Genomic DNA, 144179 nt, shown 5'->3' with positions numbered 1-144179 from the left:
CAGAAGAACTCATCAGCGTGACCGCACCTTGGCCTTTTGCGAAGTGGGGACTCGACCTTCTCGGCCCCTTTCCCCAGGGATCGGGACAAGTTAAATTCCTCATAGTAGGGGTAGATTATTTCACAAAGTGGATCGAGGCAGAACCCTTAGCCAACGCCACTGCCCAGAGAAGCCGAAAGTTCTTATATAGAAACATTGTCACAAGATTCAGGGTCCCACATTCAATAACCACAGACAATGGCACCCAATTCACAGATGCGGGCTTCAGGAAACTAGTAGCCGACTTGAATATAAAGCATCAGTTTACCTCTGTCGAACACCCTCAAGCCAACGGACAGGCCGAAGCCGCCAATAAAGTTATATTGGCAGGGTTAAAACGAAGACTACAAAATGCAAAAGGAGCTTGGGTAGAGGAGCTTCCACAAGTCCTATGGGCATATCGAACGACGCCACACTCCACCACAAAGGAATCCCCATTCCGGTTAACATACGGAACGGAGGCAATGATTCCAGTAGAAATTGAGGAAGGATCGCACAGGGCAGTCCATTATAATGAGGGAGCAAACTCCCAACTTTAGAGGGAAGAACTCGACCTACTACCTGAGATCCAGGAAAGAGCTCGGATTAGGGAAGAAGCACTAAAACATCGAATGGCTTCCAAATACAACCAAAGGGTAGTGCCAAGGAGTTTCACTGAGAACGATCTCATCTTGATCCGAAATGATATAGGAACAACTCAACCCGGAGAGGGAAAGCTGGCAGCCAATTGGAAAGGACCATACCGGGTCATAAAAGTACTCGGGAAGGGCTACTACAGAGTGTCCGAACTTAACGGACGGGAGCTGCCAAGGTCATGGCACGCCTGCAACCTAAGAAGGTACTACAGTTAGAAAGGGTAAAGGATCTCACCAGTGGATGCACTCTTTTTCCTGAAAAGGTTTTTTAAGGAGGCACCAGGTCTAGACCTAGACCATACCCAACTTAAGAGGATGAAAAAATTCCCACATGTACATATTTGCATTTTTCTCTGAATAAAATTTATCTAGGTATTCTACAAGATTTCAAGACGCATTATTCTGAAGTATTCATCGTCCGATTATAAAGCTACAGGTCGGCAAAAAGTGAAAAACAAATTCACTGCACGACCACGATAAAGACAAATCGTCCGATAAAGGTGAAAACGCGATTCACCCAAAGGATGAGCTCGATATGCCAACCACTTCCTACAAATCGGCAAAGATGAACACAGAATAATGTAAGAAGTTATCGAAAGCAATCTAGAAAAGAACCTGACGAGGTCTTACGGATAGCTAATATAATAACTTAATAAGGCTGGCCGACATCAAAAATCGGGCCAAGCCAAACCAAGTTATCAGCGAATCCCTGGAAAGAGGTCTGGCCAACCCTATTAAAGAGGAATTGCTATAACTTAGAAGAGATCGACCTAACGAAGTCGGTCTCCTACAAAGATAAGTTATAAAAGTAATCCCTGAAAGAGACCTGACAAAGGTCCAAGAAAGAGGATTACAAAAATAACTTAGAAGAGATCGACCTAACGAAGTCGGTCTCCTACAAAGATAAGTTATAAAAGTAATCCCTGAAAGAGACCTAACAAAGGTCCAAGAAAGAGGATTACAAAAATAACTTAGAAGAGATCGACCTAACGAAGTCGGTCTCCTACAAAGATAAGTTATAAAAGTAATCCCTGAAAGAGACCTGACAAAGGTCCAAGAAAGAGGATTACAAAAATAACTTAGAAGAGATCGACCTAACGAAGTCGGTCTCCTACAAAGATAAGTTATAAAAGTAATCCCTGAAAGAGACCTAACAAAGGTCCAAGAAAGAGGATTACAAAAATAACTCATAAAGGGATATTATGCCAAAGAAAGCATAAAGGTGAAGCTTCAAAAAGCCACCATAATCAACCTCTGAAAGTGGCTTTTTGTTTTTCAAAACGAAGTTACCAGGCAGGCAACTTAAAAATGTCAAACGAAAAAATAAAGAGTTCAAAAAGCCCACACATTGGGCCATCTACACAAAAAGTTATAAAAAGTTTCCACAAAACGCCCACAAGTCGGGCCAACTACAAATCAATAGAAGTTTTCTCGGTAGCATCGGGAGCTTTCTTGGTGGCATCAGAATCAGGAGAAGGAGGGCGAGCTTGAATAGGCACATCGTCAACAGTTCCATCATCCCGGTTCAGGATTTGGCAATCCGGATCAGCTGTAACAGGAGAAACCGAGGAGGTTGACACTTTGAGAGAAGGAACTGGAGGAGGGTCAGCATCATCATCATCTTGGTCGTCAGGGACAATCTTGCCATCCCTCACCACATTGTCCAAACTGACAAGAGACAGGTCGGCATCAGGGGCAACAATGCGAAACTGCTCCATCAGATTCTCAGAGGCAGCAGTTACGCTACCCACAAGATGGCCCTGAAGCTCACCATAATCAGCCCGAGCAGTCTCCAACTCACTCCGAAGGCGCATGATTTTCCTATAAGCTGAGACATAGCTGTCCTTATGCTTCAGGGCCATGTCTCCAGCCAGCCTCAAAGAAGCAGAAAGGGTGATAGAACTAGCTTTTTCACCCTCCAGCTCCTTCTCCACCTTTGCCAACTTCACCTCCAACTCCTCCTTCAGGCCCTTGATCCGATTAAACTCCGACTTGGCCTCCTCCATAAAAGACTTGGTGGCATGAATCGGAATCCTCTGAACTGTCTGGAAAATAGCCGCACTCATATGAGCCATCTTCACACTATTCTTGGCCATAAAAAATAGGTGCTGAAGGAGAGACACATCGTCCATGGAAAGTCCACCATAGGGAGCAATTTGCTGATCAATAAATTCAACGGCATCAAAGTCGGGGGCATCCAGATTGAAGGGTTCAATGGTTTTCTGCTTTTTACTAGGAGGGGGACCAGAAGCTGCAGTAGATGATTGGGGAGGATCAACTAGGCGGACCCGAGGAACAGGAATTGCTTTCCTCGGTCCAGGGGAACTCGGTACAGGAGGCTTCAAAGGAATCTGAGAAGATCCCTCTCCGGCCACCTTGGCCGAGATGTTCAGAGCAGCAGTGGCCTTCTTCGCCTTTTTAAAGGCCTTCAAAGAATCAGTATTTTTCGACATCTCTGCAAACATAGCAACAGCCAAGGGTTACAAATGTAATGTAGAGAAAGGAAAAACAAGTATAAAAGCAAAGCCAAACAAAATACCTAGAACAGTTCGAACCAAAGAATGATCATTCAAGAATCTCTTCGTATCAAGATGAGGTGGTTTCCCCCAAAGATCCTCGAGGACAACCACAAAAGCGCGTTCAACGTCATCTAGCATCTCCCAAGTGTAGCGAGATACTCGTACATGTTTTTGCCACTCTAGGGGGAAGGAGGGCTCGTCGTTTTCATTAAGAAAAAAGGGGCGGACCCCCTCAACAACTCGAACTTTCAAAAAGTAGTTCTTAAAGTCCTTAAAAGACTCATCATACATAGCAAACACTTTGTGCCCCTAGGCGGACCGAAAAGAAACCCAAGAAGCTTTCTTTTTTGAGGAACCACCAGGCTTGGCGGAAACAAACAAATAAAGGAACAAAGTCTGGGAAGGAGATACATCTAGTTCACGGCAGAGAAGTTGGAAAATCTTAATAAAACCCCAGGAATTGGGGTGAAGCTGGGAAGGAGCAATATTACACGACCACAGCAGGTCGGTCTCAAAGGTGGTAAAAGGAAAAGAAACGTTCAACTGACTGAAAAAGTACTCGTAAGCATAAAAGAAGGGACGCTCTCCCTCGACAGAAGTCGGAAAGCAAACTCTCTCGTCAGAGTCAGGGGCAACAAGCTCATAATCCTCCTCACGAGCGTTGTTACCACAAATCCTATGACGCTTCCTCAGTTCAGCACAGAACTCGGCATCCACAATAGAAACACACAACAAGACAAGGGAGTCCAGCCAGTCGGACATCCCCTCGGGAACTCTGGAAGACATCTCTACGATGTTATTGCGAGAAGACATAGGGCCAACTAATCCTACAAGGAAGAAAAGAAGACGGAGTTACTAAAAACATCTCGGAGAAGGTAGAAAGCAAACTTAAATATCATACAGACGAGGCATGCAGAAAAGGAAAACCCCAAGACTCAAACCAAAAGTCTTGGGGCATCCTTTGGAGGCAGCAACAACAAAGCAAGGTCCCTGGGAAAAACCTACACCCCAACGTTTCTCGAAAACAAGGAAACAAGGCCTAAAGCAACAAACATTTCGTCCAGCAAGATAAAAAAATGGGAAAGTCATTAAAACAACTATCTTTCTACAGTCTACCAGCAAAAGCACTGTCAAATGTCAACAATGCCAAACAGAACAACACCAAAGATACAACCTTTTCCAGAATTAGGCAAAAAACACCATCAAAAGTACAAACAGGAAAGGCAATGGCAAGCGAAAGCTCTAAAGGCATTAAGCAAAAGCGATCATGCAGAAAATGAAAGAAGCCCCATAACACACGGCGATAAACAGGCACGGCAAATGCAAAAAGATTCAAGTTTTTTCAAACAAGCATGCAAGCAAAACCAAAACTTTATCATAAACCGAAGGTCAAAAAGTAAAAAGAAGTAAAGAAACGGAAAGTAGAAACCAAACCTGGAAAGTCCTGAAGAAAATGGAAAGCTGGGGCAGGAAAACGTCTCTCAAAGGAAGCACCAACGGAGTACCGAAACGAAATGGCGCAGAGAAAGAGTAAGGCAAAACAGAGCAAACACAGAGGAAAAGTTAAAAACGGGAGAAGAAAGAAATGCGAAGAAGTTACGAAATGCGTGAAGAAGAAAAACCGTTTCTGGGTTTTCAAAATCAAAATAAAAGGGGCCTAGGAGAAATGGGGCAATTAATGTTAAATAAAGGCATTAAACCCTCGCACGTTTCCAAAGCGCCGATATAAAAGCGCGTGCTTTTAGAAGAAAACGTTCTACATTCAAAAATTTCTACAAGGGGAATCGACAAAAATGCTTGAGTTCGGCCTCAAGAAGGACCGAAGTCTAGGACTCGACCTCAGAAAAGAAGACCGAGCTCAAGCAGGGGCACTGTTCATACCCTGGGTCAAGCTATTCGACCTGGGATGATTGAAGATAAAGCGACCGACCTCTTCAGGTCAGACTATCCGACCTCTTCTCAGAGAGCTCGGCCAAATCGACAAGAGAGCCCAGTAAAGGGTCCAAATGGAGGAACACGACCCAAATCCTAAGACGGCCTAAGCCTATAGAGATAAGGGCGGTTCCGCTGAAGATACGCTGACCTCAACCCTAAAGATAAAGATAAAGATAAGATAACTAACTTATCTTATCCAACAAAGGTCACGTCTCAACACTATAAATACACTGGAGCACCCAGATATAACTCATATTCTGATTCTACTCAATACCTGCTTAATACCCTTGCTAACTTAAGCATCAGAGTCCCTTGCAGGTACCCCACACCCTCCGGGGACGAAGGATTAGCATTGTCACCCAGTCCAACAAGTCGGACACGGCGGCTCCAACCACCATCATCAAGTTGGACACAACAGTTCCGACCCACGCAAGAGATCTCAACAGAGATCGACCTCTAGTTTCAGGTAACCCACGGAACACCTGGGCTGTTTCTGGAGTTAAACGCCAGGTTGTAACCTGTTTTGGGCGTTTAACTCCAACTTGTAACCTGTTTCTGGCGTTTAATGCCAGAATGGAACATGGAACTGGCGTTAAATGCCAGTTTATGTTGTTTATCTTTGAGCAAAGTATAGACTATTATATATTGCTGGAAAGCCCTAGATGTATAGTTTCTAACGCAATTGAGAGCACGCCAATTGGACTTCTATAGCTCCAGAAGATCTATTTTGAGTGCAGGGAGGTCAGAATCCAACAACATCAGCAGTCCTTTTTCAACCTAAATAATTTTTGCTCATATCCCTCAATTTCAACTAGAAAATACCTGAAATCATAGAAAAACACACAAACTCATAGTAAAGTCCAGAAATATGAATTTTGCATGAAAACTAATAAAAACATACTAAAAATTAGCTAGAACCTACTAAAAACTATCTAAAAATAATGCCAAAAAGCGTATAAATTATCCGCTCATCATTCGCGTTAACCAATGTGCACACTGATTGGCTTCTCTTTTAATATGAATAAAAGCAATTTCCCAAGGTCTACGAAGGATTTTGTAAATCTCCTTAAGCACTTTGTTGTGGCATAACTTTTCTGTCTTATACTCCTTCAAAGCCTCATAAACCTCCTTTGCATCTACTTCCACCTCCACTCTTCTTATTCCCAGGTCTGCCGCCATGTGAAGTCCATGGAGGATGCCCCACAACTCAACTTGCACTGGTTGGCATCTTCCCAGATTCGCCCGAAAATCTCTAATCCACTTCCCATTATGGGTTCAAAGTAAACCTTCGCACCCAGCCTTCATTGTTCTTTCTTGTGATGTGCCATCAGTATTCAATTTAATCCACCCTCTTTTGGGTGAACTCCAATGTACGTTTTTTCTACTTTGAGCTGTTTCAATAGATAGAAGCGTGCCTTTTTTATGAACTCTCTTATACTCCTTTGCTTTCTCCCTTATGATTTAAATAGGATTCACTAGGCAGAGGAAGCTTGGATTGTGAACCTCTTCATTTTGCCACTTCCAAAGCCAGTAGCATGTTAGCACAAATTCGTCCATCCAATTGTGCTCATAGATTTTGCCCATGTCATTGCTAAAGTTCATCTGTATCCATAACCCCAGAGGCATTGTAAAAAAGAGAGCAATAGCATTAGGGTGTACTAATTTGGCCCAAATCCTAGATGCGCTAGGACAGTCTCGCAGCACGTGGAGGATCGATTCTTTCACTTGGAGACAATTATGACAGTAAGGAGAAGTTTCCATCATTTTGGCTTTTCTATTTGCTGTCATCAACCTTCCATGATTCATGAGCCACAAAAAGGTACGCACTCTTTCTGGGCCTTTCCATTTCCATATTGCTTTCCAAATTTGCTATTTTTACCTTGCTGGCTAGTTAGGCTCTTGTATGTAGTTGCAATAGAAAAAACTTTATTTGCTGTATATTTCCACCCGATAGTGTCTTTTTCTTTTTGGAGTTGTGGCGGCTCTGTCTTTCTTATTTCCTCTATTAGATTTTGTGGGAGAAAAGGTTCCAAAATATTGAACTGCCATTGATTATCTATGTTTATAAAGTCTCCAATCGTGTACTGATCCCACTCTCTAGGAATGTCTTGTAAAATGTTTCCTCTAAGAGTTTCTCTCCTGATAGCCAAATGTCATCCCAGAATCGAATTGCTTTATCATCACCTACGATCCACTTACAGTGCTGCTTCATTCTAGCCCAGGCTTTCTGCAGTTTCCTCTAAAAAGGAGAGCTTTTATTACTACTGTTTATATTCTCCAGTCCATCCAACATTCCCTGCTTATCCTGAGTTACCACTTGTGTCCATAGAGTTCCCTGTTCCGTGAACAGTCTCCATAGAATTTTCATAATAAAGGCTTCATTCATCTTATGTAGCTTTTTAAAACCTAGCCCTCCTTGTTGTTTTGGTTGGCACAGCGTCTCCCACCCGATGTGATGAACTTTTTTTTGAGATTGGTTATCCCCCTAAACAAAACTTCGAATAGCTTTCTCTATCTCCCTGCAAATTCCTTTTGGGAGTCTGGTGTGTTGCATGTCATAGTATGCTAAAGGGTTCAGCACCGCCTTTGCAAGTGTTACTCTCCCCGCTAAAGATAAACATTGCCTTTTCCATCCCTTTAACTTGTTATGCATTCGTTGTAGTGCATGTTTAAACTTCTTCTTCCCTCTTTGTTGATTAGTAATCATTGCTTCAAGATACTTGCCCAAGCTTTGATTTTGTTGGAACTGATAGATTCCCTTTATGATCTCTCTCTCCTCTTCCTTCACATTATTAGAGAATGTTATAGCTGTTTTGGAAACACTGACTTTCAACCCAAACACCTCACAAAATTCCTTCATCACATCTGTAATAGCAGCAATTTGCTCCATGGTTGCTTCCGCAAACACTAAGAGATCGTCCGCAAAGAGAAGGTGGAAGATTTTCAATCCCTTCTTCTAAATGTGATTGGCTTCCAATTATTAGATTTCACATACTCTTCTATCATCTGGGATAATTTATCCATCACAATTACAAAATGATAAGGTGACAGAGGGTCACATTGCCTCAAACCCCTTGTGGGGCTAAAAACCTCTATTTTTCCTCCGTTCCACAACAAATTATATGAGACGGATGGCACGCATGTCATGATAATCTCTCTCAGCTTGCTTGTCACCCCGAACTCCTTCAAACATTGGTTAAGAAAAGACCACCTCACTCTATCATAGGCTTTCTCAAAGTCGAATTTGATCTCCATGAAGCTTTTCTTACCTCTCATTCTTTTCATGATATGAGTTATCGCTTTGGCTATCAATATATTATCATGAATATTTCAACCTGGAACAAAGCTGGATTACTGCGGAGCAATTCTACTCACCAGCCTAGGTTTGATTCTGTCAACTATTATTTTAGTTAGCCCTTTGTAAGTGACTTTATAAAGGGAAATATGTTTAAATTGGGTTATGAACTCTGGTGTGGGGGTCTTTAGGATGAGTGTAATCAGCGTGTTATTCATCTCCCTAATGCAAGCGGGATCTTTCCAACAGATATCCACCATGGAGAGAACATTAGATTTAATACAGTTCCAATTATCCTTATAAAGACTAGCCGGGAAGCCGTCCTCCCCCAACACTTTAAGAGAACCAATTCTAAAAAAAGCTCCTTTAATTTCCTCTGGGGTTAGAAGTGCATCCAAATCTCTCCTGATCTCTTCATCTAGTGGGGGGGTACTTATTGATAACAAGCGGAACTGGCTTATTATTTTCCTCTTCCTTATACAACACCTTAAAGAAATTAATAGCATGTTGGGCAATGGTCTCCTCTTCTTCCATCCACTCCCCATTCTCGTTACGAAACTTTAAGATTTTATTTTTTTCTCTTCTTATAATGGTCTTGGTATGGTATTACTTTGTATTGCGATCGCCTTCAACCACCCATCTCTCTCTTGACTTCTGTAGCCACATTAGCTCCTCCTTCTCCAAAATATTTTCAAGCTCTGTTCTGAGCTCTTTTTCCAACCTCTCAAGAAAAGGGTTGTAGCCCCTGGCTTGCGCCCTTTGAATTCTCCCCATACGATTGAGTAGCTTCTGCTTTTGCTTCCCAATATGACCAAAAACATCTCTATTCCATTCCTTCAATCTTCTTGAGAGGTTTCTTAAGGCAATACCAAGCGACTCTTGTTTCTTTCAGGTGCTCTCCACATACCCTTTGAATTTCGAATGGAGGTTCCAATAACCTCAAAATGGAAAGGTCTCTCTTTTCGTTGTTGTGCTTGTTGTTTGAAAGTAATTAAGAGGGGGTGGTGATCAGAGTTTGTTCTCATAAGAACATCAACTCGAGCCTCCTCAAATTTAGTTCTATAAGCTATATTTCCCAAGGCCCTATCAAGCCGTTTGAAAACTTGCTCTAGCCCCTGCCATTAAGGTCATCTCCACGTATATTTGGTTCCCACATAGCCAAGGTCTATGAGGCCGCAAGCATTAATCCACTCCTTAAATCTAATGCACGCCCTAGAATCAGTACTCCCCCCTCCTTCTTTGAAGGGCACACTATGTCATTGAAATCTCCCACAACTAGCCACGTCTTCTGCACGCCTCTTGCAAGGCAGACTACATCCTCTTTGAACTCTTTCCTTAAACTCTCATGGGGGCTAGCATAAATGGCGGTAAGAAGCCAAGTCTCCCCATTGCTGCTGGTAATATCTAAGTGCACAAATTGGGTTTTTGAAACTCTAACATTAACATTTATATTCGGGTTATTCCAAAGGATCCAGATACCACCACTGAAGCCAACAGCTTCTTCTATATAAAAAAATTCAAACCCAATCCTCCTAACAACTTCCAAAGCTTTATCACCACTACATCTAGTTTCTTGAAGTATTATGAAATCAGGTTTATATAACCTACTAAATTCTTTAAGGGAGTGAGTGAAAGCCTTACTCACTGCTCCTCTTTAATTCCATGAAAAACGATTATAGAAAAAGATAGGTAGAGAAGCACACCCGAACAACTACTGTTCTAGCATCATCTTATCCCTCTCATGGCACATTGATAAACCACTATTTTATGGTTTATATTGTGTTTTATTGAGTGGTTTTATCAAGCTTTTCACACACTTATTCATATGATTTGCATGCATTTACAATTCCTTCCTAAAAATATCCTATGATTAATAACTTGCTTCCTAAGGACCTTTTTGTTGTATATTTTTATCTTCTTTCGTACCATTCGATGCCGTGATCTGTATGTTAAGTGTTTCAAGTTTCATAGGGCAGGAATGGCGTAAGGAATGAAGAGGAAGCATGTAAAAATGGAAGGAACACAAGGAATTGAGGAGATGACCAGCGAGAAGTCACGCGATCGCATGGCTCACGTGACTGCGCGAAATAGAAGGAATTACCATGACGCGCTCGCGTGCCTGACGCGACCGCGCGGATTGGAAGCTGCACGAACGACGCGAAAGCGTGGACGACGTGCACGCGTGGTACGAGAAATGCTGAGTGACGCGAACGCGTAGACGACGTGGACGCGTGACGAGCGCGATCTGCAGAATTACAGAAGTCGCTGGCACAGATTCCGAGCCGCATTTCAACCCAGTTTTCGGTCCAGAAACACAGATTAAAGTCCGAGAACATGCAGAGACTCAGGACATCAATTCATATCAGATCATAATTCAATTTTAGGTTTTTAGATGTAGTTTTTAGAGAGAGAGGTTCTCTCCTCTCTCTTAGGATTTAGGATTAGGATTCCTCTTAAAGGATTTAGGATTTCAACTCTTCATCAGGTTCAATATTCCTTTTACTTTATATTTCTCTTTTATTTTCAAATACTTTAACGCTTGTATTACATGTGTTACCCAATTGGCTTATAAACTTTTCATGTTAGGATTGAATTTCTTATTTAATACACATTATTGAGATGTTTTTAGATATATGATTTTAATTTAGCTTTCTACATTCTTGGCTTTGGTTGACTAATTGGTAACTCTTGAGTTGTCAAACTCATTGTTGACTGAAAATTGGAATTCTTCAAGAATTAATTCGAGTTCCAATAACTCTAGCCTTTCCCAAGGAAAGACTAGGACCTAAGGAATCAAAATTAATTCATCACTTAACTTACCTTCATAGTTAGAGGTTAACAAAGTGGGAGAAAAATCCAATTCTCATCACAATTGATAAGGGTAACTAGGATAGGACTTCTAATTTCTCATATCTTGCCAAGAGTTTATTTTATAGTTATTTATTTATTTTACTTGTCATTTAATATACTTCTTCCTTACTTTCAAAACCCCCAATTTACAAGACTCATAACTAATAATAAGAACATCTCCCTGCAATTCCTTGAGAAGACGACCCAAGGTTTAAATACTTCGGTTATCAATTTATTTAGGGGTTTGTTACTTGTGACAACCAAAACATTTGTACGAAGGGATTTTCTGTTGGTTTGGAATCTATACTTACAACGCGACTATATTTTTATAAAATTCTTTACTAGCAAAAATCCTAACGTCAAAATGGCGCCGTTGCCGGGAAATTGCAAACGTGTGCCTTATTATTGGTTATTGTAAATATTTTTCAAATTTTTTTTTTCAGATTTTAAAATTTTTTTATCTTATCTTATCCTTTTTCAAAAATTATATCTTTTTCAAAATACGTTCTTTTTGTTAGTTTTTATTTTTATTTTCTCTCACTACTATGAACTCTCACCCCTTTGGCTATGAGTCTGGTTATAACTATGTTGCAGAAAGAGGAAGCTATAACAGGAATATGCATCAAGGTCAAAGCAATCAAAGATGGACAGAGCCAAGAGGATCTGATCAACCCTTTAGGCGACAACACCTTCCAAGATATCATGGACGAAGACCATTCTATAATGCATACCAAGATGATAGATATGGTAGACCCCTTGTAGTTACCAACAAGCCCCATCATATGCCAATAAACCACCTCCGTGTTATGAACCTTTTCTCCCAACAAATGAACCCTCCTATCCACCCCAAACCTCCATGGAGAAAGCATTTGCCGATCTAAACTCTACTATACAAGCTCTCGCCGCCCAAATCGAACCACCAAATACCTTCAATATTCAACCCTCAAGCTCTAATGCACTTCCATCTCAACCATATAATGATCCATCCATCCCATCACCACCATCCATGGAAGAGCACCCACATCCATCAATCCAAGAGCAAGATGATCCCAATGATGCTATTGATATGGAACAAGAGAGAGAGGATCATCTTCGCGAATCCATACTTCATAAGGAGCTAGAGGAGGCACTAAAAGTGAAGGTAGGAGAGACCCTTGAAGATGAAGGAGTAATTGAAGGGAGTTGTCATGGAAAGGTAATCATCAAGGAGGAACAAGAGTCAAGGGATCATTTCCAGGAAACAGTGGATCAATTTCACGCAACCCTTCATCAATTGAATCAAGCGATAAATCAGTTAGCTTCCTGACGTTCGGACATTCAAGGAACCCCCATGGCTTCATGTGGACAATCTAATGAAGAACGTAGCATGAAGGAGACATAAGAAACTCCGATGGACAGTAAGGAGCATGAATTTGTGCTGGAACAAGTGGAGGAAGCCGGAATTATTGAAGAAGAAGAAGTGGTTGAAGACTTAGGAGATGCTGAACCTCCATTGGAAAGTCCATGCACAAAGCCTCCTTCCAAGATGCTTGAAATTAATGTTGAGGAGGGTGTACAACCTCCAAGGCATGTCATGGTTGAAGACTTGGAAGAGGTTGATCAAGAGATGGAGACTAAGAAAGAAGAAGCACAACCTCCCATGCCCTTGGTGAGCAATGAAGAAGAGATTGAATTGGAAGAAAGCCACCAAGAGAAAGAGGTTGAAATTGAAGTAGCTTACAAAGAGGTGGAAGTTGTCAGAGAAGAGCACAAGGGAGTTGAGCTTGCAAATTCATTAGAAATATCTCTCCCAAGACCATTACCGTCCAACACAACATTCAAGTGGGTAAAATTCATATCCTTATCCTTTACTTCCCCACTTGAATATGGGCTAATAGAGACGAATGGTCAACTTAGAGCTCTTTGTGGCATTAAGAGTAAGAGGAAGATGGTCAGTGGTAAGAATTGTCCTGCAAGGTTCATTATGGTTGGAAGCTTTAAGTTTAAATGCAAAGGTTGGTGTAGAGCTCAATTGAATGGGTCTTGGAAGTTGTTTGGAAGCTGTAGTGAGAATTTCAATCGCGTGCCACCCAGATGGAATCATGATGATCTACACAAAGACGGGTGCAAAAGCAAGGTTTGGGACCCCAGAATTCATTCCAACAATCAACACTCGTGGGGCCTTGTCACTTGCTTTAACTTGCTTAAAAGCTTTCTGCGCCTAGTCTGGGATTCCTGAAGGCTATTTAAAGTACAAACATTGGTGGGGATTCTTGGATCAGTACAAGCATAAGCCACCATGACAAGGAGCTCGCCAAATGTCCAACTTAAGAACTTTAACTAAAAGTGCTAGGTGGGAGACAACCCACCATGGTATGATCGCTCCCTTTTCAGTTTTAATTCTAGTCTGTTTTGTTTGTTTTTGAGTTTTGATTGAACCTGGAATCATACATACTTGCATAGCATTCATATTAAACATTGAATTCTACATACTACATTATATATAAAAAAAAAGAAGAAGAAAAAGGCACGCGACGCGACAGCGTCACCGACGCGTCCGCATCCCCTGTGCCTTAGGAAGAAAAGAGACTTTACAGAGAGTCACGCGAGAGCGTGGATGGATGCGAGCCTTTGGCTCAAATTAATCCACGCGACTGTGTGGATGACGCAATCGCGTCATTAACGAAATAGCCTCCCCACGCGTCCGCGTCACCCACGCGATTGCGTGGCCCCGTAAATCGACGTTAAAAAGGTGTATGGCCGAAATTTACGCTGGAGCTGGGCTGAACCTGTGCTAGCCGTACAAGCCCCGCCGCGCGAACGAGTGCCTTACGCGTCCGCACCGTTTTCATAATTTAGCCATCCACGCGATTGCGTCAACCACGCGACCGCGTCACCTTCAAAAGTGGCAATATGATTTTTGAACAGAGAGTTGTGCGAGCGCGAGGATGCCCTCGCGCCACTAGCACAAACCATGTCACGCGTCCGCGTGACGACGCTCCCTTGTCACCTCACTTACGTTCTACCCGCGCGAACACGTTACTCACGCGTCCGCGTCACAAGCGGCGCACAACTTATCTTAATCTGCCAAAATATCTTATCTTTTTCTTTCCCTTCCTCATTCTTCCCTCTTTCTTCTTTCTTCTTTCTTTCTTTTTTTATTTTCATACATTTTTATGTTGGTGTTGGAGCTTTATTTGGATTTTACTTTATTATAACTGAGCTTGTGGATATTATAAGGATTGGTTTGACAATTGATATTTTAAATTTGGCTCTCATATATTTGGATTTATTACTTTCATTCCTCTTTTAACTCACAATACTTGTAATCCACCTGTATTTGAGATTATCATTCACAATTGTCATCATACAAGTGCTCTTTAATCTAGCTTATTTTAACAATTGATGCTTGACATATGCTTCTCATGCCTTTGCCTGCATGCTTTTACACATCTTGCATCTAATTGATTTAATATGCCTTGCTATATTTCCATTGATGTCCTAATTGCATGTAGTCGCAACCATGTATTTAAGACATTATCCCTTACCTTGGCATTGATTATCACTTAAATCTTCCTCCTCCCGGTTCTAGCTATTTGAATTACAACCCCATCCACCTGCACATCTCAGCATGCACCAAGGACGGTGCAATCTTTAAGTGTGGGGAGGTCGATACCGATATCCATGGGTTAGTTATTTTCTGACTCAACACCAATGTTTAAACTTCTCTGTAGTTAGTTCTTGTATTTGCATGTTTGATTACATTATAGTTAGATTTTGTGCATATTTTACCACCACTTGGTTGAAGTAATAAATTTCTTTTCAAGACTTTATTTTATAATATTTCACTAATTTAAATTAAAAAATTAAAATTTTCTATGTGTTAAATTTGTCTGAAGTTGTATTTGGAACATGGTTTTTGAGCCAAAGAACACACAACCTATGAGATTTGAGCTTATTTACATGGTTACATTATTTAACCATAAATTTTTATTCTTGTGTGTTTTCTTCTCTATGATTGCAATCTTTGCTTTGTTCCATTCTATATGTCCATTATTTAGTGTATTTACATGCTTGTATATGATTGAGGCCATATTTGATTATTAACTCACTTATCCCAAATAAAGCCTACCCTTTTATGTCACACTTGTTAGCCACTTTGACCTTTTAATCCCCTTCTATTTTATAACCACATCACTAGCCTTAAGCAGAAAAATAAATTAAATATCCCAATTGAATCTTTGGTTAGCTTAAGATAGAGGTTGTGCATCAACTAAGTGTGGGGAAACTGTGGGAACATGGGTTAATAAAGGAATGTATCATGTTTCTAATTCTGAATATTGGGAAATTTGGGTATCTACTCATGTAAAACAAAAAATTAAAAATTCCATATGCATTGATATGTTATTTTAGTTTTTATGTCTCAAAAAAAAGAGAAAAAAAAGAAAATATATATATATATATAATATAAATAAATAAATAAGGGGACAAAATTACCCCAATGTTAAGTTAATAAAAGATCAATGCATATGTGACACAAATTAAAAGAAAAGTTGATACATGAGTATGTGATACAAAAGTGGGAATTATGGGTAGCTAGGCATGATTTTAGAAGTTATATATAATGTATGTATGTTAGGTGATAGCTCAAGTTATTCAAAGATTCAATTTATAGCTCACTTAGCCATACATATACCCTCACCCTTGCCTTGGCCTCATTACAACCTGACCTCATGATGTTTGCATTAGTACATTAAATATTTGTTGATTGGTTAGATGAAGAACAAAGTTTAGAAAGCATGATTAGAGAAGAGTAGAGTGAATAACCCTATACACCTGAGAGACTAGAGTGATATACACTACCGGTAAGGGTTCAATGCTTGATTCTATGTTCCCTGCTTTCATTAGCTATCTTCTTACAAGTTTACTTGATTTTTATTGTATAATTTGAATTAGTAGAATTTGATTCATATTTGTCTTGAAGAACTTATTCACTTTTAACCAAGTAGGTAGAAACATTTTGCATGTAGTTGCATTCACATTCATAGGTTGCATTGCATGAGTCTTGCCTTTTCCTACTCATTTATTTAGTCTCCTTAAGTTTAGCATGAGGACATGCTAATGTTTAAGTGTGGGGAGGTTGATAAACCACTATTTTATGGTTTATATTGTGTTTTATTGAGTGGTTTTATCAAGCTTTTCACCCACTTATTCATATGATTTGCATGTATTTACAATTCCTTCTTAAAAATATCCTATGATTAATAACTTGCTTCCCAAGGACCTTTTTGTTGTATATTTTTATCTTCCTTCGTACCATTCGATGTCGTGATCTGTATGTTAAGTATTTCAGGCTTCATAGGGCAGGAATGGCGTAAGGAATGAAGAGGAAGCATGCAAAAATGGAAGGAACACAAGGAATTGAGGAGATGACCAGCGAGAAGTCATGCGGTCGCATGGCTGCCGCGACCGCGCGAAATAGAAGGAATTACCGTGACGCGCTCGCGTGCCTGACGCGACCTCGCGGATTGGAAGCTGCACGAACGACGCGAAAGCGTGGACGACGTGCACGCGTGGTACGAGAAATGCTGAGTGACGCGAACGCGTGGACAATGCGGACGCGTGACGAGCGCGATCTGCAGAATTACAGAAGTTGCTGGCACAGATTCCGGGCCGCATTTCAACCTAGTTTTCAGCCCAGAAACACAGATTAAAGTCCGGGAACATGCAGAGACTTAGGACATCAATTCATATCAGATCATAATTCAATTTTAGGTTTTTAGATGTAGTTTTTAGAGAGAGAGGTTCTCTCCTCTCTCTTAGGATTTAGGATTAGGATTCCTCTTAAAGGATTTAGGATTTCAACTCTTCATCAGGTTCAATGTTCCTTTTACTTTATATTTCTCTTTTATTTTCAGATACTTTAATGCTTGTATTACATGTGTTACCCAATTGGCTTATAAACTTTTCATGTTAGGATTGAATTTCTTATTTAATACACATTATTGAGATGTTTTCAGATATATGATTTTAATTTAGCTTTTTACATTCTTGGCTTTGGTTGACTAATTGGTAACTCTTGAGTTGTCAAACTCATTGTTGACTGAAAATTGGAATTCTTCAAGAATTAATTCGAGTTCCAATAACTCTAGCCTTTCCCAAGGAAAGACTAGGACCTGAGGAATCAAAATTAATTCATCACTTAACTTACCTTCATAGTTAGAGGTTAACAAAGTGGGAGAAAAATCCAATTCTCATCACAATTGATAAGGGTAACTAGGATAGGACTTCTAATTTCTCATATCTTGCCAAGAGTTAATTTTATAGTTATTTATTTATTTTACTTGTCATTTAACATACTTCTTCCTTACTTTCAAAACCCCCAATTTACAAGACTCATAACTAATAATAAGAACACCTCCCTGCAATTCTTTGAGAAGACGACCCGAGGTTTAAATACTTCGGTTATCAATTTATTTAGGCGTTTGTTACTTGTGACAACCAAAACGTTTGTACGAAGGGATTTTCTGTTGGTTTGGAATCTATACTTACAACGCGACTATATTTTTATAAAATTCTTTACTAGCAAAAATCCTAACGTCACACATATCTTCACCATTATATGTGTTCATTGAGTTGTTTTCAACTGGTATGTCACTCTTATACATTTCCTGCATGGTCATAGCTATTTCCACTTCTGTCGATTTTTTTTCCCGTTCCTCTTCTTCAAACTTAAGAGTTGCTTCCACCATTATCTCTGATGCTATAAAGTGTGGGTCTGGTGGTTCTGGGTCCATGAAGTTGTGTTGATCCTCCTCCATAACAATTGTCTCAGGAATGACCATGTCATCCCCAATATCTTGTGTATTTTCAATTTGAGTATCTGGGCTTTGGGATAAAAGCTTTTGTGATGTATCCATATTGTTTGGATCGCCTAAGGTGATAGATTGTGTAGCAGAATTATGGGCTGGGTTTGGTTTGCTGGGTGTTTTTCTTATGAGTTCTTTTTGGGTTTCTGTGGTGTTCTTTGTTGGGTTGGCTTGTGTTGGGGTCTTTATGTTGGTAGGATTTTTTAGGCTTTTGAATTTTTCTGTTTGGTTTCTTTTTAGTTCGGCTAAAACAATTGCTTGGTCTGAAATGTTAATTGATGAGCTCATGTTGGGTGCCTTGTGTGTATTAGTGGTTGTAGAAACAATACTAGGCTCTTGAATCTTCTGGTTTGCCTTTTCTGGTGGAATATCCTTAATTGCCAAATGATTGGATGCCTCCTCATTTGTCTCCTCTGCAGACAACACTGCGAACCTCTTACCACTTACATTCCTGCTATTTTGCTTTTCTCCACCATCATTTATTCCTTTCGTCCCATTACCCCCTGCAGCGTCCCCTATCTTTGTCCTCCTGCCACGTGGATGGCGATTCACAACCATCCATGGTCTAAATTGCTCCTGTAAAATATCAGTTCCCAGAGTGCCCCCCCTCATTTTTGTAATTACTTCTTTACCTTTCTGGGCTCTCCTCTACTGTTCTACATCCTCAACCTCTCTTCCTTGACTATCTTCTTTTCCTGTTGCCGTCGACTTATTCTGCTCCTCTCCGGCCACTACATTCATTGGATATTTTGCTTTTTCATGGCCTACCATACCGCAAGTAAAGCATATATCATACAACCCCTCATATTCCACCAAATACCTCACACCATTGATGGAATATTGAGATATAAGTGGTGTTGTCAAGTCGAGCTCCACACACAGCCTAGCAAATTTACCTCTGCACTTTTCGGCTGTGTTGGAATCTACCTTGAGAGTTCTTCCCATAATACTACCTATCCTCTCTAGCATCTCTTTGTCATAGTACTCAATGGCTAGACCTGGTAACCTCACCCATGCTGCCATTGTATCAATTGTTGCCTTTATTGGATTGAAATTCGGCTTCCAAAATTTGATTGATAAATAATGGTCAAAGATCCTCCACAGTCCCTCTGTCAGTGCATAGTCAAGGTCCTCTTGTGAGAAGAACTTTACAATGAAGAACTCATTGCCAATGTCGATCACCTCAATACTTCCATGCTTCCCCCACATACTCTCTGACCTACAGGTGAGGATTGGTAATGATATTTTTCTGCCCATCAACTTCACAATAAGAGTATCCCACCATGGATGTCTGAGGTTCTTCATGGCCACTTCATTCAAAACAAAGTTAAAGATCCCATTAACCTTCTCCACTCTTATCTCTGGAATATTCCTGTTTTGTGGTTGTGATTCTTCTCTTTTATCTCTTCCATTCTCCTCCATCATATCCTCCTAATTTCTTGTCAGGTTTCCAACTCCACCGTTTGTTTTCGTTGTTACTGGAGTTCTACCTCCTTTTACCCTCTCACTAAAGGACCTTCTAGCTTCACCTCCAGCTTGTCCTCCTATCCCTTCTTCAACCATCCATTCTTCCTCCCTTGCTTTGAGAAGAGACTCTCCCGAAAAGCATTGGTCTTCACCTACATTCCTCACTTTTCTGGTTGCTCTCGCATTATCTTCTCCAAGAACTCTGGGAGGTTCATGTGAGCGAGAGTGTCCTCCTTGGACAAAACTGCCCCTCATAGCAGTGGTTCAAAATCAGCAAAAACGGTGGTTGCTTTTCAGAGCGAACAAATTTCAGTTTGATTTTACCCCCGAATAAAATTACACTACACCAATAACTAAGTCCAAGAAAATTTACAAAGAAAAAGCTATACATCGTAAAGTAAGTCATATCCAATTTACGTTTATCGTAAAAAGACTATTTTTTCGGGTGCACCAATGTTTTGGTACCTATCACACTAGCTCATTCTTGTTTTTGTGTAATATTTTTTCCAATTCAACGTTGTTTTTATTAATTGGCTAATATTCAGCTATTAGAATATAAGTTAGAACAAGATAAATATGTCTTTCTATCATTTTATCACCCCTTGTATGAATGAATTTCTGACATTAATAAAGCTTATTCAAGAACTTATTTACAATTATTTATTGCAATGTTGCCAAAGATAAAAAGGGAAAAATTTTTACACTATGAATACCTTTATATTTGTAGTTTGGCTTATATATATTGAGTAGAGTAAACAAAAAATGCAGGGTTGCTTAAAATTTTGCATCATATGGATGATGATTATGTTTAAAAGGGTTGCTTATATTTACTCTTGATCCCTCACCTTATAACTCGATCTTTATTGTGCATTATAAGTTATAACTCGGCCTTAATTATCATTCATTCTATAACTAACATCTTTATTACCGACTTAATGACTATTATTCTAACTTAATGATCAATGATCATACCATCAACTCTATTCATCAACTATATACCTATAAAAGGCACCAATTTTTATATACACTGGAGATTCTAGATATATTCTATATACATTCTATATTCATAGAATTATTATAACACACAACACATGATAACTTCTATTTCATGTCTTAGATTCTATATTCATAGAATTATTCTTATACCTCTTAAACACTTACTGATTTTAGTGTCATAGTGTCTTTTGCAGGTACTCACCCGCTTGTTCTCTCCGTGCCGACGTATAACTCATCCCGACGAGAAAGTTGAAGACATTCGTCGACGGACGAACTATACACCGGCCAAACTCAGCAAGAACAATTGGTGCCGTCTGTGGGGAGTGAGTAAAATAATTTCTACTCCCCTCAGGTTCATAAAACTTGAATTACATTCAAATTTTTGAACCAATCTTGTTTAAAATTTTATTTAATACCTCTTATCAAATTTTAATCTATGATAACTTTCTATAAAGTATGCACTTTATACATTCAAATTGCTTCATTTTTATGTATCACAATATTTCACATCTTATCATCGATCAATGAACTAATTCGAAAACAAACTCGGCTTTCAATCAATCCGAGAACAAATTCGGTTTTCAATCAATTCGAGTACAAACTCACTTATCAATTTTGCTTACTTTTTCAAAGTTCTCTGTTTACACAAGTAAAATTAAATATTTTATTCAACATACTTTTGCATTTATATTTTGTGTAACTAATATTTACTGATTTATTAGTTATATTCAAACCTCAATATATGTTTTATACAATAATGACATATAACAACCATGTTAATTGCATTTTTATTTCATTATGTATTATATTCTTATCGTTTAATGATTTTATTTATACAATTAAATGGCGGTAATGATGAGTTCAAATCTTAAAATTGGATTCCATAAAAAATTAATTGTATATCAATTGTATATAACTCTTATACTATTCACTTTATGCTATTAACTTTTATGTTACTATTTGTTTAATACAAAGAGTTAAACAAAAATACATGCAAACATTCAAAGTTTACTATTATTGCACGAGGAATATCCTTCGTCATACTGTAACTGCTAGAAGCGTTATACTAAATGTATAATTCAATAACTGTTATCTTATTGCTTTATTATCAAATTAAAGCATGTCCTACAAAACAAAATTCAGATATTCACATTTGACATATATGACATTCATATATGTCGTCTTCTTCTCTATAAGTATCAACTTTTAAGGTATATTTTTTTACTTTTAACTTTTTTACGTTTACAATATATATTATTTAATATATGTTGCGACTTTGTACATATTCATTTTTTCAATTTATCTTATTCATGTCAGACTTTCAATATAAATTGTAAATATTCAAAAACTAATTGCTTTGAACGAGAAATTCATCAATAAGCTGTTATGTGCTGAAAAAATTCCCAAGACAATCAACCATTATATTCTCAAATCATACAATCGATTCCGTCAAATAGATATCTATTTTTGAACTTTTCAGTTCAAATACAATCAAATGCTAAAATTGTTCTTAACTATCTTGATTGAATGACTCTTATCACTCAATTAATTTTTGAATAAGTGCCGACATAATAACCCGACTAAGCTTGGGGGCTCACCATCATTATTCACTTATCTTTTAACTGAGTTATAAATCATTTTATTTTCTAAGCTTAGCCTGGATCATATGATCGACAGACAAAGCTTGAGGCTATGATCCGTCACCTTATAACTCGGTCTTTATTGTGCATTATAAGTTATAACTCGGCCTTAATTATCATTCATTCTATAATCGACACCTTCATTACTGACTTAATGACCATTATTCTGACTTAATGATCAACGGTCATACCATCAACTATATTCATAAACTCTATGCCTATAAAAAGCACCAATTTCTATATACACTAGAGATTCTAGATATATTCTATATACATTCTATATTCATAGAATTATTCTTATACCTCTTAAATACTTACTAACTTGAGCGTCAGAGTGTCTTTTACAAGTACCCACCCCCTTGTTCTTTCCTTGCCGACATATAACTCATCCTGACGAGAAGCTTGAAGACATTCAACAACGAGCGAGCTATACACCAGCCAAACTCAGGAATAACAACTCTGATACTAGAAGTTGTACAGGAAAAAAAACCAAAAAAATTAGAAACACCAAAATATAGAGATCGTGCTAAAGAGCGTAGCGAAGATCAAAATCCTGATTATGAGCCTACAGAGCTGACATTTCATGTTGTTGCTCCTCCTAGTACGGTTTATTTAAGGTGAGTTTTCTATATTTTATGTTAGCCACATCTTTGGTTGCTACGCTGTTGATGACTTCAGGTGGCTAAGCCATTTAATAAAAAGTTGACAAGTGACTTTTTTTCAGCCAGTCTTAAGCATTTTTTAAATTCACTATTTTTTTTAATTTTAATGCTAATCATCCTGTTTGGTTAAGAACCATACAACTGAATTCTAATGGAAAAGGAAATCAGTATCAACAAAATCGGAGGACATCTTAGCTGAACAATAGCCTCAGCAACACCTGGACCAGGCCAGGTATCTTAGCAACCATCGAGGACCAGAACCGATTTGGAGAAGTGAAGCATGTCTAAAAGTGGAGCCAGAGATCTATTCCAGCGGCAGTGATGAAACCCAAACGCGGGTAAGTCCAACCAAGTTTCATCGCAACCATGACGAAGAGAGTAGACAACACGACAGTATTGATAAGTGGTGCGCGAAATTGTGAACAATACTTTTTCACAACTCTCATAATCCCCGGTCATGAACTCCAAGAACTTGGTAGTTCAATTCCATGGCATTACACAACTTCGCACAACTAACCAGCAAGTGCACTGGGTCGTCCAAGTAATACCTTACGTGAGTAAGGGTCGATCCCACGGAGATTGTTAGTATTGAAGCAAGCTATGGTCATCTTGCAAATCTTAGTCAGGCAGACTCAAATGTATAATGATGAACGAAAATAACATAAAAGATAAAGATAGAGATACTTATGTAATTCATTGGTAGGAACTTCAGATAAGCGCATGAAGATGCCTTCCCTTCCGTCTCTCTGCTTTCCTACAGTCTTCATCCAATCCTTCTTACTCCTTTCCATGGCAAGCTTATGCAAGGGTTTCACCGTTGTCAGTGGCTACCTCCCATCCTCTCAGTGGAAATGTTCAACGCACCCTGTCACGGCACGGCTATCCATTTGTCGGTTCTCAATCAGGCCGGAATAGAATCCAGTGATTCTTTTGCGTCTGTCACTAACGCCCCGCCTTCAGGAGTTTGAAGCACGTCACAGTCATTCAATCATTGAATCCTACTCAGAATACCACAGACAAGGTTAGACCTTCCGGATTCTCTTGAATGCCGCCATCAGTTCTCGCCTATACCACGAAGACTCTGATCTCACGGAATGGCTGGCTCGTTTGTCAGGCGAGCACTCGGTTGTCAGGCGATCAACCATGCATCGTGTTATCAGGAATCCAAGAGATATTCACTAGAGCTTTGATTGCTTGTAGAACAAGAGTGGTTGTCAGTCACCTTGTTCATGAGTGAGAATGATGATGAGTGTCACGGATCATCACATTCATCAAGTTGAAGAACAAGTGATATCTTGGACAAAGAACAAGCGGAATTGAATAGAAGAACAATAGTAATTGCATTAATACTCGAGGTACAGCAGAGCTCCACACCTTAATCTATGGTGTGTAGAAACTCCACCGTTGAAAATACATAAGAATAAGGTCTAGGCATGGCCGAATGGCCAGCCTCCCAATGATCTAAGATAGCATAAAACACGAAGATAGCTACCCAGATATATCAATACAATAATAAAAGGTCCTACTTATAGAAAACTAGTAGCCTAGGGTGTACAGAGATGAGTAAATGACATAAAAATCCACTTCCGGGCCCACTTGGTGTGTGCTTGGGCTGAGCAATGAAGCAATTTCGTGTAGAGACCCTTCTTGGAGTTAAACGCCAGCTTTTATGCCAGTTTGGGCGTTTAACTCCCATTTGGGTGCCAGTTCCAGCGTTTAACGCTGGGATTTCTTGAGGTGACTTTGAACGCCGGTTTGGGCCATCAAATCTTAGGCAAAGTATGGACTATCATATATTGCTGGAAAGCCCAGGATGTCTACTTTCCAACGCCGTTGAGAGCGCACCAATTGGGCTTCTGTAGCTCCAGAAAATCCACTTCGAGTGCAGGGAGGTCAGAATCCAACAGCATCTGCAGTCCTTTTTGAGTCTCTGGATCAGATTTTTGCTCAGATCCCTCAATTTCAGCCAGAAAATACCTGAAATCACAGAAAAACACACAAACTCATAGTAAAGTCCAGAAAAGTGAATTTTAACTAAAAACTAATAAAAATATACTAAAAAGTAACTAGATCATACTAAAAACATACTAAAAACAATGCCAAAAAGTGTATAAATTATCCGCTCATCACAACACCAAACTTAAATTGTTGCTTGTCCTCAAGCAACTAAAAATCAAATAAGATAAAAAGAAGAGAATATGCAATGAATTCCAAAAACATCTATGAAGATCAGTATTAATTAGATGAGCGGGGCTTTTAGCTTTTTGCCTCTGAACAGTTTTGGCATCTCACTCTATCCTTTGCAACTCAGAATGATTGGCTTCTTTAGGAACTCAGAATCCAGATAGTGTTATTGATTCTCCTAGTTAAGTATGATGATTCTTGAACACAGCTACTTTATGAGTCTTGGCCGTGGCCCAAAGCACTCTGTCTTCCAGTATTACCACCGGATACATACATGCCACAGACACATAACTGGGTGAACCTTTTCAGATTGTGACCCAGCTTTGCTAGAGTCCCCAATTAGAGGTGTCCAGGGTTCTTAAGCACACTCTTATTGCCTTGGATCACAACTTTATTTCTTTCTTTTTCTTTCTTTTTCTTTTTCTTTTTTTTTCGTTTTTTTTTTCGCCTCTTTTTTTTCTTTTTTTGTATTCACTGTTTTTTCTTGCTTCAAGAATCATTTTTAATGATTTTTCAGATCCTCAGTAACATGTCTCCTTTTTCATCATTCTTTCAAGAGCCAACATTCATGAACCACAAATTCAAAAGACATATGCACTGTTTAAGCATACATTCAGAGAACAAGAGTATTGCCACCACATCAAAAATAATTAAACTATTATAAAATTCAAAATTCATGCAATTCTTTTTCTTTTCAATTAAGCACGTTTTTCTTTTAAGAAAGGTGATGGATTCATAGGACATTCATAACTTTAAGGCATAGACACTAAGACACTAATGATCACAAGACACAAACATGGATAAACATAAGCATAAAATTCGAAAAACAGAAGAATAAAGAACAAGGAGATTAAAGAACGGGTCCACCTTAGTGATGGCGGCTCTTTCTTTCTCTTGAAGATCCTATGGAGTGCTTGAGCTCCTCAATGTCTCTTCCTTGCCTTTGTTGCTCCTCCCTCATGATTCTTTGATCTTCTCTAATTTCATGGAGGATGATGGAGTGTTCTTGATGCTCCACCCTTAGTTGTCCCATGTTGGAACTCAATTCTCCTAGGGAGGTGTTCAGTTGCTCCCAATAGTTTTGTGGAGGAAAGTGCATCCCTTGAGGCATCTCAGGGATCTCATGATGAGTGGGGTCTCTTGTGTGTTCCATCCTTTTCTTAGTGATGGGCTTGTCCTCATCAATGGGGGTATCTCCCTCTATGTCAACTCCAACTGAATAACAGAGGTGACAAATGAGATGAGGAAAGGCTAGCCTTGCCAAGGTGGAAGACTTGTCCGCCACTTTATAGAGTTCTTGGGCTATAACCTCATGAACTTCCACTTCTTCTCCAATCATGATGCTGTGAATCATGATGGCCCGGTCTAGAGTAACTTCGGACCGGTTGCTAGTGGGAATGATTGAGCGTTGAATGAATTCCAACCATCCTCTAGCCACGGGTTTGAGGTCATGCCTTCTCAATTGAACCGGCTTGCCTCTTGAATCTCTCTTCCATTGTGCGCCCTCTTCACATATGACTGTGAGGACTTGGTCCAACCTTTGATCAAAGTTGACCCTTCTAGTGTAAGGATGTTCATCTCCTTGCATCATGGGCAAATTGAATACCAACCTTACACTTTCCGGACTAAAATCCAAGTAATTCCCCCGAACCATAGTAAGATAATTCTTTGGATTCGGGTTAACACTTTGATCATGGTTCTTGGTGATCCATGCATTGGCATAGAACTCTTGAACCATCAAGATTCCGACTTGTTGAATGGGGTTGGTAAGCACTTCCCAACCTCTTCTTCAGATCTCATGGCGGATCTCCGGATATTCACCCTTTTTGAGTGAAAAAGGCACCTCGGGGATCACCTTCTTCAAGGCCACAACTTCATAGAAGTGGTCTTGATGCACCCTTGAGATGAATCTTTCCATCTCCCATGACTCGGAGGTGGAAGCTTTTGCCTTCCCTTTCCTCTTTCTAGAGGTTTCTCCGGCCTTGGATGCCATAAATGGTTATGGAAAAACGAAAAAGCAACGCTTTTACCACACCAAACTTAAAAGGTTTGCTCGTCCTCGAGCAAAAGAAGAAAGAAGAGAGCAGAAGAAGAAGAAATGAGGGAGAAGGGAATGGCTTTTGTGTTCGGCCAAAGAAGAGGAGAAGTGGTGTTTAGGTTGTGTGAAAATGAAGGAGTGAAGAAGGGTATTTAAAGGAGAGAGGGGAGTAGGAGTTCGGCCATTATGGGTGGGTTTGGGAGGGAAAGTGGTTTGAATTTGAAGGGTGAGGTAGGTGAGGTTTTATGAAGGACGGATGTGAGTGGTGAAGAGAAAGATGGGATTTGATAGGTGAATGGGTTTTTGGGGAAGAGGAGTTGAGGTGATTGGTGAATGGGTGAAGAAGAGAGAGGGTGGTGGTGCGTTTGGTGGGGGTCCTGTGGGGTCCACAGATCCTGTGGTGTCAAGGAAAAGTCATCCCTGCACCAAATGTTGCTCAAAATCACGTTTTGAGTCATTTCTGGCGTTAAACGCCGGGCTGGTGCCCATTCCTGGCGTTTAACGCCAGGTTCTTGCCCTTTTCTGGCGTTTAATGCCAGTCTGGTGCCCCTTTCTGGCGTTAAACGCCCAGAATGGTGCCAGACTGGGCGTTAAACGCCCAACTGCTAGCCTCACTGGCGTTTAAACGCCAGTGGGTTCTTCCTCCAGGGTGTGCTGTTTTTCTTCCTGTTTTTCATTTTGTTTTTGCTTTTTCAATGGATTTTGTGACTTCTTATGATCATCAACCTACAAAAAACATAAAATAACAAAAGAGAAATAGATAAAATATAATCATTGGGTTGCCTCCCAACAAGCGCTTCTTTAATGTCAGTAGCTTGACATAGGGCTCTCATGGAGCCTCACAGATACTCAGAGCAATGTGAGAACCTCCCAACACCAAACTTAGAGTTTGAATGTGGGGGTTCAACACCAAACTTAGAGGTTGGTTGTGGTCTCCCAACACCAAACTTAGAGTTTGACTGTGGGGGCTCTGTTTGTCTCTGATTTGAGAGAAGCTCTTCATGCTTCTTCTCCATGGTGACAGAGGGATATCCTTGAGCCTTAAACACCAAGAATTCTTCATTCACTTGAATGATTAACTCTCCTCTATCAACATCAATCACAGCCTTTGCTGTGGCTAGGAAGGGTCTGCCAAGGATGATGGATTCATCCATGCACTTCCCAGTCTCTAGGACTATGAAATCAGTAGGGATGTAATGGTTTTCAATTTTCACCAAAACATCCTCTACAAGTCCATGAGCTTGTTTTCTTGAGTTGTCTGCCATCTCTAATGAGATTCTTGCAGCTTGTACCTCAAAGATCCCTAGCTTCTCCATTACAGAGAGATGCATGAGGTTCACACTTGACCCTAAGTCACACAGGGCCTTCTTGAAGGTCATGGTGCCTATGGTACAAGGTATGGAAAACTTCCCAGGATCTTGTCTCTTTTGAGTTAATTTCTGCCTAGACAAGTCATCCAGTTCTTTGGTGAGCAAAGGAGGTTCATCTTCCCAAGTCTCATTTCCAAATAACTTGTCATTTAGCTTCATGATTGCTCCAAGGTATTTAGCAACTTGCTCTTCAGTGACATACTCATCCTCTTCAGAGGGAGAATACTCATCAGAGCTCATGAATGGCAGAAGTAGCTCCATTGGAATCTCTATGGTCTCATTTTGAGCCTCAGATTCCCATGGTTCCTCATTGGGGAACTCATTGGAGGCTAGTGCACGCCCACTGAGGTCTTCCTCAGTGGCGTTCACTTCCTCTCTTTCCTCTCCATATTCGGCCATGGTTATGGCTTTGCACTCTCCTTTTGGATTTTCTTCAGTATTACTTGGGAGAGTACTAGGAGGGAGTTCAGTAATTTTCTTGCTCAGCTGACCCACTTGTCCTTCCAAATTTCTGATGGAGGACCTTGTTTCAGTCATGAAACTTTGAGTAGTCTTGATTAGATCAGAGACCATGGTTGCTAAGTCAGAGGGGTTCTGCTTAGAATTCTCTGTCTGTTGCTGAGAAGATGATGGAAAAGGCTTGCCATTGCTAAACCTGTTTCTTCCAGCATTATTGTTGAAACCTTGTTGAGGTCTCTCTTGATTCTTCCATGAGAAATTTGGGTGATTTCTCCATGAAGAATTATAGGTGTTTCCATAGGGTTCTCCTAGGTAATTCACCTCTTCCATTAAAGGGTTCTCAGGATCATATGCTTCTTCTTCAGATGAAGCATCTTTAGTACTGCTTGGTGCATTTTGCATTCCAGACAGACTTTGAGAGATCAAATTGACTTGTTGGGTCAATATCTTATTCTGAGCCAATATGGCATTCAGAGCATCAATCTCAAGAACTCCTTTCTTCTGACTTGTCCCATTGTTCACAGGATTCCTTTCAGAAGTGTACATGAATTGGTTATTTGCAACCATTTCAATGAGCTCTTGAGCTTCTGTAGGCGTCTTCTTCAAATGAAGAGATCCTCCAGCAGAGCTATCCAGAGACATCTTGGATAGTTCAGAGAGACCATCATAGAAAATACCTATGATGCTCCATTCAGAAAGCATGTCAGAAGGACACTTTCTGATTAATTGTTTGTATCTTTCCCAAGCTTCATAGAGGGATTCTCCATCCTTCTGTTTGAAGGTTTGGACTTCCACTCTAAGCTTACTCCATTTCTGAGGTGGAAAGAATTTTGCCAAGAAGGCATTGACTAGCTTTTCCCAAGAGTCCAGGCTATCTTTAGGTTGTGAGTCCAACCATATTCTAGCTCTGTCTCTTACAGCAAAAGGGAATAGCATCAGTCTGTAGACCTCAGGGTCAACCCCATTAGTCTTGACTGTGTCACAGATTTGCAAGAATTCAGCTAAAAACTGATGAGGATCTTCCATTGGAAGTCCATGGAACTTGCAATTCTGTTGCATTAGAGAAACTAATTGAGGCTTAAGCTCAAAGTTGTTTGCTCTAATGGCAGGGATAGAGATGCTTCTCCCATAGAAGTCGGGAGTAGGTGCAGTAAAGTCACCCAGCACCTTCCTTGCATTGTTTGCATTGTTGTTGTTTTCGGCTGCCATGTGTTCTTCTTCTTTGAAGAATTCGGTCAGGTCCTCTAAAGAGAGTTGTGCTTTGGCTTCTCTTAGCTTTCTCTTCAAGGTCCTTTCAGGTTCAGGATCAGGCTCAACAAGAATGCTTTTGTCTTTGCTCCTGCTCATAAGAAAGAGAAGAGAACAAGAAAATGTGGAATCCTCTATGTCACAGTATAGAGATTCCTTGAAGTGTCAGAGGAAAAGAAGAGTAGAAGACAGAAGTAGAAAATTCGAAATTATCAAAGGAGATGGAGTTCGAATTTTACATTAAGGGATAGTGTTAGTCCATAAATAGAAGGATGTGAGGAGAAGGGAAGTAATTTTCGAAAATTAAGTGAGAGATTTTGAAAATATTTTTGAAAAACATTACTTAATTTTCGAAAATGAGAGTGGGAAAGAAATAAGATAATTTTTGAAAAAGATTTTGAAATTAGAAATCAAAAAGATTTGATTGAAAACTATTTTGAAAAAGATGTGGTTAAGAAGATATGATTGATTTTAAAAAAAATGTGATTGAGAAGATATGATTTGAAAACAATTTTAAAAAGATTTGATTTTAGAAAAAAAATTATTAACTTGGCTATCAAGAAAAGATATGATTCAAACATTAAACCTTTCTCAACAGAAAAGGCAACATACTTGAAATGTTGAATCAAATCATTAATTGATAGTAAGTATCTTTGAAAAAGGAAAGAAATTGATTTTGAAAACATTTGATTGAAAAGATATGATTTGAAAAAGATTTGATTTTGAAAAACTTTGAAAACTTGAAAAAAATTTGATTTGAAAAACAAAATCTTCCCCTTGTGCCATCCTGGCGTTAAACGCCTAGAATGGTATCCATTCTGGCGTTTAACGCCCAAAATGCACCCTTTTTGGGCGTTAAACGCCCAACCAGGTACCCTGGCTGGCGTTTAAACGCCAGTCTGTCCTTCTTCACTGGGCGTTTTGAACGCCCAGCTTTTTCTGTGCAATTCCTCTGCTGTATGTTCTGAATCTTCAATTCTCTGTATTATTGACTTGAAAAGACACAAATTAAAAATATTTTTGGATTTTTAATGATAAAGAAGAATCAAAATGCAACTAAAATCAAATAACTATGCATGCAAGACACCAAACTTAGCAGTTTGTATACCACTGACACTAACAATATGAGAATGCATATGAGACACACAAAATACTTCAAGTCAATAGAATTCAAAGATTAGAGCAAGTAAATCATCAAGAACATCTTGAAGATCACTAAGACACATGAATGAATGCATGCAATTGACACCAAACTTAAGATAAGACTAGACTCAAACAAGAAACATAAAATATTTTTGGTTTTTATAAAAAAAAATTTTTATTTTTTTTTTGTGTTTTTCGAAAATTAAGTGGAAAAAGATATCAAAATTCTTAATGAGAATTCCAGGAATCAGTGCAATGCTAGTCTAAGACTCCGGTCCAGGAATTAGACATGGCTTCACAGCCAGCCAAGCTTTCAAAGAAAGCTTCGGTCCAAAACACTAGACATGGCCAAAGGCCAGCCAAGCCTTAGCAGATCACTGCTCCAAAAGCAAGATTTGATAAAAAATCAACAAGCTCTTGTGATGATAAGTTGAAACCTCGGTCCAATAAGATTAGACATGGCTTCTCAGCCAGCCAGACTTCAACAAATCATCATGAAACTCTAGAATTCATCTTCAAGAATTTCGAAAAAAATAAATACCTAATCTAAGCAACAAGATGAACCTTCAGTTGTCCAAACTGAACAATCCCGGCATTGTTACCAAAAGCTTGCTCAAAACTTGAACAATCCCCGGCAACGGCGCCAAAAACTTGGTGCGCGAAATTGTGAACAATACTTTTTCACAACTCTCATAATCCCCGGTCATGAACTCCAAGAACTTGGTAGTTCAATTCCATGGCATTACACAACTTCGCACAACTAACCAGCAAGTGCACTGGGTCGTCCAAGTAATACCTTACGTGAGTAAGGGTCGATCCCACGGAGATTGTTAGTATTGAAGCAAGCTATGGTCATCTTGCAAATCTTAGTCAGGCAGACTCAAATGTATAATGATGAACGAAAATAACATAAAAGATAAAGATAGAGATACTTATGTAATTCATTTGTAGGAACTTCAGATAAGCGCATGAAGATGCCTTCCCTTCCGTCTCTCTGCTTTCCTACAGTCTTCATCCAATCCTTCTTACTCCTTTCCATGGCAAGCTTATGCAAGGGTTTCACCGTTGTCAGTGGCTACCTCCCATCCTCTCAGTGGAAATGTTCAACGCACCCTGTCACGGCACGGCTATCCATCTGTCGGTTCTCAATCAGGCCGGAATAGAATCCAGTGATTCTTTTGCGTCTGTCACTAACGCCCCGCCTTCAGGAGTTTGAAGCACGTCACAGTCATTCAATCATTGAATCCTACTCAGAATACCACAGACAAGGTTAGACCTTCCGGATTCTCTTGAATGCCGCCATCAGTTCTCGCCTATACCACGAAGACTCTGATCTCACGGAATGGCTGGCTCGTTTGTCAGGCGAGCACTCGGTTGTCAGGCGATCAACCATGCATCGTGTTATCAGGAATCCAAGAGATATTCACTAGAGCTTTGATTGCTTGTAGAACAAGAGTGGTTGTCAGTCACCTTGTTTATGAGTGAGAATGATGATGAGTGTCACGGATCATCACATTCATCAAGTTGAAGAACAAGTGATATCTTGGACAAAGAACAAGCGGAATTGAATAGAAGAACAATAGTAATTGCATTAATACTCGAGGTACAGCAGAGCTCCACACCTTAATCTATGGTGTGTAGAAACTCCACCGTTGAAAATACATAAGAATAAGGTCTAGGCATGGCCGAATGGCCAGCCTCCCAATGATCTAAGATAGCATAAAACACGAAGATAGCTACCCAGATATATCAATACAATAGTAAAAGGTCCTACTTATAGAAAACTAGTAGCCTAGGGTGTACAGAGATGAGTAAATGACATAAAAATCCACTTCCGGGCCCACTTGGTGTGTGCTTGGGCTGAGCAATGAAGCAATTTCGTGTAGAGACCCTTTTTGGAGTTAAACGCCAGCTTTTATGCCAGTTTGGGCGTTTAACTCCCATTTGGGTGCCAGTTCCAGCGTTTAACGCTGGGATTTCTTGAGGTGACTTTGAACGCCGGTTTGGGCCATCAAATCTTAGGCAAAGTATGGACTATCATATATTGCTGGAAAGCCCAGGATGTCTACTTTCCAACGCCGTTGAGAGCGCACCAATTGGGCTTCTGTAGCTCCAGAAAATCCACTTCGAGTGCAGGGAGGTCAGAATCCAACAGCATCTGCAGTCCTTTTTGAGTCTCTGGATCAGATTTTTGCTCAGATCCCTCAATTTCAGCCAGAAAATACCTGAAATCACAGAAAAACACACAAACTCATAGTAAAGTCCAGAAAAGTGAATTTTAACTAAAAACTAATAAAAATATACTAAAAAGTAACTAGATCATACTAAAAACATACTAAAAACAATGCCAAAAAGTGTATAAATTATCCGCTCATCAATAAGCGACGACAGCGACGTGTTACCAGCATTGGTTTGTCATCTGTAGACTTAGACAAGATATGAAAGGGGGTTGCAGCAACGGAGTAGCATTTGGTAGCCACAAAGCTCATCTCGTCGAACATCAAAATGGCAGAGAAGACCTTCATTTCAGCCGAGTTGGGGATGAGATTCGAATCGGGTAGGGTAGTCCGGACATATGGGTTTTGCATAACACTAAGCCCATGACATAAAAATATATATATTTAGTTATTTACTTATTTATCATGTTTGCTTAATGATTTTACTGTCATCAACAATGTCAAAGCCAAATTCAAACACTTTCTTCTACTACACATGTGAGTCATAAATTAATGCAAGCAAACTAGTCATTGTAGCCATCAAACATTAAAAGCAACCACAGAATACACTTTTTATGTTATATTTATTATCTATTGTTTATGGTATATTTGTTATTTATTTCACATCATTCATCTTTTTGTTAACTCGGCCAAAATAAAAAGATTAAAAGAAAAATAAATTATGCTACCTACCATTGCTTAGTCTAATAACAATCTGGTAATGTTTGAAGGTCGGCTGATGCACACAAATTATCCATTGAGAAAAGTAAGTACCTTGCAGGTTCGCATTCATACTCTTATATTATTGAGTTTTGTCTTCTTTTTTCACAAAGAAATCAGAATGATAGTATGTTTTGATTATTTTTTCTAGAGATTTTTAGATCTGTATTATTACAAGGTGCTTTAGAAGTTGGAATATTGGATTCCAGTGTCATATACACCCATGACCTCTCTTTTTCTATTGTATTATTTATTAATTGCTTGCTTGTCCTAGAATAAATTTCTTGTCTCTATTATTACAAACATGACTGTAAAGTCAATATATATGTGAATAATCTTTAGTGTAACTTCTATTGAATATTGACTTATGCTAAAAACAGAACATGTTGCCTTTATTGCTTTTCGACAAGTGATGTGGAGCACACGCATTTCAGCATTTGGTCAAAGATTTGAATTACACATTGCTGAACAAAGTTAGAAGTGAGATTAACAAAAAGTCACATAATGTTGATGGAAAGACTAGGTAAATTTAGTCCATAAGTGTCAATGATAGTGATTATTTTATTGTAAATTTGTCAATTAAAATATTATTAATTATTTGGTTTTATTTTTTAATGAATCTAAGTTTTATTATCGGCTTGTGATTCATCAACAAAACATCTAAAGAAGTGTTATGCAGATTTTTAACAAATTTAAGTTGGTTTAATATCTAGTGATCTGTGAACGAAATCTACTCCTCTTTAATGATTTTAGTTTTTAATTGTGCATCAAAAACTCCTGTTGGACTAGTGATAAAAAGAGAAAACGTAGAAACGAAAGATAAAAGTTACAAAATCTGGAATGGAAAAGATGCAAGAGAAACAAAGTAAATGACTAAATTTAAAGAAAGCAATAAATCGCCTTTGACATGATCAAAGGACTTTAAATTCAAATACATTGAAATCAAATAAAGAAAGAAAAAGACTTTGCGGAGAAAATAAATTGCTGAAAAGGAAATTTACAAGGAAAATTAAAATGAAATTAAAAATTATGGAAAAAACCTTACAGAAAAAAATGAATTCTAAGCAAGATCAGAAAGTCTATGGGGATGTGATATTGTAAGAACTTTTTTCTGAAAATGAATTTCAACCTCTATTCTTTTCGAGCTATGTCTATTTATATTCATTTTCAACCAATCAAAATTTCTTCACGTGCTCCACATATAAAGAACTAAACATAATTGTTTCCGCTACAATAATAGTGTGATAACCGTCTTCAACTCCCTTAATTACTAGTCTCCCTATTGCTTCGATCACGGATCCTTATTTTTGATATGCATCTTCGATCAACTTAACTTATTCATCGATGATTTCTCTTCGATCACCTTGAACACTTTCTTGACATAATGCAGACAAATGTCTTCGATTTATTCATCATCAAATTTAAATTATTTTTAACCAACAGAAAGACTAACAAGTCTCGATTTGCACATCAATTGCAAAAGTTCTTTATTTCTGTTAAATATTTAATGACAATATGAACTAAAACTTTTTCCCTTTCATTTTTATCAATTCAAATGTGAAGTTTGTGTTTCAATCCATTTTTTTTTTGTGACTGAAAATAATACAAAGAAAAAGGACTTAAGAGAAAGAGTAGGATTCCTCTCTAATAATAATGTCTAAACTATTAGGGAGTAGCAATCACTCTAGGTACACCTGCTTATTAAAAGTAGCAGTCTTAGCCATTAAATCAGTCACTCTGTTTGCTGTACGCTGAATGAGTACTACTGTAATTGTCCAATTACGCTGGAGCATCTCTTTAATTTCGTCAAGCAGATCAAAGTCAGTCCTAATCATGCTGGTTGTGTCTCGCGAAACAAGAAGAAACACATCAAGATTATCAGTTTCACATATGACCTCTTTGCACTCGCAATCCCAAACCATAACAAGCCCTCTCCAAATAGCATGAAACTCACAGCAGAGAACACTAGAAAGAGGTATACTGGCAGAACATGTAACACCCCAATTACCCTAAGCTTTACCTCTAGCCGTAAGGCAAAGGTTAATCAGATGTTATGACAATTCTAAGACTTATACATATTTATATATAGAAAGAAATAATATAATCTAGAAGCCTGATGAAGGAGTGTGCTCAAAAACAGAATTTCAGAAACGTGAAACGTTCACACGAAACTAACGCACAAGATACAAGATATAGGTGCAAGAGAATGGAACAAATGTATAGATATAGTAATATAAATATAGGATACTAGCCGCAGCTTGCGGAGTTTAAGCCGACTAGTTACAAATAGAGAGATACAGAGTTTTAGAATCAAAACAGCTTATACATCTTATCTCTCAAGTAAGCCTCTAAGTCCATAAAGATAAATATACAAAAGGTGAGAGAATACTATAACGAGAGTAAAACAGAATTAAACAAGGAACAAACCATGCTCTGCTCTGTCACCATATCCACAATCTCACCGAAGTAGATTACGACATGCATCTGAAAAACAACAACAAAGTATGGAATGAGAACCTGAGGTTCTCAGTATGGTAACATTGCCCAATGATGTAAGGCAATCCTAGAGCTTCACATCACATACTGATATTCAAGCTTATCGATATAAATAAATAAAGAACTTAAATCATAAACCGGGTTATCTAACTTAGGGGAGTTCTAACTAATACTATTCACACCGCTGTATCCCACAGCCTTCGCCAACCTAACCTCTGTGCGATCCTATCGCCACCGCCCACCTAACCTCCTAAGCACCAGACAATCACATTTAATGCAAGTAATTCAAGAAGCAAGTAGGCATATTATACAAATAGGCAAACCCAAGTAGTCAAAGCAAGCAAGCACATAAGAGATGCATATGATGAATGCCTATCCTATTGGCTCGTGATATCACTTGTCGATCTATGAATGCCAACCCGACACATTCTTTCGGATGTCGCCTTTCTGCCATTTTCGAGGATATAGCGCCTGGCTTGCTCTTGTTCCGAGGATATAGTGCCTGACTCACTATCGTTCCGAGGATATAGTGCCTGGCACACTTGCATGCTCAATCCGAGGATATAGTGCCTGGCACACTCTTGTGGCAGAGAAGGAAAACGACACATGCAACTCATCACAAATCATTCCAAGGATATAGTGCCTAGTTCACTATCCATATATACAATTCCATCAACCTCAAATCATCATCATTTCTCATCTCAAATCACTTCCAATTATCAACTCTCAACATTCCAAGGATATAGTGCCTGGCACACTATCTTTCAATCATTATCATTCCAAGGATATAGTGTCTGGCACACTTTTCATATTGAACAAGATCATCATTCCCCTTTGAGTCATCAACTCATCATAACCATCATCATTCCCATTAACATCCTTAACCATTCATATTCTCAAGTTCATCAGTTTCTCACTTCGTTATCAGCAGTCACCAATTTCACTAATCCTCCTTCCCTCGCAACCAAACTCATCTTCAATCCACCAAAAACCTAAACCTTCGCTTGCTAACTTTTCAGAATAAAACCAAATCAAACCAAACCAAACCTCCTAGGACCTTTTCCATGTTTTAATGCCCAAAACTAAGCCCAAGAATCATAAAATGGTGTTATAGAGGCTTACAACATTGTCAGGAAGGTGAAATAGTTGAAAACAAAGTTAAATTTGTGAAACAGGGCGTGTACGTCCGCACAGGGGTGTGCGTGCGCACGCTTAGGAAGATTTTGAAAGTGTGCGTACGCACAAGTACTAAAATTTATAAAATCTGTTCACTCGCATAAGCTGTGCGAGCGCCCCTAACAGACGTCCCTTCCCGACTTGTGCGTGCGCACAGGGCTATGCGTCCGCACAGGTTGTAATCTTTTATTGATGTGCGCGCGCACAAACCGTGCCAGCGCTCAAAACAGTAAGCCTTCCCTTGCGTGTGCGTACGCACAGGTCTAACTTTTCGCAGGGTTATGCGTGCGCACAAAGCTGTGCGTCCACACATATCAGAAAAACCTTAAATTCTGCAACTTTGCAGAATTTCAGATTTTCAACACTAACCTTAAATGATCACAACTCCTTCTACATAAATCCATTTTTCTCAAACTTTATATCATTTTAAAGCTCTTAAAATCATCTTTAATTTAAAATATATTCCAATCAATTTTGAAAACCGAGACAAAAGTTATGATCAGACAAAGTTCACAAAAAATCCATTTTTACCAAGGGCCTCAAAACTCCAATTTCTCCAAAATTCACAATTTAAAACCAAACCAACCACAACCCAAACATTACCAAAACAACATAAAAGCCCATACCCTTCCTTTTTTCAACTCAGCCATCCATAATCTCAATTACACTACTCAATACCATCAAATTCCTTACTCATCAACATCCAAAACCATCATAAATAATATTTACCTGACCTCAAACATCAACAACTACTTCAAATCCCCAGCACTTAACCTCAACATTATCAATCATTATCCATATTCATATTTTCACACTCAACATACACACTCACGAACATCAACCAACATCATAATTTATAATTATCACCAACAACATTAATATTCCTCATCAACCTTTATAATCATTAAATACCAACAACATCATTATTCATCGTCAATCCTTAAATACCAACAACCTCATCAACAACACTAATCATCAATACTCATTAACACCACAATTCCCAAAAATTCTCATCAACCACAATAATCAATATCAATCATCAATTAACATAAATCCTACTTCAACATATACACTTTCTTCAATCCCCATCAACATGCATACACCACAATATTAATTCAAACAACATACATCCAATTCAATCCTATCCTATGGGCCACTAGCCTAAGTGTCCATGAACATTATATATTACATAAAGAAAACTGAAATCATACCTTGCCCGATTTTCAAACGTACCAAACACCCAAAACGAAGCCACCAAGCTTGCTCCAAAGCCTCAATCCACTCCAACAAACACCAAAACTCAATCTAACATCACATATATATACCAACATCAAAACCTAAGATACACAAAACAACTAAACACAAAGGTTTAGTAGAATCTTACCTTATCCAACAAGAGTAGGGGTAAAATCCAACAATTACCCACTACTAGAGATCACCTAAATAAGGAAAATCACAAAACTTGTTCAAAATCATAACCTAAAAATGCACAGAAACTTAGGGCAGAAAACTGGGGATGGAGACATAAGATCTTACCAAATTTCTTTAGATAGAAAGGAAGAGCTCGTCGAGAGCTTCGCGTGGCCGCAAACGGCTCGTCAATCAGAGGTTCGTAGCTCAAGTTACAAGTAAAAGAAGGTGAGGGTGAATGGTGACATTCCTCTCTTCTCCTCTCATCTCCAATCTGCGCCCCTCTCTCTCAAGTTAGGTCAAAATGAGCTGAATGCTCATTAATTGGCCTTATATATGTTGGACCTTGGGCCTGGTCCAACTCATTAGAGTTTTTGGTCCGTTTGACCCACTTTGGGTCAAAACCTTTAAGATTAGTGTCCGATTTTCAATTCAAAAATTATTTTTCTCCTTTCCAAACAATAAACCAATTTTCCAAAATCTTATTTTTCTAAAAACACAGTATCGGACAGACTTAAATCGGTTCAGACGGTTCAGCTGCCGGTTCGCGACTTTTCTCGGTTTTTCTCAGAAAATACATTTTCTGACTCTGAAAAATTCAATGAAACCAAATTTCACATTTATATTTTCTAATTAAAACTTCTAAAATTTGAATCTATTCCGGGAACTAAAATTATTTTATTAAAATGGTTTTACGTGAAAATGCGGATTCTTACAGAACAACCTTTTATCCAAATTCCTATGCTGTCTCTAATAATATACCCAAAGCCAGCTAATTGCTCATTTTCAAAAACGCTTGCATCGCAGTTCACTTTACAGACATTCATTGGAGGTGATTCCCAATTATATTGCAAAGATGAAGGAGTAATATGTTTTTGGGTGGTAATGACATTGGAGAAATCTCGAGCAGCATATTTAGCCAAGTGAACAATTTTTTTCCTACTCCATGGATCATCTTGATGAAAGATGTCATTGTTCCTATCCCTCCAAATCCACCAAAAGGCCATGCAAAGAGGAACTGATTTTTGTTGAGGTTAGAACGAATCCAAGACACAAAATCCAAACTAGAATCCACATCGGTCATTCCCAACTTTAAGTAAATCCAAATCCGACGAGCTTTTTGGCAAGTCCTAAAACAATGGTTAATATCCTCTAGAGCAAGATAACATCTCTGACAAAATTAAAAGTAGCAAGATCTCTTTGAAACCGGTAGCTAGCTATGGGAACTCCGTTGTTGAGGCAAAGTCAGAGCAGACACTTTATCTTATCCAGCATTCTCAAGCGCCAAAGCCAAAGCCAATTTTTATTATCATTCAAGCCAAATTTCTTCTTCAATAGCCACTCACATACCCGCTTTCAGTCGAGTAGGTGAGAGTATTTGAGTTTGTCCAAAACCAACCTGTTTTATCTCCTACTTGCTTGATAGGATCAAAGAGCATCAAATAAAGTTTAATTTCTTTCAGAATCATTGTGCAAAGAATATCCGACTGCCAATATCCATGGTGCCAGATATCTTCTAGCTTCAAGATAGAATCAGAAATGTGCACAAAAGGAATCAAAGGAGCTAGCGTTTCAGATGGTCGCCAAACATGATACCAAAAGAATTGAGACATCCTGCCTATACACCATTCAAAACCATCACGAAGTTTTTCTACTGTCTTATAAATTGCTCGCCAAGTGTTTGAAATATTATTAGATAAATTGGATGAAAAGCAAGAATCCCCAGATAAATATTTTACCAACACAATTTTTTCCTAAAACTTATCTTTTTTATGCAGTAATTGCCAAACAAGCTTTCCTTTTTAATAAAGCAAAATTCACACATTGAGTATCTCTAATTTCCAAACTTCCATATTTTCTTAGATTGACAATTTTGTTCCACTTGATCAAGTTTAAGCAATGTTTTCTCATCTTTCTCTTCGACAAAAATTATTAAAAATTATTGTTGTAACTTAGTTATTTTTGCATAATTTATAAAATTCCTATTCTAACAAAGCATAAAAATAAAATTATATTTTAAATATAATAAATTATCTTAAATTGTTTTTTAGTGTTATTTTAACGGTTAGAAAAAAAAGATGTAAATTGAATTTCGGTAAAAATTCACGTATAATTAATTAAATTTTTTTATCTAAAATTAATAGTTAAAAATTATTAAATAATAATTTATTAAAATTTATTAAATTATTAAAAGTTAAATATCAGCTTTACATTATTTATGAAGGATTTGGATTCTCTAAAGTTTGAATTTTACTTTAAAAAATAAAGTGTAATTTTTTACCATTTATTTTATAAGTGAGACTAAGAATAAATATAAGAGAAAAATTATTTAAAGATAAAAGATTACACTTTACTATTTAAAGTACAAATTTAAAATTTAGAGAATTCAAATTCACTTACGAAATGTTTCCGAAAGCACAAAGGTTATCCGAACGACGTCGTTCATCAGGAGACGTACGTACGCAACATTCGATACGCAGTTTAGTTAGTACGTTTGCAAAGGCAATTGCTAACTTGTACAATAATCGAATTTCTTATCTCTCTCTCTCTCTCTCTCTCTCTCTCTCTCTCTGTGTGTTATCTTCGCCCTTTCCCGTCGATTGGTGCAACATTTATTCGTTCCCGATTTATTCTCAATTAAGCTTCATACCTTCACCAATCCAGATCCAATTAAAGGTTTTTATTTGAAATTTATTATTTATATTTGTATTTATTTATTTGTTCTTTGTTTGATTCTCCTGCTCCTTCCTTAATCCCCCTTATAGGTTAATCTGTCCATCGAAAACCCTAATCTCACAGCCACCTCCAACCTTTTTCGGGATCAATTTTAATGATTTTCCTGCATGCAATTCGTTTCTCAATTTATGTTTTCCATAAACTCTTCGTGCCCGTGTGACCGATGTTCTTGATACTACTTAAATTGTCGGTTCATACTTCCTTTCGCTTTTTTAATTTTTTATATATATCTTCTCGACGAAGTTTGTAACTTGGAGCTTTCAATTGCAGTTTGGGATTGCTCTCTCTCTGATGTGAATGTAATCTTGTGTGGTTTTGTTTTGTTGAATGGCAGCTTCTGATGGTAGAGTAACATACTCTTCCCTCTCTATGCTAGAAAAGGAAAATAATCATTTCAGCTACGGTAAGATGAATCATTATGTTGATTCTACATGGTCTGAGCCAAAGTCCGGTACCACGTCTGGTCCACTAGGCTCAAAGTCCTCAAACAAAGACTTCTTATATCAGTTCCCTTCTGAGGATAGGGACTTGTTTGATGGAGGTTATGACTCAGATGATGATGTTGGTGGTGCTAACAATAACATCATGCCCTCTAACATGCCTCCAGAGGTGAACGTGAAGAATGTTGTCTCTGGTTTGTTTGCTATTTTGACTGGGCGAAACAAGGTTCCGAGGATTACAGCAAACCAGCAGTTACCTACTTCAAATCTGTCATTTCTTGGCTCTGGAAAGAATGGAGATCTTTTTCTTGACTCTTCAGTGTACACGCCGAGTGCACCCCCCCTCTGCGAGCCAACTGGGATTGATTATAGTGCCTACAAGGAGGTCCTGGAGGCTGAACCTCCAGAATGGCTCCCTGATAGTTCTGCTACTGTTTGTATGCAGTGTACTGCTATGTTTACTGCGATTACACGTGGTAGACATCATTGCCGGTTTTGTGGAGGGATTTTTTGTCGTAATTGTACCAAGGGTCGGTGTTTGTTGCCTGTTAGGTTCAGGGAAAGGAATCCTCAGAGAGTGTGTGATTCCTGCTATGATAGGCTCGATCCTTTGCAGGGTGTTCTTATCAACACTATAAGCAACGCTATGCAGGTAGCTAAGCATGATGTGATGGATTGGACTTGTGCTAGGGGGTGGCTTAATCTTCCTGTTGGTTTGTCTATGGAGCATGAGATATATAAAGCATCTAATACATTGAAAAACTACTGTCAGGTTTATTTCTTTTCTTTATCAATATTAAAAGAAGTTTGTGCAAGTTTTCGTTAAGCAAGAGTCTTCATATATTGTTCCAATTATGACAATTTCCATTTTATTTGCTGTCCCGCTTATTTGATCCTTGAGTGGTTTTGCCAGTTCTATTAAGTACCAAAAATTAATTTAATAACAGATGTATCTTAGTTGTAGTAGATTATGATAGACTAAAACCTCCACATTAATTGCTTTACTTGTGTATTCATGGAGCATCTAGATGAGATTTTCTGAGTAGCACTTATATATGTTGATATGCAATAATTTTTTGAATGGGCAGGTGGCCAAATCCAATCCTGAGAGGTCCATCCCTCTAGCTGTTCTAAAAAATGCCAAAGGCCTAGCGATCTTAACTGTTGCCAAAGCTGGTGCACTTCTCTCTTACAAAATTGGTACTGGTTTGGTTGTTGCTCGAAGAGCAGATGGATCATGGTCTGCGCCATCAGCTGTACTCTCCCTGGGCTTAGGATGGGGTGCTCAGGTAAGGAGAATATATGCATGTTTAGTTCTTGTGTTGTATTATTTCACCAATATGTTTATGCATACTATTATGAGTTAATTGCAAAAACTGGATAAAGAGTAGAAGGAATGGATGTGGACCTATTCCAAAATACATCTGTGTTTAATTTTCCTTTACTATTTAATCTTGATTGACATAATATTTTTTGTGACTTTATCTTTACACAACTCTATTGCATTAACTGAATATTACCCTTAGAAGATCGAGTTAGTATAGGTATTAAAAATCTTGGCATGGCTTAGATTTGTGTGGTGATCTTGTATTCCCAGATTGGTGGCGAACTTATGGATTTTATAGTTATTCTTCATGATATAAAATCTGTGAAGACATTCTGCAGTCGAATGCATTTTTCCCTTGGTGCTGGTTGTAGTGCTGCTGCTGGACCTGTTGGAAGAGTTCTGGAGGCTGATGTTCGTGCTGGTGACAGGGGTTCTGGCATGTGCTATACATACAGTTGTAGTAAAGGTAGTTTTTAAATGATTTTTTTATTGCACATATCGCTTGTTCTTCTCTATGCACAAAAATGCCACTGAAATGTTTAATTTTGTTCATTTGAATTGATTAGTATATTTGGGCTATTGCTTACCTTGATATTTTAGTGCTGTTTGTTGCTGAATAATTTCCACACCTGATCAAATATTTAGCCAAGGCAATCAAATGTATGGACCATAATCTTTTTAATATGCCGACTAAGACATCAAGTTTTAATTATAGTAGAAATATGTGGTATAGTGGACTGAAGGTGTGTTTGTTAGTGCCTTGTTTGAATAATCTAAATGCTAACAAGCTAATTTCACAACTATAGCCGTCTACTCTCGCTTGATATCTTAATTTCTCATTTTGTTACCCCAATATATTTCTGTGGTAGAATGATTCTTTTGAAAGCATAGCTGATACAATTTTACCGAACTGTTAGGGGCATTTGTTGGAGTGTCGTTGGAAGGGAATATAGTTGCAACAAGAATGGATGCCAATTTGCGGTTTTACGGCGATCCTTATCTCACTACAACTGACATTCTACTAGGGATGGTGGACAGGCCAAAGGCAGCTGGACCATTGTACGACAGTCTCCAAGATCTATACTCGAGTTTACGCCATTAAGCTCCCTTCTAGTTGCAGATTCAAGCCATAGCTCGTGCATGTAAATATGAAATGTGATTCCCGTTTTGAATTTGAGGTCCTCTATATCTTGTTCATGGTGACGAGGGGTCTATGCACTTTTATAATTTGCTCATGCATTGTACAGTTCAATGCATATTACGCAGATGCTCATTGTCAATATTTTATTAGACATGATTGTACATATGCAATTGATGAACCAAGTTATATTTATCTATTAAGTTCTTTTGCTTTATTTTCAATCCTTGCCTTGCTGAGCAGTTTCTCTGGTAATGGATTTCCAAGTTGGTGTAATCTAATAAAATCAGATCATGCCAATGTGAAGATGGACAAAGTGCTGAATCCTGAATGGTGGGTTAGAAATTACACTCGGATGTCGGGATATATTATATGCCATGTAGTTCTGTTATTAACAAGAAAATAATTAAATAACTAAAGTAGCGAAGTATGATCCTGCAAAACAATATCTATTTTTTGGTGTACATTATAAAAGAAAGAAAAAAAAAAACTAACAAATAAAGGACTCAGAGGAACATAGAAGAGAAAAAATAACATTCTTTTCTTCCATTTTTAAATTATTCTTATTCAAATTTTCGAATTCCAAATTTAACTCTATTTTTTCTTTTCGAACAAGATAGTAAAATATAATTCAATCTTGTATATTTTATATTAAATATAATATAATACATAGATTTAATTTAATTTTTATTTCAGCATTTTATCTTTTAATTTTAGTCTCTCAACCTCAATTTCTTTTCCAATCGAAACGTTATAGATGTATGTCACATAAGCTCGGCATTTTGTCAACTACCAAGTTTGATCTTACAATTGGCAAATTTCTTTCCCGTTGTGTGCATCATGTACTTTTGAAACCATACGAGTTTCTCATGTAACTTGACTTTTCCTTATGATTTTTTTTACCCTTCCTTTTTCCTTTTTTTTTTTTTACTGGCGAAAATATATATTTTACTTAATTAAACGAATTGAAAAGGCAATAATTTTACTGTGATTATATTATATTCTTTAATCTATGCAAGGGGTTAGGAATAATCATGCTACGAGTCACCCGTATCGTATATGATAGAATAAACTCATAATCATATTTTTAATCAAACTTCATAAATAATATATAGAATAGATTCATATTTATAATTGAAATATGAATAAATATAAAAATAATAATGATGATTTATCTTTTATCTTAAACAAAAGTTTAATTACTATGTGGTGAAATTTTAATAATTGATATGTGAGTGAAACACATAAATATATACAAATATGAAATAGATAATTAGTTGTGATATTCATGGACCTTTTTAAAATTCGAAAATGTACAAATAAAACTTAATTCATATGTATGCTGTTAGCAAAGAAAAAATAAATTATAACACACATTTAATCATATTCATTATCTTTATATAACAACTACATCTTTTATACCTATCTATACGCATGCATACAAACTTTCCCGACACCTAAAATTTGAACTACCAATATTAATATTATTTACGAGATTGAAGAACTTGTTATTTTAACTAGTCTTATATTCATGCATATTCCACTAATATTATCTTAAAACTTTTTGCAAATTCAAATATTTAATTGAATTATAAATTTTACACTTCATTATATTCTCTTAACTTGTAATAAGGACATAGTACTATCATTGTATGGAATGGGTAAAGAATCAATCTCTCTGAATTTATCATTTCAAATTTTCTACTTGAAAGAATAAAATAAAACTACTTGAATTGATAATATAGATGACGTGCCATATTAATAAAAGTAGGTAAAAATTCTCGTGAATAAACAAATAATAATCGTGACTAAAGGAGAAAAGAAGATGATAATTAATAACAAAATCCTAAGGAGTAGCCACGTGTAACTGTAGCTTTTGGTTGACATTTCTTCACACAATAAAACATTTCGAAACGTAAAAAATCAACCGAAAAATTAGAACAAGAAAAGAAAAAGTAATAAAACGAACAAAGTCCTATATGACCAAATTATGTTGTAATTAAATTTAATTAAATTAGTTTAATAATTTATTAGCAGAATAAAAATTAATTAAAATAATGTATAAAAAAATAAAAAACTTAGTTAAACTTAATTATAAAAATAATTTACTCATCTAATATTTCTCCAAAACAAATAACTTTAAATTACAGAAAATGAAATCTAATAATAAAAAAATAACATGAGGTGGCGAGCGTTGGGTACACACGTGATAAGGTGTGGCGACGAGCGAATGGTTTTTTTATTTTATTTTATTTTTTATAATTTTTTATATAAAAATTATAGAAAATTTTTTGAGTTCCTCAATTATTCAAAAAAAAAAAGTTTTCTTATTTTACTATATTTCATTACTTGAAATTATTAGTCTCGGGGGTTTTCAGGAGAAGGAAGGTGTGAGATCTGATTGCAGTTTCCGAACCGAAGAAGTCACTGTTTTTCCGAGGTTTTCAGTTTCCCGAAGCAAAAAGTTGTGCTTTTTACATGCATGTTCCATGGTTGATTGCTTTGTGGAATTTTTGAGGACTAACTTCAATGATGATGATGATGATGATGATTGTTCTGTGCTTGTTTGCTTGAGTTGTTTACTGTTTTCTGCATCAGGTTACCGTTTCTTGTTTAATTTGCTTTGTCGTTGAGCTGAAAATTCAGGCATTGAAGTGAACTTTGATCAATACAATTCTTGGGTTTTTGTTTTCTATGGCGGTGGTAGCCACTATTGGCCTCTGCTCTTTGCTCCAGAACTGAATCTGAACTTCTGAACCAGTCTATATGGTAATTACTTACTGTTTGTTCATCTTAATGATGAATTGAGAAGATGCAGATTTCAGTGTTGCAATTTGTTTTTTAAGTGATGTTAAGGTTTTGGGTTTAGTGAACTGAGGAATTGCGGGAATTGGGAATTGGGGGATTGATTGTTGATCTTTATGGATGCTATTGCTGCAGCAATTTACCGAACTGATCAAAATCGTTATGTGTTTATTACTATTATTCAATTGTTCTGTGATCTAGCGTTGAATTTTAGCACTTTGCAGCGTTATTAGTGGTGTTCATGTATATAGTGCTTTTGTTTTGACTTGATTGCCATCTCTGAATAAATCGCTTTTCCTCTAAGTAGTATCTAATTATGGAATATCTGGCTATTAGTTGGTTATATTCTGCTTTTTACAATTCATGATTTGGTGCATATTAATAATTAATGTAAGGTGGTTGTTTTGTTTTCCTTCCATTTCAGTTTCTGAAGAACTTGTATTTTTGTTTATATGCACTTGTTTCTCTCTAGCATCATGGGCCGAGGTACATGGAATATTTACAAGACTGGCTAATGAGGGACTCAATGAGTTGGCTCAGGCGGAATCACAGTCGATGGGCACCCCTGACAAGAAAATATCTGATCTTGTTGACGTAGTTAGGTCTTGGATCCCTCGAAGGGCTGAACCACCAAATGTGTCGAGGGACTTCTGGATGCCCGATCAGAGTTGTAGGGTATGCTATGAGTGTGATTCACAATTTACTATATTCAACCGCAGGCATCATTGTAGAATATGTGGCCGAGTTTTCTGTGCAAAGTGCACTGCTAATTCTGTTCCTGCACTGTCGGATGAGTCAAAAAGTGGCCGCGAAGATTGGGATAGGATTAGGGTATGTAATTATTGCTTTAAACAATGGGAGCAGGGTTTAGCAACGGTTGATAATGTCACTCAGGTCACCCCTTGTCTCAGCCCGTCACCATCTGCGACAAGCTTGGTCAGCACTAAGTCCAGTTCCACCTGTCATAGTAGCAGTAGCACTGTTGGCTCAACTCCTTACTCAACTGGACCTTACCAGCGTGTGCCTTATATTTCACCTCAATCTTCCCCGATGGATCTGTTAACGGATCGGCAGGAAAATTTGAATCCTGATAGGTGTACGAATCCCTCTGGTGCCGTAGGGGATTTGGCTTCTAACCAATTTGGCTATTGCTTCAACAGGTATCTTTTTTCAACACTGGTTCATTTGTATTTTGGAATGTCTTTCTCTGCTCTTAAGTTGAGGGTTAATTTATGTCCTCATATTTCTCATGCATATATATTGAGCAAGAATTCTTCCTTATTGGGACTCAGGAATCTGATTTGATATAGAGGAGTGAGTGTTGCTAAGATGTATTCTTGTGTGTGTGCATATGGCTATTGATTTTATATTGATGTGCAAAAAAAGTTTTGATGAGGTTCTGTGTAGGTTTCTTGAACCAAAATAGGGGAAAGAGAGGAAAAGAGAGAGAGAGAGAGGGGTGTTGATGGCTACCTTTCCACATTAGATCTTAATGTTATTTAAAGGCTCTGGTTAATTGACGAATTCAATAATATATTTGGCTTGTGCATCAAACTATCATCGTGCATCTGGTGTTTTATCCGATATTTAATTGTTTCTGTTCTTAATGTTATTTGTATGTTGATTGTTCTGAGCCAGGAGTGATGATGATGATGATGATTATGTTGCCTATCATTCTGATACAGAGTCAAGGCATTATTCTCATGTCAATGACTATGAGGATCCAATTAACATTCATGGGATTGATCATGTGTATGAACCTCATGAAATGCATCATAATGGAGATAATGTTGAGGCAAAAAGTTTGAGTTGCGCAACGTCACCTTCGGATCTTGATCTTGTAGGCATAGATGGGATCCAAGAACCTGGGAAGGCTGATCAGCACGATCATGTGGAAGGATGCATATCACCTCCGTATAATGAGGCAAGTAATAATATTGAGCCTGTAGATTTCGAGAATAATGGACTTCTTTGGCTCCCTCCTGAGCCAGAAGATGAAGAGGATGATAGAGAAGCTGTTCCTTTTGATGATGATGAAGATGATGGTACTACTACCACTGGAGAATGGGGATATCTGCAATCCTCTGTTAGCTTTGGCTCTGGAGAATATCGTAGCAGAGATAAATCAGGTGAGGAGCATAGGAAGGCCTTGAAGACAGTAGTGGAGGGGCATTTTAGAGCTCTGGTAGCTCAGCTTTTGCAGGTGGAAAACATACCTAGTTATGATGAAAATGGCAAAGATAGTTGGTTGGATATAATTACAGCTTTGTCATGGGAAGCTGCTACACTTCTGAAGCCTGATATGAGCAGGGGTGGAGGTATGGATCCTGGTGGATATGTAAAGGTCAAATGCATAGCCTGTGGACACCGAAATGAAAGGTAAGACTAAAGAGAAATGAATAATGGACTGGTCATAAAACTAATGATTTCTGCCAAGAGTTTGAGTTGTAACTAAAAGAAGTAAATTGAGAACGAACATTGTAATGTTAGTGTTATATTAATATATTATAATTCTCCCACTAGAGCTGGAAAAAGAAAATACAAAAATAAACTACATGCATATATTTTTTGTTTCTATTTTATAGGGATATTGGTAGTAGTGTAATACAAATCTGTGAGGTTTTTCTTTCTATTTTTATGATGCAAAATTTATTTTATGTTTTCTCTTAGGAGGCTGATGAATGGAAGTGTGTCTTATGAGTATATTTATTGTATATTATTATCTGTCTCTGCATATTCTTGATGTTCAATTTTTGTCTTTCCAGCATGGTGGTTAAAGGAGTTGTTTGCAAGAAGAATGTGGCCCATCGTCGAATGACATCAAAATTTGATAAACCGCGTTTTCTTATACTTGGAGGAGCTTTGGAGTATCAGCGAATCTCTAACCAGCTATCAAGTGTGGATACTTTGTTACAGCAGGTTCTCTCCACCCAACTATCTCCTAAGACTTAATAGTTACACAAATATTCATGGATAAAAATGGACTTGACAACTGTGTGTAGTGTTATCTGTTTTTGGTGCTTATGTATGAAAATTTTCCTTTTTATGTGATCTCAATTTCTGACCTTACCAAGCATACTAAGTCGTCTTTCTTTCATCTTGTTTCTGTTATAATACAAGTTCTGAGTTTCGTGGTCTTTTTATTCTTCTGCAGGAAATGGACCATTTGAAGATGGCAGTTGCAAAGATTGGTGCTCATCACCCAAATGTGCTTTTGGTAGAGAAGTCAGTATCTCGTTATGCTCAAGAATACCTTCTTGCTAAAGACATATCACTTGTTTTGAATATTAAAAAACCACTTTTAGAGCGTATTGCCCGTTGCACTGGGGCACAGATTGTCCCTTCAATTGATCATCTAACATCCCAAAAGGTGGGTTATTGTGAAGCATTCCATGTTGACAAGTTTTTTGAGGAGCATGGTAGTGCTGGGCAATGTGGAAAAAAATCAACAAAAACTTTGATGTTCTTTGAGGGTTGCCCAAAACCTCTGGGTTGCACTGTAAGTTCTATAACCTGAAATATTTTTAGACATGATTCAATTTTAGTATTACATATGTTCACAATGCACATAGGAACTGAAGTGCTGTTAGACCTATATTCAAAACTTTTGGCTGATAGATCCCTAATCCCTTACTAACACTTCCACGATGTGAAGAAAAGTAGACAACATAGTTAACAACTGCAAGAAGGAAACTTCTTCTGTAATTTATGTTACTCAGGCATGAATGATTTCCTTTGTAAATTGCAATCAAACATTATTTTGTTTAATCATTTTAAAAGATTGAATGATCATGGTGAAGGGAACCAAAATAATGTAGCAATATAGCAAATTGATTTGACATAATTAGTCCAGAATAATTATTGATGAAGAAAGGTTATTTGTTTGCTTCTCTTTTTTATTTCTTTATTTATTTATTTTGCTTGTGTGTGTGTGTGTTGGTGTTTTGAAGATCTTGCTCAGGGGTGCTAGTGGGGACGAGTTGAAGAAGGTGAAACATGTGGTCCAATATGGAGTCTTTGCAGCCTATCATCTGGCGCTGGAGACATCTTTTCTGGCTGATGAAGGTGCTTCACCTCTAGAGTTTCCCTTGAAATCTCCAATAACTGTGGCATTACCAGATAAACCATCTTGTATTGAAAGATCAATTTCTACAATTCCTGGATATTCTATTCTCACTCCTAGAGAGCATCAGGCAGCTGAACCCATTAAAATACCAAATTCTAATTATGGCCTCAGAATTGAGAAGACCCTGTCTACCTCTAGCAGTTTCATTGAAAAACCACTGATGGGTGACTCGGTTCACACACATGAAGTCTCTGGCAGTGCCTTCCAACCAGCTGAGGAGACTGCATCTTCCTATTGCAGTGGTTTCCTCCCTAATTATTCTTCCAAGGCGGGTGATAATCAACACCCCAATGATTTCCCTCAATACAGACAAGAGAAGAGAAGGGAAACCATGTTGAACAATGATCTTACTTCAGATCCTTTTGGCACCTTGGAGCCTTCAGGGTCAGTTGGAGATAACCAGATCAAAGCTACAGCATCGTCTGCATGTCTGGGATGTAACCCTGAGCCACTTTATGGAAAACACGATAATAATAACAGAATCTATGATGACATGATACCTTCAAAAGAGGATTTTCCTCCCTCAACTTCAGATCATCAGAGTATCTTGGTCTTCTTATCAACACGTTGTGTGTGGAAAGGAACTGTTTGCGAAAGGTCCCATCTTGTACGAATTAAATACTATGGAAGTTCTGATAAGCCTTTGGGACGATTTTTAAGAGATCAGCTATTTGATCAGGTGTTTGTTCTTACCAATTCTTTTCCTTTATAAATTTCGTCACAAATGGTTGACCTATGATTCCAACTGATTTACATTTCCTTGTAGAGTTACATTTGCCGCTCGTGTGACATGCCATCTGAAGCTCATGTTCATTGTTATACTCACCGACAAGGGAGCCTGACCATCTCTGTTAAGAAACTATCTGAGTTTCCTTTACCAGGTGAACGTGAAGGTAAAATATGGATGTGGCATAGGTGCTTGAAATGTCCTCGTGTAAATGGTTTCCCTCCTGCTACACGAAGAGTAGTTATGTCTGATGCAGCGTGGGGCTTATCCTTTGGGAAGTTTTTGGAGTTGAGTTTTTCAAATCATGCAGCAGCAAGCAGGGTTGCAAGTTGTGGTCATTCTCTGCACAGAGACTGTTTAAGATTCTATGGGTATGCTTACTCTATCTAAATTGAATCTATCTGATGTAGGTTTTCCAATTTGAAATCATGATTTCAAGTGTAATCTTCTTGCAAGGAAGTAGTGACTTCCTTCTTCCAAATGCCAGCTGGCATTGATGAGAGTCTAAACCAAACAGGTTGAAAGTAGGTATGATGAGAGATTTTAACGAGCAAGAGTGTGCTGAACTTGGTATGCTTACAATGTTCTGTGGTTTTGTTTAATCATATGTCACATTCTCATTCAATAAAGTGGGCGTTAGAAAACCATGGAAATATGGTTGCTGGATACACCCCTTATTTTTTACCTGTATGCTCAAATTTCTTTTGTGGTTAATCACAGAATAAAAATTTGAGCCAGTTATTTGTTAAGCTCAAGCAGATGTAAGAGTAAAGTTTACTCTTAATCTTGCATTTCTGTACTGATTAAACAAACAGTTCTTTTGAGAAAAGACACTTCCTTCTCTTGATTGAAGTACTTTATATGCACAATAAAATTGAGTACATTTGCATCAAACTTTTGGTTGTTTTGTTGAATCATTGTCTTTAAATGCAGTTTTGGGAAGATGGTTGCCTGCTTTCGCTATGCTTCTATTGACCTCCATTCTGTTTATCTTCCCCCACCTAAACTTGAATTCAACTATGATAGTCAGGACTGGCTAAAGAGAGAAGCAATTGAGGTTGGTATGCTAATCGTAGTTGAGATATTACATTCGGTTCTGGGTTCTTCTGTACTGATGAGATTATTGATCTTAACCACCAGGTTCAGAACAGGGCTGAAGTACTGTTTAATGAAGTGCGTAACGTATTACATCAACTTTTAGAGAAGGTCTCAGATACTGGGCTGCGGGTGGGAGGAAATAGAGTTTCAGATGTTAAGCATCTAGTTTCTGAACTTAAAGAGATGGTGCAGAAAGAGAGAGAAGAATTAGAGGTTGGTGGTTTGAGACAGAAATTTACTACAATATCTTATTGTCCTTCGTAATCCCCCTCCTCCCCCCCCCCCCCCCCCCCCCCCCCCCCCGCGCGCGCCCGCGCAAACAACAAAAGAAAAAACAAAACATAACAAAAACAAGAAGAAAGCAAAGGAAAAAAGGTTCCCTGATGATTTTAATAAGAAGTTTCAACCAGATTCTATTTTCCTAATTTGTTATAATTATTATTACTATATATCTATCCCTCCACTTATGATGTGTTCTAATGAGCTTTCTAAAAAAAAAAAAAAAGAATTGGTGTTTTTCTACAAAATATGTACTTTGTCCTGAATATATCAGTATTGGTATTGGCTCATTTAACACTTGTAGATTTTCTTTGACTAAGATGATAGTTTGCTTATATTTGATTTCCATTTATAATGCTGGATTACTTAGGACTTGTTACAAAAATTGGTGCATAAAGAGGTCAAAGCTGGCCAGCCTGTGGTTGATATTCTAGAGCTCAATAAATTACGCAGACATATCCTCCTCCTTTCATTTGTTTGGGACCAGCGCCTGATATATGCATCCAATCTGTTTAGAATAAATTTTCTAGGAGATCCCAGGAATTCCTGTCAGAGAGAGAAGTCAATTGGTTCTAGGGAGAAGGTTGTAGAGGCAGATGGAGCTGCCAGGCCAGCAAGAGGTCATAGCAGTTTTGATTCCTCTGTTTTGGAATCAAAACCTGATGGAAGCCATAATTTGGAAAATGCTAGCAACCTTAGCACGTCTGGTGAAGTGACTAAAGGTGGGGAGACGGGTAAAGACACTACTCATGACAAGGTTAATCTTTCACTCTCTGCTGGTGCAAATGTCAATGATAAATCTGAGTCCCCAGAGATTGGAGGATCTGTACGGAGGGCTTTGTCGGAGGGAGAATTCCCTATTATGGGTAATTTGTCCGATACCCTTGATGCTGCATGGACTGGTGAAACTCACCCAATAAATGGTTCTTCACCTCCTGATTCAGCTATGATGGTTCATTCACCTGAGGCAACTTTAGTGGCAGCAAAATCAAATTGTGAGAACTATACTGCTGATAATGACTCTAAATTGCTTTCAAAGGGGCTTGATACTAGATGGCCTGGGATGCCTTTTGCTAACCCCTTTAGTTCAATCAACAAAACTTCTGCGTTCAACAGTCCGAAGCTTGTTGATTACAACCCAGTCCACATTTTATCATTTCGAGAGTTGGAGCGCCAGAATGGAGCCAGACTGCTTCTTCATGCCGGTATAAATGATGCCATAGTGGCTGTATATGATGATGAACCTACTAGTATCATATCATATGTGCTTATGTCAATCGATTATCATGTCCAAATGTCTGAATCTGACAAAGCTAAAGACAGTGCTGACAGTTCAGTTTCATTGCCACTTTTTGATACAACCAGTCTACTTTCTCTTAGCTCTTTTGATGAGTCAATTGCTAGTAGCTACAGGAGTTTTGGGTCCTCTGATGAGAGCATGTTGTCCACTGCTGGATCTCAGAGTTTGCTGGTTGGTGACCCACTCTTATACACCAAAGATTTGCATGCCAGGGTGTCTTTTAGTGATGATAGCAACTCCCTTGCAAAGGTGAAATATACAGTTACTTGTTACTTTGCAAAGAGATTTGAGGCCCTGAGAAGAACATGTTGCCCTTCTGAGACAGATTTCGTGAGGTCCCTTAGTCGTTGCAAGAAGTGGGGGGCCCAAGGAGGAAAGAGCAATGTTTTCTTTGCAAAAACCCTGGATGATAGATTTATAATCAAGCAGGTTACAAAGACAGAGCTTGAGTCATTCATCAAGTTTGCACCAGCATATTTTAAGTACTTATCTGAGTCAATCAGTACTGGAAGTCCAACTTGCCTTGCAAAAATCTTGGGCATTTATCAGGTACATTTTCTTTTAAAATTTGCTTTAATTTTGATATATAGAATTTTTTACTAATAACATTTTCAAGTATTTCAAGTTGTAGAGAAATTGTTATTGATGAAGTGCTTGTGTACTTTATGGTCATAGCCATAAATAAGTGAGTGCCTCATAGATCTGGAACAACCATTTTTATACTAGTGTCTCTGTTCTCATTGAGTACACTTGCTCTTTGAAGGTAACATCAAAGCACCTCAAAGGGGGGAAGGAAACTAAAATGGATGTCTTGGTTATGGAAAATCTCCTCTATAGGCGTAACATTAGACGGCTTTATGATCTCAAAGGTTCGTCTCGATCACGGTACAATCCAGATACAACTGGAAGCAATAAAGTCCTGCTGGATCAGAATCTAATTGAATCTATGCCAACGTCTCCAATATTTGTTGGGAACAAGGCAAAACGGTTGCTTGAGAGGGCTGTGTGGAATGACACTGCATTCCTTGCGGTATGTCTAACTGCTCTTATTTTCATTATTCACACTGTAGGATTATACTGCACCTTCGTGGGTTATTTTGCCACATACCATCAATCTCCCCACCCCACCCTGCCCCGCCACCAAAAAGGAAAAGAAAAGAAAATCACATCTATGTAACAGTAACATGCTGCAATCACTTGCAAGTTACTCTCTTTTTGTTTTACTATATATTATTCTTTGGTAATATAATGTTGGTATTTGTTGCAGTCAATATATGTGATGGACTACTCATTGCTGGTTGGTGTGGATGAGGATAAACATGAGCTGGTTTTAGGCATAATTGATTTCATGAGACAGTATACATGGGACAAGCACCTTGAAACTTGGGTCAAGACCTCAGGCATTCTCGGTGGACCTAAGAACACTTCTCCAACTGTTATATCACCTCAGCAGTACAAGAAACGGTTTAGGAAAGCCATGAGTGCATATTTTCTCATGGTGCCAGATCAATGGTCTCCTCCGGATTTGCATCCAGGTGGGTCCCAGTCTGAATTTTGTGATGAAAATTCATGAGGTGCTGCCCCGCATTTGGCGCATTCTGGTTAAAATTTGAAGCCTGTAAATGCTAAAGATTCCACCTTTCACCTGTTGTCTTCTCTGTCTATTCCCTCATTCATATACACAATATTCTATGCTGCATTATTGCATTATCATGATAAATGCAGCTGTTACTTTGAGTCCCTTGAAAGACATGGCAGGTGCACCACCGTCAGTAACCAGATTGTTACAGTGGGTATGGTGGATAATATCCACCGATGTCAATTGTACAGTGAATTTTTCTTTCCTTTTTTCCCCTCCTCAATTGTTATATCATTATCATGTATTTTTAATCTCAAATCTCATGTTATAAAATTTTGGTTTACAACCGGTATCATAACCTTTTTTTAGGGCTTCTTATATTACACTAATCTTGTGTATTAACATTTTCCCGTTTTGTGAAATATTATTAGAATTAATTCAAAAGAACTACAAGGATTAGAAAACTAGTGTTTATAAAATAATATATCTTTAAAATATAAAGACACCTACTAAAATGGAGGCCAATGAAGCACCTATAAATAAAAGACGAAAAAGTTTCAGATTTTAATCTGTTAGAGTTTGGTGTTATGATGCCTGTCGACAAATCTTGTGCATAAGTATGCCCAGAGATGGATATGACTTGTTCTCAACCATTTTGACAGTTGTTTTCATTAAACTTCAGTAATTATGAATTTTTAAGACATTACAAAGATCAAAACTAGGTTTGACAGAATCTAAATATTCCAAAGCAAAGTATGTAATATATGCGCGGGCACAGGCATCAGCAATTTTGCTTCACTTTCACATCTACGTGTTAAAAGGTAGAGTGGTAGACCAAAGTTGCAAAGTAGTCTCTCAATTGAGCTAATTACACTTTGTAATTTATAAACTTTGCACAAGCTCTTTTAAGAATTTGTTATTCTCTAGTTTCACTTATTTTACAGTAATAACTTCGAATTCACTTACTTCTATAACTAATTTTTTATTCTTCTTTTTCAATACTGTGGACAATAAAGCTCATTCACTAGCAATAGAAGAAATAGAGTGATGCACTACAGAAGCAGTTATGCTGCAACTGCTATTTAAGTACTGAATAACTTAACTAGAGTTAGATGTTAATCTGATTTTGTTAGCTATAGTTAGAAGGCAGTTACATTTTTAGTTGTGTATATAAACACCATTGTACAAACTGAATTAGGTGTGATTCATCATTAATTCCATTCTCTCATTTCTGATTCTGCATGTTCTAAGTTCTCTCTCCCAACTCTTCTCACTCACCTTCACAAACTCTGCACTCAGAGCATGAGTTTCCACATGGTGCGGTGAGCGTGGAAGAGTGCAGAGATCGAGAATTTCAGAACTTCTCAACAGTGCAAGAATCGTGAGAGTTGGCTCTCTAGTGCGAAGGTTCATCAATTTTACAGCTAGCGATTTCCAGAATTTTGCTCAGATGATGAAACAATTTTCCGCGTTCCAAGCACAGATGAACAAATCGAACATGAATCTGATTCAAGATCCTTCGAGCCATTTCTTCTTACATGCAAGCGAGAATCCAGGTATATCTCTGGCGCCATCTCTTCTCACTACCTGTAATTACCATGCCTGGGCACATCTGTTTGGCTTTCACTCGAATCCAAGAATAAAATCAAATCTGTTTGGCTTTCAACTCATGCATCCTTAGGCAGCACTAATACCAATGTCTCACCTGCATCTCATAATTCTGGTGTTCCATGTACTTCTACTCCAGCACCGCATGCATTAAGAAGATCCACTAGAGATAAACACAAACCATCTTATCTCCACGACTATCATTGTTTTCAAACCTCTTCTAACACCGCTCCTGCACCCTCATCTAAATATCCCATTTCCAATTATTTGGACTATGCATCTTTATCACTTGAGTACAAAGCTTTTTCTATAGCACTTACTAACACCATAGAACCTACAAGCTATGAGCAAGCTGTTCTTGATGACTATTGGAAACAAGCTATTAAAGCTGAACTTGATGCTTTAAATGAAAATAAGACATGGATTCTGACCAAACTGCCCAAGGGAAAGAAGGCCATTGGATGCAAATGGGTGTTCAAAGTGAAGCTCAAGCAAGATGGTTCCATCGAAAGGTATAAGGCTCGTTTGGTGGCCAAGGGTTTCACCCAAACTCTCGGTTTTGATTATTTTGACACATTTAGCCCGGTGATAAAGATGACTACATTTCGTTTGTTACTTGCCATTGCTGCCTCCAAAGATTGGTATGTGCACCAATTGGATGTGAACACAGCATTTCTCCATGGCGATTTGCCAGAAGAAGTCTTCATGAAGCCTCCACCGGGCCTGGCTGCACCTCCGGGGATGGTGTGCAGACTCCAAAAATCCCTCTATGGGTTGAAACAAGCAAGTCGTCAATGGAACACCAAACTGTGCTCTGTTCTGTCAGAATCAGGTTATTTGCAATCCAAGGCTGATCCGTGTTTGTTCACTAGGTTGTCCCCTCGAGGCTTCACTTGTATTCTCATCTATGTTGATGATTTGGTGGTAGCTGGAGACTGTTTGGCAAATATTCAACTCCAATTGATTACACAGTGAAACTTTCAAGAACTACTGGTTCGAAGCTGGAGGACTGTACTGCCTATCGAAGAATAATTGGAAGACTCATTTACCTCACCAACACTAGGCCAGATATTACCTTTGTGGTAAGCAAACTCAGTCAATATCTTGACTGTGCTACTGATTCTCATTTCAAGGCAGCCTTGCATATTCTTCGTTATCTCAAGCAATCACCCGCCAATGTTGTTCTCTTTCCTCCTTCTTCAGATCTTTCTCTCACAGCATTTACAGATTCCGATTGGGGCAGCTGTCCAAACTCAAGGCGCTCTGTTTCTGGTTTTTGTTTCTTCTTTGGAAAGTCTCTAATTTCTTGGAAGAGTAAAAAACAAACCACTGTGGCTAGATCCTCTGCTGAGGCTGAGTATCGCGCCCTGGCCTTGGCCACATGTGAAGGTCTTTGGCTCTCTTGTGTGCTCGCTGACTTCAGACTTCCGTTGTCTAGGCCCATTCGCATGTTTTGTGACAATAAATCAGCTTTGCATATTGCTGCAAATCCCGTTTTCCATGAACGTACCAAACATATCGAAATTGACTGCCATGTTGTACGTGATCAGTCTCAATGTGGGATGATCAAGCTTCTTCCCGTTACTTCAGCTAATCAATTAGCCGACGTCTTTACCAAAGCACTAGCGCCTAGACCCTTTAGCACCTTTTACACCAAACTAGGAATGTTGAATTTCCATGCTCCTAACTTGCGGGGGGATGTGGACAATAAAGCTCATTCACTAGCAATAGAAGAAATAAAGTGATGCACTACAGAAGCAGTTATGCTGCAACTGCTATTTAAGTACTGAATAACTTAACTAGAGTTAGATGTTAATCTGAGTTTGTTAGCTATAGTTAGAAGGCAGTTACATTTTTAGTTGTGTATATAAACACCATTGTACAAACTGAATTAGGTGTGATTCATCATTAATTCCATTCTCTCATTTCTGATTCTGCATGTTCTAAGTTCTCTCTCCCAACTCTTCTCACTCACCTTCACAAACTCTGCACTCAAAGCATGAGTTTCCACAAATACCACTAATTATATTTCTACCGATAAAAATTACGGTTGTTTTAAACATCCATTTTCTAGTTATACATGTTTTATTTGATGAATCATTTTATCTACTACTCAAGTTAGATACAGACGTAGGTAAGTGTAAGCAATTCAACTATGGTGGTATTTCTTTCAAGGTTTAATTATGTTCCTAGTTTTTATATTTTTATTAAATTTTTAATTAGGTCCTTATAAAGTTTAATAATTGAATCTCTATATTAGATAAAAATTTATAATAAAATTCTTATTAATTGTTATTTAAAAAAATACAATGATACTAAAATTTTGCTCTTAGAATATTCTCTAATCCATCTTCTATCAAATACAAAAATGAATTTTTCCAAAAAATATGTATTATTTAGCAAAAAATAGTTAAAAAGGACCTAATTAAAATTTATCTAATATAAGATTTAATGGTCGGAATTGTGATTTCTTACCATATATTTTATAAGTGAGACTAAGAGAAAATATTAAAAAGTTAAAAATCACACTTCATACTCTCAGATGAAAAAAAAAATGAGAAGATTCATTCCTCCCAAAAAATATTGTCCGTATTAAAATAATTCTTCCTACTAATTACTAAATATCATTTTAACTCAACCAATTCTAAGTTTGAATATTAAATATCATCTACTAATAAATATCGACAAAGACTTCATAATTGGATACTAAGAGCTTGTGTGTTGAATTTTTGGGAAATGATAATACAAGATGAAAAGATACATTATTATTATTATTTTATTATTTTGTTTTTGAATAACTCGGTCTGTAATTCCAGAACATAAGAATAAAAATATTTATTTTACGAGCAAATAGTTAAATAAACGTGAAATAAGCTAAATAACAAAAATAGTTTTAAAATAATTAAAATTTGAAGGAAAACAAAGTGATTTTACTGTTGGTTGTTAAAATTCTAGGAGTCGTCTAATTGGCATTTTAAAAAATAAAAATAATTGATCCACATTTTCGTGATATCTTGAAAATTCTTAAATTTATTTTTTCACATGTTTTCTTTGCGTTACACAGACGTCTAGTTAAAAACCATTCTAGGAGCACAGAATCGACTGCAACATACATATATAGATCAGCAAGAACTTACTTAGAACTTTATATAGAATGATTGAAATTGGAGAAGTGTCGTCTCCCCTTCCCGTGAGGACGTTACAAATATTGTTCTTTGTACCTTACACATGACAGAACTTAAAGCTCCTGAAACATATGAACCATTTTTTTAAACAGTCACGCAGATCCAAGACCAACTTTGTCTTACAAAAATAACACTGGCGACAATACGCCGGAAAAAAATGTGGTTGGTTGCTAACTAACGAAAAAATTGTACTACAAAAAAATGTCAACCGGTATATATGTTTAAAAACAAAATTGCACATGATCCTCTGGCAAGAAGGCGAATCTGCTGCCTCTTGCTAATAATTTTACAAAATTATCTAGAATGTAATAATAATATAATTTAGAGAAGATTATCTAGCTCAGTTTGCAGTTCCTGTATGGATTTTAGATTAATAATCTTGATCTCTTCAGTCGCGTATTCTGCTTGTAAGAGGGACTGTACTTGCGTATGTGCTTCAATAATATTTGTCCTACACGAAGATGAGTATAACAGCATTTAAAGATTGGTCAGATCCATGCATATCTAAAGGATGTTAACAAAGTTTAAAACACAAACCTGTCAAATCCATATATAAAAAAACAACCAAGAATAAGCATAACTCTTATTCTAAATCACATCAAATCTTACTTTATTGGCTTGAAAAGTATTGTTCTTGTTGATGGATTTTGCAAATAAAGCTTCATCTTTTCTATTACCCCTGGCAGTTGCTCGTGAATAGCAGTCCTGACCTATTAGAAGAGCACAGAACAACAATTATGAAGGATAAATACTCATATTTCTCAAAAATAAATAAATAAAAAACAAGATTCACAAACTTCGACGGAAAAAAACATCACATCTATCCATAAGTAGGTAGTTTGGAAAAATAAACACACAATTCAGAAACCAGTATAACATTAACAATGAATAAAGAAAGTACAAAACTCTGATGACAAACCTTCTGAGCTAGTTCGGCGACCTTATCTGGGGTAGCGAAAGCCTGATCCTTTAGAGGTTTGGTCATAACTGAATCAAGCTTTGGATTTTGACCACCTGAAGATAATGCAACTTTAACTGCTGTAACCTACAAAAACAAATTGGTTGATTTCTAGAAGCAGTATTTTATAAACAATAATACCAAATGAAAAATGTAGTTAATGACCACGACGTGAAATTTTCAATATTTACATATATATTGGAATAATTCTAAGAAATGTTTACAAAGTGCCTTCAAATAAATGCGATGAATCTTTTAAAAGTTCATGAGCTGACAACTGAAATAACTTGGTTACTGACACAAACCTTTGTAACAAATGATAGCAAAGGATCCACAACTAACTTGGTGACTGACATGATGAACTCCTCACAGGTGGCTTTAAGGCTTTTCTCCAACTCCTGAAATGGAAAATAGATAAGTCTATATATATTATGCCTCATATGAAGTAACACAGTGATTCAGAGACCAATGTGACAGACGAATAAAGGGCTGTTATATGTAGTCTATATTTATAGGGCTTGATACTTGATAGACTCCCTTTAAGTCCAAGGTTAATATGTAGTTTTAGGGGTTGATATACTCCCTTTATGTCCTCATCTTTTCTGACGATTACATCTTTGCTGGTTTAACTATAACAAGGAATGAAATAATTATATTCGAGGACCAAGTTACAGAACATAAGGATGGTCATGGTTGATTAATATTTCAAAGTTTGTTATATAATTTGACATGAGGATAACGTAACAAACTAAGAATGGATGACCAAAACATCAAGAAGAGATTTCAATTACAAATCATTCAACAAACAATTTTAGGTCCACGGTTACTAACCTTCTTGGTGTCAATTTGGTTTTCCAAAACCCTAGGAGACAATGTCCTCGCCAATGAAGTTGATCTTGACCACTCAAATATTGAAGCTTGACCTCTCAAGAGTCTTTGTAGATGCTCCTGAACCATACAGTGTATTCACATGTAAATTAGAGTATCCTTTAACATACTATATCAGTGATACGAAAATTAAATCAGTGACTAAAAAAGCAAATTATGTTTTGGTGATGACAGTAATATTTGTAGGGAAACCAATAGCAGAGAGAATTTTCATAAGTCCTATACTGACTTTGAATTATGTAAGATAGTGCACTCAGCTTAGAATGCATACTATTACTTTAAGAAACACTAACCAGGACGTGAGAGAAATCAAGTTCCTTCTGTGTGACTGAAAATTCAATATTGAAAGGTGCAATCTGGAACACAAAAAATGATTACTCAAATTATATAACCTCCCAAGTGTTTATAGTAAATATTCAATATTACCTGCTCCCTTAAAATTAAAAGATGCTTTATTAAGAAGAGCTGTCCGTCCATTTGAGATGATCTCTTTGCAACTAATTTACTTGCTTTCTGTGGTAGACAAGATTGAAGCACCAATTATCAACAAAGCTAATATTCGAAGGACAGTCATCAAATCCAAATAATCAATGATAAAAAGAAAGCATGTCTTTTATATAGATAATGAGAAACACTTCCTTTGTAACATCTATATTTATATTTCACATTCAACCATAATCATGATATTACACTGCATAGCTCATTTTTGCCTTACCTGAATAGAAGTTGAGCAAACTTCCACTGCTTCCTGTTTGGAATAACAAAAACTGATCATGAGTTAAACATTTAACGGAAGAGAATACAATTACACAAGACAAACAGATTAAACATACTATACCTGCGCTAAACCTGTAAAAACTTCTGACTCTAAACATTGATACAACTTTGAAAGACATGATATAGTTTTCTCTAGCGGTGGATACCATGTCTTAAATATGTCTGGGTTGTCATCCGCCTGCAAATTTAAAGCAAATTGTAAAATAGGGAAAACAAAATAGAATTGCATCCTGGAATATATGGCAATTTTCCAAGAGTGACTACAGGAAAACATTACACAATAACCACAAAACAGAAGTTGAAATATCCAGTACACGGTGAAATAAGAACTATGCTACACCACAAATACAAGTGTAGCATGCATGTGAATGCTACAAGGAAATGACATGTTCTTGAATTATTAACAGCTCTTATTCAATACCTAAAAGAAACTTATCATAATGAATAAGGGATTCTGGGAAGAATAGCCTGCTTCACCCACCATAGGGTGAAAACTGACAGAAAAATCTATCATTCCTTGGCATCATATTTAATATAGCATAAGTCATCTCAATTTCCAGTTCCGAAAAGGTAACTTCATAGCAGAAGAAAAATTTATTTAAAAAAAATAAAAGTAATCAACAAAGGCAGCAATAAACACCAAAAAATCTTAACATAAAATTAGTCTAATCAGCATTATTACAAGAAAATCAGCATACAATAGTAAGCAATACCAAGAAGCATTAACAGATAAATTATCTATAATCAAGTAAAAAAAAGAAATTAGAGGTAAAGGCACTTTACAGGATTGATCTCAGATGTACTTTCAGCAGATCTCATCAGCTTTTCAGGGTAGTCCAAGTCCTCTTTAGATGGTATGTAATTCGCAATCTATAAATTTATCCCAAAAAGAGGTTTCCCAAAATCAAGATATAAGAAAAGAAACTATCATAAAACCACATCAAGGGTAAAAATATGGTGATCCAGAAAGTTATCAACTCACAAGAAAAAATAAATAGTAATATATGGTTGGCAATCATTTACTTCAGTAATCTAGGTATGCCTGGAAGTACTTTAAACCCTAGACATGCAACATGTGATTTGTGGATATCCATGCTACGATTTCATATTGTACATGGTTGTAGATATTTATATGCTTTGTTGAACCAATAAATCAAGACTCGATTAACTAAAAGCCAATAAGGTAAACACAGAAAAACATTGTTGTTGAAAACCTCAACACGGTCAGATTACCAGACCCTTCATTTGTGAAACAAAACCAAGAGCTTTTACCAATTAACGAGGGCAAAAAGGGTCCAATTTCTTTCACAAAAGGGGGGAAGTATGAAAGACTGAAATATAATATATGAATGAAATTGGCACAATTCAACATTTAACATTGAATACCTCATCATGGATATGAGTTCGAGCACGGAAAGTCAGTCGCTCATGTACATCTGCTAAAATTCTCTCAAATGTAGGACGAAGGCCAGCTAAGGATTCGCTCTTCCTACTAGGCTGTTCCCCCAGGACCTCCACTTTAAGTATATCAACAAGTTCACAAAGAAAGTCGATATTTGTTTCATGAACAAGTTTCGGACGCAGTGTGTCATACAAATATGTTGACCTGCAAGCAAAATTTATCAAACCATGAGAACGATAGACGCATACTCAGTTTGCTTTGTATGGAAATTTTTCTTTTGAAGAATAACATTCACAAATAATGAAAAGAACAAATAAAGAGAAATACAGGATCATATATAAGATGAGAGGCATCAACAACCTCAGCAAGGCTTATTTTTGTTTTTATTATATTTATTGTATCAAATTGGCTCAGTTTCCTAAATAAAAGGAAAAAAAAATCATCATTTTGTGGATGAGTACTACTCTTTCATTGATCACAAGAAGGAAATCCAAAAAGAACTAGAACACGCAATCACCACTACTTGCGTATCGTTACATGCGCAGAGCATTTCCCAAGACCCCGCTGATAAGAAATGTTTCAGAATACTATAAAAAGCGTGTAATATTGCTGAATATGAAAACACAAAGGATCCCTTACTCTCCTTCACCTTCTATTATACTCTTCTAACTAACTCCCTCCTAATTAAGGCCCATTAATCAGAGGCCCGGTGTACAATCGCCCATAGCAAGATATCCTGTATTACTCTTACAGACAGAAGGAGTATCTTACAAAGGATCCATTAATGGAGCTAAACTTGAAATATCCTTTGAAGAAGCTGGAAAAAAATGATCAAAGAGCTGGTGCTCAAGTTGACAGACCTGCACTTCAAATTACAACTATTAAGCCCTTCAGCCATAACAATAAGAGGCAAGTAACATCATTTAAATTTTCACGTTTATCATAACATATAAATAGAATAGTTGCAAGAACTTTTTTCTTTCCCCTGCTGACAATATGTATGCTTTGTATGATATTACATGCTCAGTTCAAAACAGTAAACAATTTGCAATGTTAAGCATAATCCATCTAAAATTTAAAAGATAGAGTCCTCTAGCCCAAATAAAAAGCTTTAGGTCTCTTAACCCCCTGAATTGGACTTCCTACCTTAAATAATCCATCTGAAAGTTCAAGTTCCTTTTAAGGTTAAATCCTTTATTTGGACACCTGTGCTTAAGAGAATAAACACCATTATCATGCTGAAGATTCATAAGGCGTAGGGTACTTATTTGCTTAATTTGTGTGTTACGTCTACAAAGGGTCCAATCAGTTCCATAAATTTGTTTTTGCACTGTCATGTGGCTAACTTTTTATGAGTTACTTTGTTCATTATCCATGGTAAGCATTGAATTGCCCTAAAACCTTGGATCAGTTCCAGTCAACTAATTTTGCTGGAGCCAAATGATAGTGGCAATATACAAAATCTATGCCAGAGTTTGATGCATTTGGTTGAAACATAACTATCATATCTTCAATGGCTAATTCTCGAACAACCAGGTTTTGCGTGATAAAATTAGCTGTTTGATCACCATTTGGTGTAAAATACAACATTTTAAGCAAAGTTTCTCTCTCGGTCATAACTTCTTTTGTAAACTCTCAAAATGTTGAGAGATCAGAAAGCTTGATCTCTTTGTACTCTTCCACTCTTCATCACTTCATCCAAATAAATTTTTTCTTTAATCAAAAAAAGATTTGAAACTTTTATAAAGAAACATATTTTATTATTATAAAAAGACTCTTTTTTTGAAAGTTATCTTTTCAAAAAACTGCCTCCAGAATGCACTTCGCCATTTTTATTGTCTCCGCCCTCATTTTTACCCATGATTGCTTGCGTTGGTGTGTGGTGCTACTTTTTAGCACTATTTAAAGGCAACCTAAATACTTAGAATATATGAAAATTGCCTTCTCTATGAACAACACAGAAAACCAATGACCAAAAGGCCATAGAAAAACATAATAACATTACCTGTAGGAGATATGCACATCCTGATCTAGTCAATGATGGCAAGGACTCTTTCTTGGAAAACTCTGATATCCGCCGATGAACAATATTTCTTATCTGTAAGGAATAAAATAAAAAATCTTGCAATCAGTTGGCCCAATAAAATGTTTTTTTTTTTTTTGTTGGGGGGGAGCACAGACAATTTATAAAGATGTATCTTCTCACCAATGAGAGGCGTTGCTCACAGTACAATTTGTGGCATTCTGCCAGCATTTGACCATATTCCTTCCTTGAAGACCTGCTTTCAATTTCTTCAAGTAGCGTCTTAAGCTGCAAAAGTTACAATTTTTCATTGGATGTACAAATAACTAGCTATCTACTTCGAAAAGGCGCATTTGTTACAGATGACCAGCTACCATATGTTCAATCCATATATTTATTTTCAGAGAGAGTGAGAGAGAGAGGTTTACCTCACTTGCTGCTGCCTTGAAGCGAACATATATTACAGATGCCTCTACTCCCTCAGAGATGGATGCTTTGCCACCCCCACTTCCACGTATTGATTCCTGGACCTGATGTGAGGGTATATATATCAGCTTTCTTTACCATCAAATTCTAAATATTTATGTCCTTAGAGAATGCATATGTATAATCCTTACCTGAGAAGAGGCACCTTTAAGAACAGCCAATACGTGGGAGCGCATCATGCCAAGTGCTCTGGACTATAAAAAAAAAAAAAAAAAAAAGTTCAAATCATTCAAAGCTGCGCATACAAATATGAGATATAGCAGGAGTTTGAACCATAGAAAGAAGGACAAAAGTGGCACATACTGTTTGCTAAAGTTACCTAACAATTCATATAAATAAATTTAAATACCTGAAGTTGTCTAAATTTAAGCAAGTAAACACTGGATTCTGCATACTGTGGGTTGCTTTCAACATACCTTCAATATGGGTTAAAAAAAAAAAGCCAATGATCACATACAATGTTCAATTACAAAAAGAAGATAAAGCTCCCGTTATTATCACCTAGTGACATAATATAACCTGAATATGCCAATATAACAACATACAAGAATTAAACTGGATATTTACTCACGAGATGCATTCATCAAGCCTTTTGAGAAGTGGGAGAAAGTTCTCATTTCCAACATTCATGTTTGGAGAATAAAAATTCGTAGCAACCTGCAGAGAAGAATTTAAACAAGCCAAATAATCACTTGTAGAATCAATAAAAATTTGCAGCTTTGCAATGCCTTTACAACTATGCTAAAACAGCAGCATTAAGAGCTGTTTGATAACTCATAGCAGTAATGCCAACAAAGTTATCATTACAATTTACATCAATTAAGTGTTTTAGTACAAATAACATCCCTACCAAAAATGATAAAAGTATAATATGCCAATAAAAAAGGCACAATTGAAGCAACAAATGTATGATATAGAAATAATAAATGCAAGGGGTGCTAATCATCTGCAGCATATAATATATCTGAAATCCACAGCACAATTTTCTGTTAGCCCAATCCATTAAAACGATGAAAGGGAAAAATTTTAAATTTGTCCAACCTAGACATACATATGAAATTTATTTTACAGTGTTTGAAAAAACTAAGGTAGAAAATTCCTCCTTAATTACATGCTCTGTGGAAAATCATTAGTACTTGCACTCATAGTTGCACTGTCATGATATCTACCATAATGGCACCATCCTATGTATATGCCTATGTATTTTGAATATACTATTATATTATCATAATCAATCTCTTCAAAGAGTAATATCCTATTATATCAATAGATAAAAAAACAGATAAGATGGAGAAAAAATCTAAGAAAAGCTCCAGTCAAGCCAGCAGTCAAACCTTACATTCTCCAGTTCGTCAAAGTAGTTGAGTTTACTACGAAGTGCATCCGCAAAATCAATTAGTCTTTGCTTCTCTTGTACCTGTAATCGGAAAATATACAACAGAAAATCAGTTATTTCAGCTAAAGAAGAAACAAAGGTGGCCGAGTCAAAAACTAAATCATTCTCAACCTCCCACTAGAGATAACAGATACAAAGAATTCCCCTCTCCTCAGCTGAAATTTTTAAAATGGAATATACAGAAAAATGTAGCAAAGCAACCTAAACTCTCCAACTTCCCACCTTGCATTAACTGAATTTCTTATTTATTAGTTTAATATACACATGAACCTATACCCCACCAGCTGGCAATATTTTCAAAGTAATAAGAGATTACGGCAACCAATTCTTATTAGAAAATAAAAAACCAGATTGGGTGATAAGCAACGAAACCATACCAGTCTATCACATGCATCATGAAGCGTTTTAGTCTTTGTAGCTACTGCCTGATGCTGCAATTGTAGCTCATTGAATAAGTCTAGGGTGTCATCAACCTGCATGAGTTCAAGAAGTACAAATGGGAAACTGTAAGAAAAGAACAGTCAAAAAATTAGATTGCTACAACTAACCCACCAACCATAACCATGTTATATATAAATCACCTGTTGGAGAATATCATCACATGTTTGTATCCGCTCCGTTAGAGTGTTCACATAATGTTGATATTTCTCTTCCGTCTACAAACGGATAACAGAATAAATTTAAGTTGCACTCCACAACCAAAATTTTAACAACTGCAATTTCAAGAGATCACCACACTAACCTCTGATTTCATGGCAGATTCAAGATCCGTAAACCATTTGTAAAACTGCAGCAATAGAGGATATCAACAATTATTTCAATAATCACCGGTTAACAGGCAAGACCATAGAATCAGATGACGATAAGGTGGGTAAGGTACTTGATTGGTGTTGACCATAACAGTCTGAACAGCACCATTATCATCGAACGAGCTATCCTTGGTTTTAACCGTCAAGGCAGTGTCTTGCACCGACGCATTCTCCTGAGCCTACGTAAATTCAATTTATTATATGTTGTGAATCAGAAAACAAGAGTTGGTGGTCGATGAGAAAAGCTTCTGATTGTAGTAGAAGTAATAAGGGGGCATTACCAGCTTGAGAGGGAGGGGTCGTTCAGAAACGGCATGAGAGAGGGATATAATGGCGGCTTGTTGATGTTCTGTCAAAGGCGCATTCTGGGGAAAAAAAATAATTACAGACACACACACACACACACATGAAATTCCAACTTAGCATACGGAATTAGATCAGTGAGCACAACGATGCAGATCTGGTGGATTTGGGAAGAGAATGGGGTGAAGTGATGTTAGTGGATGGTTGAAGACAAGATCTACAAGTAGAGAGAGAAACCTGTTCCCAAGTGGAAGCGAAGTTGTAACCTCTGGAAAAGGCAGCTGAACTGGGAAGGCTTTGAGGTGGACCTCTGCTTCCCATTTCCTCTTTTTCCTTCCTCCTTCTCCTTTACCTTCTTCCCCTTCACCTTGCTCTCTCTCTCTCTCTCTCTCTCTCTCTGCGTCCTTACGATAAGGTAACACCTGAACCCGCTGCAACGACCAGGTTAGCCTCTTTGTCTTGTGCCGTTGTGCGTTGTGCCTCTAAGCAAACGCTGCGTTTTGTTTACCATTCTATATCTTCTGTTTTTTTTTTTCTCATTTTTTGGAGGGGGGTTTTGTGCGTTTTTGTTTGGGCCTAAGGTGGGGTCTGCCACTCTGGCTTGGTTGGATCCGTCTGAAAATGAAAATCAACGGGCCAGAGCAAAACCCGCAGCAAGGATAAGAAAAAGCCTATCTTCCGTTTTAATGCGTATGAAATTTGCAACACATTAAGTGACGGTCAATAATTAAACACATGTTTACTTTCATGGTTTGTTCACGATAAACGGACGGTTCCAGATTAGGCACCGAGTAAGGTTAGAATTAGAGTTGTAGTTGGGAATGCAGGATTGTGTTAAGTGAGATTAGTAAAAATAATTTAAATATTTTTGTCAATTAAATTCATCTTTCATAGATATAATGTCAATTTTTTTTAATAGATAGATTTATCAACAACTAAATTTTTCATAATAAAAAATAGTTATTCACTTTAAAATAAAAAATAAAAGAAGTCTCTTATTACTGTGTTTATATCTTTTTTGTCAGAAAAATTATAAAATATATTAATTTAATATTTCTTTCGCATTTCATCTATCAAATATATAATTTTGTATCTCACTAGTGTCCCGTTTCCGTACATGTAAGAAACGCAATGTGCACAAAGCGTAATCCATACTTTGCTGGTCTAGCTAACATTGAACATTACAATTCCTACACTTCAATTCACACAAATTTCTATCTTCATGACCATCACATCACAGCAACGAATTTATGAAAGATATCACAAAAACATTCACCAACTTTCAAACTGAAATAGCAGCCACCAGACAGCTATACTGCAAAATTTGACATTGAAATACCCATGAATATCAACACCCCCCCCCCCCCTTTTTTCCTTTCCAAAAAAAGAAGAAAAAAAACCTTGGTAACATTTGTCAGTCTTTAACATCTGAAACTCCTTCGCCACAGATCTGAAACCTGGCTTCACCTTCAGCTAAACAAGGAGAACTTATCACTTTACAGATGCGCTCTTCTCCTCTTCCTTTCCTCAGAGCTAGCCTGCATTTAATAAATTAATTAACTTGCAGCGTAAGAACCAAGCTGGGCCATAATTATAAGTAAAAACACATTGTTTTCGACTTTGAACCTTGTAGTGGTGGCATGAGCCATAATGTTGCCTCCAATAGGCTTGATTTGAGGCCCAGCAAAGACTGCAGAACCGTCTACTTGTGAAACTACTTGGTTTGTTATGACAACAGCCACACCAAACTGCAATAGAAGTACATAACTATTTATTAGCTGTGTTTGAATCACAGAAAAGTTTGTTCTGTTTTACTAAGAAAAGTCGTACATATTGTCATATAGTCAGCAATCTAAACCATATCATCAAATCAGTTCAACAAATTAAAAACAAGGTTAGCTACTTTCCATCCCACATGGACTTTTACCTCATCTGCTATCTTTTGAAGGCTCCTAAGGAACTTCGCTAGGTGCATTTGCCGAGCTGAAAGCTCCCCCCTTCCGGAGAAATCTGTCCTATAGAGAGCAGTAGCACTGTCTACTATCATTACAGCAAACCTGTTCAAACAGCCTTGAACTGTAAGTTTCACAAGCAACTTTTTGCAACCCATGCAAACAAGGATTCCAAAGTCCAATTTGGACAACTCAATACAGAAACACATTAACAAATTGAGCTTCTTCACTCATTGGATCAGGCGCTAGTCATGGATAATCTTAACATTGGAAATATATGAAAAGAAAAACAAAAGCCACTTAGGCGGTTATTATTTATTGAAGCTAGTTATTAGCTAATGATTAATTAAGAATTCAATATGAAAGAAGTTATGATTATGACATGACACACTTGTGCATCAATATGCATCAACTGAAATATAAACCCTGACTTTGGCTTATCTAAACAGTACTCCACTGTTTAAAAAAAAGGGAACCATCAGAAGTCACACCTTGTTTCCACCATCATTGATGCTGCTTCAAGCAAAAGGCGTGATTGATGATCTGTGTTGTACGCTCTAGCATAAGCAACATTTTCCAATACATCAGCCCCATTCAATCCAAACCTGAAGCTTTTGGCAATGTTAATATGGAGTACAAACATAGGATGACACCAAGTTCATATCAACAATCATTATACCTATCAGCTATCTGTAAGAGTCGTTGAGGCCTAAATGTACCCTCAGCATCGATGTACATAGCTTTGCCCTCACCACCTCCTTGATCCAGGGGCAACTACAGCATAAACAATAAATGAATATTAGGGAATAGAAAAATACAGTGACACATAGATGAGACCTAGACATTCATGCCATGACTCAACTAGATGAGAACTAGACATTCACCATGACACTAAACCTTCTCTAATTCAATTTTTATACCAACAATAACACAAATTTAAAACTATATGCGGTAGAAAACAATTATTCTCCATGGATATAGTCTAACTACTGCAAACTAAGCGAAAGAGAGATTATCGTTTTGTCTATGTTCAGCTACCATACGATACAAAAGCACAACTACAACAGTGAAGAAAATGGAAACTACATACCTGGCAAGTGACACAGAGAGTGTGACATAACTGAGTCTTCCCACATCGAAATTCACCATACAACTCAGTGATAGAACCTGTTTCAATTCCTCCTAGTAGAAGAAATCATATTGAATTATGACACTTCATCAATGAAAAACACAATCCATAAAATCCACTTGTAAGCAATGCCTTTATTAGAGATGTCTCACCTTCCAATATCTTGTCAAGCTCTCTTGATCCAGTTGTTATCTGGATGATCTCCATCCGCTGAGCATGGAGCTGGCTCGCACTAGTAAAACCCATAGGCACCAACTTAGTAGCTGTCAATAAACAAGCATCAGAAGATCAGTACGGCTTCACAATTAATGTGCTAATAGCTGATGCGCTTGAGTGTTGAAATTGAAGAAAATACCGTATTAGCAAAGTAAAATATATCAGGAGGTGCATACCTGCTTCAATAATCTTGTCAACTTTAGCCTCACTGATACCTTTAATTTGCAACAGATCCTTCCTAGGAGTGTAAGCAACAGATTCAACAGTGCAAATACCTGCATCTTTAAGCTTCTTAATGTCTAAGGCAGCTATGCCTGATGCCTGTGTAAATAGTAAATACCCCTATTAGGGACTCAAACAGTCAAATCATCACCTACTGTGATCACTAAGCTGTAAATTGAAGCACCAACAATATAGTATCCTAGGGTAATTCCAAAACAGATAAAGGAGTAACATAAACAAGACCCATAGTAAAAAGGGACAACTACCAAAGGAAAACACATCGATGAAAACCTACATCGATGAAAAAGCAATGATAGCTACGAAATTAGATGAAATGGGGCATCGAAGTCATAAGAAAGACTGAACTTTTCACTAAAATTACAACCAATTAGCAATTAGGGTAAAAATATGTGATTAGGTAGCATAAAAGAAGTAATTTGAAGAGAACAAAAGTGGAAGAAAAAAGGTGATTAGTGACCTGAAGCTGTTCAACAGGGAAAGGTCCATGTTGAACCTCTTCGGCTTCTTCATGCTGTTGAACACTTCTCTGGTTGCGCTGCTGCTCAATGCTTGCTGACATGTCTGATACAGGAGTATGATAGAACCCCCCAGAGAAAGAAAAATAGTCTTTTTGAAACGTGGGGAGAAAAGAGAGAAGTGGGGGGGGGTGAAAGGAAGAAGGTGAATTCTACACAGTACACGGGCAGAAAATCAGACAACACTATGAAGAGAGGAGAAGGAAGAAGAGATAATGGAAATGGCGAAAGAGGTCGGAGGTACCGGGGGGAAATGCGGGAATTCAAAAAGAGTTGGGAGGGGCGCCAAAACAATTAATGAGAATAAGCTTCCTCAACAAGCTTAGCCCTTAGGGTGAGGACTGCTTGCTAGTCTACCGTGATAAACAATTATTCTTTTTGACCAAATATATTGGGCTTACGCCCAAACACTTACTCTTTTTGAGTAGTTAAGAAAACCCAGTGAAATGTAAAGAAATAGTACCATGACAAAAACAAACATATATATAGAAGTAACCATATTCTGTATTTTGGAAATGCTTTTACACAAAATGATAAAAATAAAAAAAGTGAAAAACACTGTTTTGCCCAAAATGAACTAAAAGAAAGCATTAGCACAAATCAAAACCCGCCCGATGTGGTTTAGTGATAATAGGATCTGTTCCGGCCTAGTCCATTAAGGATCTTGGGTTCGGTCAAGTCACTGACCCGTTGGGTTAATGAACCTGAGCTAAGAGACGATCTGCGCGTCACCTCTAGTTCCACAGAAGAAACATAGACAGCTAGCAGAAGTTTCTATGCAGGTGGGCCTAATCGTAGAGGGCTCATCCGAGTATATAGTATAAATGAAGAGGAATCTACTTCACTTCCTACGTATATTAACTTTAGCATCAGAGTGTTTTTATAGGTAATCTCACCCACTGATCTAACAATAACTCGAACATTCATCTTGCTCTTAAAGCTCGCACTCAGTCTCCAATCCTACCTCGCCCGGTTGCACCTACCTTAGCATCATTCGATCTACCTTCCACCCGGACAATCAAACAGAATCAGATCCAGATAAATTATTAACTATGTAGTATATACCTTGTATATATTTTATTTATATAATTTTCTCTCTTTTCTATTTTTTATTTCTTCTTTTAGATTGGATTATTTTTTCTTACTGTAATTTGGCAGAGCATCTGGCTCTTTTATGCTTTGGACTTTATGATCTAACTTAATAATATAAACTTTATTTCTCGATTAACACAAATTACAGTAAAATTTAAAAAATGAGATGGTATTTTTTTTATGACGTATACCAATCTAAAATACAAGTTTTTCCTTTTTAATGTAATTATTGGTGTAGTCGTCAAAATAAATTGTTTATATGTCATTTTTTAATAGATCAAATTAGATTTTTTGGTAGAATTTTGCTATAAATTTAAATATTGTTGTTAAATCAAATTTAACAAAATTTGCTTAAACCTGACAAAAATCACTAACTTGAATGTGAATCACACACTTCTTTTTTTCCACGTTCTTTCTTCTTTTTTATGTATTTTTTATTTTTTTTTTTTTATTGCTACCTTTTCTTTTTATTTTTTTTTTCCTTTTTTAGTTTTTTTTTTTACTTTTTTAAAAAAATTTTCTTTGTTTGATTAATTGTTCATTTTTTTTATTTTATATCTTCTTAAAAAATTTAAGAGCGGATAAAATAAGAATAATGAGAAGATAAAAAAAAAGAGAAAATAAAAGAACAGAATGAAGGGATGAAATTTTAAATTGTGCGAAATTTATTAAAAAAGAATACTGCAATTTTTTAGTTGTAACATAAAAATTTTATAACTATGACACAAAAATTTCTTGTGTCATTTACAAAAATTTATGTATCATTTATAACTAAATAATGTATTTTTGTTATCACTCAACTTAGTGTGTGATATTAAACTGATATACAAGAGATTTTAATTATGTATGTATTATTTATAATAAATTGATGTATTTTTTTAATCTAAATCATATTTGAATGTATTTTGTTAGTTAAGTGAGTCAAGATTCTGAATTTTATGGTTCTTTAAAAATTTTTTGTGTATCAAAATTTTCTATATCATTTCTAACTAAATGATGTGCTTTTAATTTGTTATCATTGAACTGACGCGCTAACGTATTGAACTCATGCATATATAAAAGTATAATCGTTCCGTATCATTTATAATATATTGATGTATTTTTTAAAACTAAAATATATTTAAATATATTTTGTTAATTGAGTGAGTTAATATTTTTTATTTGTAATTCTTTAAAGATTTTTTTATGTATTTACAAAAAGATTTATGTGTCGTTTCTAACTAAATGATGTAGTTTTGTTATCACTGAATTAATTATGTGGTATTAAACTAATATATAAGAGTTCTTGTATCATAACAGAGAGCATTTGTTCAAGTTTTTTTCGGGACTTTGGTGGATATGACGAGTAAGGAATAAGAAAAAGTGATTTGTCTGGTATTAACTTCAGAAAAGGAGCTTAGGAATATTTTTGAATTACAACATATGTCCATTCCCTCTACTCTAAATGGTTTTTGGAATTCCCCATCTATTGGTATTTTTAAGATTAATTGTGATGCTAGTTATTTTGGTTCGGGTGATAGTGTTGGTTTTGCTTGTGTTATTAGAGATTGTAATGGGAGTTGGCAAAGGGGGTGTTTGGGAATGATCGAGAGTAATAATATTCTTCAAGGAGAATTGTTTGCTATTTGGAGAGGATATCTCTTAGCTTGAGATGTGGGTCAACGAGATGTTATTTGTGAGACGGATTGTGTGGAAGCATTTAATCTTGTTACTCAAGATGGTTTTGGGTTTATTGATCCATTGGTGCTCAAAATAAGAGATATCATGCATTGAAATTGGCGTGTTGACTTTTGTTTGATTATGAGAGATGCAAACCCGGTGGCAGATACTATGACAAAGATGGCGATAAAGTTACAACTTTCGCATGTGGAGCTTCTTTCACATTGGGAGGAGTTTAAAAGTAGTCAAACGGTACTGTCCCTCTATTTTAAGCAGTTCCTTATTTTGTTTGTGTTGTTTTTCTTTGTTTAATTTATTTTGGTCACCAAAAAAAACTAATATATAAGAGATTTACTCACCCTTGTATTATTTTTATAACGTGTTTTTAATTAAAATATATTTAAATATTTTATTGGTCGAGGAAATTAAAATTCTAATCTTCTGATGATTTTTGAAAAATTTTTTAAGTCATTCGGTAAGAATTTTTGTATTATTATTTTCAACTAAATATTGTATTTTTATTATCATTAAATATATTTATCATTAGATTTTTTTAATGGTAATTAGTATTAAAATTTCAAAATTTGATGGTAATTATTTATTAGCAAGGTTTTCTTCTGTTAAATTTAATCTTGACGATAAATTTGATAGTAATACAATTATTATAAATTTTATTGAGCTGGAGGTGCAATTGCTCTCTAAAGTCAAAATTTTTATTGTAACTGAGTTATTATGAATAAATTATTAAAGGAGTCATTTAAATTTACAGTATTTATTATTTTAATTTTTTAAATTTAAAATTATTTATACTAATTTTTAAAATTTAGTTTTGGGTATCATATTAGTTTCTGAATCTTTTTTAAGTATTGAATCAGCGAATTAAGTGCTAAATTGACTCTGAACGACACATGACTAAATAACATCGTTTCGTTTTAGCATTTAGATAAGATAAAAATAAAAAAGGAAAGAGGAGTTTATACGATATGCAAATCATTATATATCATTTCATTCTTTAAAACGACCTCTTTTTATCTTATTTATTAAGAGTTAAAACGAAAAGATATTATTTAACTATGTGTTTAATGTAGTAAATTATTAAAGCTAACTTAGTATTTTGTTTGTTGAATTAATATTGAAAAGTGTTCAAAAATCAATATAATAACTGAAATTGAATGTCAATATTAGTATAGTAAATTTTAAATCTAAAAACCTAAAATAATAAAAATAGTGAATATCATGTACTATTATGAAAATATGTTATGTTAGGTAATTAATAATTTTTTAAATAATATGAATAATCACCAATAAAATAAAAATATATTATATTTTTTAATTATTTACTTAAATTTTAATATTAGAATAACTATCTGTATATCTTAGTAAAATAAATATCTAATATATTCATTGTTCATCAATATTGTTGGTTACCTATATTTTTCTTATAAAAATTTAGTCCAGACACTACTGTTACTAGATAAATGTGTTGATTTCACAATTTTATTTTGGAGGCCACTCAGATAAAGACGCCTAAAACGTCTTTTTTTAAAGATATTTTTATGTTGTGTTTTAATTGATTTCTGTATAATTTATTCGGTGTTTCTCATCACATATTATTAAATTTCTCAAAAGATTTTCTTTCCAAAAATAATAAAAAACATTTAATTTGGACTAAAATAAAAAACTAATAGATTAACTATTAGATTTTTTAAAAAAATTATTTACATAAAAAAATATAACACATTCATCAAAATATATATATATATATATATATATATATATATATATATATATATATATATATAACAAGCTCAAGCCTCTTAAAATTTTTATAAATAAAAAAATAATTAATTTATATTCGTATAATATATAAAATAATTACTATATTATTATTATATTATAAATTAAGATTCAATAATTTAAATTTTCTTTTTATTTTTAATATAAGCATTAGAAATAAATAAAATTTTTATGACTAAATATAGTGTAACAAAATATATATAATATTAATTAGTTCTTAAAAAATTCTTAAAAATAGTTTGGTTCATTTTAGTAAAATAACTATTCATTAAAGTAGATAAATTAATTATTTTCTTCTCATATATAGTTTTTTTAAGACATAAAAGTAATTAATTAGGACATTGGTTAAGATAATTAAAGTCACTATTTCATTAAATTTTTAATTTAAAGAAAAATTCTAGTTAATTTTGGTATAGAAATTTCGAATTTGAAAACACTGATAAAAATTATGTTTAATTTTGATTTATTTGATTCTCATTTAAATTAATCACTACATAAGTTAAAGTTCTGTTTTGAAGTTATATTCGAGTTTTAATCTGATTTTTAAAGTTTCAATTTACTTAGTTTGATTTTTTAACTTAGGTATCCGTGACTCATATTAGGATTTTAAGTGTTTAGTTGAAAAAAAAAATAAGGTAAAAAAATTCAATTGTCACATCAAATAGTCGCTAGAATGTATAATGTAGCAGCCGTTAGTCCATCTCAGCATGTCGTTAACGATTTTGTGAGACAGTGACAAAAATAAGATTAGGAACCAATGTGAGTCATAACTATTAAGTTGGGAGACTAAATTGAGTAAATCGAAATTTTTGAAATTAAATTGAAACATAGTTGTTAGAACCAAACTAGTAATCGAACCAGTCAAACTACTGGTTCACTGGTTTATTAGTTCAACCGATAAATCACTGGTTGAACCGATAAAACCGGTCTCACGTAAATATAAAATATAAAATAGTTAAAAACTTAAAATTAAAATTTGAAATACATATTTTCACTAACATTTTATGAAGAATCAAGTCTCAACTTCTAAAAATAACTAATATAAAAAAATCATAAAATTTTAATACTACAATAGTATCTTATTTTGACACAATAAAAAAATAATTAATTTACAAAACCTATCATCTAACTATAATATCCGTAGATTTTAACACTAACATCAAAACAAATAACCTTAATCACAATACTACCAATAAAATAGATCAAGTAAATTAATAAATTTTTAATGAAATTTATATTTATATTAATAATGGTATATAATTAAAATATAATTAATTTTAAAAATAAAAAAAAAAACAAAAATTAAATTAAATTAGATATTTATGTATACTATATAATTAGTATTTGTCAAATATAATATTTAGAAGGGCGATGGCTAAGTGGCAAGTAGTGCTTTTGCTCCATGATCCATTGTTCGGTTTTTACAACTATGGATTGAAATACGAACATAATTTCAGAGATCAATAAGTATTATCTCTTTGTTGACAATTAAGTTATTTTAATGGTAATTAAGATCTAATAATAATTTATAATAAAAGAAGCATTCTTTTGCAACAATGAACCTATAGTAGTAGTTAGAGGTGTTCATAGATTAGATCATATTCATATAAATCTACAGTATTTATCCGTATCTGATCTGTAATTTGAGGATATAATCTGATCTGTAAGATGATCGAATTGGATCGAATCGGATCCAGACTCTAATCAGATAGATAGAAGTAAATATGTTTAAAAAAGTAAACAAAAAATTATTGACTTTTTTTATAAAAATAAAATTTTTTAATATTTTTTATTTTATAGATATATTTGATATCTAATCCAAACATAAAAAAATGCGAATATCGAATTTGATCTAATGAGTTTAGTGCAGATTGGATCAAAATTTCAACCATATCCCATTGTAAACACCCCTAGTAATAGTAACTAAAAAATTATAATGATTATATTTTTAACTAAGAGGAAGTGCCAAAAAAAAGTACTAAATACAAGAACATTTAATCAAATATTAAAAGAAAATTTTACTTTAAAACAGTTGGACTTTTTTTGCTCATATATATAATAATAATAATAATAATAATAATAATAATAATAATAATAATAATAATAATAATAATAATAATAATAATATGATAATTGTTTTATATATCACACAAATATAAACATTTTTTGTATGATCTTAAGAAAGGTTTTGTAAGTCTCTAACCTTGTTATCGATTTTTGTAGTGTTAGCCCTCATATTATCAATTTGATTCATATATAATTCGGATGATAAATTATTTAGTGACGTGCTTCTTTTTTTACTGTGATATACTTATTTATTATTATTATTATTATGTACAATAAAAAATAACAGGCCAAATTATTGCCATAACATAATAGAAGTATGGAAGTTTATCATTCTTCTCTAATGGAGAAAATAAAATTCTTTTCAATAGTTTATTTAACGTTTAGTAGAATAAAAATAAATTTTATTAGAATAAATTTTAGTACGAGTTTAATATTTTTATTCATTATAAAATATTTATAAAATTACTCGTAGATAAATTTTGGAAAAAAGAAAAAAAACCATGATTTTTAATTTTATTTTTAAATAAACTTTATTTTTAATTTTAAAATAAATTTTTTTTATTTTTTAATAATATTAATTTTTTACCGTATATAATTATTCAATTATTTTTTAATCATATATAAATAAATTACTCTTAATAAGACTTTTTTGTGTTATTCAATTATCTTTTTTAAAAAATAATTAATTATTAAAATAATTAAACTTTTTACAACAAAAATAATAAAAAAATTATGAACGAAAAAAATTAATCATCCTGATAATTTTTTGTATTTTTATTTATATTTTAATTTTAAACATAAATATAATTTAATTATATTATTTATGAAATGTGACTATAGATGTAGATAAAATTTAGTTATATTACTTATATATAGTTTCATTGTATTGTATTGCTTATAAAGTTAGATTATAATTATGACAATAGAATTGTTCTTGTATTTTTATATGTATGACTAATTGGTGATGTTAAAACATTACTCTTAATTATAAATAAAGTTTATAATTTAAAAAATCAAAGACTCAATTAAAAAAATACGAAAAAATGATGTTAAAATATTCTAACACTTTAAAATAAAAATATTTGAAATTCAATTAAAAATTATTTAAAATTTAAACTCAATAAAAATTTATATTCAATGTGTTTTGTATTAAATATATTTAATAACCTATTATATCATATTAGTTGAAATTAGTTTTTATAATGTTAATTTTTTAATAATACTTTATTAGAAAAAACCATCTTTTCAGAATTTTTTAAAAAATAATTAATATTATATATATTTTGTTACATTACATCTTATTATAAAAAATTTATTTATTTCTAATGCTTATATTAAAAATAAAAACAAAATTTAAATTAGTAAATTTTAATCTATAATATTATAACAATATAGTAATTGTTTTATATATTATATGAATAAAAATTAATTATTTTTTATTTATAAAAATTTTAAGAGCTTGTTTTATATATATTTTTTGATGAATATGATATATTTTTTTATGTAAATAATTTTTTAAAAAAAATCTAATAGTTAATCTATTACCTTTTTTGTTTTAGTTCAAATTAAATATTTTTTTGTTTTTGGAAAGAAAATCTTTTGAGAAATTTAATAATATGTGATGAGGAATACTAAATAAATTATACATAAATCAATTAAAACACAATATAGAAATATCTTTAAAAAAAGTCGTTTTAAACGTCTTTATCTAAGTGGTCTCCTTTTATTTTCATGTAATATATACAAGTTTTGATATTATATTTTATAGTCTTCTTGAATCATCTCCGAGACATTTATATATAAAAGCGGTTTGACATATATAGTGTTTGACAAAAATATATATTAGTATATAGCTACATTACCAAGAGGTGTTTATGATACGCATCTGATTATTAAATCAAGGTGGCTGTCTTGTGGATGATTACATTATTTTGAAATTGAAAGATAAATAAACCAATAATGGTGTGCCCAAATGATCTCGGTATAGAATTATATTAGAGTAAAGTATTGTTTTTGTCCCCAACGTTTGGGGTAAATCTCAAAATTGTCCCTAACGTTTCAATCGTCTTATTTACGTCCCTAACGTTTTTAAATTGACTCAATGTTATCTGCCGTTAGGGATCCGTTAATAAAATTAACGGCGGGACAAAATTGAGACGATTTTTAAACGTTAGGAACGTAAATAGGACTAAAACGTTGAGGACAAAAACAATACATAAAAATAAATTTTAATTTTATTCTTCAATAATATCAATTTTTTACTGTACATAGTATTAATTATTTTTAATCATATTTACACTTAATCACCTTATTTTCATTCTAAATAAATTAATTTTTTTATAATTTTACGATTAAAGTAATATAATTTTTTTATAAATAAATAAATCTTATACTTTCATTCTAAATAAATAATGTAATTTTATTTTCATTACTTAATCACATTACTTATATTTTTTTATAGTTTTACACTTTCATTCTAATCACATTACATTATTTATTTAGAATAAAAGTGTAAAATTTATTTATTTATAAAAAAATACATTACTTTAAGTGTAAAATTAAAAAAAATAAATTTATTTAAAATAAAAATAAGGTGATTAAGTGTAAATATGATTAAAAATAATTGAATACTATGTACAGTAAAAATTGATATTATTGAAGAATAAAATTAAAATTTAATTCTATGTATCGTTTTTGTCCCCAACGTTTTAGTCCTATTTACGTCTCTAACATTTCAAAATCGTCTCAATTTTGTCCCGCCGTTAATTTTATTAACGGATCCCTAACGGTAGGATAACATTGAGTCAATTTTAAAACGTTAGGAATGTAAATAGGACGATTAAAACGTTAGAGACAATTTTAAAATTTACCCCAAACGTTGGGAACAAAAACAATACTTTACTCATTATATTATTATATATAAAAATGCCGTTTGACACGCATAATGAGTTTGTAAAATATGGGTCATTATAGTATACTGATATAAATTTATACAGATATATAGATCTCATGCTAACACATATAAATAGGGGTGGTAACACTATTTAAACTTGTGAGTACTCATTCTGCCTCTATTTATTCGGAATTCCCGTATCAGGACAAATTTTAATGGGGCGAATTCTTGGACGGGACAGAACGGGGTCGAATTTAGGTTAAACCCGCCCCTGTATATATAATATATATATAAATATATATATTTTTAATAGATAATATATGTAATATATATAAAATAATTAGTAAAATGATTAATAATATTATATCATATTTAAATTTTTATTTTAATTTATGTTATGTATGTAAATAATGGTTATATAATTTTTAAAATTTTATTTTATTTATTAGATTTAATAATTATAGAGGCGGGTAGAGGCGAAACGGATACCCGCAGAGACGTGTTAGAATTTAACATTTTACTATTCGCAGGTAGAGATAGGACGGATTCAATGCGAGTTTTTTTTTTACGAGACGAGATTGGATAGAGCAAAAATCGGTCCCTACCCGCCCGTTGCCACCCTTACCTATAAAGAGCTAAATTGGTATAGAAATACAGAAGTGGACCAAGCATATCACACGTACTTTTGGTGTGTGGCTTCAGGGAGCAGAATCTGGTCAATTCTCCTAGCTTGGTTTAGCCGTCTAACTCCAAAGGAGAAGGGTGAATAGAAGTGGGCTCCGTTATTATGTTTGTATTAATATTGAGCTAGATATTTTTTGTAAATGCTAAATTTTTTTACTAGGTGAATAGAATTAGACTACATCATGCCATCATGTGATAAATTTATTAATTACGGGGGTAATGATTTTAATTGATTTTTAAATAATTTATTAGATAATTCAGATAATAATAATAAATAAGTTTTTTATTTTATAATTAGATCTAACATAAGACTTCAAATAAAAAATTATATCATAAAATATTTTATTCTATAACATAATGATATAATATACACTTTTCTTCTTTTTAACTTTTAAAAAATTTTATATTTAATTTATTTAAAATTTTTTTTGTGTTAACCAACATTAATTTTATCCATTTTTCAAAAAAAAATTTTATAAAAATATCGTTTAGTAAAAAATTTATTTATTTTTTTGTAATTAAATGTTATTTACCAGAATATCTTTTAACAATTTATTGTTTTTACTGATTAAATGTATTTTTACCAAAATATTCTTTAAAAAAAATTTTAATGATTAAATTATTTTTTCTTAAGATATCTTTCAATAATTTTTTGAATTATTAAGGAACTTGTTTTGTAAATATGTGAAGGAATGAGATATTAATTTTTTAAATTTGAGATTTTTTCATCTCAACTTATTTTTTAAGTTTTCATAAAATTGTTAATAATTTTCAATAGTTGTATGAAATAAATTATTTATTAATATTAATTGTTATACATATTAATAGTAGTAAGATTTTTTTAGTTTAATGTTAAAATAATATACATCGATATCAAAAAATTAATAGTAAAGTATAAAAGTAATTGTTAATAAAAATTTTGGTATAATCATAATTTAATAATTAAAAAATTATTGAAAGGTATCTTTAAAAAAATAAGTTAATCATTAAAAAAAATTTAAAAATATTTTAGTAAAAATACAATTTAATCAACAAAAAAATAATTTGTTAAAAGGTATTTTGATAAACAAAATTTAATCAAAATAAATAAAACTAACAATATTTGTCCATAATGCTCCATTTAGTAACAATAGATATAAAATAATAGACAAAAACACAAAAATACAAAGGCACATAGACATAAAGATACACAAATTTTATATTATGTTTGGTAATAATATACAAGACACATCTGTCTAACTTAAAAGTCAAATTTACCTCAGTCAAAATCACTTTACCACTGATTTTTACCACCACTACGGCACCACCGCCCTCAACACTAATTTTCACCACTACCACTGTCTTCATTACTAATTTCTCATCCCCAATGATTCAAATTATCAAAATCAACAACTCTAATTCAAACATTAGTTAAATAATTCAAATTAAAAAAATAATTTTCTTCTAATTCTTAAAAAAAAAAAACAAAAACAAAAGTGAGAAGGAGGATGAAAGTTGTAGTCGTTGATACAAAGGCAGACAATAGGTGGCAAGTGAAATCGGTATAAACTCATAGATTTAGAAAGGTGAAATTGAAGAATGACAGAGACGAAATAAAAATGCGATGATAAAGACGATGGTGACGCGAAAGGTGATGCAAAGGAGAGAAGAGAAAAGTAGAGGGCGACGTGAAGAGAATGAGAAAATGCACACGAAGGTAGAGGGAGAAGCAGAAGAAGGAAGGAAGAGCGGGAGAAGAGAAGAAGGAAGAAAGGAGGGCGGAGAGAAACGACAATGGCAAAGAAAGAGGGATAAAGGAAGAAAGAAGGAAGAGGACGAGGATGAAAGCTCTAGATAGAGAATGAAAAAAAGAGGAGAAAAAAAATTAGGGTTCAGGATAAAGGTGATATTCTAAGAAAGAAGCAAAAGAAGAATGGAAGTAGAAGCAGAAGTCGGCAAGCCACCCAAGCCACCTTCCTTTCTCTTTTCTTCTTCCTCTCCTGTTTTCTCTTCTCCTCTGTTCACTATCCCCTGGCTGATCAGCCATCATAGTGCCGCCACCCTTTTCTTCTTTTTACTTTGCGCTACCCTAGCACCACCGTCACAGCACGAATCTTCTCCTCCCTCGGCTCACCTTCAGTTCGCGCCATCTTCATTGAGCTCCACTGTCATTGTCGGCCTCTCCTCTACCCACCATCATAAAACCAATGAAACTTTTCCCTGTTCTTGCCTCGAACCAGCGGAGCAGCGGCGAGATCAAGCAGAAGCAGCGGAGAGATCCAGCGGCCAAACGATGACGAGCAGTGACTGCGGAGGATTCCCTTCTCCTTTTCTTCCCCACCTTCCCTTATCCCGCTTCTTCCCTAAACCCCTCGTGTGAAGAGCTTCCCAGCCCTTTAACCCATTTTCTTTTTTTTATATTTTTTTTAATTATGGATAATTTGGTAATAAAAATAAAAAGTTTTGGTAAAAAAAGACGATTTTAAGATTAAGTTAAACTTTCGGGAGTATTTTGTAGGCGAAAAAAGGCTGGAGACGAAAAAAATTCCGACCTCTACGTTAGGGACCAAAATCATACTTAACCCAAAAAATAACTATGGATAAAAATGTAAAATATGTGCCTTATTTAATGTGTCTCAATGTCTCATCTTTTTTTAAAGACACTAAATACACGAATTTTATGTATGTTTGTGTATAACCATATTCTTCAAAAATTAATATTTCACTAACTAAATAATATATATGTGTAATTGTATCTATGTTTCCTATGAAGATAGACATGAAATAATGTTAGTATAACTAATTTGTAGATTTTTATCTTCATTTTATCACACACAACAATAATGTATTAATGTTTTTTCTTTTTTGAGCAGTAATAATGTGTTGATTTTTTTTTTGGTTTGCACCAAGATATCAATGACTAATCCCTTAAATACTGCAAAGGCACGTAAAGTAAGCGACCCTCTCAAACAAGCAAACTAACAAAAAGAGGATATTACCCCGCATTGCAAACAATTCAAGGCCTATTATTATGTTTTTGCAGCAACCATTGTTACATACCTAATAAAATGCTAACCCACACAAAACAAGGCTCATAATCGAGATCCACTCTTCAAGCCAATATGGAAGCCTCACGGCTCACAACCACCAAGTCGCTCATTGCCAACAAATTACTGCTCCATCTGATGTCAACATCAGATTCACAGTCATAAATAATGGTGTGCCCAAATTATCTCGGTATAGATTTATATTATTATATATAAAAATGCCGTTTGACACGCATAATGAGTTTGTAAAATATTAGTATATATTTACGTTAAAAAGATATAGATATCAGATATGCATCTGATTATCAAATCAAAGTGGCTATCTTGTGCATGATTACATTATTTTGATAATAAATTATTATTTTTATTTATGAAAGTTAGTTTAGAATATTAATAAATTTATTTATAAATAAATAAAACTAATTTTATAATTAAAAAATAAAAATTATCATTCATATTTATAAAAATTTAAAAATAAATATACATATTAAAATCAACATTTTAATATTTTTATCATGAATACAAAATTAATTTTATTCTTTATTATAATTAAATTTATTAGCATTTTAAAGTTTTGTAGTTAAAAATGATAACTTTTTCTTATTTTAAAATTGAAAGATAAATAAAGCAATAATTAGTGAGAAAATCCTAATAATATGATAATGACTTGCATTATATTGGAATAATCCTGTGTATTTATTACCACCAGCGAAAAGAAGATGCAATAATAAGGAGAAAATTTTTGTGGCACATTTTATACTTTCAAAATTTTGCAGGAATTTTCTTTTCCTACACCTGCAGTAATCAAGACGAAAAAATGAAAAAAAAAATAAAAGATTTATATGATGAACATCTCAGACCATCTTTTTATGAGGAGGCCAGGAAGAGATAGTTAGCTTTTACAACAACTGTACTGCTATTCACTTGTACATTATCCCTTTTCTTTTCATTTTTTTTTTCTTTTTCATTTTTTTCTTTTCTTAGTTATAGAAACCCTGAACTGATGGCACACCGGTGCCCTGGACCCAAGATCCCTTCAAGAATTGTGCGACAGTGAACTGGGCAGCTTCTTGCTTGTTGATGACATGGTAGGTGGGCCAGTTAACCCTACCATCGGTCTTGGAACCAGGTCCAGTGTTTGCATACTCAGCATAGTAGAGTGTCTTAAGAGCGAAGTCGCCGGCCCAAGGAAGCCATCCCTCCGGGTGAATGAGATCTCCGATGTCGGATTCCATGATTACTGTCCTGGAGTATTCCTTCCATGGCCTACCAAGGTAGTTCTTGAACTGGGCCTTGACAGGCACAAGTGAGTCATCAGCCTTGATGATGCATTTCTGGAGGACTATGCCGGTGGTCTGTTTTGGATCAACTCTGCCTTGTGCGGTTATGATGGTTTGTTGGTTGTCCATTGGCTTCCTAACAACCATGATACAGTTCTGGAAAACTGCTGCGGCGTCACCAAAGATGAAATCGATGGTGCCGGAAATGATGCAACTCCTGTAGAATTGCCTGTGGGTTTGGGCGTATAGTGTGTCTTGGTAACCCTCGAAGCGGCAGTTCACAAACACCACGCGGTCAGCTTGCACTCTCGCAGCCACAGCTTGGTGTCCTTCTGGCCCAGCTGTGTTCCTGAATCCCATCGACTTTCCAATAAATCCATCTCCTAGCACAGCTGCATGCATATATCGTACCATAACCATTAATAATTTTGACTTAAATAAATATCTCGGATTTGTTTTTTGCATTATTCGATCGCTCACTTACCAAATGGGGCAGTTAGGAAGGTCCTGGTACCGTCCCTAAAGTTTTTGTTGCCGGTGATGATGCTCTTCTGGGAACCTTCACCAAACAAGGTTACGTTCTGCATTTTCTGTGTTATTGTCACTGTCTCATCGTACACTCCTTCCTTAACAAAAATCACATACCTGCATTTTCATACATTGTGTGAACTATGAGTTCTGCTATATATAGATGGCGTAAACACAATAATGGAAAATATACACACCTTCCTTCGTATGTCTTAGGCATGGCAGCCAAAGCTTCAGAGATGGTTTTGAAGTCCCCGGAGCCATCCTTGGCGACGGTGACATTAGGTGTGGGCCTGTTATCGGCAGCCTTCAACATCCTCCTGTCCTTCTGGCTAAGCCAGTTAGGAAAGCCATCGCGTTTGTCCAGGAAATTGATTGGCGACTGATGCTTCTCCTCGGCCAAACTCCGGAACGTTGGCAAGGAGGAGAGGAAGTTACCAACCTTGGAAACAATGTTAAGTGTGTTGCTAACAAACTCCTTAGAGTCCTTGAAGAGGTTCTCAAGATCAGTCTTCAACTGTCCCTCAGGGAAACCGTCGATGCAAGTTTGTTGGTAACTGATGACAGCACTGAGCCAGCTGTTCAAATCAGGAGTACTGTTGGTGATGTTCCTCAAATCGATGTTGTCTCCGGATACTTGGTTCGTGATGGCCTCCAGGTCGATCTTGGCATCAGAGAAGATCTGCTTGCAATCTTCATAGGCGCCTTGCTCCTCCGGGGATTCGAAGTTGAGGGTTTCGGTTTTGGCGAAGGCAGCGTTAACTGCATCCTCTGCATATTTGGCGTAGTACTTGAGAATATCCTTGGGTTGCGACATGGAAGGGTCGTTCTTCAATGCATCTGACAGAGGTCCTTCACATTTGTCTTTGTACTCGGCACCATCGCAGACAAGTTCCACCATCTTCTCCGATTTTGCGATTGATGGTGGTGACGACGACGACGAGGAGTACGAAGATGATGATGGAGAATGCGACGATGGAGTGCTGTTGCTTTTGCTGTCATTTCCTGGCAATACCACGACGAAGACTGCGCCGATGATGCCTACAAGGACGATGGCTGCTACAACGCCCATGATGATCCTCTTCTTGAGTTTTGCCTTCTGCTCATTTCTTCGACGTTCCGAGATGACATCGAAATCTTGAAATGCCATTTTTATCTTTTGGGAGCTTCCTAAGGCAGAGGAACTTCTCTCTGCCTTAGCTAGGAGATCCAAAAAGAATGAACGGACCTTCAATTTTGGACTTGTGTGTTACGTGATTTGTATTTAAATGCGATTTGGTTTGCTTGAAGAGGAAAAGGTATTAGTGGTTGGGAGGTGTTTGAGGTTGGTTTTCTATTATGGGAAGGTAATTGTCGAGGGACAAAAATCCACGGCGGTTGACCATTGATAACACCTCTTGTTCTTCCATGTTCCACCCATTCTAACCTTATTTCCCGCCATGTTATGCTACTCTTAAGACAAACTTTGATTATGCTTCTCTCTTTTTTCCAAGGGTATAGTAGTGGCCAAAAATAGACATACAGGACCAAGTGAGGTGCATGCCATGCATATATTTGTTTGTAGGCTGGTTTTATTTCAAATATGGAAGTATTCTTATGTAAGCATACTCCATGTGGAAAAAATCAATCACACATAAATATATAAATTAATTAATATATATTTATATATAAATATATAATAATTAATTTTATATATACATAATATTTTTATTCTTATATTTATAATAACTCTAAAAATGTTTGATAATTATTTGTAATAATATAAAAGAAAATTTATGGTATTTAACTTGCTTAAAAGATAAGAGAGACAAAAGTAGACTCCACCTTTTATTTTTATTTTTATATTAAATAATTAAAAAGTTAAACACCATAAAACACACCTAATATAAAATAGAATTGTGTTATGTTTGAATATGTGTAGATATCTATGTCTATATATATTTATAAAGGAGAAAAATTAGGGTACCAACAATTTTTTTATCAATCTTACTCAATATTTTAAGTTAAATATTAACTAAAAATAATAAATTTTATTAGTCATATAACTTTTTTTTATGAAATTCACTTGAAACAAACATTAAAACCACAAACTACTATTATATTACATTTTATATGATCTCATCTTTTTTATTGTAGGCTCGTTTTTAATATATTTTTTATTAATTAAACAACTCTTTTAGTTCTTTATTTATTTATTTTATATCCATACTCACTATAATAAATAAGAGTTTTTGCAATGGTCAAAAATCGTTGACCGTAAATCAAAAAATCGTTCTTAAAACTTTAGGCAACGCTTTGATAATGATTTTTAACCTGTGGTATATGCGATCGTTACCAATGTTCATAGACAACGATTTTTCAGCTAAGGCAACAGCAACAAAAAAATCGTTGCCAAAGATACTGGCATAGACAACTGTTTCGAAAGAAAATTTTAAACAATGATTTTAAACCGTTACTTGATAAGCAGCGGTTTTGAACCGTTCTCGTTCAACCTCCAACAGTTTAAAACTTCTCTTTCAACCTCCAACAGTTTAAAACCATAACTGGATAGATAACGATTTTAGATTGTTGTAGTGTTATTATTCACATAGCCAACAGTTTTAAAGTATTACTGTTGATGTCGTTTTTTGGCAATTGTTTTAATACCATTGCCAATTTATAGTCGTCTAAGACAATGGTTTTAAAGCATTGCTATTGGTATCATTTTTGGCAACAAATTTAAAACTATTGCCATTTTATAGTTGTCTAAGACATCGGTTTAAAATCGTTACCATTAGTATCGTTTTTTGGCAACCGTTTTAACACCATTATTTTTTTGTAACTTTTGACAACTCTATTTTATAATATATAATTCTTTATTTATAATAGTAGTTTTCTCATGAATAAAATTAATTTTAATTTTTTTAATTATTTAATGTCAATAAATAATTTAAAATATTTGAATCAAGTCACTAAAAAAAATAATTGAACATTTTCTATCAAATTTAACTTATAAAAATTATTGTAAGATCCACAATCATATTATATTATCATTGCAAGATAACATAATACTAGTCTAGATCATAACTACTTGTACTTATATCATCATCATTTTTCAAAATACCATAATACTATAGCCTAAGTCATGACAACCTTGAACTATATCATCTAATTTTGTAAAAAATATAATAATAAAACAGAGTTAAAATAACTAAATAGCAAATAGATTTATCATTATGTCCACAAGTTCATGACTTTTACTCTATAACATTTACTCTTAAAAAATTGACCTTAATCAAGTTTGATTTCCCTTTCAACATAGTTTTTCTGTAAAAAAAAAAAAAAAATCAAATATAAAACTACATATCTTTAATACTAATAATGTTTACTAAAAATGATTAAGAGAGAGAAGACAAACATATATATCATAACATTCTTCTATTTAGATACACAAAACAATTAAATTAACATCAACATAATCAACCATATTTAAGATATGAGAACATATAGAAATTTTAACAACAAATAATACCTCCTCAATATTAAAAATAAAAACAACACAAAATCAGAACAGCATTTTCAAATAACCAATTACCAAATTAAAATTAGAATAGCACTGTACCAAATCAATATTAAAATCAAAATAGCATTTTCAAATAATCAATTACTAAATCAAAATCACACAGCATTATACTAAATTAATATAAAATTAAGTTTAAAATCAAAGCAAAACCAAAACAACATTTTTAGAGAATTAATTACCAAATCAAAATCATAACAATATTATAACAAATTAATATTAAAATTAAAACAAAATCAGAACAGCATTGACAAAGAACCATTACCCATTTTGTGTCTATATGGATTATGCAAAAACCTAAAAAATCATAAAATTCCTAGCTGCTTTAAGTATATGGCATTATATATTCAACTTGTGAGGTGAACTATTACAGTAATATACATGAAGCAAAACATCAAATAGATGGAGTGCAATTACTTTCATACCACTTTATATGAACAGAATGAACCACTACAAAGACTCCTCCACAAGCCCACAAGGACTAACTGAACTTGCCACCGCCGTCAAAGAGATTGCCAACCACGCTCCAACTTGTCCCTGGATTGGTGGTCTCTCAAGACGGCATCTGCTCTCGAAACGGCTAAGGTGAACGCTCTCTCTGCCTTTTTTTGGGGGGTCTTGGCCGTCTCTGCCTTCAAGTGAAGCAACTGTTTATCTCTTAGGCCTAAAATTGGGCCAGAAAATCAACATTAAAGCAGAAACTATTCAAAGGACTGAAACAAACACAAAAGCAGAAACTCACACAACCCACAATCAGTCAAGGCAGTGAAGCAAAAGCAGCGAGGTAGAAGCAACGAAGCAGAAGTAGAACAGGAGAGAAGCAGCGAAGCAGAAGCAGAACAGGGGAGAAGCAAGGAGGCTGCGGAGAACGGAGAAGCAGCGACGCCGTGGAGAGGAGAGAGTCAGCGACTCCGGGAAGTGAAGGACGCAGCGACGACTTTAGGAAGGACGCAGCGACAATTTCGGGAAGAAGTAAGTTGCGACGATTTTGGAAAGAAGGACGGCGCACCGGGGGTGATGGCCTGGGTTGGTGAGCTGCGGTGCGGTGATGGTCTGATGGCCTGGGTTGGTGTGGGTTAGGGTTACGTTGATGGTGGAGGGAGGAAGAAGAATGCGCTCTGATTTCTTTTTTAAAAGATCAGTAAAGTCTTAGTTTTTGTTTTTGATTTTGAGTAGAGTCCATGGTTATCTTAGAGAAAAAAATTTTCAATAAATATTTAATATTTATTTTAAAATTATTTTAATTTTATTTTTTTATAATAATATTTGTTCGGTTGTCGGTTGCCGGACAGGTCGGGTGGTTATGGGATGGGGTGAGAACGCCTCAATCGCGATTGTACTAGGTTCGAATTTGCCGCGTAGCCGAGCTCCGGTTGTGAAGGAGGGAGGGGGTGCCACCTGCAAAGACACTCCGACGCTCTAGTCAGCTAGTATGCAGGCGGGGGAAATGGTGGATGGAAAAGTGACGTACCTTGGGGGAAGGGCAGGTCCTTCCCCATTTATACCGTGTCAGAGGTGGGCCCTGCAAGGACAGGCCCACCTTCCTCGAAGCTTCCTCATAGCTGCAGTGAAGAGCTGTCAGGGACGCGTGTCCGGTTCGCGAAGTGGGTCGTACGCGCCCGACCGTTCGGGTCGGGTCCTCAGTGGGTCGGGCCGACCCGCGAGTGGTTTGGGCCAGGCCGTAACAGTGCCCCCACGCGCCAGTGGTAGTCGTGGGAGCTATCAATGGCATGTCGTCTCGCGTTTCGTTCATTCTCGTCAGGTCGGCCGCTCGTCGGAGGGACATGCCCCCAATGCGCGTGTCTCTTGGTTGCATAAGCAACCGTTTCTGGCGCCTTGTTCCTTGCGCCGAGTATTGAATGCTCATAATGGGGTGAAAAAACCCTGTTCGCAAAGACTATTTTGCCCCCAGGTTTTTCGCGCTTCTTGGGAGGCAGTTTTTAAACAGTTGGTTTTATGCTTCTGTATTTCTGCATACTCTCATTTCTTCTATCTTCGTGCTACTTCCTCCCAAAATTCCAGAACGTTGTTGTAGTGCTCCCATACGTCCCCCCTTCATCCTTCTTCTCTTACAACTTTATCCTCCTTCTCCTATTACCAATTCAGGTAACTCTCGAATTCTTTCTCTTTTATGTTGTGCTTGTTGCTTGTATCTGTTAGATTTTTGTTGTTATGTAGCCTTTCGATGCTGGTTAGATGTGTTGGGGGGGTACCATTCCAGGATAGGTTCTGTTTGGGGCTTTTACGTTTTTAACTGTGTTTAGTCTTAGTTGAGGAGTAGTGGGGGTAGTATTTGTATTCGCCCCGAGCAACCGACCTCTTAGACTGACTGGATGGTCCCCCCATGTAGGTATGGCTCGCACGACCTCCCGGGCTTCCCCTTCTCCCGCGGCGTACGATCCCTACGCCTGGGTCGTTTCCGACGTAAAGGACTCTCCTAACCAAATGGGCGAGGAGGAGCTCACCGAGTTCCGTCAGGCCGAGTACCTGTGCGGAGGGACCGATGAGGAAGCCAACTATGACGTCTTTGTCCCGGCTCCTCATGAGCGCTTGTACGAGCTTAATTTCAACGCTCCCCGAGTCGCCGATTGGATTTGGTTCTATAAATCCATGTTTACTCAAGTTGGGGTTCGTATTCTGTTTTTCGCCTTCCAAATGGCGCTTCTAGGTCGGGTTTCCGTGGCGCCGTCGCAGTTGCATCCGAACAGCTGGGCTTCAATCCGCTGTTTCGAGATGGTTTGTGAATACCTCGAGCTGCCGGTGTCTGTAGATGTTTTTCTTTTCTTTTTCAACCTTACAAACCCTTCGAAGGAGCGGAAACATAAGAAGGGGTTCATGTCCTTCCGGTCAGCCCAAGGTCGGAGGATTTTTGGTTTGTTTGAGGACTCCTATCACGGTTTTAAGGATAAATACTTCAAGGTCCGCCTTGTTAAAGGTCGTCATCCCTTTTGGTTGTCGCTGGAGGGGGCACGCCTTATCCCGACTTATTGGAGCTTCGGGGCAGGGTCCAATGCCTTTGTTAAAGTATCTTATAAGGGCATGTCTGCGGTGGATAGAAAGATTGCCGATGTGTTGATGGCAGTCTTTGGGAGGAATCATGTGAATCCTCACCTCCTCATGGGTGATCGGGAGGCCGGTCGTAATTATATTTGTGAGAAGCCTTTACTTGTTTCGTATCTTAGATTCTTGCATTTCTTAACAATTCGTTGCTACTAACCGACCTCTCTTCCTTTTTTACAGTGGGGATGTCTGCCGAGATCACGGGTCTCCCTAACTTGTTCCAAACCTTCCTTTGCATGAGTGACGATGAGGGAGGTAATGAAAAATCTGCTGCTGCTCCGGAGGACAAGGCCAGTTCTGAGCAAAGGGCCACGGTCGAGAAGACCGGCACCTCGGCTCAGGATACCTTGGTTCCTGGCGGCACGGCGGTTCATGCTTCCCCGATTCTTGAAGTGGTTGGTACTGGGGAGTCGACGTCCAACCCTGCTGCCGATGAAGATGTGGAGGAGGTTCCAAGCTTGAAGAGGAAGAGGAAGATGTCTAGCAGCTCTGAGGGGGTTCTTACTGTGCCGGGAGCTTTATTGATTCCCAGTTGATTCCCGGTACTGAGGAGCATTTTCCTGAGTCGTCCCTTGCCGGGCAAGCGAGGTGGATGTACCATACCCTCTTGCGCAGCGCAGTGATAGCCCGGAAAGCCGAGTTTGAACTATCCGGGATGGAGGCCCTTCGCAGGAGGTTGGAATCAGCTGGGAAGGCTAATAATGAGCTTAAGGGTGAAGTTGAGACTCTCCGGGAGCAGCTGACCCAATCAAATGAGAAGCTCGACGCTGCCGAGAAGAAAGCCACTGCCGCCGAGAAGAAGGCCACTACTGTCGAGAAGAAGTTGGAAGAGTCGACCGCCACGGTTTCACGACTTGTCGAGCGCGAAATGGCTTTAGAGAATCAGGTCGGCGCGGCACAAAAACGGGTGGCCGAGATCGAGAAGGAGAAACAAACTGCGGAGGCTGATCTGGCAGCGTTGAAAACAAAGTATAAAGACGTCGTCAAGCAGGGGAAGGGTGCGATCCTGGCGACCGAGGAGGCCCTTAAAGCTCAGGTCAAAATTGTTGTTCCTGATTTCGACACGTCGGCGATTGGCGTCTTCAAGGTTATTAAGGACGGCAAGATTGTTGACGTTCCCAAGAAATGAATTTTCTGTATAAAACTTTTTGGTTTGGCCGTTTCGCTTTGGCCTTTGTGAACAATTGACTTTTTAGTCGTTTGCCCGTTTTAACGTAGTTAATACTTTCTTATTCGTCTGGTTGTGTTATCGTTTCTATTAACCGTTATTGGTTTATAGCTGTCGTCTGTATTAACGGGTCATGGCCTTTTAGTGTAGTCATTTGCTATTGCGGTAGTTGATGGGCTCCCGGGGTGATCAGTCCCAGGGCCGCGCATCGTTGTCGAGTTGTGACGGAACGGGTTGTCTAGAAAAAAGGGGTGAACAAAACAAAAGGAGAAAATTTGCACAAGTATATCTTATTCGGTAATTGCAGAAAAGGTCCCTAGGACATAACGAAAAGTACAGATCCGCGAATTGATACTTAGCTCGACTAGTCGGTATGTCGCCCTGTGTGCTAGGAGTAAAATCTTCTCAGGTTGTCCGCGTTCCAGGTTCTTGGGACTTCCTCGCCATTGAGCCTTTCTAATTTGAAAGCCCCTTTGCCCATCACCTTTTTGATTCTATAGGGGCCTTCCCAGTTTGCCGCCAGCTTGCCCGCTCCAGGGGTCGGTGGGCCGATGTCATTACGCCTTAGGACGAGATCGTTCAGCTCGAATTCCCTTTTGAGCACTTTGGTGTTGTAGCGTAGGGCCATTCTTTGTTTTAGCGCTGTCTCCGTCAAATGGGCCATTTCTCTGGCTTCATCTATTAGGTCCTTCTCCACGACTTTCTCCACTCCTTTCAAAAGTAGCCGGGGGCTCGGTTCCCCGATCTCCACGGGTATCACCGCATCTAACCCGTATGTCAGTCAGAAAGGAGTCTCCTTAGTGGAGGACTGTTCGGTTGTTCGGTAGGACCAGAGGACCGAGACTAGTTCGTCGGCCCAAGCACCTTTTTTATTATCCAATCGCTTCTTCAGCCCTAACAGGATAATCTTGTTCGCGGATTCCACCTGTCTGTTCGTCTGGGGGTGCTCTACCGAGGAGAACTTCTGTCTTATACCCAGGCCAGTGAGGAATTCCGTGAACTTCTTGTCGGTAAACTGCGTGCCATTGTCCGAGATGACGACTTCTGGGATCCCAAATCGCGTTATCACCTACCTCCACATGAATTTCCTGCAATTGGATGAGGATATCCTGGCCAACGGCTCGGCTTCTATCCATTTGGTGTAGTAATCGATGGCGACTATGAGATACTTGACTTGCCCAGGACCGACTGGGAAGGGTCCCAAGAGGTCGACTCCCCACTGCGAGAATGGTCGGGAGGATGTTAACAGGCTTAACTCGGAGGTTGGTGCCCTGTGGAAGTTGGCGTTCTCTTGACACTTGACACATTTTTTGACAAACTCCTTGGAGTCTGCCATCATTGACGGCCAATAGCATCTGGCTCGAATTAATTTCCTTGCTAGGGCTTTGCCTCCTATGTGGTGTCCGCAGCAGCCTTCATGGACTTCCCTGAGGACGTAGTCTGTTTGGTCGGGGTGTAAGCACTTCAGTAGGGGCTGGTTGAACCCTTTCTTAAATAGCTGTCCTTAGATGACCGCGTATTTGGCTGCTTCCCTTCTCAGTTTCGCGGCGTCCTTTTCATTGTCAGGGAGTTTGCCATTTTCTAGGAAGCTGGTGATGGGGTCTAGCCATGAAGAGCCCATCCTTGACAAATGCAAAGTGACCGCCGGCTCCCTCATCATACCTTGGATGAGAGATCGGTTGCCTTCTCCCAGTTTAGTGCTGGCCAATTTTGATAGGAGGTCTGCCCGTGTGTTCCTTTCTCTGGGCACATGGTGGACCGTGATCTCTTCAAATTTTTGGCTTAAGTTCTTAACTTTTTCCAAGTACTTTTGTAATAACGAGTCTTTGGCTTGATAGCTCCCGTTTACCTGGGAGGTGACGACCTGGGAATCGCTGCATATTTCCAGCCTTGTTGCTCTAACTTCCGCTGCTAGGGTTAAGCCCCCTATAAGGGCTTCGTATTCTGCCTGGTTGTTCGAAATGGGGAATTCGAACCTGATCGACTGCTCGTATACGACTCCTACCGGGCTTTCCAGGATGATCCCAGCGCCGCCAGACGTCTGGTTGGAGGCTCCGTCCACGTGGAGCTTCCACCGTGTGCTCGTTTCTTCGGTTGGATCCCCCGTTACTTCTACTAGAAAATCTGCCATTGCCTGCGCCTTGATGGCTTGCCGGGGTTCGTATCGAATGTCGTATTGGGAAAGTTCAATGGACCAAGTCATCATCCTTCCCGCCAAGTCGGGTTTTTGAAGTACTTGCCGGATTCCCTGGTCCGTTCTTACGACAACCTGGTGACCTTGGAAGTATTGCTTTAACTTCCGTGAGGAGGTCAAGAGTGCTAGAGCTAGCTTTTCCAGTTTGCTGTACCTTAATTCTGCCCCTTGCAGGGCTCTGCTTACGAAATAGACTGGTTGTTGAGACCTCCCTTCTTCTCGCACTAGAACTGCGGCCAGGGCTTCTCCTGTTATGGCGAGGTACAGGTATAATGGCTCCCCGTCCTTTGGCTTCCCGAGCACAGGGGGTGCCGCCAGGATTTCCTTGAAGTGCCGAAAGGCTTCCTCGCATGCGGGTGTCCACTCGAACGCTATCCCTTTCTTCATGAGGTTAAAGAACGGTAGGACCTTTGTTGCCGATGCTCCGAGAAACCGGGATAATGAGGTCAGCCGCCCTGCCAACCTTTGGACGTCCTTGATACAACCTGGGCTCTTCATTTGGATTATCGCTTGGCATTTCTCCGGGTTGGCTTCTACCCCTCTCTGAGTTATCATGAATCCTAGGAACTTTCCAGCTTCCATGGCGAAGGCACATTTGAGGGGGTTCAGCCTCATGCCGTGTTGTCGGAGAGACGCAAATACATTTGCCAGATCATTCAGGAGGTCGTCGGGTCGCGTTGTTTTCGCGAGGATGTCGTCCACATAGACTTCCACTGTCTTGCCTATGAGGTCGTGGAATATCCTGTTCATCAGCCTTTGGTATGTTGCCCCTGCGTTTTTTAGGCCGAATGGCATCACCTTATAGCAGAAGGTTCCCCCCGGCGTTATGAACGCCGTCTTGTCTTCGTCTGGTCGGTGCATCGGTATCTGGTTGTAACCGGAGTAAGCGTCCATGAAGCTTAAATAACGGTAGCCCGCCGCAGCATCGACGAGTGCGTCTATGTTAGGGAGGGGGAAACAATCCTTAGGGCATGCTTTGTTAAGGTCAGAGTAGTCTACGCACATTCTCCACTTGCCGTTGTGCTTTTTCACTAGAACTACGTTCGAGAGCCACGTCGAGTAGTCTACTTCTCGTATGAAACCTGCTTCTAGGAGGCTGGCCGTCTGCCTGGCCACCTCCTCCGTCCTCTCTGTTGACATCTTTCTCCTCCGTTGGGCTACCGGGCGTGCCTCCGACTTGACTGCCAGATGGTGTGACATAATTTTTGGGTCTATGCCCGGCATGTCGGCTGGTGTCCAGGCGAACAAATCCCTATTGGCCCTTATCATTTCGACCAAGGGCTCCTTCAACTCATGCGGGAGGTTCTTGTTGATGAACGTGAATTTTTCCTCCGTGTCGCCGATTATGAATTTTTCTAGGTCTCCTTCTGGTTCCGGTCTGGGTTTGTCGTCTACTCTGGCGTCCAGGTCAGCTAGGAACACGCCGGACGCCTCTTTGGATTTCTTCCTTAGGGAGAGGCTGGCATTATCGCAAGCGACTGCCGTCTCAAGGTCTCCCCTTATGGACCCTATAGATCCGTCATCGGTAACGAACTTCATGACTAGCAGCTTCGTGTTGATTATCGCTTCAACGTCGTTAATCGTCTTCCTTCCCAAGATGATATTATAGGCGGTGGAATCTCGGAGGATCACGAACTCGGCCATCGCCGATCTTCGGCCTTGAGTCTGTCCCACTGAGATTGGCAGAGATATTACTCCATCAGGTTTGATGAAGTGGTCGCCCAATCCGATGACCCCGTGCTGGTGAGTCGTCAGATCGGCGTCCTTTAGTCCCAACGCGTCAAATACGTTGCGGAACATGATGTTCGAGTCAGCCCCTGTGTCGACAAGGATGCGTTTGACGAGACCGGTTCCTACTCTGGCCGTGATGACCATGTGAGGGTTTTTCGGGGCGTCGTCGAACCATTGATCTTCCGGGCTAAAAGAAATGGATGGAGGCTTCTTAAAGTTTCGCACCAACGAGGAGGAGACCGCTAAGACCTTAGCATCTTTCTTGTGCGCCGATCGTGACCTTGGCGCGGCGTTTTTGGCCGTCACCACGTTTATCACGGCGAGGCCGTGGTCTCTATCTTCTGGCTCTTGTCGCCGCTTTGCCGAACGGGTTTCGCCTTCTTCGTATTGGTCGCGATAACGCCTCCTCGGCTCCCTGATAAGATGGGAGAAAGCCGCTAGCTTACCTTCCCTTATCGCTTGTTCTAGTGCGTCCTTCAGGTCAAAGCAGTCCTGTGTTTGGTGACCATAGCCTTTGTGGTAGTCACAGTAGAAGTTCTTATTTCCTCCCGTACGGTCCTTGAGTGGTCGGGGCTTCGGCAGGATTCCTTTCTCGGCTATTTGCTGGTAAACTTCCATGATGGGAAGAGTGAGCGGGGTGTAGTTGGTGAATTTCTCGACCCGGGGGAACGACCTGGGTGCCTTGCTTGGCACCTCTTCCCTGGCTTGCTCTTTCAGTCTTTCTCCGTTACCTTGTTGCCGAGGTTGGTTGTAACCGGGCTGCCGTTTATTGGCAGCCACGACTCGGCTGACTTCCTCCTCGATTATATACTCTTTGGCTATCGTCTGGATCTCGTGCATCGTCCAAACTGGTTTCGTGGTAAGGTGTTTTCGAAAGTTCTCGTTGAGGAGGCCGTTCGTCAGGCAAAGGCTGGCCACCGAATCGGTTAGGCCGTCGATCTCCAAGCATTCGTCGTTGAACCGATCCAGGTATTTTCTGGTCGGCTCTCCCTGTCTCTGGGTTACCCCCAGAAGGTTGATCGGGTGCTTTGCCTTTGCTATTCGTGTTGTAAACTGGGCCAGGAATGCACGACTGATGTCCGAAAACCCGTAGATGGACCCTTGCGGGAAGCCGTTAAACCATCTGATCGCGGGTCCCGCGAGGGTTACCGGGAAGGCTCGGCACCTCACCTCGTCCCCTACTCCCTCTAGATTCATCCTGGCTTCGAAGGCCGTGAGGTGTTCTAGAGGGTTTTGAGTTCCATCGTACCTCATGTCCATTGGTTTGTCGAAGTGCTTCGGCAACCGGACTTCGAGGATGGATCGGTGGAATGGGGTGGCACCCATTATCACAGGTTGTCGTGTCCTCTCGGGCCTCCCTTCCCCGTCTTCGCGATCACGTGCTGTGCGACGCGTTTCCTTGCCTCGGGAGTAGATGATCGTGTCATTTCGTCTCCTCGGGATCGGGGACTCTTCCCGGGTGCTCTCCGCTTCCGTTCGGGATACGGAGGCGCGTCGCAGACGGCTTCGGTGGGAGTCTCTTTCTTGGCTTTCGGAGGATGGGGTGTAGTTGGGATCGGTAGTTCGTCCGTCACGCTCCTGGTCGGCCAGTTGCCGCTCCAGGCTCTGGACCCTGTGACGTAGCTCTTGCATTATTATGGCGCTGTCGCCGCCCGTTCCCCCGAAAGGTCGCGTCCTTGTGTGTTGTTCAGTGTGTTGTCGGGGGGACCTTCGTCCTCCTCTTAGTGAGGCAACCGAGGCCACCCCTTCTGCTCCGGCCCCTCGGCCTTGGTCTCCGGGACCCGGCACAGCGTTCATTGAGGCGAGAGTCCCCACAGACGGCGCCAATGTTCGGTTGTCGGTTGCCGGACAGGTCGGGTGGTTATGGGATAGGGTGAGAACGCCTCAATCGCGATTGTACTAGGTTCGGATTTGCCGCGTAGCCGAGCTCCCGTTGTGAAGGAGGGAGGGGGTGCCACCTGCAAAGACACTCCGACGCTCTAGTCAGCTAGTGTGCAGGCGGGGGAAATGGTGGATGGAAAAGTGACATACCTTGGGGGAAGGGCAGGTCCTTCTCCATTTATACCGTGTCAGAGGTGGGCCCTGCAAGGACAGGCCCACCTTCCTCGAAGCTTCCTCACAGCTGCAGTGAAGAGCTGTCAGGGACGCGTGTCCGGTTCGCGAAGTGGGTCGTACGCGCTCGACCGTTCGGGTCGGGTCCTCAGTGGGTCGGGCCGACCCGCGAGTGGTTTGGGCTAGGCCGTAACAATATTTATTATAAATATATTTTAACTTTATTTTTTCTAAAAATAATATTTATTATATATTTATAACAAAAATATATAATATTTATTATAAATTTATTTTAATTTTATTCTTTTAAATAATATTTGTTATATATTTATAATAATAGTTTTTTAGTATTTTATATATTCAGTATTTATAGAAAAAATACTTTTAATTTATATGATTATTTAAAATTATTTTTATTGGTATTATTTAATTTGTATAATTATTTAAATAATACTAGAAAATTGTTGTTTGATAAACAATTATTGTAATAGTTATAAAACCGTTCTTTAAAATAGTCAAAGAGAACGGTTTTATTTTGTTATTATAACATAATGCAAAATTGAACTTCAACAGCAACATTATAAAAAGCATTGTCTAAGACCATCTAATAGAATAGTTTTAAAGTGTAGTATTTTGGCAATGATTTTTATGCGTTTCTTTTGTACAATTATTTAAACAACAATAAAAAACCTTTACTTAAAAACAAATCATGGTAACGGTTATAAAACCATTCTTTAAAATAGTCAAAGAAAACGATTTTAATTTGTTACTATAAAATAATAAAAAATTAAATTTAACAGTAACACTACAAAAAATTGTTATCTACAACTATCTAAGAGAATAGTTTTAAGGCGTTGTAAAATATTTGTTACTAAAGACCATATTTATTATAATAACTCAAATTTAAAATTTAAAATTTAAAATTTAAAATTTAAAATTTAAAATTCACAATTTAGGAATTAAAAATTGTGTATTTGTCTTTCTTTTAATTTTCCCTCTTCTATTTACTAAATATGTAGCATAACAATGAATATAAGATTAGTCTGCATAGTGCTTTACTTAATTATAACGGGACTATCAATCTATACTTAAAAAATGAAAACTATTTATTAAATTTTAATAAAATACGTTAAGAAATAAGAATTAAAAGTTTAGTCTTGAGTTGAATTGTTCACTTAGTTTGTATTGGTAGACTAAGTCAGTATAAAGGACCAATTGAATAGGTTGAGAATCTTAAATTAGAATGATAATTTGTGTGTATTGTGTAAAAAAAATGTTAAAAATGTTCAACACTTATTTATTATTTGTGAATACTATTAGCAGGTATGGTGTGCATGAATTATGAAAATTGGTCAAATATAAATTGTTTCTGATACTTTAAAAGATCATTTTAAAAGTTGGAGATCTATGCCTACAAAAAAAAAAAAAAATTGTACAAGTATTAATTAATTGGATTCTTCTCAATTACATGGAACATTAAACTACGAAAGAATAATGTCATATTTTAGAATAAGACATCAGTTATAAATTGTGCGATAGAATTGTTATTGTGTGCTAGGAAATGATGTATTATCATTTTATTTTCTTGTCTTTGTATCCTTTACTTCAAGTGTTAAACTCTTTCTTTAAATAAAAAAAATTGAATTACTAATTTTGATAAAAATTAACCGAATTGAATAATTATAATTTACTATTATTGCTATAATAAACTAATTATTGATCAATTTAATAAATATTTTTAATAAAAATATTTAATAATAAAAAATATTAATAAAAAATAGTCAGAATTTATATTATTTGATATTAATTAATTATTATAATAATTAATAAATAAAATAAGTTCGCGGGCGAGGCAGATTTTTGTGACACGTAAACATCCTTAAAACAAAATGTTTTCAAACAACTTTATCTTAGTATCCTTCTTAATAATGAAAATATAAGATGCCAAAGTAACAAATATATGGGCCTATGGGTAGTTCAGCAAGCATGAAGCATGTGAAGGGGTTATGACTTATGAGTTAGACTCCTCCTTATTACAAGTATGGAAGAGTGTCATTGTAACAGGAGAAGATCCACCATATGCATCGAACCACAGCAAAAACATATGGTGAATGCTATGGTACCTACCACATTGTACCTAAATTACTAAAAAAAAGTAAACAAATAATATTTAATAAATTTTATATAATTTATTTTTTACTTTAAAATGTAAGTTAGGCAATTTAGACATCACAACAAAGGCACTGTAGATCTCACCAAAACATTATTGTAGATATCTCTTACTCATTCGTGCATTACTTGTTCATGTATCCCTAGACAATGTAATAGGATATTAAATGCTTCTGCAGCAAAAGAAGTATCGTCTGCTGTTCAAATCCCATCATCATACGGAAAAGAAGTAGAACCAAGCCAAGCATCACCTGCAATGAACTCCGAAACAGTGAAGTTATAAGCATCATTGTAATCCAACAAATGGAATCCTGGCCAATCAACACGGTTACGAGTGTCTGAACCACCCCCATAATTCTCATACTCTCCATAATACAGAGTCTCAAGCCCTTCAGTATCACCATCATTATTATTGTTCCACTTTGTCCATCCCAACGGGTCAATGAACTTATCAATGTACGACTCTATGTACACAGTGCGAGAATACACCCTCCATGGCCTCCCAAGGTAACTCTTGACCATCGTCGAATTTGAACTCAAATCAGTGCTTGCTACAATTGAACTGTTCTGGATTGAGATCCCTGTGTCCTCATCAGGGCTACTTCGTGATTGCGCGGTGATAACCGTAAACTGGCCGGGTATTGGCATTAGTGAAACAATGTTGCAGCCTTGAAAGATGGCTGCCGCGTTTCCGAATATGAAGTCTATGGTGCCATATATGTCGCTTTCTCTGTAGAATTGTCTGAAGGAGTGAGTGTAGAGTGTGTCTTGATAGCCATAGATTGAACATCTGTAGAATGCAGTCAAGTCTGCATTAACTCTCAGTGCAACTGCTTGATGCTTCTCTGGCCCCGCTTTGTTCTCAATTGCTATGTCTCGAGCCAGAAAACCATCCCCAGACACAGCTGATCGATAAGACAGAGAGAGAGAGCGGGGAAAAAACAGGTGATGAGCTTAATCATTTTTTGTATCTCATAATTACTCAAATTTACAAAAAATTAAACAGATTAGTGAGATAACAAAACCATATATAGTAGCCAGAGTGGACAAAATAAAAAAATCATAATAACTAATTCAGAACATTTTAAAGGCTAAGAAGTGGTTCACATTTCACAATCAATATAATGAATAGTATCATAAAGGGGTTTGTTTACCTAGAGTGGCAGATCTAAAAGTAGTCCAGCCATCAACAAAACTTCTGTTACCAGTGATGACAGTGGCATCTCTTCCATCTCCAAGCAAAACAATATTGGTCTTATGACTTGGAATCTCCACATTCTCCTCGTATAACCCTTCTTTCACATATATCACTGTCCTGTCAAAGCTATTACTTGGAGCAAAGTCAACAGCTTCATTGATAGTGCTAAAGTTCCCACTCCCATCTGCAGCCACAACAATCACTTCACTAGGATCATACCCTTCATCATCTGATTTTGAAAAAAACCACTTTGGAGTGCTCTTCGTCTGCTTCTTCTTCATATCAGGCTTACGAGGGAGCATTGAGAGTGTGTTGCTGACATATTTGAAAGTGTTGGTCACAGAATCCACAAGAGTTGGCTTAAGGGTACCAGAAGCTGACTCCATGCTTTCTAAACACGTTTCTTTGTTGGTTAACGCTGCACTAAGGTATGTTCTTGCATCAACCAAGTCCTTCGAGTTCTGCGAACGGATTGCGGTTAGAGAGCGTTTCAGAGAAGACAATGTGAGTTTGTGGAGCTCCTTGCAGTCTTGAACTGCTCCTATTTTATTCTCTATGATGCTATTTGAGTTTCCAGCATTGTTGAAAAGATCAGATAGCTTTGTGGCTTCTGATATAGCTACTTGGAGAGACTGAAGGAGGTTGTTGAGTATGTTTGGAGATATGGTTATAGAGATTGATAGCTTCAATGAGTTGAAGCAAACTTCAGGGTATGGTGTGGTTCTGCAAAAGGATTTCAATGCATTGAGGTTTTCTGCATTGGAGGGGTTGCTGATAGCACAAGCATTTGAGAAGAATAAGATTGTTGCTAAGAGAAAAAGGGAGGCTTTAGAAGACGTAGAAGAAGCCATGGAATGACATTAAGAAAAATGATGTTGTAAAGTAGTTTAAGAAAAATGATGTTGTAAGGTAGTTTACTTGTTGAGATCTCTTAAATAATACACTCGGGATACATTGGTTATTGGTTATTGGTTATTACAATCGAAAACAAGGAGGGACTAGCATCTTTATCTTCTTTTTTTTTTCTTTTTTTTTTCTTTTTTTATTTCATCGGTTCATCAAGCTTTATTATTCAAGAAGTGGGTCTCACTCCACTCTTTTCTACTTTTAGACAAGTTAAACAAAAATTTTGTATGGACTAAAGAATACAGGTGCAGACTTGCAGTACTCATTTGACTATGGAAACTTGAAATTCAGCTTATTCTGGTGCATAGGCCATAGGGGGATGCATGATGCACAAAGTTTGATGACTGCCATGATAATTTTTCCTAGTTTTTTGCTTTGGGTGGGTAACCTGTTTTGTCCATACCTGAAACATCAACTTTTTCATTATTGCCAAGATCTTGAGAAGCTGCGAAAGAGAAACTAAATTATGTGAACCAGAACCACTTGGTAAATTGCTTTGTGAAGATGTATTTCAGTTTTTAGAAACAACCTCTTCTACTATATACATTAAAATTAGTTATTAAAATTAATTATTAATATAAAATATATATTATAATATAAATATATATTAAAAATAAATTAAATTATATATTTATATATAAATATATTAATAATTAATTTTAATGATTAATTTTAATATATAAATAATATTTTTATTTCTAAAATACTAACGTCATCATGTCGGTGAAAGAGATCTATCTGAGACACACAGGCCACTTCTGCTTTGGCTAACTGGCAGTGTAAATTTGGTCAATTTTTCGGTGTTTATAAATTAATATTTAATTTTTATTTAATTTATTTTTTATCATAAATTTTTAGATTTTAAAATTATTTATTTTTATATTTTTAAATTAAATATTAATTTTAAAAAAATTAGATATAGCTTTTAAGTTTCATAACAATAAACAATCACATAAAAATAATACAAGCTTTAATTTGTTCCACAAACATACTTATGTGTTATAAAATAACTAAATAAGAAAGATGAAATAAAGAAATATAAACAAAAGACTCTAATATTAATATTCACTAATATTAATATCACCCTACCATAATAACTATTATTTATATATTAATACTATATTTATAATATAAAGAGAAAGAAAAGCTTCCTAGAGAGAAGAGATGCTTTTTATTGATGTGTGTATTTGCGTGAGGTTTAGGGTCCTATTTATATGCATACAGGAAGGTAACTTTTTCAATATTATTAAATACATTAAGAGAATGTGAGCTTCACATGGGAATGGCATCCACGTCCCATTTTTATCACAACACTCCTTCTTGGATGCCCATTTAACATTATTGCATCGTTAAAACCTTATTAAAGAAACCCAATGGGAAAAAACTTTAGTGAAGAAAAAAGAGTACAATATCCTTTGTGATGGTGACCGCCTCATTAAAAATCTTGTCAAGAAAAACCCAATGAAAAAAAAACTTGACCAAGAAAAAAAGAGTACAGTCTTCCCCTCTTGCCAACATCATTTAATGTCTTGAAATCGGCGCCTCCTAATCTCATGTACTAATCTTTTAAAGGAGGATTTTGGAAGTGATTTTGTAAATAAATCTGCCAGATTGTCACTTGAGCAGATTTGTTGGATATCAATTGTCCCTTGATTTTGTAGATCATGAGTGAAGAAGAATTTGGGAGAAATATGCTTTGTTCTATCACCTTTGATATATCCGCCTTTAAGTTGAGCAATGCATGCTGTATTATCTTCAAATAGGACAGTTGGAGCTATCTTATGATCAATCAGTCCACATGATGACAAAATATATTGAATCAAACTCCTCAGCCAAAAACACTCGCGACTAGCTTCATGAATCGTCAGTATTTCAGCATGATTAGAGGAGGTTGTTGCTATCGTCTGTTTCGTGGACCTCCATGATATAGCTGTACCACCATATGTGAACAGATATCCTGTTTGAGATCTCCTTTTGTGTGGATCAGACAAGTATCTGGCATCTGCATACCCAACTAGTTGTGACTTGCATCTATAGGGATAAAACAATCTCATATCAACCATTCCATGAAGATATCAAAAAATTTGTTTGATTCCACTCCAATGTCTTCTGGTTGGAGAGGAACTATATCTTGCTAGTAAATTCACTGCGAATGATATATCAGGTCGCATATTATTTAGCAAGATACATTAGCGCTCCAATGGCACCAAGATATGGTATTTCAAGACCAAGGATATCTTCATTCTCTTCTTTAGGACGGAATTGATCCTTTTCCACATCTAAAGATCTTACAATCATTGGGATACTTAATGGATGTGACTTATCCATATAAAATCTTTTCAAGATCTTCTCTGTGTATGTCGCTTGATGAATAAAGATCCCATTTTTTGTATGCTCGATCTGCAGGCCGAGACAAAATTTAGCTCTTGCAAGATCTTTCATCTCAAACTCTTCTTTTAGAGTTTTTATAATTGTTGGAATCTCTTCAGGAGTTCCAATGATATTTAAATCATCAACGTACACAGCAATTATAATGAATCCAGATGCAGTTTTCTTTATGAAAACACACGGGCAGATATCATCACTCTTGAATCCATTTTTGACCAGATACTCAGTAAGACGATTATACCACATTCGTCCAGATTGCTTAAGACCATATAAAGATCTTTGCAATTTAACTGAGTATAACCCTTGCGAATATTCACTGGATAGTTTTGATGGTTTCAGTGGCTAAGAGAAGGGGGGTTGAATCTTAGCCCCCTTTTTTTACTTGCTAACACTTGCTGGACTTAGAGGAGACTTTTCTGTTTTTAGCTCGTCCCTAGCCACAAGACATTTTCATTTTGTCTCGTCACTTGGCACGAGACATTTTTGATTTTGCATCTGAACAGTAGAAACTGAAGTGAAGTAGGAGAGAGAGAAGATTGCACCCAGATATATCCTGGTTCAGCTGCTAAGTGCAGTGCAGCCTACATCCAGTCTCTATCACAACAATGATGGAATTTTCACTATAATCATCCAGATTACAAATTGTAAAGTGCTAACCCAACTTACAAGGGAATTCCCACAGAATCATGAAACACAACACAGATGTACAAAGAAATTCTAAGACATCTATGGCTTTTTCTTTTAATTTTGCACTCTCTGCCTTTTTCCGCTCTATGGCTTTTTCATACAAACCTCACTGTTTGCCTTTTTTCTATGAGACTCAAGACATGACAAAATTAAACAGAAAAATTACAAAATAGAATACATTGAAGGAGAAGAGAAATCTGTTAGCTCAGGTAGCTCAGAGAACTCTGTGCCTTGCACTCTCAAATTTTCTCCTTGCTCCAAACAATGGTTGTTCTCTCTTTTTAAAGAAGAGGGAAGCCTCCACACTTGAAGCCAACACCCAAACCAACTTCTTCCTCCTTCAAGAAACAGAACCGGTTCGGCCACATAGTGAGAGAAGAGATAACCCTGCAAAACCCAACATGCAATTATCTCTAGTTCTTTCTTGATCATCACTCTTCATCAATCCGAGCTCTCCATCCTTGGCTTGCTCTCCAAGATGGATTTCTGGCCCTTGATGCTTCATGATGATGATGACTTCATCTGCTTCAATCTCTGCCTCAACCATCACTTCGCCACTCTAGCTACTTCCTGTGGTGGTTGAGCAGAATCAAAGACAAGCCATGCTTCAAGAATCTCCCTTGCTGGCCAAATCTTCTTCCTTCTTTTTGAGTATGAAAGATCCGAGATTACCTCACCAAATCTTACCACATTTGGTGATTATCTCAGCCACAACATACTTTTGGTTTTCTTTTTCTTGCCATCATTAACTTGATGGCCTTGAAGCATGCAGCTTCTTCTTTTTCCTTTTGGTAGCTTAGTGTAGCTTCCATGGTTGCTGTGACATGACCGAAGAGAAGAGAGAAAGGGATGAGAGAGAATGTGAAGTTAAAGTAAAAGTAATTAAATGAAATGAAGCATATGATGGATAGCTTTTACTCCCTTTGCTTTGAGTAGCGTATAGCATTAATCATAATGATTCCCATCAAATCAAAGTCAAATTCTCTCTCATGTTTCCAATGCTAGCATATTAAGTTTTGAAATCCAATCTTTGCAAGCAATGGAATCCGTTGGAAAGCATGAAGCCTATATGCTTTCTTGGTTTCGGACTAGGCTTGGAAGCATTTAAAAAAAATTAATGGTGGGCTTGTTAATAACAACATTAAATCTGGCCCAATTAGTAACATTTGCTTTCCTGGTGAATTTTGTTTCGGATCAAGCATAGGAGGCTTTCATCAAATATGGGTTTAGTTGCAACAACATTGAGCTTGGCCCTTTTAATACAACAATTCAGCCACATAATAGGAAACATGTAACAAGGCTGATTGTTGGTTTTAATTTGGGCTAGCAACATTTTATTTTCCGGCCCAATTAAAAACCTGCATCACAAAATTATTAATTAACATATGTTAAATGAAGATTGAATTAATAATTTTGCAATTAAATATTTTAATAATGTTTGCTCATCACAAATATTAATTTGGAGTTTTCCAAACTCATCAAGTTTAGATATCTTTAGTCCTTCAGGGACGTTCATATAGATATCCCGATCTAATGAGCCATATAAATAACTTGTTACCACATTTATTAAATGCATATACAATTTATGATACGCAGATAAACTGACCAAATAACGCAATGTTATCGCATCCACTACAGGGAAATACGTTTCTTCATAATTTATACCGGGCCTTTGTGAAAAACCTTGTGCCACAAGTCGGGTTTTGTAGCGTACAACTTCATTTTTCTCTTTTCGTTTTCTCACAAATACCCATCGGTATCCAACAGGTTTTACATCTTCAGGTGTACGGACTACAGGTTCAAAGACTTCATGTTTTGCAAGTGAGTCTAATTCAGCCTTCATGGCTTCTTTCCATTTTGGCCAATCATTCATTTGTCGACATTCTTCAACTGATCTTAGCTCAAGATCCTTACTTTCATGCATGATATTTAATGTCACATTATATGCAAATATTTTATTGACAATTGTCTTATTTCGGTCCCATTTCTCTCCTGTAAAGACATAATTTATCGAGATCTCATCATTTTCACAATTTTCAGGTACCTGAACGTCTTCTGGCGTTAAAATTATATCAGAATTTTGGACAACTGCAGGTGTCTTTACTGTGTCTTTTTTAACAGGAATAGTATTTACCTCTTTTCTCTTTCGAGAATTTTTATCTTTGGAACCGACAGGCCTGCCACGCTTCTGGCGTGTATTTATTTTAGTGGCTGTTTGTCCTATTGGAACATCAATTAGAATTGGGGCATTTTCCGTCCTGCCATGCTTCTGGTGTGAATTTGCTTCAGTGGCTACTTGTCCTATTGGGACATCAATTCGAATTGGGACATTTTTTGCTGGTATATAAGATTTGGTTATCCTCTTTGTACCGAAAAATGCATCAGGCAATTCATTTGCTATTCTTTGCAAATGTATAATCTTTTGAACTTCTAGTTCACATTGCCTTGATCGAAGATCTAAATGCATCAATGATGATGTATTCCAATTAAGTTCCTTTTCAGGAAACTTATTCTCTCCCCCTAATGTTAGAAATTTTGATTCATCAAAATGACAATTCGCAAACCGGACTTTAAATACATCTCCAGTTTGTATTTCAAGATACCTCACTATAGAGGAAGAATCATATCCAACATATATCCCCAATTTTCTTTGGGGTCCTATTTTGGTGCGATTAGGTGGTGCAATGGGAACATATATCACACACCCAAATATTCTTAAATGAAAAATATTTGGCTGCTGGCCAAAAGCTAATTACATAGGAGAGAACTGATGGTAACTCGTTGGTCTCAAACGAATAAGTGCTGCGATATGTAAAATAGCATGCCCCAAACCGAGGTTGGGAGATTTATTCTCATAAGCAAGGGTCTAGCAATTAATTGGAGGCGTTTAATAAGTGATTCTGCTAACCCATTTTGTGTGTGAACATAAGTTATTGGATGTTCAACACTTATTTCATTAGCCATACAATAAGCATCAAAAGCTTGGGAAGTAAATTCACCAGTATTATCAAGACGAATTGCTTTGATTGGATTTTCTGGAAATTGTACTTTTAATCGAATAATTTGAGTCAGTAATCTCACAAACGCCAGGTTGCGAGAAGATAATAAGCACACATGTGACCATCTTGAAGATGCGTCTATTAGAACCATAAAATATCTAAAAGATCCACATGGTGGATGAATGGGTCCACATATATCACCTTGAATCCTTTCTAGGAATTCAAGGGACTCAAATCCAACCTTTACTGGTGATGGCCTTAAAATTAACTTTCCCTGAGAACATGCAGCACAACAAAATTCACTAGCTTTAAGAATCTTCTGGTTCTTTAGTGAATGTCCATGAGAGTTTTCAATAATTTTCCTCATCATGGTTGTTCTCGGATGACCCAATCTATCATGCCAAGTTATGAATTTATTTGGGCTAGTAAACTTCTGGTTTATAGTGGCATGTGATTCAATTGCACTAATCTTAGTATAATATAACCCAGATGAAAGAGAGGGTAACTTTTCTAATATAACTTTCTTAGTTGAATCATGAGTTGTGATACATAAATACTCATGATTTTTCTCATTCATAATCTCAATATGATATCCATTTCGGCAAATATCTTTAAAGCTCAACAAGTTTCTTCGAGACTTGGTAGACAATAGTGCATTATTTATTATAAATTTTGTTCCTCCATGAAACAAAATTATAGCTCTTCCGGAGCCTTCTATCACATTGCCTGAGCCAATAATAGTATTAACGATTTCTTCTTTTGGCACAAGATGGGTAAAATATATATTACTTTTAAGAATAGTGTGCGAACTTGTACTATCCGCAAGGCAAATATCTTCAAAATATGTCATTGCCATTTTTCTTCAAAAACAAATAATAATAATAATAATAATAAAATGAGTAGAAGTACATGCACAGTAAAATTATTTTCATGAATACTTAAGAAACACACACACACATATCAAACTATTTCATCATTGTTCAAATAGCCAATATTTTCTTTAGAATCCTTAAAGAAATTAGATACATCATAATGGGTGGTGGAATTTTCATCATTTGAAACAAAATTTGTTTCCTTTCCTTTGTCATCATTTTTTTTAAGGATGCTTAATAAAGATCAACTAGGTACCTTGGGGTACGACAGGTACGTGACTAATGGCCTTTTCCACCACAACGGAAGTATTTATCCTCAATTAATCTATTTTGCCCATTGTTCATTTCTTTATCCCACTTCTGGTGAGATCCTTTCTTGTGAACATAATTTATTTTTCTTCCATATTTTTTCTTGTTACCAAAACCTTGCCATTTACCTCTTCTGGGATTATGATTTGCCGCATTTGCTTCAGGAAATGGGGCGGCGCAAGTTGGGCGCACTTCATGATTTCTTAAGAGCAACTCATTGTTGCGTTCAGCAAAAAGAAAGCAAGAAATTAACTCAGAATATTTTTAAATTCTTTTTCTCAATAATGCTGCTGCAGGAGCACATTCGAGACATGGAAGATCGAAAAAAATTTCTCTAACATACCGGGCTTGAGAAAGTATCACCGTCTTTTGATGATTGTACCTTTCTTCAAGGTCTTTCCATAGATCTGCAGGATCTTTTAATGTGGGATATTCATTTTTCAATCATACGTCAGGATTACGACGAAGAAAAATCATAGCTTTAGCTTTATCCTTTTGGGATGTATTATTTTCAGCCTTAATGGTATCTCTAAGATCCATTGAATCAAGATGGATTTTAGCATATAGTATCCAGATATATCTAGCATTATATTCAAGATGAAAGAGTTTCGACATAATAAAAATTTGTTACCTGGAGTTTTCCTAAAATTTCGTTAGAGCTTCGTGCTGATAACGTGTTATAAAATAACTAAATAAAGAAGATAAAATAAAGAAATATAAATGAAAGACTCTAGTATTAATATTCACTAATATTAATATCACCCTACCATAATAACTATGATTTATATATTAATACTATATTTATAATATGAAAAGAAAGAAAAACTTCGTAGAGGGAGAAGAGATATTTTTTATTGATGTGTGTATTTACCTGAGGCTTAGGGTCCTATTTATATGCATACAGGAAAGTAAATTTTTCAATCTTATTAAATACATTCTCTATTGAAAATGTGAGCTTCACATGGAAATGGACATTCACGCCCCATTCTTATCACAACATTATGCATTTTTTTGGTTTATTTTGTCGTCTCTATTATTGTCCATACAATAGATTCAAATATGACTTTAATGATCCCTTTTCCCCTAAGTGGCATTGGTACCGGATGCACAATTAAAAAAAAAACAAAATTTACCTTGCGGATCTAAAAAATATATTATAAAATTATATAATTAATAAAATTTATTATTTTTATTTAATATTTAGTCATTTTAAATATTAAAAATTAAATTAAATTTTAAACTTTAGACTTTAAATTAAGAACATTTAAAACTCGACTTAACTCGAATCTTAAATTAAGAATTTGGTCTAATGATTAATTTATTAATTTATTTAATAGACAAATATTAAAAATTTAAATTTATTTTTTGCGCATCACACTTCAAGAATTAGTTTGTAAAATTGCCACTTTATTCATTACCAGGACAGACCCAAATGCATAGAAAGGAGGCACTTGCCCCTATTAAATTTAAAAAAGAAAAAGTTTATATAAATATATATTTGTCTTCAATATAATTATATTTTTTGTTTCCATAAAAATTTACAAGATTTTATTTTGAGATTTATGTTAAAAAGAATATTTTATTAAATTTAATATGTAATAATATTTATTTTATTAAATTTGATTTAATATAAAATTAAAAATAAGTAAATAAATTAATTCAATAAAAAAATTAATAAACAGTAATAATATAATTTTAAAATTAATTAATTAGTTAATTACTAAATTAAATCTTGATTTTTTAAATATAAATAAAATTATTAATATCTTTTTTCGTCTTAAAAAATTAGTTGAGATAAGAAAAAATAGTATCTATTTATTAATTAATATTTTTTATTTAAAATTATATAATATTTTTTAATTTATTTTTAAATAATCTTATTTGTAACTACTATTTTAGATTAAAAAATATTTTGTATCATAAATATTATAACAAATAAATTTTTTAATTGAATGGTTGGTAATTAATATTTAAAAATTATAATAAATAGTAGAACAATTATTTAAAAGTATAGAAGTTAATTTTGATATATTAAAATATGTATATTTTATTACATAGTCATTTAATTACATTTATTCTTTTAGAAACTTATTTACTGATAAATATATAAAATTATTTTTTAATTACAATATATAATTAAATAGATGCAAAAAATATTTAATCCGACAATGTGTCAAAATTAAATTAAAAAATATATAAAAAATTTAATTATTTTAAAAAGAAAGAGATCGAAATAATTATAAATTAAGTTCTATTATTTTATATAAACATATTTTTTATATATAGATTTAGTTTTTTTTGGTATTTATATATAATTCTAGTTTCAAATTATAAATACTAATAGTGTATTAATAGGCACTAACATACCAACTAATTCATTTATTTTATTATTAAATATGTATAAAAATAAATTTAGTTAGAATGATAAGTTATTTATAATTTAATTAAGATGTTTTAAGTTCAAGTTTTAAAAATAAAAAATATTTTTTATAAATTATATATAATAAATAATATTTTAAAAATAAAAGTGTTTATTAATTTTTATATTTTATTATATTTTTAATATAATTAATAATACTTAATAATATTTATTTTAATATAAATATTTTTGTTATTATTTTTAAAATTTTTTGGATTCGTCACTGTTAATTGTTAATTAGTGTAGGTCCCTTAAAATATCCCGAGTTATGGGGCCCTTTAGGTACTAGGTGGAACCCTGAAACCGAAACCAGAGGGTGCACCACAACCACATTAGTAGGTAGTGGTACTTGATTAGCACCACCAAACTTATGCTTTGATTGTAAAACTACTATTATGCATTCAGTGATTTTGCCACGGCACCACAGAAACTCATCTCACATAGAAAATCTATCTAAAATGATGCAGAATGCTGTCGAAGCTCATTATTGCTAAGTGCTAACTGCAAAAGCTATTGAATATATAATGGATGAACTAGCTATAATAATAATGGTGATGCTATAGACAAAAAATAATTTGTAAACTGACATTGATAGTACTAATAGATTTAATTTCCGTACATTGAAAAATATCGACGTTACCATATTCAAGTTTAATTTAGGGATGAAATTGAAATGGTGCCAAACGCAACAAAATGATGAACTTAATAGTATAAATAACTAAGTGCATATGAATACTTATCACTTTATTAGTGATAAAAATCAAATTATAAATAATACATCTTTAACTTCCAAAACTAATTAATTTTAAAATGAAAGAAAATATTTTAATTTGTTGTCGACGTAAGTCACTTAATTTTTACATTATTGATCAATAATAATCACATCTTTTTCTTTATGACAAAATTCAATTAATATTAATAACGTGATTAAATTATTAAATAACAGTAGAAAAATAAAATTACAAAATAGACTGAAATCAAACACTTAAATGTGGTTTTCACTTAGCACAATTGTTTTTTATTAAGTAATAATACGGATGAGACATGACGCAATGCATCTAAAACACTAGAGGCAAGGGTGTGTACTCTATAATTTAATATGTCAATTTTGTAAATATGATTATGTTATTATTCATATAAAGATATTTTTTCTTGCAAAAATAATATAATTGAGAACTATTAAATGAATTAATATAACATATTCATGTCTTAACTACTATTATCTTCGGATTAAAAAAAATTCATGAGTAGCCACTATTGTCAGTATCTCACTTATCCACTGTTGCCAAATAAATAAAGTTGATACTTGATATAGAAAAGAAAAAACCGCTTTTGATTTTTTATATGGAGAAGAGAATGTAGTAATACAACAATGTGAAGAAGAGAGATATTTTACATATATATGATGTTAGCAGAAAACGGACCCTCCATTTTCAGTTTGAAAAAAAATAAAAAAAGTTAAAATTATAATACGGACGGTCCGATTTGTAATTTTAAAAATAAAAAAAAAATTTAATATTGAAATCGGACAGTTCGATTTTCATTTCAACAAATTAAAAAAAAAAAAACAAATCGGACCCTCCGATTTCGTGTTTATTTTATTCTTCAAGCAAATCGGACCCTCCGATTTGTAGTTTATTTTTTTATCAAACAAATCGAACCGTCCGATTTGAATAAAACACCGTATAAAAAAAATACCTAATTTTCCCATAACAATGTATTACACTTATATTTAACCAATATAAAAAAAAATTAGCCAGAAAAAACACATCCGTGAAACTGAAAATACAGAGACACCTTTAATTTAATAACAAAGTACAAATGAATTAGAGTGAAGCTGTGAAGATCAAAACATTGCAATTCTTCGGCATTTTCTTCTTGAAGGTAATACATTTTTCCTTTATATAGTATATAGTATACAAGATTGGCAAGATTATTTGCCATATTGATTAAGTAAATTTTTAATTTAAAGCGTTAATCCAGCTGTGAATGCTACACCAGTTGAAGGCAACCATAAATTTCCTTGAATGAACTGTGCGACAGTAAAATTGCTAGCTTCACTGGAGCTATTCAAAACATGGTATCCGGGCCATTTGACTCTGTTAGCTAAACCTGCACCGGCACCAGTATTCATATACTCAGCATAATATAGTGTATCCAACGCAAAGTTACCGTTCCACTCTAACCACCCTTGCGGCCTTATAATCTCGCTCATATAATTTTGCATAAAAATGGTTCTTGAATACGTTTTCCACGGCCTCCCCAAGAAAGTCTCCGTGGTGTTAACAAAAGAAACTAGGTCAGAATCAGCAGTTACGTTGCAGAATTGTAACGAGAATCCTGTTGGTTCATTAGGATCTTTTCTACCTTGTGCGGTGATTGTGTTCTTTTGATTCTGTAATCCTTTCTTGACAAGTACATTGCATTTTTGGAAGACTGCGGTTGCATCGCCAAAGATGAAATCGACTGTGCCGGAGATTGTGCACTCTCTGAAGAATTGACGCATTGTGTGAGTGTAGAGGCTGTCTTGGTAGCCCAAGATTCCACAACGGAAGAAGACTGAGAGGTCGGAATCGGATCTTAGTGCCACTGCTTGGTGCTTCTCTGGTCCTGCTGTGTTCTGAAAAGTAATGTCTCGTGCTATGAATCCTCTTCCACTTACAGCTACACGTGACAACCATTATACAGATTATTAGAGGTTTAGAAGGTGTATCTTCATTGCAGCAATATCAATTGTTTGACGCAGACATATGGATATCAATTATCGTGTATCCCGCAATTAATGCTTAAATTTTTACGGGAGATATTTCGTAAAGACGTTTTTTTTAAAGACCCTTATGTGTCAAATTATTTCACGTATTAATAAATCAATTATTTTTTAATTTTTTAATAAAGTAAAATAAAATCGATTTTTTTTATAACAATAACAATAAATTCAATTCTTATCAGATTTGATCGAATTGACTAATTTATATAATTCATTGAATTATTTTTTTTAAATTTTTTTTAAAACAAAAATTAGGTATATATTTATTTTTTTATCAAAAAATTTAAACATAATTCCGTTTAGATTGTGTAAATAGGTCGGATCAAATCAGATCTAATAATTATAGTGCAGACAATTTAGTTTATTATTGTTGTTATAATAAACCGATTTTATTTTAGATTATTAAAAAATAAATTTTTAATCGATTTAATAAAGATGTCAAATAATATCATGATCCATGTAAACGTTTTTAAAAAAATATTTTTAATGTCTTATCAAAAGTAGTATAATAAAAAATATTTGGTAACAAAAAAATAAGTAAAAAACATTTATAATTTATTTTATTTATCCTTCATTAATTATTGCAACAATTAATAAATACTAAATAAGGTAAATTTTAAATTTTTTTGTTTGTCTCTCTAAAATTACCTATTAATAATATAGTATAGTTTATCCAAATTACCCATTGTTTAGTAATATAATATAGTTAATCCAAATTAACTTAAAATTTTTACCAAAGGTGGCAGATCGGAAAGTTGTCCAGCCGTCAACAACACTCCGGTTGCCGGTAATAACAGTGGCACCGATACCATCTCCGATCATCATGATATTCCACTTCTTCTTCTTAATCTCCACGTTCTCATTGTAAACACCTCTCTTCACGTAAATCACAAACCTCTTCATGCTATAATCCGGCGCAGCCATAATCGCATCCATCACCCTTGTGAACTTTCCACTTCCATCTAAAGCCACCACAGCATCGGCAGCCACTCCATTTGCCTGCAGAAGCTTCCTCTCCCCCGGCTTCACCCACGAAGGAAACTGGTCCACGCCGGCACTGTGGGAGACATCATGGTGGGGGACATCAACCTTTGCAAGGAGATTCTTCACCAGCGATGTCACTTGTCCAAGGCCGCTGGAGACTAATCCTTTCACGATACTGCTTGTGCCTTCGAATCCATCGAGGCATGTCTCTGGATTTGCCAGGGCAGCACTTAGCCATGTCTTCAAATCGGATCCTAAGTTTCCTGTACTGTTGTTTTTTCCTACAACATTAATGATAGTAATGTCACATTTCAAATAGGTTAGTCATTAGTATCGTTATGTATCATCATATCATGATCTAACTTTATCATGAGTGAAAAAATGTACACATCTTATCTTACAAAGAATAAGAATACAGCTGGAAGTAATTTAAAGGACCAAATAAAATTGGTTGGCTAGTGACTAGTGGTACAAGACCTTGTATTTAGAATATGCATTTTTCATTGTCTCGAATGAAGAGAATAAGAGGGGGGACACACTGGACCAGTTAGTTATTAATCATGAGTTGTATTATTCAATCTTTGATGGTAGAGTTTGGATAAAAACTATATGGTCAAAATGTTAAGATATTATGACATGAAATTTTAATGGCCATTAAGACTTAAGAGATGAAGGATTTTAAGTTAAAATTAAAATCCATCAAGTAGACAATATAGACTCCCCTCTTTTCGATATTCATGGAACAGAGGAAAAACTAACACAAAACAGAGATTTGAAAGTCATATATGCAATATCTTTAAACCACTGTTTTATCAATATTATCAGATATACCACCATTTAGGCACTGCAAATTAAATTTTCTAAATTTGATATTTTGTGAAATAAAGATGTTGTGAAATGACCGGTTAATGGTACCTTTGGGGTTTTGAGTAGCGGAGACAGACCAGTTAAGCTCGTCGGAGGACATGTCCAACAAATCAAGACAGTCAAGAATGGCGTTGGCGAGACGGAAATTACCAAAGCCACCGCTAAACCTGGACAAGATGGAAGCAACATCTCCCAAGAGGCCAATAACTTCCCTAACAGCACCGACGAACTCAGAAGGTGAAACCTTGAGGCACGCTGAGCCTCCCAAACGAGTGCGAGAAGCAGAGGCCATAGTAGTGAAGTGTCCATGGAGAAGCATCAACAAGAAGGTGAGTGCCATGATTGGTGGCTTTTTCTCTTTTCTTGTTGAAGAAAGAACCATATTTGCCTCTATGTGCTTTTGTTACAGTATTATTATTAGTGGCTCTGTTGCAAGGGGGAATTGATTGAAGTAAGATATGTAGTGAGAGAATATAGATGGCGAGTATTTATAAGGGAGAGAGGGAAAGAAATGCGGAAAAGATGCTGAATGTTGGGCCAATTAATATAAATAAGTTATAGGGAGTGCTAGGGAACAATGATTATCTTGAACAACATGAACAACTACCAATCAAATATAAGTATATTATACTATAATTTAATGCTATTAATTAAATTTATTTTTTTAATTTTATTAATTCACATTGTTCACACATTGTTCAAAAATATTATTAATTACCTATATTTTTTCATAAGTTATAACTTATAAGAGGAGGAATGATACATGACACCAATTTTATTTTCAGAATAAATAAATAATTAGTGAAATATATTTTTTTAAAGGATTTAACTATTCGACTAATTTGAATAGATAATTAGTGAATATATTTTTTAAGAGAATTTAATTAAGTGGTTGAATAACTTGAAGACATTTTTCTTCTAAAATAATGAATTAATAATCAGTGAATATATTTTCGCTTTAATTACTTGAGTTTCACCTAGTTTGTAATTATGTTTTTATATTTTTTATATTATTTTTTATTTTATAATTAAATTTTTATCAATATTAAAATATTAAAATTAATAAAATATTTATCCACAAATTAAAAGTATTCACAATTAAAAATATAATTAGATCCTTAACTGCATAATTTTTTAAAAAATATTTTATTAATTTTAATATTTTTAATATAAAAAATTAAATATAAATTAAAAAATATAAAAATTCAATTAAAAACATATATAAAAATTTAATTATAAATTTAATAAAATTATACCACCAGTAGAATAATTAAATTTATATTTTTTAAAAGAATTTAATTAATCAGTAATTTGAATAGATAATTAATAATTATACCGAAAAAATTAATTTGAATTGGTTGTGGTAGGTTCGTTCATCACTTTGGAATTTGAGTTTTGATTTGTGCATGTAATAATTTATTAACTAATAATAAATTTTTAAACAGAGTTTTAATATATGTGATGAATTAATTTTTTACCTGTTGAGTTAGAGAATAATGTAGGCAGAGAGGAAAAAAAATATCGGGGATAAAAAGGTATAAAACAAAAGTAAAGGAATCATGAAGTGACTATATTTCAAGTGTCGACGGTAATTATGCTTGTCAGCCTTTAAAAAAAAAAAAAAACTAAAAAAGTGTACTAAATCAAATCTAGAGGAGGCGTCTTGTATTATCGATGATTACTACAGCTTCTACCAAATCAAATCAATATGCGCACGAGATTAACATGCACCGCTCTTTCTTTTTTGTTTTTGTCTCAACTTTCGTTCTCATCAATATCAGAGAAAATTCCAATTTGTTACCGTATATATGATCAATAATAACAAATTAGAAGGGGAAGAAAAGCAAAGAACTTGATTTTTGTGTGAGCGTCTCAAGACTTCTGATGCCACTGTGTTCGACAAAGGAGCATGGCGTGAATTTGTAATTTTCCACGTTCATTTTCCATGTGTCTCTTTGACTCGCTTTAAGGATATAGAAAACCTTTTTAAATACGGAAATACTAGTTATTTTTTTATTTTCAGTCTTTAGATTTTATTTTTTTTAAAAAATATATTAATATTTACTTAATTTAAATATTTATTTTTACATATTAGTTATTTAAAAAATTAAAAAAATATTTTTTATTTTTTTGTTTTCTAAAAAATAAATAAAAATAATATTTAAAAAATACTTAAGTACACTGTTTAAATAATAACAAAAGTTCAACACATTACTCAGTACGTTCGCTGGAAAATTTTATGCTAAATAAAATTAGTAAAAACCATTTGAGTGTACAATGTACCTAAATATTTTGTACAAGTTTATGTCGGTATATACAATCATAAAATTAAATCTCTCCACAGTGAGCTTACACTCACTAAGAATGAATTATGACCTGGAGCTGCAAGTCTGCAACGAAGCGAGTTTTCATTTTGTCATTCAAAATATTACAAGTAGCATTACAATAATTAACAATTTCTAGTCTACGGAGTAAGCGGTAGTCTTTTTTTTTTTTTCCTTATAGATCTTTACATTTAACCTTACATTATGCTAATATATAAAACTTAATTACAATGTATCACATTCCAGGAAAGAAATAAACCTGCCGTCCGAAGAAGACAGAATTGATGTTTAACCATGCAGTCATGTAGAGTACGTTTTCGTGATATGCCTTTTGGAGAGAACAATTAAATTTTGTTGGTATAATACCTTCAGTCCATGAATTGATTAAAAAATAATTAAAGAATGGCCAGCTAATTAAATCTACCAACTAGGCTACAACTCTAGTTAAAGGACTTAGAGCTCATAAAACGACAGATACATCATACAACACGATTGATTTTTAGCAAAAGTACAAAGTGATTTAGTGAAATTAATTGCATCTAATAATCAACCCTGATATATATATATATATAGATCAATTCTCATTTGAGATACAGGGCAAGTCTCATCATACTCTCATACACTAGTGATCATTTTATATTTTATATATATATATATATATATATATATATAATGCTATATGACAAATAAATATTATTATTTTTGACAAATATTTGTCTAATAATAATTTATATTTATATTTATAAAAATTTTACACATAAGAAATATATAGTTTATATCTATAAATTTGTGCAGAATAGAAGAAAGAAATAAAAAGATATTTTAAAATAAAAAATATAAATATATAGTTATGTAATACACTTAAAAAATGTAATTTAAAACAAGAAGTAAATGTAGTGGTAGCCAAATTTTTTCCCATTTGTCAAATCTCTTATTCAAATCTTATTACTGCTGCAAAATTTTTAAATAGGCAAAATCTTAATCGATAAAAAATTATTTCATAGCTAAATAATTGTTATTGGATAATAAGATAATTGAGACAAAAAAAAAGTATTTACTAGAAAGTCAACTTTTTATAGTTGATATTAATCGGTTTTTTAAAATTTAATTTTTTTGTTTAAATTTTAATTCTTAAATCTTAGATTTTATATTTTAAATTCTAAATTCTAATCCTAAATCTAAAATGCTCCGATAAAATGTACGTTAAAAATTCTATAATAAAAAATTAGTTAATTAAAAATTAACTTTCTATATTTTTACATCCTCGATACATCAAGAATAAATCCAAATAGATATATTTATTCCTTGGCACGACATTTCTCGTACAATTTATATGATAATGGAGAAATAGAAATAAAATATAAAGAACGAAGCAAAATGATTATTGATGATGTTTTAATATCTCACTTGGACTAATTAAAGGAGGTGCATTCTGTTTTATGGTGATTATTATAGCTATGTGAATGTGATAGTTGTTTGAGATTGTTTAATTTGTTAATCATGATTTATAAATAGTAAATTTTGAAAATAGAAATATTTGGAATCAATACTTTTATTAATAAATATTAGTTAATATTTTATTTTATACTATTAGAATTTATAATTTAGTATTGATATTAGTATAGACTATAGATCATATATTGAAAAGTTTTATTGATCAAATATTAATAAAAAATAATAAATTTTATTGATCATATAACATTGTTTAATAAAAAAATAACTAACTAAAAAGTTTAATTATCCTTCTAATTCTATAAAATTAACATTTGTCAAAATTACACCTAATTTATCAATGTGTTTTTTCTTTTTTCTTATTAACTTTTTATTTCTATTTTGTCCAAATCTAGTCAATTATAATATTGTTAAATTATGCATTATAATAAAATATTACAAAGAAGATAGTATGATCCAATTCATTGTTTTTATATAACAATAATATTGAACAATCAATTTTTTTTTTAAATCAAATGTAACCAAATCAAACTTATATACACATTTTTATTTTTCTTCTCCTCTATTTTTTCTATTTTTCTTATCATCAACATTATTATCATCATCATCAAATTTATACATAGACATTTATATTTTTGTTCTCGATCTTATTCTCATTTTTCTTTTTTTTTCTCTTTCTCCTCTTTCTCATCCTCCTTCTCTTATTTTTTTTCTCTTATTTTTCATTATCTTTTTTTCTCGTTCGATTTTTTTCTCTTTTCTTTCTTTTTCATTATTATCGTCAATTGTCACCACTACCACCACCATCATCATCATCTTATTCTTCTTAACTCAATATCTCACAATCAATTGAATGATAACAAAAGTGATACACAATTTAAAAGTTGATCATGCAAAAAAATCTGTTGAAAAAGATATCAACATTTTTAATAAATGGCACAAAAAAAATTAAAAAATCATATATCTAAAATTTTAATTCACTCAACCAACAAAATACATTTAAATATATTTTGAAACAAAAAATACAAAAAAATTGTTAGAAATAACACATAAATTGCTAGATATCTTATATATGACTTCAATTATTCAATTAATTCAGACTTCAATTATTCAATTAATTCAATGATAAAAAATTGGTTGAAAAATTTTTGTAATATAATTAAGAAATCTCAATGTCAAAATTAAAAAAATTTTATATGTCACGGTAAAAAATTTTGATGTTATTTTTATAATAAATTCTACAAATTCAAAACTCTATTTTCTCTTTCTCTTCTTCTTCGTCATCATCTTTTTCTTTTTGTTTCACATTCTCATAATTTTTCTTATTTCACCCTCTATCTTAATAATAATTTATGTCACAGTTCAAAAGTTTCGGTGCTATTTCTAATAAATTATGCACAATTTAAAACTCTTTTTTTTCTGCCTTCTCTTTATCATCATCTTATTTTATATTTTCATAATTTTTCTTATTTCACCCTCTTAATAAAAACCTATGCCATTGTTAAGAAAATTTAGTGTCAAAATAAATTTTTTTTGTCAAAATTAAAATTTTTTTGTGTCACTGTTAAAAAATTTTAGTATTATTTTTTGAATAAATTCTGCACAATTTAAAATTTTTCATCCTCCTCTCTTTCATCATTTTCTTTTTTTTCATCTTTTTCTTTTTATTTCACCTATTTATAATTTTTTTTTGTTTCATCTTCTCAACAAGAATAAAAACAACTAGAAAGAGGAAGAAAAAATCAACTTAAAAAAAAAGAAAAAATAAAAAATGTTGCAACAACTAGAAAGAGGAGGAGGAAAAAAAAACTGAATAAAGCAACACTAACAAAAGAATGACGATGAAAAGAAAATGCGCCAATAAAAAGAAAGAATGCAAAGAAAAAAATGTGTAATTTACGCACACAAAATATAAGTAATTTTTGTTAAAATTATGTCAATTTCATTAGACTTAATTGATAAAAATATTTAAATATATAACACGACCATTTATATAATTAGGTTTAAAATTTTAATTCATCCCAGATGTATAAGAGAAGGATAAAAGAAAAATCACATATCTAATAAACTAATAATTTTTTAAAAAAATAAAATAAAATTTTTGTCATGTCCACTTTAACGTTTCACTAAAACAAGTTTCTCTAAAATAAGTTTTTCTAAATTAAAGTTTTACTAAATGCAAGTTTTTCTAAAGTTGATGATTTAATATTATTGTAATTGATTAGTTATGGACAAAATAGGAATAACAAATTAATATTAAAAAGAAAGAAATACACATTAATAAATTAGATAAAATTTTTAATAAGTGTTAATTTTTTAGAGTTAAAAAAATAATTAGACTTATCAATTAATTCTCTCAATTATTTTTCACGAAAAAAGATTCTCGTGTTGGAAAAATTTTGGATATGGCCAAACACTGTAATGGTTAATTCGCCACTCTTTTTAATTCACCCAAACACTTCACTTAAAAATTAAAATAGTTAAACACATCAGGAAAAAAAAAAAAATCAAACCATCACGTCATATATCTTAATAGGATTGTTTAGACTAATATAACGACTGTATCTCTAAGTTTGCAAACACAAATAAAAAGGTAGTGATCACCCTAAATCAAAAGAAAGAAGAAAGAAATATATGATTGAAATTTCAAACTCAAATGCTTGTAAACCTTTTTTAACATAGTCCTGCTAGAGAGCTAATGATTTATTTATATAATATATATAATGAGTTATATGAATTATAAAATCAACATCACCTATAATATTTAAAATAATTATTTGTATATTAGGGATGTTTACTCATCTCAAAAGTTTAAACTGATTTTGGAGTTTATTAAAAATTAAATTCTTTGACCTTTCGAATCTAAAGTTCTAATATCATGTCATAATACTACTTATTTTAAAAATTTATGCTGATGAATAAAAGTAACATTAATACTTATATTTTTAATACTACAAATATTCCATTTGCTTCCGTACTGTTCCTTTTCAACAATACTAGCATATGCTTAACGTATGCATTAAGGTTATAAATTTCAATCTTTTACTTTATGATTGTACAATAAAATATGGACACATCAACACCGGAACCAAACCAAAGGGAAATTAATTAAAAGGTTCCGAATATGTCTTTCTCAAAAGTAATAAAGGCAAAAGCGACCTACTTTAGATAAGTGCATATGCTACAAAAACAGAAACGCGTTTCCAGCTTGCTCATCTCATCTTGCCATTTTTTTTTTTCTTTTGGCTTTAGGAATTAGGATATCTGCATTTATATACCATACACTAATATATATCATAAAAGGGGAGAAAAAAGAGGAAAGAATATGAGAATGGAAATAAAGGAAGAAAAAACGCGGAATTGAGAGATGGAAATTCTATTCGTGGATCCGGCATATGCATTTGTATTACGACTTGAGGGCTTGTGGCTGAGGCTGCCTCCGTTATATTATATACAAGTGTAATAATCCATGTTATGTACGTGATAAAATTAAAATTAAAATTTTAAATTATTCTATTAAAATTAATTTAAATTATAATAATTTAATAAATAAATAAATAATATGATCTACTGTTTGTGTATTTTTAAATATGATATTAAATATGTTAATTCGAATATAGTTATTAAGTGAATAAAAATTATGTTTGAATTATTCTCTAAATGAAATTATCCTATTTAAAATATTTAAATTATGATTTCAACCATAAATTATAATTATGATTTAATTTTTTTGATATAATATTATATTTTTTTCACTTTATTATTAATATATTGATATTGTAAGTCTAAATTACAGTATTTTACTGAATTTTGACTGAAAAAAAATAGTTACGTATTTCTATCATTTAATTTATTTAATACACCATGTGCTAATACTAACGGTATTTTTTTTTAAAAATATATTAATAAAAATAGATATAATATAATTATAAATATAACATAAATAAATAAAATATATAAATAAATGTAAAACCAATATATTTATCAATGTCTTTGTTAAATTTTATAAATTAGAGAATAAATTATGTATTCGGTTGCTTGGTGATCACATAGATGATCAAGTAATTGGATTGTAAATTAATCTCATAGTGTACATCTTATTTTTTTCTCATTTTTGAATGAAAGCGAGAATTAAAAGAGTAAGTAGTAATACATAAAGAAAAAAATTTTTGCACCACAACACAATTATTACCAAAAGAAATATTCATATTAAAATTTTACATACTACAAATCATGATAAGATCAATCAGAATGTACTGGTCACTTCTGTCTATTTTTGACTATGATATAAGTTTTTCTTTTCTAGTCAAGAATCCAACAACATCTAATTGAAAAAAAATTGAATTAAAAGTACCAAATTAAAGACAAAAGAGTGAATAATATAAGAAATTATAACTTGGTACGCGTATAAAATAAAGAGAATTTACTGATTTATTTTATATTAAACGATAAAACTAACAATAATATATTAATAAAAGGATATACTTTAAAAAAAAAAGTCACAACACAATTTCAAATATTTTCATAAATAAACTATTAAAATTTTTGTTATCGATAAAATGATGCTATTATACAATTTTTGACAAAATTTAAAATCAAAAGAAAAATTATTTTGTGTGGATTAATATAAATTAATTACGTACCAAATAAGTAGAATCGTTCATTTGTTTGTTTCAATATATCAGCATGGGTAAGCAAATTAAAATGATTATTCAAAATTTTACGATCATCGACCGTATGTACTATACGTGACTCCAACTTAAAAGATATTTTGCACGTCTGTACAGTCAAAAGATATATCCCGCTTGATTTTTCAATCTCAAAATTTGAGAAGACATAAACCTTTCTTTCTACCAATTCATTCTCAAATATTTTTGTCAACAAATTCTTGATTGAACAATGAATTATCGTATTGTAAAATAAATTAAATATAAAAACTATTAGCATTTACAAAACTATTAAAAAGAATTGTCTTTAACTTGTGAAATGGTGTACTTTTAAAATTAACTTAAAATATGAACTACAAATATTTATAAGATTTTAATTTTGATACACTGACGGTATAAAGTAGTTTTACACGTGCATTCAATTACGTAATGACACATCAATAAAAATAAATACCTTTCACATTGATCAGGTGAATGGTCATCCAAAAAAACAGATGTGATTGCATGATTGTGTAAAACGCTTTACACTGTTAGTGCATCAAAATTAAACTCTTTTTATAAATTGAACTTAGCATTACTTGAAAAAATTTAGTAAATGAATCAACTAATTTTATCATCTATTAAAACTATTTCTATGTAAATCGTCTTACTCTTGTCAAACTTAAATGAGACTTTCTATAGCCTTATAATTCTTGTCTTTATTTTCCATACTTTCTCTTTGTATAATCTACTGTAGGTGATACTATTGATAGGATCATAGTCAATAATTATTAGGTATGGAAAAAAAAAAATAGAATAAAGACTATGTGAAAATTATAAATTTTTTAAATGAATAAACATAAACATATACTAATAATATGATAATAATTTTAAAAATTTACTAATAATACTAATAGTTTAAAGATAATTTTACTATAGCTATAATAAATTTAGTTATTAGTTATTAGTTATTACTCTAAATAAATAAAATAAATAATATATTTGAAAACTAAAAAAAAATAGCGTAATTATGTTTGAAATGTTTTCATATATTTTTTTATTTTTTTGTTTGCCATTCTTTCACTACGATGTTAGATAAAAAAAAAACTCTAAATTTGAAATATAATAATAAATATGTCATGTAATAGAAAAATATCACACTATAAATAATTATATTTGTCAAGTAAATTTATTTATACTCTATATCTATTATATTATTTTATATAAAAATAAAATTTACTCTTCTAATTTAATATTATATATATTTGCTTCTAACATTGTCCAAAATTAAATTGGGATTATGTCTAGAGTCTTGTTGTGGCCCGGCCTATAGACCACCCGACCCGAATGTTCGGGTGCGAGCCGCTCAACCACCGACCTGGACACGTGTCCTTGGCAGCTCATCACTACAGCTGTATGAGGAAGCTTCGAGGAAGGTGGGTCTGCTCTTGCGGGACCTACTTCTGACACAGTATATATGGAAGGGTCCTACCTCTCCCCCAAGGTACGACACTTACCACTTTATCCCTTTTTCGCCTGCCCACTCAACTGACTAGAGCGTCGGAGTGTCTTTGCAGGTGACACCCCCTCCACATCAGGAGCTCGGGACGTCAGCTACTCTAGCTCCACCCTCACGACTCGGTTCCAGGCCACACCCCACCTATCAACCCGAAGATCTCTCCGAACCGTCCGATACTCGACATACCGAACATTGGCGCCGTCTGTTGGGATCGCCTGAATGGACATTGTACAGGGTCCAGGGGACCATGGCCGCGAAGCGGGCCCTGAGGGGGCAGCCTCCGTCGCTTCTCCCAGGGAGCAGGCGAGGTCCCCCCCGCAACGTACCGAGCCACCTTCACGAGCACAAGAAAGACGCCCCTTTGGGGGAACTGGCGGTGATAGCACCAGGATAATGCAAGAACTGCGCCATATGGAGCAGAACCTGGAGCGCCAGCTGGCAGATCAGGAGCACCGTCAACAAATTTCCGATCCCAACTATTCCCCGTCTCCCGAGAGTCGGGGAAGAACCTCTCACAGAAGCCGCTTCCAGCGCACTCCCAGCCCAAGATCGGAATCGGAAAGCAGCCGGGAAGACCAGGAACACCCGAGAAGATGGCATGACCCCTTCATCTACGCTTGACCTAGAGGGACCCGCGTCGCGAGGCGAGATCGGGAAGATGACGGAGAAAGAACGAGGAGAGCGTGACGACCTATGATCATAGGAGCAACCCCTTTTCACACTATCCCGCTCATTTATAGCTTCATTGGAACTGCGAAAAAAACAATAAAATTTATGTTATTTTCTCTCACATATAAGAAATAACTAAAAAATTTGACTGGTTGCATGAAAATGACCGAAGTGTGCCTATTTGATTATCAATCTCATTTTCTGTGTCATAGATATATAGCTGGGCAAATGTTGGTCGAAACTATCAGGAGGAAGTAAGCTACCAATGCTATGGTTGTTTTGACCCCTAGTGCACGAAATTGTGATCATCAATGGCGCCATCAACATGGTACGCTCAATTGCAATCTCAACTCTTTATCACAATTTCGCACAACTAACCAGCAAGTGCACTGGGTCATCCAAGTAATAAACCTTACGCGAGTAAAGGTCGATCCCACGGAGATTGTTGGTATGAAGCAAGCTATGGTCATCTTGTAAATCTCAGTCAGGCGGATTCAAATGGTTATGGAGGATTAATAAAACATAAAATAAAGATAGAGATACTTATGTAATTCATTGGTGAGAATTTCAGATAAGCGTATGGAGATGCTTTGTCCCTTCCGTCTCTCTGCTTTCCTACTGTCTTCATCCAATCCTTCTTACTCATTTCCATGGCAAGCTGTATGTTGGGCATGACTGTTGTCAGTGGCTACAGTCCCGTCCTCTCAGTGAAAATGTTCAACGCGCTCTGTCACAGCACGGCTATTCAGCTATCGGTTCTCGATCATGTCGGAATAGAATCCAGTGATTCTTTTGCGTCTGTCACTAACGCCCCACAATCGCGAGTTTGAAGCTCGTCACAGTCATTCAATCCTTGAATCATACTCAGAATACCACAGACAAGGTTTAGACCTTCCGGATTCTCTTGAATGCCGCCATCAATTCTAGCTTATACCACGAAGATTCTGATTAAGGAATCCAAGAGATAAACATTCAAGCCTTGTTTGCTTGTAGAACGGAAGTGGTTGTCAGGCACACGTTCATAAGTGAGAATGATGATGAGCGTCACATAATCATCACATTCATCATGTTCTTGGATGCGAATGAATATCTTAGAACAAGAATAAGCTGAATTGAATAGAAGAACAATAGTAATTGCATTAATACTCGAGGTACAGCAGAGCTCCACACCTTAATCTATGGTGTGTAGAAACTCCACCGTTGAAAATACATAAGAACAAGGTCTAGGCATGGCCGAGAGGCCAGCCCCCATGATCTAAGAACTAGACGTCCAAAGATGATCAAAAGATCTAAAGTGATCTAAAGATGAAAAATACAATAGCAAAATGTCCTATTTGTAGAGAACTAGTAGCTTAGGGTTTACAAAGATGAGTAAATGACATAAAAATCCACTTCCGGGCCCACTTGGTGTGTGCTTGGGCTGATCATTGAAGCTTTCATGTGTAGAGACTTTTCTTGGAGATAAACGCCAGCTTTTGTGCCAGTTTGGGCGTTTAACTCCAGAATTCTTGAGCTGACTTGGAATGCCTGTTTGGGCCATCAAATCTCGAGCAAAGTATGGACTATTATACATTGCTGAAAAGCTCAGGATGTCTACTTTCCAACGCAATTGAGAGCGCACAAATTCAGCTTCTGTAGCTTCAGAAAAATCCACTTCGAGTGCAGGGAAGTCAGAATCGAACAGCATCTGCAGTCCTTTTCAGCCTCTGAATCAGATTTTTGCTCAGGTCCCTCAATTTCAGCCAGAAAATACCTGAAATCATAGAAAAACACACAAACTCATAGTAAAGTACAGAAAAGTGAATTTTAACTAAAAACTAATAAAAATATAATAAAAAACTAACTAAAACATACTAAAAACATACTAAAAACAATGCCAAAAAGCGTATAAATTATCCGCTCATCACAACACCAAACATAAATTGTTGCTTGTCCCCAAGCAACTGAAAATCAAATAAGATAAAAAGAAGAGAATATGCAATGAATTCCAAAAACATCTATGAAGATCAGTGTTAATTAGATGAGCGGGGCTTTTAGCTTTTTGCCTCTGAACAGTTTTGGCATCTCACTTTATCCTTTGAAATTCAGAATGATTGGCTTCTATAGGAACTCAGAATTCAGATAATATTATTGATTCTCCTAGTTAAGTATGATAATTCTTGAACACATCTACTTTTTGAGTCTTGGCCGTGGCCCAAAGCACTCTGTCTTCTAGTATTACCACCGGATACATACATGCCACAGACACATAACTGGGTGAATCTTTTCAGATTGTGACTCAGCTTTGCTAGAGTCCCAATTAGAGGTGTTCAGGGTTCTTAAGCACACTCTTTTTGCCTTGGATCACAAATTTTTTTTTTGAATTCACTGCTTTTTCTTGCTTCAAGAATCATTTTTATGATTTTTCAGATCCTCAGTAACATGTCTCCTTTTTTTCATCATTCTTTCAAGAGCCAACATTCATGAACAACAAATTCAAAAGACATATGCACTGTTCAAGCATACATTCAGAAGTCAAAGTATTGCCACCACATCAAAATAATTAATCTGTTATAAAATTCAAAATTCATGCAATTCTTCTCTTTTTCAATTAAAAACATTTTTCATTTAAGCAAGGTGATGGATTCATAGGACATTCATAACTTTAAGGCATAGACACTAAGACACTAATGATCACAAGACACAAACATAGATAAACATAAGCATGAAAATTCGAAAAATAGAAAAATAAAGAACAAGGAGATTAAAGAACGGGTCCACCTTAGTGATGGCGACTTGTTCTTCCTCTTGAAGATCTTATGGAGTGCTTGAGCTCCTCAATGTATCTTCCTTGCCTTTGTTGCTCCTCTCTCATGCTTCTTTGATCTTCTCTAATTTCATGGAGGAGGATGGAATGTTCTTGGTGCTCCACCCCTAGTTGTCCCATGTTGGAACTCAATTCTCCTAGGGAGGTGTTGATTTGCTCCCAATAGTTTTGTGGAGGAAAGTGCATCCCTTGAGGCATCTAAGGGATTTCATGATGAGTGGGATCTCTTATTTGCTCCATCCTTTTCTTAGTGATGGGCTTGTCCTCATCAATGAGGATGTCTCCCTCTATGTTAACTCCAACTGAATTACAGAGGTGACAAATGAGATGAGGGAAGGCTAACCTTGCCAAGGTAGAGGACTTGTCCGCCACCTTATAAAGTTCTTGGGATATAACCTCATGAACTTCTACTTCCTCTCCAATCATGATGCTATGAATCATGATAGCCTGGTCTATAGTAACTTCGGACCGGTTGCTAGTGGGAATGATCGAGCGTTGGATAAACTCCAACCATCCCCTAGCCACGGGCTTGAGGTCATGCCTTCTCAGTTGAACCGGCTTCCCTCTTGAATCTCTGTTCCATTGAGCACCCTCTTCACAAATGTCTATGAGGATTTGGTCCAACCTTTGATCAAAGTTGACCCTTCTAGTGTAAGGGTGTTCATCTCCTTGCATCATGGGCAAGTTGAATGCCAACCTTACATTTTCCGGACTAAAATCTAAGCATTTCCCCCGAACCATTGTAAGCCAATTCTTTGGGTCCGGGTTCACACTTTGATCATGGTTCTTGGTGATCCATGCATTGGCATAGAACTCTTGAACCATTAAGATTTCGACTTGTTGAATGGGGTTGGTAAGAACTTCCCAACCTCTTTTTCGGATCTCATGTCGGATCTCCAGATATTCACTCTTTTTGACTTTGAAAGGGACCTCGGGGATCACCTTCTTCTTGGCCACAACTTCATAAAAATGGTCTTGATGCACCCTTGAGATGAATCTCTCCATCTCCCATGACTCGAAGGTGGAAGCTTTTGCCTTCCCTTTCCTCTTTCTAGAGGTTTCTCCGGCCTTAGATGCCATAAATGGTTATGGAAAAACAAAAAGCAATGCTTTTACCACACCAAACTTATAAGGTTTGCTCGTCCTCAAGCAAAAGAAGAAAGAAGAGAGTAGAAGAAGAAGAAATAGAGGAGATGGAGGGGGGTTTGTGTTTCGGCTAAGGGGGGAGAAGTAGTGTTTAGGTTGTGTGGAAATGAAGGAGTGAAGATGGGTTTTTATATAGGAGTGGAGAGAGGGGTAGGGTTCGGTTATGTATGGGTGGGTTTGGGAGGGAAAGTGGTTTAACTTTGAATGGTGAGGTAGGTGGGGTTTTATGAAGGATGGATGTGAGTGGTGAAGAGAAGGGTATGATTTGATAGGTGAGGGATTTTTGGAGAAGAGGTGTTGAGGTGATTAGTGAATGGGTGAAGAAGAGAGAGAGTGGTGGGGTAGGTGGGGATTCTGTGGGGTTCACAGATCCTGAGATGTCAAGGATAATTCATCCCTGCACCAAGTGGCGAGCAAAAATGCTCCTTCTGCCAATCCTGGCGTTAAAACGCCGGGCTGGTGTCCATTTCTGGCGTTTAACGCCAGCTTCTTGCCCATTCCTGGCGTTAAACGCCAGTCTGGTGGCCCTTTCTGGCGTTAAACGCCCAGAATGGTGCCAGACTGGGCGTTAAACGCCCAGAATGTTGCTAGACTGGGCGTTAAACGCCCATTTGCTTTCTTCATTGGCGTTTAAACGCCAGCAAGTTTTCCTCCAGGGTGTGCTATTTTTCTTTCTGTTTTTCATTCTATTTTTGCTTTTTCAATTGATTTTGTGACTTCACATGATCATCAACCTACAGAAAACATAAAATAACAAAGGAAAATAGATAAATATAACATTGGGTTGCCTTCCAACAACCGCTTCTTTAATGTCAGTAGCTTGACAGTGTGCTCTCATGGAGCATCACAGATGTTCAGAGCAATGTTGGATCCTCCCAACACCAAACTTAGAGTTTGAATGTGGGGGTTCAACACCAAACTTAGAAGTTGGTTGTGGCCTCCCAACACCAAACTTAGAGTTTGACTGTGGGGACTCTGTTTGACTCTGTTTTGAGAGAAGCTCTTCATGCTTCCTCTCCATGGTAACAGAGGGATATCCTTGAGCCTTAAACACAAAGGATTCTTCATTCATTTGAATGATCAATTCTCTTCTGTCAACATCAATCACAGCCTTTGCTGTGGCTAGGAAGGGTCTACCAAGGATGATGGATTCATCCATGCACTTCCCAGTCTCTAGGACTATGAAATCAGCAGGGATGTAATGGTCTTCAACCTTTACCAGAATATCCTCTACAAGTCCATAAGCATGTTTTCTTGAATTGTCTGCCATCTCTAGTGAGATTCTTGCAGCTTGCACCTCAAAGATCCCTAGCTTCTCCATTACAGAGAGAGGCATGAGGTTTATGCTTGACCCTAGGTCACACAGAGCCTTCTCAAAGGTCATGGTGCCTATGGTACAAGGTATTGAGAACTTCCCAGGGTCCTGTCTCTTTTGAGGTAATCTCTGCCTAGTCAAGTCATCCAGTTCTTTGGTGAGCAAAGGGGGTTCATCCTCCCAAGTCTCATTACCAAATAACTTGTCATTTAGCTTCATGATTGCTCTAAGGTATTTAGCAACTTGCTCTTCAGTGACATCTTCGTCCTCTTCTGAGGAAGAATACTCATCAGAGCTCATGAATGGCAGAAGTAAATCCAATGGAATCTCTATGGTCTCAGTGTGAGCCTCAGATTCCCACGGTTTCTCATTAGGGAACTCATTGGAGGCCAGTGGACGTCCATTGAGGTCTTCCTCAGTGGCGCTCACTGCCTCTTTCTCCTCTCCAAATTCGGCCATGTTAATGGCCTTACACTCTCCTTTTGGATTCTCTTCTGTATTGCTTGGAAGAGTACTAGGAGGGAGTTCAGTAACTTTCTTACTCAGCTGACCCACTTGTGCCTCCAAGTTTCTAATGGAGGACCTTGTTTCAGTCATGAAATTTTGAGTGATTTTGATTAGATCAGAGACCATGGTTGCTAAGTCAGAGTGGCTCTGCTTAGAATTCTCTGTCTGTTGCTGAGAAGATGATGGAAAAGGCTTGCCATTGCTAAACCTGTTTCTTCCACCATTATTGTTGTTGAAACCTTGTTGAGGTCTCTGTTGATTCTTCCATGAGAGATTTGGATGATTTCCCCATGAAGGATTATAGGTGTTTCCATAGGGTTCTCCCATGTAATTCACCTCTTCCATTGAAGGGTTCTCAGGATCATAAGCTTATTCTTTAGATGAAGCGTCCTTAGTACTGCCTGGTGCAGCTTGCATTCCAGACAGACTTTGAGAAATCATATTGACTTGCTGAGTCAATATTTTGTTCGGAGCCAGTATGGCATTCAGAGTATCAATCTCAAGAACTCCTTTCTTCTGATTCGTCTCATTGTTCACAGGATTCCTTTCAGAAGTGTACATGAATTGGTTATTTGCAACCATTTCAATGAGTTCTTGAGCTTCTGCAGGCGTCTTCTTCAGATGAAGAGATCCTCCAGCAGAGTTGTCCAATGACATCTTAGACAGTTCAGACAGACCATCATAGAAGATACCTATGATGCTCCATTCAGAAAGCATGTCAGAGGGACACTTTCTGATCAATTGTTTGTATCTTTCCCAAGCTTCATAGAGGGATTCACCTTCCTTCTGTCTGAAGGTTTGGACTTCCACTTTAAGCTTACTCAATTTTTGAGGTGGAAAGAACTTTTCCAAGAAGGCATTGGCTAGCTTTTCCCAAGAGTTCAGGCTTTCTTTAGGTTGTGAGTCCAACCATATCCTTGCTCTATCTCTTACAGCAAAAGGGAATAGCATAAGTCTGTAGACCTCAGGGTCAACTTCATTGGTCTTGACAGTGTCACAGATTTGCAAGAATTCAGCTAAAAACTGATGAGGATCTTCCAATGGAAGTCTATGGAACTTGCAATTCTGTTGCATTAGAGAAACTAATTGAGGTTTAAGCTCAAAGTTGTTTGCTCCAATGGCAGGGATAGAGATGCTTCTCCCATAGAAGTCGGGAGTAGGTGTAGTAAAGTCACCCAACACATTCCTTGCATTGTTGGCATTGTTGTTGTTTTCGGCTGCCATGTCTTCTTCTTGTTTGAAGATTTCTGTTAGGTCCTCTACAGAGAGTAGTGCTTTGGCTTCTCTTAGCTTTCGCTTCAAGGTCCTTTCAGGTTCAAGGTCAGCCTCAACAAGAATACTTTTGTCTTTGCTCCTGCTCATATGAAAGAGAAGAGAACAAGAAAATATAGAATCCTCTATGTCACAGTATAGAGATTCCTTGATATGTCAGAGGAAAAGAAAAAATAGAAGGAATAGGTAGAAGAATACAAACTTATCAAGAAAGTTAGAGTTCGAATTGTGCATTGAGGAGGAGTGTTAGTCCATAAATAGAAGGATGTGAGAAGAGGGGAAGAAATTTTCAAAAATTAAAGTGAATTAATTAAAAAAAAATTTGAAAAATGGTAATTGATTTTCGAAAACTAAGATTGGGAAAGAAATTAAGTGAAATTGAAAAAGATTTTGAAATTAGAAATCAAAAAAATTTGATTGAAAAATTAATTTTAAAAAAATGTGATAAAAAGATATGATTGAAAAGATATAGTTTTAAAAAGATATGATTGAGAAGATATGATTTGAAAAACAATTTAAAAAGATTTGATTTTGAAAATTAATGACTTGGCTAACAAGAAATTTAAAAGATATGATTCAAACATTAAACCTTTCTCAACAGAAAAGGTAACATACTTGAAATGTTGAATCAAATCATTAATTGTTAGCAAGTATTTTTGAAAAATGGAAAGAAATTGATTTTGAAAATATATGATTGAAAAGATATGATTTGAAAAAGATTTGATTTTGAAAAATTTTGAAAACTTAAAAAAATTGGCATTAAAAACAAAATATTCCCTCTTGTGCCATCCTGGCGTTAAACGCCCAGAATTGATACCATTCTGGGCGTTTAACGCCCAAAATGCTACCCTTTTGGGCGTTAAACGCCCAGCCAGGTATCCTGGCTGGCGTTTAAACGCCAGTTTTCCTTCCTCACTGGGCGTTTTGAACGCCCAACTTTTTCTGTGTAATTCCTCTGCTGAATGTTCTGAATCTTCAATTCTCTGTATTATTGACTTGAAAAGACACAAATTAAAATTTTTTTTTGGATTTTTTAGTAATGAGGAATAATCAAAATGAGACTAAGATCAAATAAACAATGCATGCAAGGCACCAAACTTAAAAGTTTGTTTACTACTGACACTAACAAATTAAGAATGCATATAAGAAACAACAAAACACTCAAGACAAGAAAATGTAAAGATTAGAACAAGGAAATCATCAAGAACAACTTGAAGATCAATGAAGACACTTGAATGAATTCGAAAAATGCAAGAAGAACAGAAACATGCAATTGATACCAAACTTAAAATGCGATACTAGACTCAACAAGAAACATAAAATATTTTTGGTTTTTATAATTTTGTAATTTTTTTGGTTTTTTTTTTAAAATTGAGTGAAAAAGAAAATAAGAATATCAAAATTCTTAATGAGAATTCCAGGAATCATGCAATGTTAGTCTAAAGCTTTAGTCTGAAGAAATTAGACATGGCTAGCCAAGTTTCAGCAGGACATTGAATTCAAGAGCTAAATTGATGAGAATCAATCAGCTTTGGTGATGATGAAAACATCACCTTGTCCAAACTCAAACAATCCCCAGCAACGGCGCCAAAAAATTGGTGCACAAAATTGTGATCATCAATGGCGCCATCAACATGGTACGCTCAATTGCAATCTCAACTCTTTATCACAACTTCGCACAACTAACCAGCAAGTGCACTGGGTCGTCCAAGTAATAAACCTTACGCGAGTAAGGGTCGATCCCACGGAGATTGTTGGTATGAAGCAAGCTATGGTCATCTTGTAAATCTCAGTCAGGCGGATTCAAATGGTTATGGAAGATTAATAAAACATAAAATAAAGATAGAGATACTTATGTAATTCATTGGTAAGAATTTCAGATAAGCGTATGGAGATGCTTTGTCCCTTCCGTCTCTCTGCTTTCCTACTATCTTCATCCAATCCTTCTTACTCCTTTCCATGGCAAGCTGTATGTTGGGCATCACCGTTGTCAGTGGCTACAGTCTCGTCCTCTCAATGAAAATGTTCAACGCGCTCTGTCACAGCATGGCTATTCAGCTGTCGGTTCTCGATCATGTTGGAATAGAATCCAGTGATTCTTTTGCGTCTGTCACTAACGCCCCACAATCGCGAGTTTGAAGCTCGTCACAGTCATTCAATCCTTGAATCTTACTCAGAATACCACAGACAAGGTTTAGAACTTCCGGATTCTATTGAATGCCGCCATCAATTCTAGCTTATACCACGAAAATTCTGATTAAGGAATCCAAGAGATAAACATTCAAGCCTTGTTTGCTTGTAGAACGGAAGTGGTTGTCAAGCACACGTTCATAAGTGAGAATGATGATGAGCGTCACATAATCATCACATTCATCATGTTCTTGGGTGCGAATGAATATCTTAGAACAAGAATAAGCTGAATTGAATAGAAGAACAATAGTAATTGCATTAATACTCGAGGTACAGCAGAGCTCCACACCTTAATCTATGGTGTGTAGAAACTCCACCGTTGAAAATACATAAGAACAAGGTCTAGGCATAGCCGAGAGGCCAGCCCCCATGATCTAAGAACTAGATGTCCAAAGATGATCAAAAGATCTAAAGTGATCTAAAGATGAAAAATACAATAGCAAAAGGTCCTATTTGTAGAGAACTAGTAGCTTAGGGTTTACAAAGATGAGTAAATGACATAAAAATCCACTTTCGGACCCACTTGGTGTGTGATTGGGCTGAGCATTGAAGCTTTCATATGTAGAGACTTTTCTTGGAGTTAAATGCCAATTTTTGTGCCAGTTTGGGCGTTTAACTCCCATTCTTGTGCCAGTTCCGGCGTTTAACGCTAGAATTCTTGAGCTGACTTAGAACGCCTATTTGGGCCATCAAATCTCGAACAAAGCATGGACTATTATATATTGCTGGAAAGCCCAAGATGTCTACTTTCCAACACAATTGAGAGCTCGCCAATTAGGTTTCTGTAGCTCCAGAAAATCTACTTCGAGTGTAGGGAGGTCAGAATCCAATAGCATCTGCAGTCCTTTTTAGCCTCTGAATCAGATTTTTGCTCAGGTCCCTCAATTTTAGCCAGAAAATACCTGAAATCACAGAAAAACACACAAACTCATAGTAAAGTATAGAAAAGTGAATTTTAACTAAAAACTAATAAAAATATAATAAAAACTAACTAAAACATACTAAAAACATACTAAAAACAATGCCAAAAAGCATATAAATTATCCGCTCATCAACCCCCAAGCTTAAAAATTGGAGGAGCAATCCCATTGTTCACCCCACGGTCAATTTTTTCGGCCATTGATGTAAAACAAAATATTGAATTAAATGTACTTATATTTTTTAGGAAATGAATACTTCTTTGATCTCCTCCAATATGAAGCTGAATGAGTTCATCAGGAGGCACAGAAAGTAGAGGAAGCTCGATCTTTCCTTCCATACAACATAATGAAAACTTTGGTTGGGGCGACTGTTTGGATTTAGCAAGCCTTTCTCCAGACCACATCCATACTTTACAGTGTTGACATTGATAAATATGATTTTCTATATCCCAAACATCTGCCGAATGAACTCTCTTTAGATACTCAGTTGTCATACCGATGCAATTTAGTCCATGATGTACACAAAGATGCAAATAAACATACAAATAAAATTTTTACATACCGTCAAAGGTTTCTGAAGATGGTATAAAATTATCTTCCATATCCACATCCAACATTGAATCATCATAACTATTAAAAACTACAATAAATAAAAATTATAAAAAATGCAAACATATATATTGATGTATTACTAATAATTCATATCTCTTGCAAACTATAAACTTAAATTCTTGATATAATGAGAAATTACCTTCATCATCAACAAAAGGGTCAACATTTTGGCCACTTTGTGTGTCACTGCTTGGTGGGTGCATCTTAACTGTCGATAAATTTACATCTTCATAAAGTTGTGACAAATTAATAGCCACCGAAACAACAACAGAGGAATATTGTTTTTTTTGCACCCGAATTATAGTAGAACTTCTTTACAAAAAGTTCAACTTTATTCAATTAAACGTTAGACACTATAGCAAAGAAAAGAATATAATAATGATGATCATCTTTTCTAAATTACCTTTCTGTTAGGCACGATCTGTAGGAACCGCAGTGTGATGGAAGCTGATTTTGCGGAACGACTTCCGTTAGATTATTGGCGGGTCCTTGTACACTGGAGTATGATAGAATTGTAATAAATCTATGTTATATAAATGATTTCTGATGAAGTATACTTTTTATTAAATATTGGTGTATGAATCATTTGGCAATCATTAATTATACGTACTATTTGTTAACACGGACAGTGAAGTTCTTGTCAATGAGGAATTCG

General features: G+C 35.6%; 8 protein-coding genes and 1 non-coding gene across 15 annotated transcripts; 3 read left to right on the top strand and 6 right to left on the bottom strand.

The window, feature by feature from the left end:
* Positions 1-18769: 18769 nt before the first annotated feature.
* On the bottom strand, positions 18770-19543 carry LOC130983825 (uncharacterized). The gene has a single exon (XM_057907557.1). The coding sequence runs from the start codon at positions 19541-19543 to the stop codon at positions 18770-18772; it is 774 nt and encodes a 257-aa protein (XP_057763540.1).
* Positions 19544-29633: 10090 nt separating this feature from the next.
* LOC130956636 (small nucleolar RNA R71) lies at positions 29634-29741 on the top strand. The gene has a single exon (XR_009077179.1). It is a non-coding gene; the product is annotated as a small nucleolar RNA R71 (small nucleolar RNA).
* A 12072-nt stretch (positions 29742-41813) lies between these two features.
* LOC130972225 (uncharacterized) lies at positions 41814-45204 on the top strand. 2 transcript variants are annotated; one of them, XM_057897161.1, is made up of 5 exons: positions 41814-42022; positions 42417-43294; positions 43611-43811; positions 44120-44315; positions 44767-45204. In XM_057897161.1, exons 2-5 carry the CDS (start codon positions 42452-42454, stop codon positions 44949-44951), a joined length of 1425 nt encoding a protein of 474 aa, XP_057753144.1. In that variant the 5' UTR covers positions 41814-42022; positions 42417-42451; the 3' UTR covers positions 44952-45204. The 2 variants fall into 2 exon arrangements, with proteins under 2 accessions (XP_057753144.1, XP_057753143.1); XM_057897160.1 differs by having other exon boundaries at positions 41839-42022; positions 42353-43294.
* A 2121-nt stretch (positions 45205-47325) lies between these two features.
* On the top strand, positions 47326-57247 carry LOC130966794 (1-phosphatidylinositol-3-phosphate 5-kinase FAB1B). Of its 5 annotated transcripts, XM_057891632.1 has the most exons (13): positions 47366-47427; positions 47586-47756; positions 48217-48952; positions 49431-50171; positions 50558-50711; positions 50947-51291; positions 51743-52597; positions 52685-53016; positions 53579-53702; positions 53786-53956; positions 54393-55871; positions 56086-56352; positions 56590-57247. In XM_057891632.1, the coding sequence occupies exons 3-13, from the start codon at positions 48348-48350 to the stop codon at positions 56893-56895; spliced, it is 5379 nt and encodes a 1792-aa protein (XP_057747615.1). In that variant the 5' UTR covers positions 47366-47427; positions 47586-47756; positions 48217-48347; the 3' UTR covers positions 56896-57247. The 5 variants fall into 5 exon arrangements, with proteins under 5 accessions (XP_057747607.1, XP_057747602.1, XP_057747620.1 ...); XM_057891624.1 differs by having other exon boundaries at positions 47326-47756; positions 48265-48952; XM_057891619.1 differs by having other exon boundaries at positions 47326-47756.
* Positions 57248-61799: 4552 nt separating this feature from the next.
* LOC130966770 (conserved oligomeric Golgi complex subunit 3) lies at positions 61800-71207 on the bottom strand. The gene is made up of 25 exons (XM_057891597.1): positions 70974-71207; positions 70715-70798; positions 70505-70612; positions 70367-70411; positions 70206-70280; positions 70002-70097; positions 69568-69645; positions 68800-68885; positions 68578-68644; positions 68360-68422; positions 68171-68272; positions 67926-68030; positions 67725-67817; positions 66491-66579; positions 65704-65923; positions 65101-65187; positions 64379-64495; positions 64256-64288; positions 63967-64053; positions 63834-63896; positions 63484-63600; positions 62958-63050; positions 62614-62739; positions 62304-62404; positions 61800-62145 (listed from the first exon to the last, which is right to left on the bottom strand). Exons 1-25 carry the CDS (start codon positions 71055-71057, stop codon positions 62016-62018), a joined length of 2349 nt encoding a protein of 782 aa, XP_057747580.1. The 5' UTR covers positions 71058-71207; the 3' UTR covers positions 61800-62015.
* A 540-nt stretch (positions 71208-71747) lies between these two features.
* LOC130966780 (DNA repair protein RAD51 homolog) lies at positions 71748-75060 on the bottom strand. 2 transcript variants are annotated; one of them, XM_057891607.1, is made up of 9 exons: positions 74734-75060; positions 74210-74354; positions 73970-74080; positions 73779-73870; positions 73368-73462; positions 73180-73293; positions 72664-72793; positions 72363-72484; positions 71748-72274 (listed from the first exon to the last, which is right to left on the bottom strand). In XM_057891607.1, exons 1-9 carry the CDS (start codon positions 74833-74835, stop codon positions 72151-72153), a joined length of 1035 nt encoding a protein of 344 aa, XP_057747590.1. In that variant the 5' UTR covers positions 74836-75060; the 3' UTR covers positions 71748-72150. The 2 variants fall into 2 exon arrangements, with proteins under 2 accessions (XP_057747590.1, XP_057747594.1); XM_057891611.1 differs by having other exon boundaries at positions 73180-73245.
* A 13929-nt stretch (positions 75061-88989) lies between these two features.
* LOC130983793 (pectinesterase) lies at positions 88990-90967 on the bottom strand. The gene is made up of 3 exons (XM_057907556.1): positions 90015-90967; positions 89774-89934; positions 88990-89681 (listed from the first exon to the last, which is right to left on the bottom strand). Exons 1-3 carry the CDS (start codon positions 90965-90967, stop codon positions 88990-88992), a joined length of 1806 nt encoding a protein of 601 aa, XP_057763539.1.
* Positions 90968-105552: 14585 nt separating this feature from the next.
* Positions 105553-107866, bottom strand: LOC130942585 (probable pectinesterase/pectinesterase inhibitor 12). Its single transcript, XM_057871016.1, has 2 exons — positions 106905-107866; positions 105553-106655 (listed from the first exon to the last, which is right to left on the bottom strand). Exons 1-2 carry the CDS (start codon positions 107797-107799, stop codon positions 105952-105954), a joined length of 1599 nt encoding a protein of 532 aa, XP_057726999.1. The 5' UTR covers positions 107800-107866; the 3' UTR covers positions 105553-105951.
* Positions 107867-119089: 11223 nt separating this feature from the next.
* Positions 119090-122616, bottom strand: LOC130944624 (pectinesterase/pectinesterase inhibitor PPE8B-like). Its single transcript, XM_057873031.1, has 3 exons — positions 122195-122616; positions 121030-121560; positions 119090-120192 (listed from the first exon to the last, which is right to left on the bottom strand). Exons 1-3 carry the CDS (start codon positions 122526-122528, stop codon positions 119495-119497), a joined length of 1563 nt encoding a protein of 520 aa, XP_057729014.1. The 5' UTR covers positions 122529-122616; the 3' UTR covers positions 119090-119494.
* Positions 122617-144179: the final 21563 nt, after the last annotated feature.

Source organism: Arachis stenosperma, chromosome 1 (genome assembly GCF_014773155.1).
Source record: "Arachis stenosperma cultivar V10309 chromosome 1, arast.V10309.gnm1.PFL2, whole genome shotgun sequence".
NCBI classification, from domain to species: Eukaryota; Viridiplantae; Streptophyta; class Magnoliopsida; order Fabales; family Fabaceae; genus Arachis; species Arachis stenosperma.
The sequence above is the reverse complement of the archived record's forward strand: the minus strand, read 5'-3'. Positions and strand labels throughout refer to the sequence as shown.

Excerpts from the sequence above, each read along its gene's own strand:
- LOC130983825 (XM_057907557.1), bottom strand. The coding sequence starts at position 19,543 with ATGGAGGAGAATGGAAGAGATAAAAGAGAAGAATCACAACCACAAAAC.
- LOC130983793 (XM_057907556.1), bottom strand. The coding sequence starts at position 90,967 with ATGGCATTTCAAGATTTCGATGTCATCTCGGAACGTCGAAGAAATGAG. Across the intron at positions 89,935-90,014 it reads CCTAAGACATACGAAGGAAG|GTATGTGATTTTTGTTAAGG; the intron begins GTGTGTATATTT and ends ATGAAAATGCAG. Across the intron at positions 89,682-89,773 it reads CTTCCTAACTGCCCCATTTG|CTGTGCTAGGAGATGGATTT; the intron begins GTAAGTGAGCGA and ends ATATGCATGCAG.
- LOC130966770 (XM_057891597.1), bottom strand. The coding sequence starts at position 71,057 with ATGGGAAGCAGAGGTCCACCTCAAAGCCTTCCCAGTTCAGCTGCCTTT. Across the intron at positions 66,580-67,724 it reads GATGTGCATATCTCCTACAG|GTCTGTCAACTTGAGCACCA; the intron begins GTAATGTTATTA and ends TTTGAAGTGCAG. Across the intron at positions 64,289-64,378 it reads TTTTTACAGGTTTAGCGCAG|GAAGCAGTGGAAGTTTGCTC; the intron begins GTATAGTATGTT and ends TATTCCAAACAG.
- LOC130942585 (XM_057871016.1), bottom strand. The coding sequence starts at position 107,799 with ATGGCTTCTTCTACGTCTTCTAAAGCCTCCCTTTTTCTCTTAGCAACA. Across the intron at positions 106,656-106,904 it reads TTTTAGATCTGCCACTCTAG|CTGTGTCTGGGGATGGTTTT; the intron begins GTAAACAAACCC and ends CTTATCGATCAG.
- LOC130944624 (XM_057873031.1), bottom strand. The coding sequence starts at position 122,528 with ATGGTTCTTTCTTCAACAAGAAAAGAGAAAAAGCCACCAATCATGGCA. Across the intron at positions 121,561-122,194 it reads CGCTACTCAAAACCCCAAAG|GAAAAAACAACAGTACAGGA; the intron begins GTACCATTAACC and ends TTAATGTTGTAG. Across the intron at positions 120,193-121,029 it reads TTTCCGATCTGCCACCTTTG|CTGTAAGTGGAAGAGGATTC; the intron begins GTAAAAATTTTA and ends TGTCACGTGTAG.
- LOC130966780 (XM_057891607.1), bottom strand. The coding sequence starts at position 74,835 with ATGTCAGCAAGCATTGAGCAGCAGCGCAACCAGAGAAGTGTTCAACAG. Across the intron at positions 73,871-73,969 it reads GCTTGACAAGATATTGGAAG|GAGGAATTGAAACAGGTTCT; the intron begins GTGAGACATCTC and ends TTCTTCTACTAG. Across the intron at positions 72,275-72,362 it reads GCTCATGCCACCACTACAAG|GCTAGCTCTGAGGAAAGGAA; the intron begins GTTCAAAGTCGA and ends TATTAAATGCAG.
- LOC130966794 (XM_057891624.1), top strand. The coding sequence starts at position 48,348 with ATGGGCACCCCTGACAAGAAAATATCTGATCTTGTTGACGTAGTTAGG. Across the intron at positions 52,598-52,684 it reads GAGATCAGCTATTTGATCAG|AGTTACATTTGCCGCTCGTG; the intron begins GTGTTTGTTCTT and ends ATTTCCTTGTAG. Across the intron at positions 53,957-54,392 it reads AAGAGAGAGAAGAATTAGAG|GACTTGTTACAAAAATTGGT; the intron begins GTTGGTGGTTTG and ends TGGATTACTTAG.
- LOC130972225 (XM_057897160.1), top strand. The coding sequence starts at position 42,410 with ATGGCAGCTTCTGATGGTAGAGTAACATACTCTTCCCTCTCTATGCTA. Across the intron at positions 43,295-43,610 it reads CATTGAAAAACTACTGTCAG|GTGGCCAAATCCAATCCTGA; the intron begins GTTTATTTCTTT and ends TTGAATGGGCAG. Across the intron at positions 43,812-44,119 it reads GCTTAGGATGGGGTGCTCAG|ATTGGTGGCGAACTTATGGA; the intron begins GTAAGGAGAATA and ends TTGTATTCCCAG.